Genomic DNA, 139,601 nt, shown 5'->3' with positions numbered 1-139,601 from the left:
TTGAGATATTAAGATACTAGTAACTACATTATGATGTTTATATTCATTCAAAACTATCTATGTGGTTGGATATGATACTCATCTAGGCATATTTTCAAAATTAAGCTCTGAAAAGAGTAAAATTTTCAATCTCTTGCACCTTTGGTCTTACCTGTTAGTAATACTTCACATTGTGGTCATAGTATTCAACAATAAAGTACCTTCGATGTGCATTGACACATGCTTCTCACTTGCGTTACTACCATTGTATAGGCCACTAAAACTTAAATGTTTATATATGTTTGTGATACTGTAGCATCCTTGGTGTATAGTACTGAATAATGAATAATAAATATGATGTTACAAGCTTTCGTGTAACGTGTAAATTTGAAAAGTATAATAATCTAACGTAGTGCATTTAAAAAATATAACTTGTCAACTCTGTTAATTGGGTTGTATTGTGCAACATGTTTTACAATATTTCCTTGTTGATATTTGGATATTACAAAAATTTAATCGATTTTCGTCAATGAGTTTAAAAGTTATAAAGTTGTTTCTGGTAGGGTTACCTGGTAGAAACCCTATCAATTCATATCCATTTACACCAATTTTCATTTGGCAGATTATCCGGGACTCCCTACGTTCCTTTGGGAAATCCCTTGCGCGTGCATGGTAGGATTGTGAAACATGCTAAATTCAATACAGCGTGTATGACTTCTTCAGTGAATATTTTACCCGCCCTCTTTACGTTGGATAGTTTCCGAACTATTGGCGTCCGAAAGTCATTTTCGCATGCTTTCGGCACCTTGTAGATCCGAAACTATGTCCGATAGCCGAAAGTTCAAGAGAACTCTTTTTCTTGTCTCAGTGGCAGGAGTCACCTCCCAAGAGTTGTAACACTTATTTTGCAACACCCGATATATATATATATATATATATATATATATAGAGAGAGAGAGAGAGAGGGGGGGGTTCAAAACAACACCGACAACGTTTGGGAGGTGATTCCTGACGCCAAGATAAGACAAAAAGTATAGACCAACCTGGGTGCACAAATGCTTCCTTTCGGAGGTATAGCCTGCAGGAAACGTGAAAAAATGAACTTTAAAGGTCCATAGCTCCAATACTATGAGACTTACCGTAGTCGGGTCAAGACTTCACTTAGGAACTAGTATGTGCCCTACCCAAATATCCATATTTCAGAATCCTGCGGAACTTCCGCAACAATTTTTATAGAGGTAGTTGGTGAGTACTTCAAATTGTGTGCCCGTAGCTAAACTCCCTCGATAAAAATTGTTGCATATCTTAGGATCCTGAAACATAAATTTCTAGATATTGCACATACTAGTTCCTAAGTGAAGTCTTAACCCGACTACGGTAGGTCCCATAGTATTGCAGCTATTGACCTTTAAAATTCAGTTTTTCATGTTTTCGGCAGCCTATAACTCCGAAAGCATTTGTGCACCCAGATTGGTCTATACTTTTCGTCTTATCTTGGCGTCAGGAATCACCTCCCAAACGTTGTTGCTGTTGTTTTAAACACCCTATATATATATACTACCGCTCAAAAGTTTTCGAACATCCCGCACTTTTGTAAGCATCTACTGTTATCCTATTATTTTGCCAGAGAACTTTACTGCCCTGCATCAGATGTACTTCTGCCTAAAACATAGAATTTGACGACAGTTGAATCGAGGTCTGAGAGATACTGCAGATATGTCAAATTATAATTCTCTTAAAATTGAAACCCACAAAGACAATTTGATATAGATATTGCATAGTATAAAAAAAAAGTGTAGAAGGTGAGGCAAAATATTAGTTTGGTTTGAAAAGTGTAGATATAGAGGATGGATGCAGAGACAAAAATTTGAAAAAGAAAGTAGTTACGACGATCAGTATAGATCCTTCTCTGCTCAATTGTCCTCAGTGGAAGCGTATATGTAATGCTTGTCGTTATTATTTCAACAATTGAGGGTACGAAACCATCGTAAATACTTGTCAAAGTATTTTTTTTTTTTTTTTTTTTTTGCGTTTTAAACGTTAGCATATCAACAAGCTATAAAGAACTGCAAAATTTGGAAAACAACTTTCTCTTTCAAATTTTTGGCACTGCATTGACCCTCTATGTCTACACTTTTCAAACAAAACTAATATCTTGCCTCACCTTCCACACTTTCGCTTATACTATGCAATATCTATATGAAATTGTCTTTTTTGGTTTTAATTTTAACAATTATAATTTGATGTATCATCTGCAGTATCTCTCAGATCTCGATTCAACTGTCGTCAAATTTGATGCTATAGGCAGGAGTACCTCTGGTGCAGGGCGGTAAAGTTCTCGTGCCAAAATAATAGGATCACAGTAAATGCTTACAACAATTCAAGTTGTTCGAAAACTTTTAAGCGGTAGTGTATAGAAGAAAATAAACAACACACATCAATAGTTAAATCAACAATTTCCATATCTTCGGATAGGTCGGCGTAATCCTGTGGAGTGGCTCTCAGATATCACCCCACTTGATTTTTATTTTAGGATGATATTTGAAGCCCATAGTGTATCAGGAAAAGATAAGAAATATAAATCATATCAAGGAATGTACAAACGCCATTACAATAACCCATCTAAGATGATACATGTTCTTCAGCAGCGGTGGACACGTATCGAAACGTTTTCAAAACAATTGTAGTCATATAGGATATATTTATAAATAAAATGGTTTTCCTTAAAAAAGAAAAAAAGTTTATTTCACCTATGTATTTAAACTTACGGGACACACCCTATACACAACACACACACATACACACACACACACACACATATATATATATATATATATATATATATATATATATATATTATTGACAATTGCCCATACTATGAAACTATGAACATTCCGTTTCGTTTCAAAGAAAACAAAAATAATTGGCCATCAATAGACTAAAGAAAACAGAAAAAAATTATGGTAGTATTAAACACGTTAATACTTCCAGATGCATTTGTCTCGAACATTTCTCTAAATTTTATGTTTTGTAACCAGATCAAATACTTTGTTGACAAGAGTTATACATGCTGCTATAATAATAAGTGATGCTAGTGCAAGACAGCACTAGTTTTTGAATTTACTCAAAGCATGCTACATTATAATAGAATAAATTGTCGCTGTTCACACAGAACAGCATTCACATTTAGCGCGGCCTATCAGAATTATTTGTGAAACTTTTTCCAAAATAAAAGTTTTGAAAATTTTAGGAGTGAAATATTGTACATTTGCATATACAGTAATTAAGAGCTTGACTAGTGTATTTTCTCCTAAAGCATACTTTCTTATTCCCAGCGATTATACCAGGGGATGGCTTGACGGACTTTTTCTCGCCGAAGTTATGAAATATACCCCGGGCTATTATTTGATCGTGCTCAACAAGAATTACCAGTAAATTTACAGTATTATTTTAAATCCCTGTGAGACAAAATCCCCGCAGGTGGAAATTGTCTGAAATAATCATGTTTACTGCAACAAAATATCGGTTTTCATTCCTTAGGTGCAGGTTTCTCATGTCCTTTTATTATGATGAATATTTTGTTAGTTTGACAGTCCTTGATCCGCCCCCTCCCAGACTCAGTCTGGATGATAGAATGCTAGTTAAAATGACCGCTCTTCAAGAGGGAGTAAAGATCTATGAAAAGTAAGGGACGGTGGACAATACTGAACGGTGTGAATTCCGAATACGCTAATTTTCAGGGAGCAGCAACACTGACAATGTAAAGCGACTTGTAGTACTCAGTTACACATTTGCACGAGCGACATTGAGGTGTGAGAGCATTGAAAAGCTGCGTGAAAAATTTAAATAAATACATTTCATACCTGTTTGTTAATTGTAGCCATATAGCACTTGTATCATTTCGATGCGCGTAATATTTTATTATCGGAATTGCTGAGCATTGACCTAACAATTTGTAATACCATCTCGACGTTGTTTATTTTTGTTTATTCAAGATCAGAATTGAGTATTTTCTAAAGGCAGGCGTGTGACCCGTGCCAATTTTCCATACTGCAAAATATCGAGATTAAGTTCCCTATTTTAGGAACTAAATGAAGGGAAATGCAGCAGCAGTTACAGACCTTTTAGAAAATAGGGAAAATTTAGTAAACATATGAGGAAACAAAGTCAAAATATTGACTCAAAACTAAATAGAACTTTCCAGATTGTCTAAAGGGAAAATACTTCGATCCTGTTATAGAAAATTGAGATGTATAATGTTGTGTTTGACGTGCTGTCACATGATAGCAGTGTAGTTTCGACCCAGAAAGTTCGGGGGAAGGGGATTACATTTGTGATTTCTACTGTAGTGGAGTGGATTAGAGGAAAAATTCATAAGAATCATGCGTATTGTGATAAGAACATAAAATTTCGCACAGAGTCTACTAATATAGTAACAAATAAATTCTGACGTAGACCCCAAAAATCCGACACCAATTTCCTGGAATTCCAGGCGCTGGAACATCTGGAGCACTGGAGAACGATATGTTATCGTTGGAATAGCCATTATGTGAAAACGGCTTGACCTACAGAGCCAAAGTAAGACTCAAATGCAAGAGAAATAACAAGCCTTTAATTTAAATTCTATGTTGTCTTAATTGAACATCATCCAGGGCCGCACGAGGGGTCTAAAATTCATTAAAAAACAAAAAAAAAACCTATGGCGTTTATTTATGGTTTTATCCATTTGGAAGCTTTGGTTTAACAGATATCGCAATAACACTCTTGTAAATCGTTTAGCAAAACCTTAAGCTTTACGTCGATATCCTTTTAATGTATGTGAGATCAATAGTCTCGGAGCTGTGTGCATTTAAAGTGATGCGCTACACCACTGGTTTCCGTTCATGTTAGTATTGAATAAACGCCTGCAGCCATCACACTTTACTTTATCATTTTGTGGGCAAAAAATGAATGCAAAAGTGACCCACCCAGTGGTTGTATCTGACACCGAAGGAAGCATAACAAAGGCATGTAAGTGTTTCCTCCCAGTATACAGTTTCAAATGTTTAGGCGGCAGTGAGAAATTAAACGCGGCTACGTAGATGTTTGTAGATAATTGCAGTGGCTGGCTACAGTGACTCCCAGCTGAAAATATGGTTATAATGATAGCAACTTTGCGCCGTAACTGAAGAAATCTATTTATATTTGACAAACGAGTTGTTGTCTTGAAAAATCAAATTATATTTTATCATCAAGAAAACCTTTTAATATTACATATGTGTGAAAGAAGTTTGAAGGTGGAACTTTAAATAACCAGCCGGTCTTTCTGCTGTTCATTGGGATGTATGCTGATATTCAGGTAATGTTGATAAAGTTTTTGTTTAACAGAAACAGAGTTGAGAGAAGATTTATATATCACAAGAATCTTCGTTGTTTAAGCTACCATAATATATAAAAATTCCTACTCAACTACTCAATAACTTTCTCGCAATCTGTATGAAAAGGTGCGTTACCAGCGTGGTATACAAATATCCCCTGGATGACTCCAGTGAAATCCAATGTACCCGTTTCGACCATAAATCCTGATGAACTGCCTGAGCAAAGTAAGCTATTGTCAAGCAAGTGGCTGGAACACATCCAAGCAGTTGCAACAGAAAGTCCCAGAAATACGTCAAACATGACATGGACAGCTTTTTATACTTGTGAGTATAGTGGTAAGGTTCCATCTAAAAGTCAGTGTGTTTTACTTCCGTTACTTCCAGATTCCATAAATTCGCCTGCAATGATTCGGCATTGCTTTGATATAATCAAGAAAAGTTTATCTTCATTGAATCCATCTCACTACCTATCATTATGTGTGATCAGCCTGTTTATGCGATGCCAAAGTAAGTACAATGGATACTCCCAATTTGTATGGAGAAGACTTAATTATAGTTAGGCCTATGACGGACCCTTTGCATATCGAGATGGCGTCTCTGGAAATGTTGGGCACGTGGTTAACTGGAAGTGGATGGACGGATCTTTTGGTTGAGGCAACTTCTGGAAAGGCCGATCAATGTCTGCATGGTTCTCACGTTAAGCGAGCTAGATATGCTCACGAGGTAACATCAGCAGCATTGTGCAGTATACTAAGGAAAGCGAACGTAGAGTATGTGGCTTCTGGTTCTGACAAACATCTATCATTTGAAGAATGGATTGATATTCGACAAAGTGAATCGGTTCAGTTTAAATACTGGTACACAGTATTACAGTTGGAATTGATGCTCTTAAACTTGCTACACAGTGTGCGAATAGCAGATTTTGAACAGTATGTAAGCTCACTATCTCAAATGTGCCCTTGGATGTTCGCTCTTGACCATACTCAGTACGTGAGATGGATGTCAGTGTTTGATAAATCTTTACAGGAACTTAGGGTTAGACATCTTGTCATTTATGAGGAATTTGTCCGTGAAGCTTTTGTAGGTTCCAAACAAGTCGACCACATTCTTGTATGGGACATGATCAAATGCACGAACAGTGTGACAAGACGGTAAAGTCTGAAGGTGGTGCAATTGGAATTCTCGACAACTCAAGTGCGTTGCTAAAATGGATGGTGTCCGGACCTGTAATTGCCAACCTCGTATCGGGTTTTGAGGAAGAGTGTGGATTGATCTCTGATAATGATGATCTCAGAATACGCCACAGAGAATCATCTGGTGCTAATATGCGATTTAAAAATGATGTCACAGAACTGGTACGTGTGTTCTCAGAGAATAGCAACAATCCTTTTATTCAAGAAGGTAATGAACATTTTGGTGTTGTGACTAATTCTATAATGCCCGAAGATTCAGTTAAGTCGGTATACATTGCTGAAACTCTTGAAAGAGATCAGTATAACAGTTTTAAACAGGAACGGTTGCAGCTGTGCAGTAAATCACTGTTTGAACCAATTAAACGAAATAACCTTGCTCTTTGTCGCAAGACAATGAAACAACTTAATCCTGAACACCGTAAGCTATCCATATTAAAAATGACTGTGCTCTCTTCAGTCGTCTCTTCATAGCATGTCAGAGTCGACAGAGAGATCTATCCGACTTTTTTGCTCATGAAAATCTGCGATATCCTCCGTCAATTTCTAAAGATGGATTCATACGCAAAGGAACTACATCAGATGTAGTTACATGTTTAGAAAAATACGGCGACACACAATTTACCCCTCCACCTGCTACATGTATGATATTGGACGGCTCTGCTGTCATCCATATGTTGAAGCCGTCACCATCACAAATATTCCATGATTACTTGCAGATGAAAGTACATCCTTATATTTCATCCATTCTATCAGAGAAAAGCAGAGTAGATCTGGTGTTTGATCGTTACTTGCAAGATAACTTAAAAAGTGAAGAGAGACAGAAACGAGGATCAGCATCACGAGTTCGTGTTACAAACTCTACCCCCTCCCGAAAAATTGGAATCTGTTTTTGCAGAATGAAGAGAGCAAAACAAGTCTTTTTCACTTAATTGCAGAATCAATGAACGAGGCTAAAATACCCAATGATAAAACTTATTTGCACTAAAGGTATTGACATATGGGGTACATTTGACGTAAATATACACGGTCCACTAGCACCGTGCACGCATGAAAAGGCCGATACGAGGTTGCTTCTGCATGCGAAACATGCCAGTAAAGCAGGCCATAAATCCATTATCATCAAAACGGTAGATTCAGATGTAGTTGTCGTGGCTTTGCATGCTTTCCCCAAACTACTACTGCCCCACCTGTTGGTTGAATATGGTGTTGGTAAGCATAAACGCCCTTTTCCTATTCACCAGTACGCGGAGAAACTAGGGACAGAAATCTGTGACGGCATCCTGTTTTGGCACGCATTCACCGGATGCGATACTGTATCTGGTTTTGCAGGTCGGGGAAAGAAAACAGCTTGGGAAGCGTGGCGGACAAATCTAGAAATTACTGCTGCATTTGTAGAATTTTCACCTGCGCCTTTAAAATTAGACAATACTACATTCATGAAATTGCAAGGTTTCACCGTGTATTATAGGGAGCTGGCTTTAATGCGAGGCTGAGGAATTCAGAATTGATTGACAGGTTCCCCACTCCGTCACCAAGAAACGGTCACTCGACGGTCCTGGGCAGGGTTGCCAGTGCGTTGTCAAAAAATTCAGCTAATCCTTACTTAATTCAAAGAGTTTATGCAATTATGCAATCCCTATCGAAGATCCCTGTATACGTGGGCACACGCAAATTAGGCTGTGATAACAAATGCTTCAGTTTTTTCTCCCTCGCTTCTTCGTCGCACTGCACTATGGCCTTCCTTATTACTTCTCTAGCTTCGCTATGTATAGTTTGTCCTCTCTTACGCTATGAAGCCATTGTCAAATGAATAATAAGCAACAAAACCGCAACCACAACAGCACTCAACAAATAACCAACTCACACTAGCTCTTCAGAATGACATTCACGTGACAATTTTCTACCCCTGGCAACGCTGACATATAGAAGGAGGGTAAGTGGGTATTGCAAGAGTACTGTCGTCGAATGCTAGTAACTAAAAAATGTCGTCAGTTGGAAAGCGTACCTCCCACTGAGGCTGCACTTCTTCAACATGTGAAAAGAGCCATTTTGCACGGGGGATATATTTGGTTACAGTGGTCTGCGCTACAACTAATTTGCCAGATCCTGAACAGTGGGGCTGGAAAAGAAGTGATTCAGGGTATACACCTTTATGGTCTGTGCTACCAGAACTTTCCAAGCACTGCCAAGAACTTGTTCGTTGTGGATGCAAATCTCTGTGCACTAATATGTGTAAATGTGCTGGCCTATTCCTTCCATGCACAGCCTTGTGTGCCTGTGATGGTATGTGTAAATGAGTATAAACTGATGCAATTACTACAGCAAGAAACTGTTGTTTACTTAATTTAAATTTTGACTTTATTACTATTTTTTATGTAATTTTTCTTCATGAAGTGACCAAATAAAAAGCACAGAGAAAAAGTACGCAATATTTTTTTGTTTTTTAATGAATTTTGGGCCCCTCGTGCGGCCCTGGATGATGTGCAATTAAGACAATATAGAATTTAAATTAAAGGCTTGTTATTTCTCTTGCATTTGAGTCTTACTTTGGCTCTGTAGGTCAAGCCGTTTTCACGTAATGACTATTCCAGCGATAACATACCGTTCTCCGTGCTCCAAATGTTCCAGCGCCTGGAATTCCAGGAAATTGTCGTCAGATTTTTGGGGTCTACGTCAAAATTTATTTGTTACTATGTTAGTAAGCTCTGTGCAAAATTTTATGTTCTTATCACAATATGCATGATTCTATTATTATGCTACCCCACTACTGCTAAAAAACAAAACAAAAATGATCAGTTGTCAAGGAAGACTAAGCCTACAGTGAACTAAAGAGACTGTAATTTATGTATCGTATATTAGCTCCTGCAAATGTAGGACTGTATAATGAAGTTTATTCTGATATTTAGTGGCAAGCGCCACAGTCTAACTGTTATTTTTCATTCTTAAGTTAGCTTAAAATACGATTAGGTAAGATGTAAGTTGTTTTATATTATTCATGGTAGGTCTTTCAGACTTTCCTTACTACTCGAGTAAATCCGAATTTTCATTTGCCATATATTCCCTACTGTTTAAGATAATGATCAGTATATCAGTTCGACACATAATATATCAATCTTTCATTTAATGCATAAATATTTTTTATTTGTAGTTTACAGTCTCAAAAAAAAAAAAATACTTATCCGTTCGTCATTATCCTTTATTCCCACCCTATTTGAACCCCTTTAGGATATGCATGGGTAATGAATTTGGACATAAACGGCATCGAACGTATCACTATTCACCTCAGTGACCCAGAAACCTATGGATTGGTCACTAATATAGGTCGTTTTCGATTAGTTTTACATCATCTGATGTTGAGCGTAAAGTTGAACGTAGCTCAACTAAAAATTTAACTTGAATCAGGCGGGAGGGGGGGGCAAGTCATTAAACTTTCTTACAAATATCTAAATTATAATTTCTGCATTAATAATAGCATTTTGTATTGAAATCTGGAGGGGCCAGGCCCCTTTTAGCTTCCCTCTGGTTGCGGACCTGACTTGAGTTGAGCGAGCTCCTTTTAAAAATTTTGAGTTTGAGTGCGAGTAAACTCACTTTTTACACTCTGAGTTTGAGCTGAGTTAATCTCGTATCAAAAGTGATCGTTTACAATCCTGGCAAGTACAAATACCTTTCTCGAAATGTGTAAGATGACCCCTTAAGTCAGCTTGAGTAACCCGTTAAAATTGCATTGAAAAGCTTATTGTTTTACAGATAAAATCTACAAAAGTATGGACTTTGTCCTTATGCTCAATTGATGAGACTATGAAAGATTTTTTTTTTTTTTTTTTTTTTTTGTAATCCAAGAGTAATGACTTTCACTGTTGAAATTAAGGAACATAATCTGGAGGAAACTACCATTTGTATCACTTACTACTATATAAAGAAGGCAATGTAGCATGAGCTATGTTTCTGATATTTGTCAACAAAATCACGTATAACAGTGGTGCCCCCCCTTATGTCCATAACGCACCCCCCTAATTGTCTATTCATAGGTGTTCTTCCATGAAAAAAATCTTTTCGATTAATTTTTACACCCCTCAAACATTTATATAGATTTTTAACCCTTCCAAATATTTCAATGACGCAGTTTGCGTCATAGCCCCCCCTTGTGGTCACCCCTGCGTATAATCACAGTTTTAGTAGTATGTATCTCGAAAATGATTCGCTTTCCAAAAATTTAATAATATTCCACTACCTTCTTATAGTTGCAAGGTAACGTTGGGAAACCAGAAATGAATATTGTAATAAAGAATTCTAACATCTTACCAGAGATTCTTTTTATATTACATTTTTTTACCTGCTATCTATTCTTTGTCATTTTTTAGTACGATCAGGAAAAGTAGAAGGATGGACTACTAATATTAGAGGAAAGTACCTAAATATGGAATAGGGTTGATAATATTTAATACCACCATATCTACCCTGGTAGATGGTGCACTCTCGTGAAGGTGCCCGGAAACGCTTGCCTATGTACCCTGTCATGCGTTTCTGGTCAGTTTGTGGTGAAATAAGCAGTTTATTGTACGTAATACTTTAAGGAGTGGATGTTCGCAATTGCTGATTATCGTAGGTGAGTGTTTCAGAAGTAATTTTCTTAGTCACATTGGAATTTGAAATTATTGACAGTGAATCACTCGGAAAGTTGGTGTTTTCTAGCTATGGGCTATGCAAGTTAGATTATTTTGTACCAAGGCTAAGTACCATTTTTGTGGTTATGAAAACAAATATGGCGAGGCTTGCAATATGGAATACCATAAGAGTTTTAAATATGGAATAGTATTCCATATTTAGAGTCTTATGCAATCTTTTTGTTTCGTTTCCCAGATGAATAAACAGCGGAAGACTTGGGACCGCAACGCAATGAGGAGTGCAATTCACGATATGAGGAAGAAGAAAATGGGATTTTTGAAGGCGGCCAAAACATATAATGTACCTCGGACAACACTTTTTCGCTTGGCGTCATGTAAATTGAGTCCTGAAGAAGCTGTTGTGAAGAAGCTAGGAAGAAATCCAATTTTAACACCGGAAATGGAGGAGGAACTGGTCCAGTACCTGTTAGTTATGGAAGACACATTTTTGGTTTTACTCGGAGGGATGTGCGAATTATGGCATACCAATTAGCCAAAGAAAATGGACTTGCACACTCGTTTTCAAAGTGCCACGAGTTTGCAGGAAAGACTTGGCTCAAATTGTTTATAAAGAGACACAAGGGAAAACTTTCTTTCAGAAAACCGACAGAAACGTCATACAATCGAACTGTTGGCTTTTGTAAAGAAAAAAGTGACCCACTTCTTTGACCTTTTGCAACCGGAGATTGATAATGAGAACATTTCTGCTGATCGCATATTTAACATTGATGAGACATTTCTGACTGTCGTTCAATCAAAAGTTCCTCAAGTTCTTCCACACAAAGGAAAACGTCAAATAGACGCAATTAGCTCTGTAGAACGAGGCTCTTTAGTGACCGTAATAACGTGTACGAGTGTCACGGGTATTTATGTTCCTCCCATGCTAATATTTCCAAGGACAAAGTGGTCAAATCACCTTATGCGAGGTGCTCCTGAAGGATCTATTGGACTGTGTCATCCTTCTGGGTGGATACAGAGTAATCTCTTCACTGAATGGTCCAGACATTTTATTAAACACACAAGGCCATCTGAAGAATCTTCATTGTTGCTCATTCTTGACGGCCATTATGCCCACTCAAGAAATTTAGAAGTTTTATATTTGGCGAGAAGCAATAATGTGTCCATACTTTGTATTCCTCCACATTCGTCGCACAGACTGCAGCCTCTTGATAGAAACTTCATGAGTCCCATAAAAACGTACTACAGTGAAGAGATCAGGATTTGGATGAGAACTGCTAGGACAGAAGACGGTTGTGTGTGGCCTCTCTCTGCATTTGAGGTAGCAGAACTCTTTGGAAAAGCGTACGTGAAAGCATAAACTGCTTTCACGTACGTCATTAATGGTTTTAGAGTGACGGGAATTTGGCCCCTCAATTCCCACATTTTCAATGATAGTGAATTTCTTGAAGCAAAGCACGCACAACAATATAGATCAGTACGTGGCTTTCAATCTTCACGAGATCTCTATTCCCCTCCTACACCACTACTAGGTTCTGAACCTTCACCTGAACTCCCTCCTCCTTCTACATCAAACACTTCTCTCCCATATATTTCAGACAACCTTTCTCCTACCTCTGCTTGTCCAATCGCCATTGAAGCTTCAGCATGTGAATCATCTGGCAGCAGTATAACTCCATGGCAAATATCACCAGTGCCCGCAGTGAAGGAGAGGGAAGGCAGTCGATTAAGAAAGGCTGGCTGTGGCTCTGTAGTCATAATTACTTCATCACCTTACAAAAATCAGTTAAAGAAGTCTGTGAAAGCTGTCGATAGTGGAAAACAATTAAAAATGAAGAACAGTGCAAAAAACAAAGGTAAGAAACACAAGAATGCAACAGAAGAAAAGGTAAAATTAACTAAGAAATGCACGAAAAGTACGTTACGAAACAAATGTGATGACAGTTGTCCCCAAAGTAAAACTTCAGATTCCGAAACATCTATGTCCATCAGCGCATATGATGATCAATCATCAACGTTTAGTAGCATTCCCGATAACGATCAACCAGAGACAGAAGAAGACGCTGAGTGCCTCTTCTGATCATGAAAATTTTCTGAAGATAAAGGCGGTGAAAAATGGGTGGTATGTATGATGTGCCAAACCTGGGTTCACAACGAATGTGCTGGATATGACAAAGGTGTTTATATCTGTGACTTCTGTAAATAGACATAGATTTCTCACTGGACATTTTGCAGCATATCTAACACTAGGCAGCATATATAATAATTTTTCTTTTACCTAAGTTTACGACTCTAAAAAAAATGTCACATTGCAAATTTTGCTTCTATGTTTCTTTTTGTAACTTTGCAGCTCATTTACTACATTTTTTCCCCAAATAATCTTTGGAATATTTGCACCTTTATATCACGTAATTAAAATATTTGTATTGACAGCTTCCTTTGTTTTATTTAGCATACCTATATTAGAAGCATGTAAAACATTCTGGTATATTTAATGAGAGTTGTTTATGGTATTCCATATTTAGAGCACTTTTTTTCGAGTAACAATTTTGTACTGTTTTGATTTTTATTTATTTTTGGGGTCTATTTTTTTGTTATTGACTGATTCTAAATAGCGGAAGTTATGACCATATGTGTACAGAATGCACACACATTTTTTCATATGTAGAATCGTGTAAGGTGAGCTACAGCAGGCACGTAGCCAAGGGGTGGGTCCGGGGGGTCCGGACCCCCCCCCTTCGGAACCAGAAATGAAAAAATTAAGGAAGGATGAAACAAAAAGGAACGAGAAGAAGAGTCAGCGTTAAAAGTATAAAGCTACAGCAAGTGTTTGGTTATTCTTTCTCATGAGGAATTTTGCGTGGAGGAAACGGGGAGAGGGCAGGTTGAAAATTGATATTATTGTAACGGAGCATTCCGAATTCCATCTAGCTCCATGCTAATCCTATGGACTAAAAATGACGATCGATCTATGGTTCGATCAGATAGACTCTCAGGTAGAACTTAAGAAATGCTCACAATCACCAATAATATGAGCCTGGCAACATAGATTCCAGTTAAACTTGTTAAAGAAATTTTTAATCTCGCGGCAACACTAATACATTTTATAGGATGTCTTTACTACCGACAGAGATCTCGTTGCTATCTTTGACTACATTAAACGAAGATAAGCAAACGAAGAAGAAAGAAGGCAAAAAGAATCGAGTTCGAATGACCCAGGAAGACTATATCTTTCTCAATATTTTTTAATATTCTTTTACTAGAGATTTCTTCACAGTTTATTAAAATACTTACTAGAATATCCTCATTTTATTGTCCTAACAAACCAATATGGGTGTGTTAACAGTAAAATTGTTTTGATTGATTAAGCCCCTACAGTGTGACCACAGTATTTCTTGTCACGTACCCCACCCCACCCTATTACGAAATCTTGGCCCACCCTAAACGAACCAATATATCGGTATGCTACCAGTAAAATAGTTTAGAATAGTCGAGCCGCTGATGTGATAACCACAGCATTTCGTCACGGACCCCCCCTATTACGAAATCCTGGCTACGTGCCTGGCTACAGTTGCCAAAAAATGGAACGGTATTCCATATTTAGGTATTTTCCTCTAGCGATTCATCAAGCGCTTGACATTGAAACTATCAAACCACAGTCCTTAAATTGTTCAGTTTCTGTTTTTTAGTATCTTCGAGTAATAAAGTTCTGTTTTCGCCCGTTCACTTCCTTCAATATTTATTCTCTCTGTTCATAAAGGAAATGCGTGTTGTTCGGTTTAAAGTAAATGAGACCAGCTGCATATGAAATGGAAAGGTATTCAAATTGAAAATAAGGATTACGACCGAGTATTGTTTCTCCCTAAGCAACAGACTCTTAAAAAAAAGTCATGTCATCTGTTCATTTGAAGAGGATTTAGCAAGAGAAATATTTACAAGTATGATCAATATACTTCACAACAGTGTATGAGTAATGACGATCCTTTAAAATGTTTTATTCCAAATGAATGCCATTTCAGTTCCTTTGTCTTAATTTACTCATGGAATAGTAACTATTATCTTATCTCTCTCTCTCTCTCTCTCTCTCTCTCTCTCTCTCTCTCTATATATATATATATATATATATATATATATATATATATATATATATATATATATATATATATATATATATATACAGGGTGTTACAGAAAGAAGGGGCAATATTTATGGAAATGGAAGTATGAATGATTCTAAGCAGAAGAGTTCATATAAACATTGGTCCTAATCCCAATGGTTTTACAGCTACAGGTTGTGAACAATTTTTTATTTTGTTGCGTATTGTTCACCCTGCAATTATTTTGCAGAGGTAAGAGATAGCGGATTTGGAATGACCTTTCCAACGGTATGCAGCATGTGGCAGTATTGTCTTCGGAAAGGAAGCTATTGAGGGAAATTTGAGAAAGTTAAGGCTATTTAAAGAAATTGGATGGCAACACTGATTCCAAAATATCCCTCAATAACTTATCTTCCAATGATACCACTACCACATAATGCATATCATTGGAAAGGTCATTTCATCACCTTTCAATCCGCTATGTACCACCTCTGTAAAATAACTACAGTGTCAGCAATAATCAATATAAAGAATGGTTCACAACCTGTAGCTCTCAAACCGTTGAGATTAGGACCTATGTTCATATGAACGTTTTTGCTTAGAATCACCCATACTACCATTTCTCAAAATATTGCCTCTTCCATCTGGGACACCCTATATATAATGGTAAGAGCAATACTTCGTGAATCTAGCGTTCTTATTTTAAAACGAAGCTACTCGTATTTCTAAGTACGAGAAACTACAGTTGGATCAGATAGAATTGGAAGAACACTGCAAAATAACACAAATTTGTTTAAAGGATTGTCAACTCAGACAGAACATCGCGAAGGGTAAACGTTGAAATGTGTCTAGTCCGGGAGATATTTTAGACGGAGAAGCTATTCTGTGGACTCGTAAGTAATCGGGGAAAGTAAGGAAAAGAGCCATGGATATTATGGTTTATTCGAGTTCGGCGTCTATTTTCAGTATCATAGTATAATTACTTTAATCACTGTGCGGACTTGTATTCAAAAATTATACCCTAATCGGTTAGCGAACCGTGAACTATGTGCACAGAAAACTTGGGCGTTAGTTGCTTGGTATCGAATTTGAATACACATAAGGGTAGTGAAATGCAAAGCACAGAATCTTTCGATGAGGAACTGTTCCTAAGCTAACAACAACAAATCTATGGGAACCGATTATATCCCAGAACATACTTAAGATCGTAAGAACCTACCCAATCTAGCAGGAACAGCAACTAACCCACTCTCGACTAAAATATTTTTAGAGAATCTAGTACCGATATTTAACAAAAAGGTACAAAGTTAATCTCAATAATTACAATGAAATTTCATCACTGCTATCGTGCTGCACGCCTATTTGCATTATTTTGTAGCATTAATAACTTTTTATTTTTATCAAATACTAGAAATTATCTTGTGGCTTTGAAAGAAATGATACTACATTATGTCAGATATTCTGTCAGTCAAATATTAAATAAGGAATTGGAATTTTACAATACGATACTTCAATTATTCATACACTTAAAGAAATCGTTAAGACTTTTAATAGTGCTTTACAGTGGCGTATTTAGGGGGGCTTCCGGACTTAAGCCCCCCCGAAATCCTACTTACTATAGTAAAGTATATGAAATATCTTACAGAATTTTCACATTTTCAGGCAAAGACCCCTCGAAAGTTAGCAAAGTCCCCGAAACAAAATCGTAAATACGCCACTGGTGCTTTATACTCGTATCACCTTGTATGGATTTATTAATTTAAAGACGTTTGTGAAATCAAGGATAGCTTGTTCTAGTGTAAGGTAGATTGTTAGATTTTTCTGAAGCAGGGGGGAAGCTTTATTATCATTTCTCTCTTAATCTTGATTTAAATACGTTAAATATAAATACATCAACTGAGCAATTTTTTTCCCGTTACTTCACAGTGCTTCTTGATTTCGTTACACCACATTGTATGAGAACGTACCTTGTCTCTTGTTATCCGCTTAAGGTTTTTGTCTATGAGTAATCTTTTCTTGCAATAAAGTAGCAGAAAGAAATGAATGCAAGAATCCTCTTCATCCAAAGAAATTGTCATCGCAAGAAACATTGGAAAGATGCGTGTAACAGGAATCTTTAACAGAGATGACAGAAGCCATATTCGATTGTAGGTAGAGGAAGTCAACATATTTAAGTATTGTGATGCAATTGTAATAAATAAGATGAAGTAAATAGATGGTGGAAAATGCACTTTAGTACCCTCTATACAAAAACTTATTTTCACGTCTTCCAGAATTCAACTTATAAGAACTCATCTTGGACCACTCGGGCAAGTCTCGAAGGGTTTTAGCTATTTTATCCTGACAAAAGTAAGTGAGAAAGATTTTTTAAAGAAAGAAATGATCTAATTATGTCATTAGTAACTTCTAATTATATGGAATCACAAGAGGGCTATTCAAATGAGTATCTTATGTATTGATGCCTTACGATACCTCTAGTGTTGCAATATGGAGATTTAAAACACGTAATAACCGGTGTGGTGCCATTTGAAATGAATAGAATTTGTAATGGCAATCTAAAAAAAAAAAAAAAAAAAAAAAAGATTATCAAATACTTGGACCGTAACTAGTTGGGTACCTATTATCTTGTGTAATTGTCCGGTAATTAATGTTACATTATATAGTATGTATGAGAACTACCAGATTACAGGAAACTTGTTTAAAAAGGTAATTTAAATATCATTAACTGCTATATATCATGAGTGTTGACACTGGAGGACCAAAGCCTCCTAGAGTTTACCCTCACCCTTGTATTTGTATTAAAATTTTATTATTCACGATATGTGACAACGAAACAATACCTGAGTGGGTCCCGCCAAACTTACACAGGAATCAGTGTCACTGAATTGTGTATATGCATTGTGTGTGTATATGCATTGTGTATATGCAGCGAATTGGAGTTACAAGTTCCGCTCGAATCATCAGAAACAGTCCACCAAAATAATAATACCGGATTACTGGAAGGAGAGGGTAGCACACAGCCTGATTATAGGAGGTATAATCTATTTCTAGAACTTTCTTATTTGTCTACTAGACAAGAGTTGAAGCTGACTCACCTCGGGATGTGCATTCATTTCTACTGGAAAAGTTCTGCCTTATCATGAAAATTCTGTCTCGTCTCAGTTCCTCACAACCAATTCATTTGCGAACAGCAATTTGCACACCAGAGGCAACATGCTAAACGTTGTTGGTCAACCTTGTTGGATTTTCTTGCTTAGTTTTGTTGTTAAAAAGATGTGAAGTGCACCCAATGATTCTTAAAATAATAATAATAATAATAATAATAATAATAATAATAATAATAATAATAATAATAATAATAATAATAATAATAATAATTTATTACCCAAAGTGTACCTCTACAGAATACACAATGTAATCCTCTCCACCTCCGGCCAAATGTTTTGTGATCTTCATTTTTAATATACTCTTTGTGCAGGTGTAACTCTAAAGGTTTTTCTACACTGTGCAATCAGTTCCAATATTATCCTGAAGGACACGTAGCTTAACGGTAGGACGCTGACCTCTGGAGCTAGGAGTCTCTAGTTCAATCCCAGATTACGTAAGCTTGTAGTTGAGATCTTGATGAGTTTTCTCCAGTATTCTTATTCCGCCAAGTCATTCACAAGGAAGCTGCGATGGTCGAGTACTCACCTCTGTCGTGCATGGTCCCTGGCTCGATCCAATCTCGTTCCAAGTGAGATTTGTGGTGGAAAAACATCGTGTGCGTGGGTTTTCTCGGTATTCTCCCGTTTTCTCTATTTCCTTTATTACGCCATTTCATTATCATCATCACCGTTTCCCTTAACCTCAGTGCATAATAATGGGAAGTTAATGTAGAAATTTGATTTCAATTCTGTCACAATTATGCCTATTCACTTTCATTAATTTAAATCACCCGTTTCCTTTAGCGTGCAGCGCATAACTACGAAACGTAAAACGAAAAGATTTCATTTCATTTTCCCAATATTATTCTGTCCTACCCAAATAAATCTGCTTTTGCACGCTATCTGTATACAACATTTGTATTTTCTATAGTTGTCTACATTGCATGCAATTAATAATAATAATAATAATAATAATAATAATAATAATAATAATAATAATAATAATAATAATAATAATAATAATAATAATAAACTGCATAGTGTTTTGCTGAAAAAGTGCTGTGTCGCTTACTAAAACTGATAAATATAGAAGACAACAACAGAGTATTATTTCCTTTCGCTGATATCATTAACTACCTTTCATATCTACTTTACGACATTTCGAATATTTCAAAGTATCGGTGAATATTTAAAAATATTAAGCGTTCATATTCAATAACAGATATTATTCCCATAACTTCTCATGTAAATACTCTTTATTTAGGTCAGGAGCTCACAATAAACATAGTTGTCTGCCATGATGAGATTACAAAAGCGATACTTGGTAACATTATTCTCTATAAATACAGAAATTTTCGGTCTGCCTTCACACATTTCTTTCTGTTGTCTGCTGACGAAATCTTATGTGACTTTCAATATGAAGAGATTTATAATTACCTGTCTGCGCTTCGTATTTATTTTCAGCACAATGGTACGTATACTACTTTTATTAAACGTTTTTTTGCATATTATTGACTGAAAATTGATTTTATTATATCTAATAGTAAGTAAGGGTTAACGTAATAGTAAGTTATAAGTTACATATATGGGTGTTTTACATAACGTTGCAACCTTTGATATTTTCGAAACGAAACAAAGATATGGACAACCAGAGGAATCTACCCAGTCAGTGGTTCGAAATAATAGGTACACGCAATCTTGCAAATTCAGAAACTTTTACTGTAGAACAGGTCCGTAGCCAGCGGGAGGTAAGCGCGGGCCATGACCATTCCAAATTATTCCCTCTAGGTAATACAGAATTGACTTAAAACTAAATACAGAATTCTTTTTTATTTTATTTACAAAATTAAATTACATTTAGCGCATTTTACTCATTTTTGCGTAAAGTGATATGCTACTAGTTAGATGCACCAAACATCTTTCATAACACATACATATACCTAATTATGTAACATTGTACTTTTTGAACCTTGGTAGTCTGTACTGTAATACTTGTCAGTATAGTATAGCTTTGTAATAGGAGCTAGATCTCCGATTCAGATTCCATAAACAATAAATAAATAGTGCTTGATGTTTTCATAATTTTCCTCTCGGTATTCATTTCCACCCGTCCTAAGAAATTGGGCTGCTATGTCGAATTTGTCGGTTTACTCCCCGAACACCCTGTATATGATACAATTTCCACATAAAATAATATTTATCATTCCCAACTAGATTAATATAGGTACAAAATTTATGCATACTTTATTTCCCTTTTCTCACGGTGTAACTAATAATTTATTCTTAAGTACCGGGATACACTTATTTATTTTCTAATAAAATGCTGTTTATGCTTCTGCGTCTATGTGAAGGTTTAGACATATTTGTTCATTTCAAATGTATTAAAAGTGTTCATAGATTTATTTTAATTAATTTATTTATTTTTGACATCTTGTGTTGTACGTCTGTATGTAACATCAATGTTATGAAGCATATACTGAACTCCAACCATGACTAGGACTTACATCCGCAGGTACTCAGACAATCATGCAGGATCAACTCTGATAGTTTAGGCTGTTACACACCACATTATCTCGTCTCCAATGGAACTGGTATACCGAATACTCAAAGTTTGTAATTAATATATTCATGGATGAGCTAATTTTGAGTTTAACGTCCCTTTCAGTAGCGAGGCAAGATTATGAAACGGGACCTACTGATTAAAGTGGAATCCGAACCACAGGAGCTCCAGACGGGAATGGAACCCGGGTCTCCCACGCCAAAGAGGCGTACACTAACCGCTTAGCCACGAAGGAGCTTCTTTTGTATTCATTTATGAATATATTTGAAATCTCTTTGCATACACGTTAAAATTGTACATACAAGTACGTAGGGTTTACACGTAAAATTTAAGGACTCCATAAAAAAGTTTTGAATTATATAAATTCACATTCATATTCGATGGGAGATAATTCTACAAGTAAAAATACAACTAAAATATTCGTAGAGTAATAGATATGCTCTTATATCTTACGAAAAATTCTTTAGCCATTAGCATCTAATAAAGATATGGTGCAAACATGATAACGAAGACTGAAAGTATCATTTTTGCATGTATCGATCTCAGTTCGAATCGTTTTATCACTGAATGTTATTCTGAATATACCTATATATAAAGAATTATTAATTATAATAATAAAATCGAGTATTACAGCAGTAAAAATGAAATGCTAAAGCACAGAGGAAATAAAAGATAAAATATTCTTAAACGAAAAGGAGCAGAGCAAACCCATTTGTAGAAGAAGCAAATGCGTTTTATTTAACAAATACAGTATATTGTGATTTTACAAGTGTATACAGATACTTCTCAATAAAATAAAGAACACGTGAAGCTGAAAACTTGTTAGATGTATGAGTTGACAACTGTCAGGTAGCGACAGCGTTTGGGTAACCCCGTCTATGTGAGGAGCAGTACAACGGCAATGAGCAGTGTACTGAGCAGACACTGATAGTCAAACAGGAGTCCTGTGATTTCCAAAAAGGAAAATTGTTGGCGCTCGGTTACATGGTTTGGAGGTGACGAAACTGACAAGTGTGTTGTGTGCATCGCAAGGGATAGTATTCAAGATGTTGACGGTTTATAAAACTGACGGTAAAAACCTGCCGGAGAAGAGAAATAGTGGATGAAAGATAACCCTTAAAGTTTCGACGAGGAGTGTCACGTAACTGCAGTGCAAGTGAGGCAAAAAGGCAAGCAACACTCCCACAGGCTGTGTCGATAATTACTCTCTGCCGCGAATATGGATATACGAGGTTGGATTAGGTGAGTGAAAGTACTAATGATGCAGGACTACAACGATTTAGCACGTCACTCATGGCACCTCGAACATACAACAGGCACTGTTGGTGACTGGAAAGGTATGATATGGTCAAAAGAGACATCGTTCACCTTAAATCAAACCACGGGCTGTGTTTAAGTGTGGCAGACACTGAAAGAAACCCATTATCTTCAGTATTTGAGCCCAATCGTGAAACATGGCGGCTCCTTTGTGATGCTGTACATTGCATTATCCTGATTTTAATTGTGTCTTGTGCTGACGCTTTCCAGTCCCCTTCCCTACCTATGATTAGGGATCCATGTGTTCCATATGGTTATGATATTTCTGGGTTATGATGCCACATTGGGGGATAATGCACCCATTTACACAGCTGAAGAAGGTACTGGGTGATTTCAGGAAAATTGGGATTAGGTTGAACAACTCCTCTGACCCGCCCAATTTCCGGTCCTGAACATAATTCAACGTATGTGGTTTGTTTTGGAGACACGAATCTCGCATACACTTCCGCCTCCATTTTCTCTTTCGGAATTGAATGATGCATTGCACATGGAATGGTTTAATGTTCAACTTGCTACCATTCAAGACTATGTTCTTTATGCAGTGTCGTTTTGACGCGTGTTTAGTTCCATACTAAAGAGTTCGACTAACATGTTTTCTGCAGTAGTCAGGGCTTTAGTATGACGCAAAAAATTATGTCGAAACGACTCTGCATAAGGTGGTATGACTCCATTTCGCGACGCATCAGAATTGTTCTGATAGCGAAAGGTAGTGCAAAGCTATATTAATCTGGTAAGTTCCGATTTCTCTGTGTTTCCATTAAATACGAGGGTCACTGCAAAAGTCAAAGGAGCTTTTTTCTCTACGAAAGTGAAACAATCATAATGCAGTTTACAGTAATTTGATTCACCAAATCGTTTCATAGATACGTTAGACATTGGTAAAGCTTGGAACACTGTTTAAAATTATTATATATAATTTCAAGAATTTGTTGCAATTACAGTTATCAAACACTATCTTTCGACCCCTATAGATCTAATACGGAAAAACAAAGGAAAGCAACAATTATTATAAACCATTCTGCACAAATATGCCATCCATATACGAGTGAATGCATATTTGTATTAATAATCGTATGTACGTCTGCAGTCTATGTATGTGAATATTAATCGTATAAATTATTATTTTGTGTATGTAATTTATCTAATTTCATGTAATGATTACTTTTGTTTTCTTTACAAGGTTGAATATACTATGGGTAGTACAAATACAACCGAAGCGAATGCTCTAGGTAAGTACTTAGGTTAAACCAACATTTACTCCCTTAAATATATGTTGATGCGATATATTTTCTTTCTTCCTGTTCGTAGAAACGCTAAGATTCACCACTCCAAAGTCTCTCTCTCTCTCTCTGTTGTTTTTGTATGATAGAAAAAAGGAAAAGATACGAAGTTTAGCTCTCCTCAACTTATATTTTTCGCAGTTTCCAATGATAATCCAGTAAATAATCAAAATAATTCATGGTAGCAATGGAGAAATATCTTCGTACTATATTTTATGGTTCATATTTTTGGCCTCAACGGCTCGACCGCAACATGAAAGTATCTTGGAAAGGCACTTTAGAGCCTCCAATGAATGCATGGTGTAGTTCAAATATGAACTCGATTCAAACTTGTTTGTAATAAGTCTTCGTGTAAAATAAGCGAATCACGACATGATTAATTCTAATAGAAAACTTAAGGTTCCAGACTTTCATATGATGTATAGAAGTTGCTTCCTCCGAAGTTCATGGTTACATTGTCATTGCTTCGCTAATTATATTATTTTTCCATTTTACTTTTTTGAAGGTCTACAAGGATTCTAACTTTCTGCATTATAGTATACAAGTAAATGCTAAAAGTCGTGGGATATGTACCTAACAACATGTGGAACCTTCTCGAGCACAATGAAGTGCAATAACTTGATGTGGTACGGAAGTAACAAGTCAATAATTGTTCATTGGGGAATGTGCAGCCATGTCGTTCACGATCCGGTTGTTGTTACAGGTGGAGGATCCTGAGTACAAATTGACAGTTCAATAATATCCACATGTAATCGATATGGCTCATATTTGGATATCTAGGAGGCCAAATCATGCATTGGAAATAACTATGGTTCTCCTCAAAATAATCGCGGGGGCGCAGCGGTAGAGCGTTCACCTCCGGTGCTTGGGGTCCCTGGTTCGATTCTAGCTCGTGCCGTGTCGACTTTGTGGTGGACAAACACCGGACTTGTAGGTTTTCTCGGTGTTCTCCCGTTTCCCCCCACTTTCTTCATTCCACCATTTTATCCATTTCTCATTATCACCGTTTTCTCTAGCCTAACAGGCATAACCTTGAGACGCAAAACTTAAAGATTTCATTTCATTTTTTTAAAAATTAATAGCGCGTCGTTGTGGTAGGATGGTATGGCACATTGTCATTCTGGAAAATCTCTTTGGTGGTAGGGTGCACGAAGTCTATAATAAACTAAAGATGATCACCAGTCAGTTGAATATAAAGGTTAAAGGTTCACGGAGAGTAAAGGACTGAAATCATTTCATATAAACACCTCCGAAATCAATAAAGTGCCACCACTAGCTTGGACAGTGGCTTGTTAACAACTTTGCTCCATGACCTCATGGGGTTTGCACCACATTCGGACCTACCATCCACGTGTTCCAACCCATCACCATTTTTGTAACTGGTCGTGCACTTAACTACCACTTTTGAAGTACGTTCAACCTTTGATGTCTTTCTATTCATTATAAAACGTACTTTAATACAAAATTAACAGGGTTTCAATCCTTATGAACCACATGTTGTCACGCCGCAACATAACTTATTATTTACATCATACACTTACTGATACACTAGACACTTGTGAATTAAATAAACTCTCCTAATAACAGTAACGAGAATCACGGAAAGCGTATATTTATGAATGAACGGGGCTGTGTTTGTAATAAAGATAAGCAATATATAAATATTTTCACTTAGAAGTTTGTGCTAATCTTAGTTATTTTGTAGTTTTCATATTAGCGTTACGCTAAATGTACATTTATAGATCAGTATATGGATAGTCACCGTTACCCTTAAAGATATTAATGACGACTTTATTAACGAAATCGGCCGATTAATTGCTTAAGAGCCTGCTTTACTAAAAATAATACAAATTTTCTTTTGCTTGTTTTTCACAAGTGAAATGAGATAATGAAATGCAACTTACCAGTCATAGATAATGTTATTTTACAACAAAAAATATGAATGTGAAGAATGTTCAGTGTTGCCATCTATAGAAATTACAATGTTGCCAGAATAACAATGTCCCTAAAATCTAAGTTAAGGCAGCGAGTAGAGGAACGAATTCAACTGCATTTGGTTACGTATCATGTTTTGGTTTCCTATGAACTACTTTTTAAATAACATTATTTAGTTTTAATAACTGTATGTTAAAACTATTTTGTTCATTACGAACTAAATAGTATTATTATTTAAAAAGTAGTTCTCAGGAAACCAAAACAATATGATACGTAACCAAATGCAGTTGAGATCGTTCCTCTACTCGCTGCCTTAACTTAGATTTTAGGGGTGTTGTTTTTCTGGCAACACTGTAATTTCTATGGATTGTAACACTGAAAATCCTTCAGGTTTATATTTTCTGTTGTAGAATAACATTATCTATGATTATGGTAAGTTGCATTTCATTATCTCCTTTCACTTATGAATAAACAAGCAAAAGAAAGTGGTAAATTTTCTACAATTTTTAGTGAGTCAGGCTCTTAAGCTATCTATTGCAGCAAACAGAATTCAATAACTTGCTTTTGAGTCTACCTTTCACGCATTTGATTATCCCTAATTGTTAAACTATGTGAGATATTTGATACGTCTGATCACTAGTTAACCTATTAATTACATATTAAAGTAATGTTAATTACAGATGAGTTACCGCAGTTGGTTTAGAAGCTTCTGAATTAGTGTCACTTTATTCATCCCCAGTTAATTATTAGTTGGTTGGTGGAAGGCCCCCAGGATTTCGTACCCCGACGTGAGGCACTTAGAGCTTGCTAAATAAATAGGTATGTTGCTTCAACAGTAAGCAAATCCGTGTAAAATATATTTGTCAATACTTCAATGAAAGGGAGAAAATACATAAATTTTAAATAATATAATGCAGTCCAATGTAAGTATACGTTCAATTCTAAGATAATTTACAAGACATTAGTTTTATAGACATTAGTCCCCGGCATTGTGTATAAATCATAAGGTTGCATAGCGAAATATTACTAGATAAAAAACACGTATGAAAAGTGAAAGTTTTATAAGGTAAGTATGAGACGTATGATATTTGACGTAATCGGAAAGTTTTCTTCTCTATACAGTTAATAAAGATACATTAGTTGAATTTCAACCACTCTGAAATCGTATGTATGAAATATAACTAAAATTGATCTTAATATTAGAGAAAAGAATATTTATTTTCATACTATGTTGTACTTTCTATCGATTAATCCAAGCTTGAAATTGTCAAGATTATTCAATTGTCAGCAAGGAAGCCGATTCTGAGGGGCCGAGGGGCCCGGGCCCCCCAAAAGCTCATGTGCGCCCCTTTTGTATTCGTGAATATATAATATTTGGCATAATTGGAGTGCAATTTGTCTTAAAATCTTCATATATATATATATATATATATATATATATATATATATATATATATATATATATATATATATATATATATATATATATACATACACCTTGTGCATCTGAATGGGTCCCCCTAATTTACAGAGAAATCGGCGCCCTTGATTGTGTCATATCTGTTTGACGTATTTAATCAATTCAAATTATGTTTTATACTTTTTATTTAATTTTATTGACTCTGTTTAGTTTTACAATGACCAGCGTTATGTATTATACTTTTTGCTTCAAGGTTTGGGACCAGATCGGCCAACACGTGATCTTAGAATATTTAATGGAAAGATTGTGAAGCAAGGTAAAATAAGTATGTACATTTAGAAGCTTAACAATTGTAACATCAATCTAATGGCATTGGATAATGATTGAAATTTGCTAAAATGATGTATAGAATATATTATATTCAGATTATATTAATGTTGTTCAGTAGAATAATTTCGTTAGATTAATAGGAGGACGGCGAAATATACAAAAATGTTAGTAATTAAAAACTGTGTATAACGTGAAAATAAAACTTTTTATTATTAATAAAAACAATAGGCTTATAAGTTACTAAAACATCTCCAAAGTTTTAGTCACTTCTTAGTAATTAGTTCAATAGATCAAGAGTCCTAATTACAGTAAATAAAGATTAATGATGGGTAAATGTCAATCAAAATTGCTAGACTTAATATTTATTGCTAGATGTGTAACAATTAACGACCTTTGTTCCTGCATTATCTTTGTTACTTAGTCTGTTTTTTTATATGGAAACCTATTTTATCTGGTTTTCTTTTAAATTAACTAAAATTTTAATAGTTTGATTTTACTGCGTCATAAAAACTTTTTGTTGTGCTGTATCATGAAAATTAAGTTTTGTTATGCTGTATAGAATTTTAATATTCAATACTAAAATTCAATTTGAATAATATTAAATTTATAAGGAATGCAAATTCGATTTGAAAATCGAGGTAGATTTAATCATATTTGGAGAAGAAATTATTACAATCACATAATTCGAGTTCCAGTTCGTTTCAATGGAAAGAGAAATATTATTTCCTATATAAACTATATCAATGGGCTAAAATCAAAGATGGTGTAGACACACAATAACTATAACTGTAATTGCTGTCTTTGTTTTTGTTTTCATTTTAAGGAGAAATCCCATATTTTGTGGAAATTATACCGATTAATAAAGGAGGAAAGCACCAATTTTGTGGAGGTAGTATAATACGAGAAGATCTTATCTTAACAGCTGCTCGTTGTGTAAATTCTCCATCATCTTACGAGGTAAATAGTCTATATACGTATATATCTGAGATGTAGTAACATGTGATTCATTTTGCGTCATACATCATAGAAAAGCATGAACATTATTTATATTATTTGGTAGCAATTGATTATTTTTAAGAATTATAAAAAAAGAATGGATGTACTTCAGAAGTGAAGAAACTTTCTCAGTTTATGATTAAACTTTCAACTATAAAGTTTCCAAAAATAGCATAACTCAATATACATGCACATTTATAATAATGTAATTGACATAGTAAATAATTAATTGTTCTATTCGATATTAACTTTGTAAAAACTGTGACAATTGTAAGACTATTAATGAACTCAAAATATCATGCCTACTTACCAAGATTACAGTAACGAATCAAAACAATAATTCTATGTTATCACAAACTTTTGTTGTATCTGCACCATTAAAGAATTGTGCTTCGCAGTCCATACCATCATTTCATTCATATTAAACATCTAATTACGTTATATTTATTTGTTTTGTTTCTTACTCTTCATCAGTAAAATTCGGTGGCTTAGTTGTAGAGGATTCGTCTCCTTTGGTGAGTTTTTGGTGGACAAAATCATGCGCGTGGGTTTTTCGGGATTCTCCTGTTTGCTTTCACATTCTCGTTCCATCAGTTCTTTTCAGAATTTATCATTTCCGTGAATCATCCCTTTCCTTTAGCTTATAAAACATCAATTTGGGACGTAAAATTGAAAGATTTCAATTTTTATTTTTATTCATCGTTTAATGTACTACAAAAATAAAGAAATCCCACTTCATGCCAGAACTATTTAAAACATAAATATCAATATTGAAATTAGCTAATTAGCTAATGAAATTGATAAATTGATTGAAAAAGTAAGTCAAATAATCTAACAAACATAAAAGCATACCATATTAAGAACTTAAGCATGCATGTAATGTACTATTATTACACCACGTTGTAAAATTTTGGGTATTTTTTATTTCTAAGAGGAGTTTGGGGAGTAATTTCGATATTCATCACTACTTTCTAAAACGTTTCTCCCCTCGATAAATAGTAAGGCTCCAACATAAAATACTCTAAGCAACTGCTGACCTTGTCTTGGTTGAATATTCTCTCCAAATGATGAATCTAATCCACTTGCCTAACATAGCAAAGTGGCAGGCAGAAGAATGGAAGGGAGATAATTCTTTTCTCATCAGTTTCACAATTCTTTTAACTTCCCCCAGTTATGTCCTTTAGGCTAAAGGATACTCATGTTAAATATATCAAGTTATGATGAAATGGAAACTTGCAAGAAACCTAATAAATTCTGAGGAAAACCACGTACACAATGTCTGCTTAGTTTGAAATCTAACAGGGATCCCTAGAACCATAAGTTTATGTTATTTCAGTCAGCCATCGTGCCTGGAAATGTTTGTCTTCATGATCCGTTGCACTACTAGATCTAATTAATTCACGGAGACTCCGGTATGTAAAACTAGAAACAAAAATGAAAGATTTCAGTTTAACGTTCCATGATTATGCCTCTTAGGCTAAAAAATATGATAGAATTGGTGGAATGAAATCGTGGGAGGAAACGGGAGTACCCCGAGAAGACCCACGGACATGATGTTGTGCATCATAAACTTACATGGCTGGGGATCAAACCACGGACCACACGCAACAGAGGTAAGCACTCTGCCACTTAGCCAACGTGCCTCCAGTAGAAACCAAGAAAGTGGATTGAGGTATAGAGTTATAATAATAGGGGTACTACTTATACAAAACTGAATATGGTTCTGACACAGCCACTTGCACACATCAATTAATGTTCTACCGTTACGGAGTAATCTGACTTCCTATAGCAGCTTGGATCCTTTTCAGGAAGAAAGGTTATTCGGTTCTGAATTTTATCTTGAAAATGAACCTAACATTTCTATAAAATTAGATGATTTTTCTATTTTCGTCATTAAATAAGGTCTGGATTTTAAGTCTATTTGTGCAGCCGTCCCTTGTCAGTCTGAAAGCTCTGATAACGTGTTAACTAATCGTGCAATTCGGGATGCCAGAACTGACGAGTTGCGCCCAGGATTTTGTAAACACTGAATTCGGTAGAGCATAAAGTACAGGATCTGACCTGGATTGCATACAAATAAAATCGAACATGTACAAAAGAAACAGATTGTGATGTTAAAGGGCTTGAAGAGGGTGAGAAAGGAATGATTTTCGGGACAGGTTAATCTACTTGCACTTACTTGCAGATCTCGGTGTTTCCTCTTCGACGATTCTCCCAATGGGTTAATGTCCGTCCATTAGTTTCTCTCTGGTTCGTTGGGCGTCCAAGTAGTGAATTAAGGGTCAGCAAAATCCAAACAGGTAAACCAGCGTTGCAAAGACAGCGAATTCAATCAAAATCGAAATTGTTCTTTGGCGAACCATCCATCGTAGTCGACAGGTGTAACGTTAGCTAAGACAAAGTGCTCTCTAGGCTAGAGCAAGGTAAAACTTATCGCAAGCTCGAAATTGTAGCTCGCGTTCTTACATGTTGACTCGTCTCGAATTCAATCCGGACTCCCCTTCCAAAAGTCTCTTCATGGTTTTTGTTCGATGTCCCTTCCGGGTTTATATCCTGAATCGTTGACTGTTTCTTCAGTGACGTGGGAAAGTGCATCTTCATAGATCAACCAGAGGTGAGGTGATAATAGGAATGCTGACAGGGAAACAATCTGTTGCTTTTATTGATTAAGAAATTACATGTGTAGAAAGAAATGACAGACAGCAAGAAAACTACCTCGTAGGAAAAGTAAATGAACTTAGAAAAAATCGAAAAGTGTTTCAACATTAAACAAACGATGATGCTTTTCACTGCATTCAATTTTAAAATGAAATGTCCCAAAACCCGAAATAAAATGCTTCATTATGTGTCCAAATACACATATCTTCACATATTCGTTTAAGGCTGCTGTACATATTAAAACTTGTTTAAGGAAGCCTACTGACTTTTATGAATTGAATGCGGAGAATAGACGCAAATTTGGAGAACCTCTTGTAAGGTGTCACTCACTACACAAAAGTAACTAGAGCTTGGTTCTGCAACTATTCAATATGTAAATATTAAAATTATTCTAATCTCTGTATGCTACTTGTCAATGAACTTTTTCTATCTTGGCATATAATCGTAAAAAATCTTAAATTACATTATAAGGAACCTCATATTAATATGTATTAGCTAATGAGTGAGGAGTATTTTGTTAGTAATACGAAAGAATGAAATGATTAATATTTTTTCTGAAAACCAAATTTTAGTAGTTTTTTGGCATAGAAGAACATAAGCAACATTAAATTATTATTAAATTAAAGTATTCAATTATTTTAATGAGGATTTATTTGGATTATCAAATGGTTTGACGAAAAAATAAATGATGCTGTAGTTAAACTTTTGATTGGATACTTTTAGAAGGAATCTTTCCTGGTTGCCTTAAACTGACAGTTACAGTACATATCAGTAGGATGATAAAAGTAAGCATAAGACTATCGTCTTAAATTATTAGTGCAAATTATACAAAAGTTTTGGAATAATGTATTACAAACTAAATATCAATTCACCCTAAAAATAAGATGTTCCATATGTTACATGTCTTTCCACTATTAAAGCTGTAGAATACAATGTCAGACCTATTAAATAGATTTGAAGGTAATTTTAACACATTTGTAACATTGCTAGACCTGAGTAAAGTATTCGATACGGTGTCACATGGTATTACAAATTATACTATTATGGTATTGGTGGTAACATTTATTAAAGCCTATCATAGTAATAGACAACAAGCTGTCTGTATTGCAATGAACAAGCTGTACATATATATATTAATATAACAGCAGGGGTATCTCAAGGTGTGATGAAACCGTTATCTTCTTTTTTACCTGTGTAATTGGCTTTCCAGATTTTTACCTTATAAATCTGTCTTATAAGGTGACAACTTATCTCTTCTAAGTTTAGCTAGGAGTTTAGTGAATGCTAACCCCCCCCCAAAAAAAAAGAAAAAAGAAAAACGGGATATTGGAAATGTCATCGATATGGTTACAGTATAACGAACTTTATTTCAATGAATATAAAACAGAAATATTAATCTCATAGACATATGACTAAGGTAGATGCGCACTCTCTAGTAAAACTATCGAGAATTTATCCAAAGCTAAACAGGAATATCTATACTGAAAAATTATGTAGGAAATTATCTTTAGTATTATGTCTAGTATGTAAACTAAGATCAACAGTTACTGAAATACTGCTTCCTGTAAGATACTGTGCTTTTTTCGTTCTCACTTACAATATGGTAGAATATTGTAGAGTAATTAGCTTGGTGATAAAACTGCTTTTAAGTAGCAGACGAAAGGAGACAAGACGATATTCTTTCTCAATATATAGGGTATAAAACTAGAAAACGTTTGCCAATGTACTAAATTGTGTAAATATATCTTCTTTCCAGATAATAGCAGGATCAGTTCATGAGTATACATTTGGATTAGAAAAAGGGGCACAAAGAAGACGTGTGTCAAAAATTTTTATTCATCCTGAATACCAGTACAGAAGGGTTATGATAGATTTGTAAGTTCCTAAATAACGTGTAAATTTGCTTTAGACCTTGTAAAGAAATTATTAATATAGTTCGTCCATTACGACTTAGATCATGGAAAGAAAGAAACAAACAAACAAACAAAGAGAGAACGAGTGAGAGAACACAAAACACGAACAAAGGTATAGATTAAACACGTCTCATAATGTTACATTTGTTGAAGAGAAGGTTTCGCTGTATAGGAGTGATAGAGGTAATGGAGAACAGTGAAGAATGTGGATAAGCTAGTTTCTCATAAACTACGCATTGCTCTCTGCCCATGATAGTAATAACAACAGTAAATACTTTAACTAACGACGCCAGTCTCTCAACTAATAGAGGGTCGGTTATTCAAGAGAGTTGGTTTTCAACCAGTGTGCTAAAATTTGTTTTTTCTTTAAATTAAGCTTTTTTTTATAGCATTTTTGTCGTTTCGCCTTTCGAGTAGATTTTCAACACCGTGCTTCACTTACTTTCTATTAAGCTATTTCACTGTCTCATTCTTACTTTTATTTACACACAAAGTATACAATTTTCTAGAAGTATGTTTGAATTAATGAGAGTCACAGTACTCCTCATTTCCATCAGTTTAGCATGGGTCTCCTTATATGAACACATAGGATTTTCTCATCCAATTCTGATTCGGGTGTTATCAAATGAGATAATTAGGATTTTTTTATAGTTTTATATAGTGAAACAAAACTCAATTGCTTAAGTCTGATTTATTTAACTTTCGTTACTTTGTTATAAAGTAACTTTACCTTGGGTACGAATTTGTTTTAATTTATATTTTAATATTTACATATATTTTAATTTACGTAATATTAAACTCGCGTAAAATTTGTTTTCTTTTTCGTAAATACATTTAAGTAATTTTGTTGGAGAAAGGAATTAAATTGAAATATGAAAGCTTTGATTAATTTCCATAAATTTATATAATATATTGTACCTCAGTAGCTGTTTCTAGAAACTAATAATTTCATTCTTTATACTGGAACACGGATTTGATTTGATACATTCTGAGAAATGAAATCATGGCATATATGATGAAGGTAGAAACTTCAGGGCAAACCGTAGTCTAGTGGTTACATCGTTGGAATCATGTCCGCGTGGTCCCGTGTTCGATTCCCGGCTGGTGCTTCCAAGCGTCGTGAGTCAAATTTGGGGAGTCACGTGAATAAAATACATAGCTGCCACTAGATCTAGAAATCTCCCGATATGCCGGCTAGCGATAGGACGACGCGGTACACTTACCACACGTTTGTCGCGAGGTTGGACGTAGTTCCACCAGTCGCTAACAGATGGCGTGGAGCGGCTCAGTCCACAAATCGGGCCCTTACGCAAAGTTGTTTGGTTTCTTGGTAGAAACTTCTCTTGTTTTTTCTCCTAAAACTGAAAAGAAACTAAACTTTTTTCTGTTAGTCTACAAATAATTAAGAACATCCAGACGTCACATTCATCTAGACGGACGTATCCACTGTTATGTCTGGTTTTCTAGAAAATATTTTATATCTCTTACTTTAAGTAGTTCCACAATTTGTCCACAATTCAGAACCAGAACTGAAAAATTATGGCTTCACCAGGATCAAGTTTATGACCATTACATCTGGATTCGGATGTAGAAATTGATATAGGCGTAACGTCGATACTTGATCGATATATCGAAACATATTGAAATATCGAACACAGCGAAATATCTTAAAACAAAAATATTTAAATATCGATAAATATTGATATATCTGTTCAGCAAAGAATCCTGGATTTTGATATTTGAAAATATTTATCAATATATCGAAATGTCATAAACCGTAATGAACACAAATACTAAAGAACCCTAAAATTAACGTTAAATATGTATCATGAATTGCAATAGTGTCAAGTGGTGAACTTAACATATTATGAAGTAGAAACTTAGTACAATAATACCAATTACTTGTAATATATTATATGTTATTATGTTTGTATGATACACGGAATTACATACACACAAAAGTGATGATGTTTATAATTTCTGTACTTACTGTACAAAAACTTGTACCTTTCATGAATCTGACTACAATGTGTAATAAGCAACTGGATATAAGAGTGGCGATCATTGTTGCGTACATATCTAAACTCCTCTAATACTCAACAGTCAAAGTAATAACTAGTCTATGATACAGATGTCAACAGTGAGGTTACTCTCTTGGTTAAGGTGTATCATTAGGTGTTCTCGGTTCTGTGCTAAACGCTGCTTGAATAGTGCGGCATTGCCAGATAGTGTCTAGTGTTTACTGATGCCAGATAATAAAGTTAGTAATCATGGAATTCTGCTTAGATACTTACTGGAGAAATTATTTTTTGACCCTTACCACGATTCCTCTTCTCGGTATATCGCAATAACGTATAAATAATCATATAATTTGATAATGTTTTAACAAATGCTTATAATGGAATAATAGAGTAATATTCCATTATATTCCATTTAATAATTGAAAAACAATGCATTAATTACAGATTGTATCATTTCAGATTTCCAAGAAAAATACCAATAAATGATATAGCACTGCTGAAACTCTCAAAACCACTAACCTTTAACGAAAATGTCATGGCTATAGGCTTACCACCACCAAAAGGAGTGGAATTAGCAGGTAAAGTTATTGCTATTGTTGCAACTTCGCTTTTACTCGAATTATTTGTAGTGTGATCAAACCCAATTTTGAAGAAACTATTAGCATCTTAGAAGGTCTCTTAAACCAAAAGATAGTAAATAACAATTACTTCCAATGGGAAAAATTAGTTAAATTATAATGTTGTAAAGTTTCTATTTCTAGTTCGATAACAAGTTTATTGACAAGTTGATACATGTACAAAACCTGTAGGACCTGATTCTAGAAACTATTGATCGCAAGTTCTCCATTCCAAAATTGTCCAGAGCAAAGTGCTCCACGAACTGGCCAAAGCAATATGAGTCACGAAAAATCCTCTTTATAATTATATTAAAGCTAATTATTGAATAGAGAACATTGTAATATTGTTTCAAGAATGCATAATGCAAAAGATGTCTAAATAGTGTTGAAACAGCATTAAACTGACACATTGTATTCTGAATTAGATTTTTCTCCAGATAATAGCACCCTCAGAAGGCTTAAGTATGTAACTGTCCTTCTAAACATTTTCTTCTGCTGTTGATCTAGTACTAGGTGTTCTTAGTTTAGAAACTACAAGTTAGTGGTTAGAAACTTGTACAACATTACAACCTTTCAATGTGTTTTTTCTCACGCTAGTTCGCAACTAAAAGCTAATATAAGAAAGACGAAAGAAATTTTCAAGAAAAAAGGAGAAAAAAGTGAGTTGCTGAGCAATGGGTTTGCGAAAACACCTAATCAGATGTTCCATGTGGAGTATTGTACTATGCAAAGGAGCAGAATGGATATTACGAAAAGTAGAGAGAAATGGCTAGTGAGTATCGAAATGTGAGTTTCGGGAAGAACGGAGAACAACTGAGTCAGAAGGGAAGATAATGAAACAATTCTTACGAATAATAAGAAAAGAAGTACAATATCATAGAATTAAAAAGAGTGAAATATGGCGATTAAGATATGTTTGAGAATAAATTATATTTTCGGATACGGAGAAAGAAAAACATAAGAGGGAGAAGAAAGACTGCAATTGATGAACGGTATGGAAATTGATACTTATATCATCAAGACATAAATCTAGTTATGGATCGCGAAGTGTCAAAGCTTCTCAACTTGTGATTACTGACCTGCCAATAATTTCACAATATATGTGTGATAATGATGATGATGAAACAAAGAGTCATCATATACCAAATTTTGTGTTCTCTCGTCAGCGGTTTTAAAGTAACAATACAACATACAACACAATTTTTTGTGTAACAATTAGTTTTCGCACACCTCTGTCCAACTTCTACCTACCTCCTAATGGTCAGTTCCGTTGAAACAAACCTTTATAATAGGTAGTATATAACAATAATGAAACAATACAGTTTTTAACGGTAACGGAATTTTTTGAATTGGTTTTGCACTTCGTTTTGAATAAACAAGCAAGTATAAACTGAAATTCTCTGTCTACATATACAGTGTAATACTCGTATATTAAATTGTGGCGAAGGATACCAAAATAATTCAATGTGAATATCGTGAAATGATCGCTGAAATTTTAATATAAATTTTAAAAATAGTCTTTAGACTTCATAGCTCTGATGTTTTTCTCGTTTTTATTCCTTTCTTTTTTCTCTTATTTGCAAGTTTTCTGCAACCTCAGCCCAGTGACAGATAGTTTGAAACCAATCTGAGATTTCAATGACCATGTTGGTGGCGGTTTATTTGAAATATGTGCGGCGGTTTCTCAATTAAATAATATCAAATACGGTGCATACAAAAATAAAAATACATTTAAAAAAAGCTAATGATATACTTCTATCTCACCCGGCATTATCCACATCGTCAGCCACAACGATTAACCAAGTTTCCTTGCGGTTTCATGTCATTTCACTTATTTATCTGTTTCATTAGCTTACAATACTCGAGAAATTCTCATGTAAGCATTACAATTATCAATAAAATACATACAATATTATCAGATAGCAGAAGATACTAAAATACATTTCTAAAATATAAAACCATAAAATAAGAGATTTCAAGTACTCTATATGAATAGTGTATGATCATTTACATCGTAATTAGATAACCGCTTGTGCTGTAACTATCATCTAGCGCATCATGAGTAAGAATCTGTTACCACATCTTCTTTTAGTGAACCATTTAAATATTCCTTAATAGTATAATAGCATTTTACAGCGAGTTGCTTAAATAACTTCATACGGAAAACGGTAACATTAGTCATATTTTTCAAGTACATAGGAAGTTTATTTTATACAATCTAATACAATTCTCATATACTTTTTTGTTTTAACATATTTTTGATATATCACAAATATGCCACTCCTTGTCTTGTATTATGACTGTGATTTTTTTTGTTAAAGGTAAACAGATCCATGTTTTTCATAGTGAAAAGAATAAATTCACAAATGTGCAAACTGAGAAGTGTTAAAATATTTGCTTCTGTGAAAATCTTTTAACATGTAGATGTTGTGAGTAACCCGAAAATTAGGTATGCTAATTGCTTGTTTTTGCAATCAGAATGAGCTTAAACTATTTTAAACAGTTTTCTTGTGTATAATTCGGAAGCTAATTAGTGAATTAATGTTGACGTAAAAGCTTAAAAGTGCTTCTGTTGTCACCGTACGTTGAAGTTTGTATAAAGAAAAACACACGCTTCTTAGCTTTTTTTTTTATAAAAAAAGAAAGTGGAAATGTGAGCAGATCAAGAAAGATCGTCACTTACGGTTACATTTAAAAGCTTTGTCATGTAGATATATTGGAGGTAATGAGAAGATGCTTTTACTCTCTATAACATTCGCAGTTTCCCTGGAAAATGAAAATGTGAGAGAATCAATTTATCATGATTTATAATTAATCTGTTAACTGTTAATCACTTCACCAATTTGTCGGTAAAAATGACAGAAAATGAAATGAAGTCTTTGTTTTACGTCCCACGATTATGCCGGTTATGCTAAAGGAGATGATGTTGATGAGAAATTAATGAAATGGTGGAATGAAGAAAGTGGGAGGAAATGGGAGAACCCCGAAAAAACCCACGAGCACGGTAAAAAAATGGCAGATTTCCTCTCAACTTCCTCTGTTGAGTTTCCTGGTATATTCATACGGATGTTATTAGTGTATTGAATACATTTTGCTGTTATATATACACAAGATGTACTGTAACATAAATGCATGGCCAAAATTGACGAGGTGATTGCGGACATCCAAAAAAGTAACAGTGTTGCTATAAACTGAGTTCAATGCTGCTTCGTTTCCGAAACACAGGCTGTTCAAATGTCGAGTCTCTCCAATGGCTCAAATGTTCAATAATACAGGAATAATACAATCAAGTTGGATTATGCCTGTGCAAATACATTTACACTAACATAGAGAATGATACTAATCAACATTTCAGATTATCGTGTTGTCAGTGTTGCCAACCTGGTACAAAGTGTTATGTCTTCAAATAGCACTAGACGTTCACTGCTCAAAAGAGTAGCATGATCAATGGAATCTAAAAAGCATATTTACTGTTTTCTTTTTAAATTTTAAGAGCCATATTAGACATGAAATCAGACAAGGCTGTTTCAACAAGCCTTTTCTTATTTTGGAAACCATGTTGTGATGGTAATAGTAAATTACATGACTTCAAAAAATTCCAGTCATGAGTTCCTCACATTAAAAAAACGAAAACGTGGAGAGAATGGAGACTGGGTGATAATTTTTTATATCGTGCAGGAGAGAAATTACTTTTGTCATTTTTAAAATTGGGGGAAATATCCTATTTCAAGAAATAGGTTTACTAAATAACAGATAATCTACAATGAAAGGAAAGCAATAGTTTATAATAGTTGCCGTAAGTTCATCAAAACCTGAAGATCCCAAATTAGATATCCTACTCAGTATTTTGCATAACTTTTCTACTGTTGCTGGAATTAAAACGGAAGTATGTGAGCGTAATGAGAGGTTCATCGAATCATTGTGATTCGCTTGTGTGGTGTTGGATCATGGTATGGTATTTGGAAAATAATTGTTGAAGACATCTGCAATCCGTTCAGTGGTTTTTAATATTTTTGTTTCCAACCTTAACATACCATAGTCAAAATCGCTTTTTTTTAGTTATTCCTTTATTTACGATTTTGCACATAGCTTTACCTTTATTAGTAGATTTAAGTATAGTGGAACTATTAGATAGTAATTAAACTGTTTTAATTACTTCTGTATATTTTGCTGTTCTTAAAAATATAATGGCGAACCCTGTTAGGAAGCGATGTATTTATTTGATTATATCAGCATTTCTCTTCACACTTTCATTGCGAGATCAATTTCCGAAGATGCCGTCATAATAGGAGAATTTCTCTACGCTTCGTTGTGAGATATATATGCATATAGTGCAGCTTGAATTTCGCAACTGTTTTTAAAAGTGATTCACCAACAGAAGCATAACATAAGTGTTTCGAACGTCACGTCAAAAGTCTTGCCCGTAGGTTTCTGTTTTGAAATATACTACAAGAAGGATGGAGATTTGTTTAATTTAATCCTGGCTGACGTTGATGTGATGAAATCACCAAAATAGTGATTACCAATTATAATAATTATATTCCACTACTTGACGGACCTTTTTAGTTTTTACAGCAATGTATAAGTGTTTCCAATTTTGTTCTCACTGTATGCGATATGCTGGAAATGGAAACACGCTTCTCTTTTTCCGTTTCGTTTGCCAGATCTTATGCAATGCTAAATCCTTCTTTGGTGTTCACAACGACAGCTTTTTACGTACCACCATTATCGATGTTCATCCAAGAGTTTCGTGATCATGATCGGAAGTTTTTTGCAGGCCACTATAATGGACATGCTACACCGATTTCGGGATGATTTTTTTAACGTTTAGACATAAGTATCGTGTAATCCAACGGGTGCTCGTATTCATGGCTTGTAATTAACAAACGAAAAACCTGGGTTACTGGAACTTATTGCTGCTGCTGATATACGTTATGGTCTGTACAGTAGGATATAAATTTATATTTTAAACCACAATCTTTTGCCATAGCGTGGTTTACACTTGCTATTATTACTATGGTTATCCATGATGATTTTTTTTGATAACGCCAGTGAAAAATGGTATCAGATATCGAGAAGTTTACAGTAGAAATTTCTGAGCCTCTAAAAGAATTGGTATTTATTTATGGTGACATGATAAGTTATTGCTGAACAGTTTATCTTATTATGCCAATTTATTTCATCAGGTATAATTTGTATATTTGAGTATATTTATAGTTTGTTGTAAATCGAAGAAAAGCGTGTTCTGCTTAAATTGTATAAATATATGACTATGTTGTCTTCATTGCAAAAGTATTGACAAAATATGTTTATAGAAGAATAACAATTTTTATAGTTATTGTGTACAATAAATTTATATAATTACATAAAGATACAACATAGGAGTCGATTTTTAAATTTTTCTTTGGGTGTTTAAACTTCCGTACTTAAAAGATAAATCAAACGCTTTATGTTCTAAGTTTTTTTATGGTCCAATAGACCAATGGTTCCCAAGCTGTGGAGGAAGGATTCTCCTGAGAGTCATAATTGACTATGAAGGGAACAGAGGGTACTGAAATAAAACAAACTATGATTTTTACAAAAATACTGGATAGGCTCTCTGCTTATTGATTGCTTTATATTTTTGTTATACTTTCACACGTCTAAATATAGTTCCGGAGGTAAAATATTCCAAATTCAGATCTTCGGGAATGGGATGCATTAGGATGGACTGTTGGACGGGAAGACAGATAGAGAAAGAAATACAAGCAAGAGTAAAATGTTTCGGACAGGAACATGGAATGAACGTTCACGTTACACAAAGGGAAGTTAGAAAGTATTGAAGAAGAAATGAAACAAAATAATCTAGACTTGAAAGGAGTATGCGAAGTTAGATGAGAAGGGGGAATTAAAAAGCGAAAGATCTAGAATGTCTCATTCAGATAATGAAAAGATGGTCTTATTTGTGTGGGAATAATTATGGATAAGCGTTTGAAAGACACGATAGTGAAAGTAAACTTTGTTGATGACAGAATTATGATGATAATTCTTAAAGAAAAAAGAATCTAGTAGTGATACAGAAATACTCATCGTCCACTTTGCACTCAAATAAAAAATAGAAGAAATTATTTTTAAAAATACAAGAAATGATAGACAGAGAGAAGAGAGATGCATTCGTAATTGTAATACAAGATCTCAATGCAATTACGAGAGAAGGACAATTGCAATGTGATAGGCAAATATGATTTAGGCGAAAAATGAACCGGAGAGGCCTGGTCAATTTCTATATACAAAATTCACTAGTAACATTTAATACAGTCAGCACAAGAGCAGAGTATATACATCAAAATCGTCAAGAGTTGGTCGAAGATATCGAATAGATTGTGTTATGATTCAGGAAGGTATCAAAATAGCTTGAAGAACGCGAAGTCTCTTCCCATGGCAGACATTTTCACTCATCATAACCTTGAGTTTGCTGAAGTGGATATTCAGCTGAAAAATGTGACCGGAAGAAAAGTAGGCATCAAGAAGTTGAATACTGATAAGCTGAAAAATGATGAAGTAAGAAATCTTCACGTGCACAACTTCGAAGAAAAATACACAATCGAGAAAATCATGGACATAGGTAATAACAGATAGTACAAGCTTATTCAACTTTACATGTAGCAGGCCTTGAAAGAAGCAGTAACTTATCGTGAGCACACAACGGCTAATTAAACATGCGTTATAGAATGGATGATTCAGAAAATAAGGGAAAAAGATCGTGGAAACAAGTTAATACAGAAGAGGGCAGAAAGTTAAACAACAAGTTACGATGAGAAACAGACAGAAGTAGGGAAAAAAATTACAAAAGTATATGTGAGGACACATAAGAATTAGAGTTCGAAAATATGAGGAAATGTACGAGGAGGTGAAATTTACGGGAGTCGGAGGAAACAATTTGATATTATGATGCAGCAGAAAATGAATATGGAAAGATTGACAAGAAGAGGAGTGAAGTCTTAAGAAGATGGAAAAATATGTTGAAGACTTGTATGAGAGTGGGGACAGATTGCGTCACCTCGATGTAGAAATAGAATATGAAGTACGCGAGGATTATAAAGGGTTTAATATACTTCGCGATGAGTTTAAGAAACTGCAACCGAGATTAGGAATAGAATGAGAACCGGGATAGATACGGGATACGGTATATGCCTTGAAAGTTATTAAAATATTTTGGATATAAATAGCTGTAGAAGCATTTATTTTGGTATTTTTCAATCTTTGTTAATGTACGGCATTATCTTCTGCGGAAATGATTCAAGAAGTAAATTAATTTTCCGTATTCCAAAAAAAAAAAAAAAAAAAAAAGTAGTTAGAGTATTAGGCAATGCGAAAGTAAACGAACCACGTAAAAAGCTTTTTATAAGGCTACAAATATTACCACTGCCACGTCTTTATGTGTTACAGTTACTAATTTTCACGCGCCGAAATCTTGATACATTCTTTGCCAATAAAGCAAACTTTCACTGCCAGAATACTAGATATAGGGAAAATCTCCACATTCAAAAATTAACATACATCATTGTTTCAAAACGACACCATATAATTAGGTCCAACCTTATATATTAACCTTCCTAAAGATATCCGTAACATTGAGTGAATGAATGTATTTAAATCAGTTACAAAGAAGTATCTATTGGATAATTGTTTTTATTCAGTAGATAAATTCCTGTCTGCTAAATGCAGCTTGTAGATTGTATAGTGTAATTTTGTCTCATATAACATGTCTCATATCGTATTTCATTATTGATTTTTAGTATGTAATAAATATTTCTTTGTATCTTATTTATTGACGAGTCGGATTCATATGCTCGTCTCCCTTCGAGCTTTATGTATGACTATGGATGAAAATGAAATAAAATTAATTTGTTAAGAACATGGGAGACGAAAGTAAGAATTTTTTCCGACTCTACAATGAAATAGGGATGAAATAGAAGAGTGACCAAAGTCTTCCTGAAGACTATAATATCGGTGGCTAAGAAATCGACCCGAGAAAGATGCGAGAATTATAGAACACTAAGTCTCATATCACGCAGCGAAAATTTAATTCGATGAACAGATGAGTGTATGAAAGAACAAATGAAAAATTTGAGGAGTAACAGTTCGGGTTCAGGGGAGGTAAGAGCACAAGAGATGCAATTGGATTATTAAGAGTGATCGATGAAAGGTATATAGAAAAAGAGAAAGATGTGTATGTTGCATTTATTGATCCAGGAAAGTTTTGATCACGTCAATTGGAAATTATTGTTGGGAGTTTTAAACAAGTTCAGGCTGCAGTGAAAAAATCGAAGACTCATAATTAACTTATATATGAATCAACAAGTAAGTATTAGAATAGGGAAGAACATGGCAGACAAGAGTGCGATTGGAAGGGAAGTTTGACAGGGATGTTGTCTCTTGTCAACATTATTTAATACCTATCTAGGAGAAATAGTGAAAAAGAGCCTACGGATTGAAGACGACATTGCGGTAGGAGGTAGAATGATTAGGTGTATGCGGTTTGCAGATGAAATGGCGCTCGTTACGGAATCTGAAAAGAAAGGTAATAAGTTGTTGGACAACTTGAGGAAGCGCTGAGAAGAGTATGGAATGAAAATTAGAAAGACAATTTGATTGGAATGAAGCGATCGGAGTCTAATATAGAAGTAGGGGCGGGGGAGAAAATAGAACAGGTGACTAGTTTCCAATACCTGAGTCGTATTGTTAGGGATAATATGAAATGCGAACGTGAATCAAAAACAAGGATAGGAATGGGGAAAGTGCCCTATAGAAGGAAGAAGTGTATATTTTGTGGAACTTTTAATAAAAAAATGAGAAAAAAAAGACTCTTAAAATGATTTACGCGGAATATTGTACTGTGCGGCTCAGAAATATGGACATTATGCAAAAATGGTGAAAAACCACTGGAAGGGTTCGAAATGTGTGTATGGAGAAGAATGACACAATTAGCTAGATGGAGCGTATAACGATAAATGATCCTGCGAAGAGGACCACCAAATTTTTATATAACGACAGGTCCTCACTTCGTATTTTTTATATAAGCAATATGAAATCACATAAAACAATTCTATTGATTTGCTTTTGGACATTATTTTATGGCACATAATCACTAAAATAAATACACTATAAAAGACTGTGTGCATATCCCTTCCACCACGACGAGACGCTATAATCAAGTGCGGATCGAAAGCTAATTTGACGAAGTGTACACTATTTAGTGCAGTATTGCCAGTTTTGGGAAAAAGTCGCTAAATATAGGGATTCGACATCCAGAATAGACAAAAATATTTTTTTCCGACTAGAGACTTTTTTGGTGATATTTGAATGGTAATTTGGCGACTTACTTACAAATCTAACGACTTTTGTGCTGCCAACAACTTGACCTGTAATCAAGTCATTGGCGGATCCAGGGCCAACTTCTGGGGGGGGTTGTCATACTGCTACTTAGAGCTACTTTTAAGAGCTTCAAACTCTGGAATGGGTTTTATTTATATATATAAAATAAAAAAGTTTCCTCTCCTGAGGGGGGCGATTGCGCCCCCTGGATCCGCCACTGAATCAAGTACTATTAGCTTGAATCACTTCAAATATACGTATGTTGTTTATTTCTGTTTTGCTTATTTGAATCAGCGCAAGTATTAACAAGCTGGGAAAGTATATAGCATTGATCTCCATATTCCCACTTTGATTGCTGCTATCTCTTGGCCTCTAACTGGGACCAACTCCAACCTTTAATTTCTTTTAGTTTGCAGAGCTTCCGTTTAGAGCAACAAATAATACATAACTGATAGCAAACATTATCTGTAGAAGCGTGAGTAGAAGGAAGTGTGTAATATTTTGATTTGGTTTTATGTATATTGTATTAAAAGTGAAATTGTTGTTAGTTACATATGAATCTTTCATATTTATTTATTTATTTAACAACCACCAGATACAGCTCAGAGGCCATTTTATACTCGATATCTAACAACAACAACAACAACAACAATGGAAAGGATGTGGGAAGGTATCGGCCAGGGTCTGTTTAGTAGGTACCATCCCGGCATTTGCCTGGTAGAACTGAGGAAAACCCTGGGAAAACCCAGTCAGGATGGCCGGCAGCGGGATTCGAACCCGCGACCTCCCGAATGCGAAGCCAACGCTCTACCACTTGAGCTACTTCGCTCGGTAAATTCATATACATATACGCTTCATATACAATTTTGTAGCGTAGATAGTACTGTTGCTTGATTGATCACGTATCTTACACACACACACACACACACACACACACACACACACACACACACATATATATATATATATATATATATATATATATATATATATATATATATATATATATATATATATATATACAGTATATATGAGAGAGTCGAAATTCCACGAATACTTTTTTAGCGACTTCGAGTGTGCATTCTCGAAATGTGCACTATGCGCTTTTGGAGACGCCCAGAAAAATCATATGTGAAGAAGAAGAGGTTAGGAGAAGACCGTAAAGCATGGAATCTTCTCAGTTGTGTAAATGACCTGGCAATGATGGGAGAATAGGCCTACCTATGATGATGATATTTATTTTTAAAAACACGATTACGTAAGGTTTTCATTCAGTAGCGTCATTTCAGATTTGGCTTGGGGGGAGGAAGACCCCTTGATATGAGTAAAATTTCGCGTTTTTCACTGACTTACTATTATTCTATTGATAAACTCTATATAAATCTCAAACCCAGGGGGGCAAATGCCCCTCTCTGCCCCCTAAATGACGCCCCTGTTTTCATTGAGTAAAATTCACTATACACTGAGATTGTATTGTTTTATTTCAAATGTGCTTATCAATATTTGCCAGGAAAGAGAGAGAAAAGTATCTTATAATGATTACAATAAATACACGTAAAACGTTTAACAATAATTTCAGTAAAAACTGAAAATAAATTAACTGTCTTGAAATTTATATAAACGCGTTTTACATTAAGAAAACACTAAATAACTGCACTAAGTTACATGTTCTTTCCAAAAAATAATTCTATAAATATTACGCTATTTTTGCACGTTGATTAGTATATTTGTATAATGTTTACTCTCATTAGATGACTTCTTTCTTCTGGGTTTGAACATGTGACCTCAAAATCAATTTCAACGCTAGAATCTAATGGATGTTGAGCACACTATGAAAAATCTCAAGCAAATCCGTGAGCTCCGAGGCACCCACGTAATCGGCGCCTATAGAATACACTATACTACCTGTATACCGTACATAGATATATAAATTTTAATAGCGTTTATTTCAGGTCAAAGTGAGTGATATATATGTACATATGTATAATATATTTGTTTGTGTTTTCTGTAGCTAAATGTACCGTTAGCGGCTTTGGAATAACAATCAAAGATCGTCTCTCTCCTCACTTAAAGGCAGCCAACTTGACCATTGGCAAATGCAATATAATGTTCGAAAAAGAACCAAAATATTCTAACATTCTCCTGTGTTCAAACATTTTTGAAGGTGTACTACCTTGCTCTGTAAGTATGTTTTAATTTTGAATTTTGTTTTTGTGCTTTTTTAGAGTGAAATATAACAGAAAACATTAAAATAGGCATACTAATTTATGTCAGCTTCTTTGTGTAATTGTTGAGCTAGAAAATGATACCGTTTCTTCCATTGACTTACAATAAAGAAATAGTTTACATAATAACATTAAAACCACATTCACAACTGTAAAAACATATAAATTCACGAACTGCCAGGGAAATACTTCAATAGCAACAGCATGATGTGTCCTTTGGAGACAACCAGAAAATGCTGCGTTCTCAAAACTTTGCGAGATATTTATGAAAATCTTATCATCGGATCTGTATCAAGGAAGTGAGCATCACGAGACGTATATTTATTATATATCCCGCATTTTAAGCAGCTGCCTTTTAAACCATTCAAAACTTCACATCAGGGAGTATAGGCAGGTCAGTAGCCAGCCCGAAAATGTAAGGGAAGCCCGGCTGAAGTTAGGGGGAGCCCAATCTAACCATATCATTGTTCATCACCATATTGTAGTTCATTTGGAAGCCTACCATGAAAATTTTAGCGGGAACCGGCCTCCCTAGATCCCTCTGGATACGGGCCTGAGTATAGGTATTCTCCTCCTTTCTTTCCTCAACCATAGGTTGGTGGGCAACATGAAAATTTTAAAATTTTCTCTCCCATGAAAGAGCTGTTTTATATTTTGATAAAGTCTCTTCTTCGTAGCTGCATCTAGATATTCTATCCTTGGTCTTCCTCTTTGTGGTTTTCCTTCTGCCTTTCCCTCTATCAGCACGGTGATGCAATTGGAATGCCGAATAAGGTAGCCAAGCATGTTGTTTCTGTTTTCTTCAATTATCTTTATGATCTGTCATCACTCCATGATATTCGCAGCATTCTACGCCATTACATTTCAAATGCTTCCAGCTTGGATATTTCAGCTTTTATGAATGTCCACGTCTCTGATCCATAAAGCACCACGCTCCATACCAGAGTCTTAATAAAACGTTTTCGAACGTCCAACGACATATTTCTTGCTGCTAGCAGTCCTCTTTTCCTATTGAGTGCTTGTTTAGCCTGCGCTATTTTGGATCTTATGTCTTTTTCACTTCTTCCGTTCGAGAACTGACTGCTTTGGTCAGTTGGAGTTTTATTAGTAATCTTGAACTTTCCAAAATTACAATGAATAGTTTACGAAATGTTTACACTTTTTCCGCCCCAGAAGCAAAAGTCAACAGTTATTCAGGTGCTGTAGCTTCCCTAATTGTCCTATTGAAAGTTGTACGGTGCGTTGTGTTAGCCAAACAGGAGGCTTTCAGATATTGTTACGTTTGTTCCAATGTGGATATCAAAAGGGAAACTATAGAGGGCAAAGTAGGATATTTTCCGAATTTTTCACCTAAAATCAGAAATTAAAACTTTCTATGATTGGAAACACTGTTAACAGACAAGCTCTAATTATTTTAAAATAAACTTTGGTACACCACTAATACATCCTAGAAGTATCATTACTATATCTAATAAAATAAGTATACCATTAAAAAAATATTCTACCAAACTCTAGCTATTCATTGTAACAGACATAATATAGAAAAATGCTTTCGTTCAACAATTATCATGTGGACTAATAGATGACCACAAGTCACCGTTACTTGTTGATATATTAAAGATTTGACTTCACTAACAAACTCAGTCGAGATAATAGTTCCAGCTATCTTTGGAAAGTAAGAATTTAAAAATTTGATTCTGTTCTAAGTTATCGTGGTGGATAATGGACTAACAAACGCACGTACTAAATCCCACTGTTGATCCTAATAAACAGTTAAAAAAAAAAACGAGGATGTAATACTAAATAAGAAAAAATATAAACTAATACATTTAACTTTTTTTTTAATGCTAGCCAAAGGCTAGCACCCTGTTAGAGGGTTACGTCGTCTTTTAGGGAAGGGAATTTTTTGGAGAATGGGTACTGGATATATGAAGGATGGTCTATGGGAAGGTAGATATCAATTTTATCTTTATTTAGTAATCTATAAATAAACAAAGGACTTAAGGCTTTTGCAGCCTTAACATTTGGGTTAGTAGACCATACAAAATAATGCAAAGATAACATATAATATACATAACATATAATGTACACTCATGTCCAAAATTATTGTCGCATGTCTATAAATATGTTGTTTTAGAAATATAATTTGATAACGAACTCGCCCGGTATTTCTTATAATGTTAGTATCTGTATAATCGGCAAAGACATGTATGTAGCAAATTTCATGTCAAAAGTGCAGTAAATAAGAACAATGAAACGAAAATAAAACTCTCTTGTCCATTTAGCAACATTTTATTTTATTCATTATAATTTTCGTATTTATAATTCTTTTCCTATGAAATTTACCACAAAAATACATTTCCCGATTATACACATAGTATCAGTCTTAAAAAGTACCCTGCAAAATCATTATCAAATTATATTCTTACAAGAAGACAGTTATAGATATGCGACAATCATTTTGGACATGAGTGTATATAGTATGAGAAGAAAAATGTAAAACGCATAGAAAAGGATGATAAATCAAGAAGCGATGACTAAGAGATAATTAGAGTTATTAGTCAGATGCAGAAGGAAATAATTTAAACACTAGACCAAAATGGTATCGAGTTGTATGACAATGGGGTGAGAGATGAGATGAGGTGCAAAACACGCCACCACAACACATAGGAAATGTTAATTAGACAAATGAAATCAACTACATTTAACTTAAATCTAGAAGAGTCTAAATATTTACTAATGCTGGAAGTTTCAGTGGAAATCCTCACTTTCCTCAGCGGCTTGTTTACATAAACACACACACTTGTAATAATCACATTTCCTGGTTTCCATTATATAATAATAATAAAAAAACATTCTAATTATGGTTAATCTTAAATGTAACCTTATGGAAACAATATTGTAAAGATAGGGTGTATTTTAGGGTAGAGCTAAAAGAAGGTACATGAGAGACAGGACTTTTCTATCACCTTTTATTTTAAAAGTTTCTTCTTGTATTCAATAGTAATAAATATTACAAATAAGTATAAGTTCCTCTAAATAATTGGTAATTTGTTGTAGAATTATAGGAGCCAAATGACCACGCGCCTTTGGGCGTGTTGAATAATTGCCTCTCAATATTAGGCATCTTGTTAGAGAGAGGTACAAAAACTCTCAATGACCATGCATCTTAGAGATTTTTAGAATAGAAGCATCTAAATGATCAGAGGTCTTAGAGAGTATAGCATAAATATTTCTGAATGACATCTTAGAAAGGGGATTAAGGAACTGTCAATAACCAGGCGTCTTAGAGAGTTGGTGGTTTGATCAACCGGTGGAGATTGGTTGCTCCCGCAGGTATCGTGTCTCCTTTTATGCAGAAATGTTGTTGACTGCTTGAATCTTCGTCACTTGCCGATCGTTGGCGATGGTGGACGATGTCTTCTTCGTGGCTGTCGTCTGAAGTGTGTTTACAACTAGCAGATGGTATAGAAACACGTGGAACATTATATACATAAATTAAACCATCATTAATAATTTGTAGCAAATATAAAGCTTTAAATGCACTAGTGTTCCTGTTTCAATCACTTATTGTGGTCAAGAGTGGGACTCTTATTGAAAATTTCGGCATTAATAAGTACTTAAATACATTCTTCAGTTTAAAGTTAATTGTTATAATTATGTGTCAGTTCAGCTCCTTGAACTATTATAAGATTTTCACTAAATATCTCATCAAGTAGCGGAGGAGTATACGCAGAGTTTAAAAAAATAATAATTTATAAGAATAAAATGAAACTATGAACATAACCATTTTTAAAATGTGAAAATTAGCGCCATAGTTTAATGCAGATTCATCGTTGGAATGTAGAGACAGTTTATTAGAGTTAGATAAAACTTACGGGCACGGTGTCTTGTAAGAGCATTGGAGGAATAGGGAATAATAAATAATGGTTTATAAACTTATATTTATAAACTAGAAAAGGAATTAAAGCAAGAACTGGACAAGATATAAGTAAAACATATGTATCAACAAAATAAAAATATAGTTGAAAGTACAATAAAAAATAAGTTATAAAGTAATAATAAAGAGTAATGATAGTAATAAAGTATAATACAGAGTGAAAAGCAAGTAAAAATATAGTACACAAATCACATACATAACAATAGGTACGCAAAATGGATTGAAGTGGAGTGTTATATACTGTACGTTAAGAGCATCATGGAAATTGAGAATGGTATAGTATCGTAATTTTTTATATCTTTCTGAGAGACGTGGAAAATTCGGAAAAAAGAATTTTCCGAAGATTACACGGAGGTTATCATTGAAGTTATTGTTATAATGGGTTTTGTGTACTAGAGTAAAAGAGGTTCATTTGAGCGCTACATTAATACTGGTAATTGTTAGTTTCGATTGCACGAGAACTTAGAGGACGAGGACGATTTATTTATTTTTGTGGTCGGTGCAAGTATATATTTTTATGGTAAGGACATATGTAAAGTTAGAAGAATTACAAGTAACGGAGTGAAATGTGTTTGGATATTGTAAAGTAAAATTGGATTCGAATACAGGACATATTCTATATCTATACTTGTAAGATGTCATTAGCGAAGATCATAATGTTTAAAGAGGCCATTCTTTTTAAATAAAATTTTCAAACTGAATACATTTTAATTGAGGTGATGAGTATATAATTGGCAAACTATGAGTTTCTATAAGGAATGGAGACTGGGTTAGTAGTTACTTATTTCTTGAATTATATATATATATATATATATATATATATATATATATATATATATATATATAAAAGAAAATTTACTCTTCAGAAAATAATGAAAACAATAACAGAACTAAACATGTACAGCATGTAAGTACTAAGCGCTTTTGTTAAAACACTTCATAAGACAGGGATGGAAAGAAAAATTAAAACGAAGAAATAAAAAAAATCAAATATTAGAGAAAGCCATGAGATATGTGTAGGTGGACTTGGATTTTATGTTGGAATGTGGGGTTAAATAGATACTTGATTGTGATCTAAATAGGTGAAATTTAGCGGAGGTAGATTAAGCCAACCATATAGATAAAATCAAGTTTTGTCTAATATTCGAAAAAAAAATACGACTACGGTCATGTCCGATTTCTTTGAACTTTTCGAAGTAGTTAGAATTAAAATCAGGAAATATTAATTAATTCGAAAGTTCAATTCAACGCAGCAGGAAGCCAAACTATAGATGTTCCAGTTAAGATGGAAATATTAATTATGTGAGGGTCTTACAATGTAAGGTAACAACTCTTTTTTACATATGATATTGGAAGTAAAAATTAGTTCGGTCCGTTTTCAAAAGATGGCTCTGGCTGTTATGAATGTTTCATAGTGACAACTGACTTGGGTGGTTTCAGATAGGTTAGACATTTGTCTACAATATTCAGTTTATATCGGTTTGAGTTTAATTAAAAAAAAAACAACAACAAAAAAAAAAAAACATTTTTACTATGTTGAATACGTGAAATTTTCTGTCAATTAAGCAGCATTTGCGCGAGGTTTTAGTTTTCTAGTTTATTGGAAGAACAGTGAAGCTGAAATGCACCGAATGCTTGTAGAAGTTTATGGTGACAATGCTCCAACTAATAAAGCATGTAGGGATTGGATTCGGCTTTTCAAGAATGGTGATTATATAACGATATTGTGTATTTTTAATATCATTACTTGCATTTTTAATATCTTTACTTGTTTTTACTTCCAATATATGCTATTAAAATATGCACAAGCTAGCTAAAAGAAGAAGAAGAAAATATAAAAAGAAATAGAATTAATTTTCTATTCTGATATTATGATTGATGTTCTGTTAATATAGTAATCTGACCAAATGTTATTGGTCGTCATAGCAACGAAAAATATAATATATAACAAAGGATTCCTCTTGTATAACCTACATGCATGTTATTTAAAAGGTAAATGCTTACTTCATGACGCATAATAATAAAAGGTAATATCAAGATGGTGTATTTAAGTGAATTTTGATAAATTAGTAGACTAGATTTTAGACATATTTGAACTGTGGACCTCATGATTTCAACTTTGAAGTGAAGCCTTGACCTGGACCGCCGTAAAAATCGAAGTCAAAGAACTGGTTGCATTACTCGATGAAGACCCGTGTCAAACGCAAGAAGAGCTTGCAGAATCATTGGGGGTTACGCAAAAAGCAGTTTCCGTACTATTGAAATCTATGAGAATGATTCATAAGCAAGATAATTAAGTGCCTTATGAACTGGAACAGAGAGACGTTGAAAAGCAATTTTTCAGTTGCGAATAGCTGATTCAAAGGCAACAGAAAAGGGCGTTTTACGTCGCATTGTTACTGGCATTAGAAATTAATATTCTATGACAATCCTAAGAAGAAAAAATACTAGGCTATGCCCGGTCAATCATTGCCATCAACCTGAACAACAAAGCCGGATGTTCATGGTTTGGAGGTCATGCTATGTATCAGGTGAGACGAAAAGTATGGAGACTTGGCAGTTCCACTACCGGCGATTAGTGAAAGCTACAATTGATTCGTTTGAGCCATGCGTTACGAAAAGAAACAGCCGAATATGAGCAAACACATGACAAAGTTATCGGCCTCATGTTGCAAGTCATAAAAAATATTTGAAAACGCTCAAGTGGGATACTTTAGCGCATCCGCCCTATTCGCCAAACATCGCTCCTTCTGATTACTGGCTGTCCTGACGGATGCAGCAATATTTGGCAGGTGGTCGGTTCACTTCTTTCGCAGGGATCGAAAATTGGCTCCTAACTTTAATCACTTAAAATACGAGACTTTTTTCGAGATGGAATTCGAAAATTGTCTGAGAGGTGGGAAAAAGTTGTAGCCAGCGATGGACAGTACTTTGATAAACTGTTCATTCATTTTATTCTGAAATAAATGCATTTTTGATCATAAACACGCCGAACTAATTTCTACTTGCAATAATATGGAAGCAAAATTATTTGTTTTACCTCCGACAGTTCAATACAGAAGTTACAAACATGATTAATATTTATAAGTATAACGAATAAGTTATGGTAGGATTTAAAGAAAGAAAGATATATCACTAAATAAGTAATAAATAGAAAGAATGCTGATTGGGAGATGAAATATGCTATGTAGACATTTCCCTTAATGCTACTTTGAACCCTTTATAGCCTACGTCTCTACAATATAATTGCCATTATAATTGCCAATATTAGTCTAACAGAACGTATGAGGCGCACCGTGTAGTAAGGACTAATTCAACATGTTGATGTTGAATTCAGCCTTACTATCAGGAATGTCTCATATAAACATTTTGGAAATCATAAACTGGTAAACCATTATTATACATGGTGTCGGTCGTTTCAATACGATATTATTTCTATAATGACGTTTAACTCAATGGGGGGACCACTAAAAATAGGATTTGTTGTAGTAAGATTTTTAGGTACAGAGCTTTGGTTGGTATTTAAGTTTGTGGCCTCTCTTGAAATTGAACTTCTTTCTGTCTTTTTTCTACATGACACATACCTTCCTGCTTTTTGAGTTTAATGTTCAACTATTAGCTCCGAGGGTAAAGTAGACGGTGATGATATGGATTATAATGATGAAATGAAGAAAGTGGGAGGAAATAGGAGGTCCCCGAGAGAGCCCACGCACAGGCTGTTTGTCCACCACAAAACCGATTTGACGCGGAATGGGATCGAACAAGTGGTCCTATATTTATCTCAGTCTGCGTACTATATTTTCAATGACGAAACAGAAACTTTATTCTTAAGTGGTCAACATAAGAGTTTCTACGTAACATGTTTTACATTTTTTTCCTTTAAATTTCTAGGGTGATACAGGTGGACCTGTTGCTTGTAACATTTATGGAAAGAATTTTCTAACTGGAATAATCTCAAGTGGTGTTCGTGAAGAATGCAGTTTTATTCAATATTTAATGAAAGGCTCAAATCGATATACTAGAGTAGTAGCATTTTTAGACTGGATTAAATACACAATTGAAAACGTAATTGATAAAAACATGAATAAAAGAGGTAAATCATACTCCTATAATCTTTAATAAGAATATTTGTTAATAAGTTGTCTGATACCATAAAATTGAGCATGAATAATACTTTAAAGTAATATATATCTATAGATATATGCAAATTAATTTATAGTATGAAAAATTGTAAGTATTGCTGTTAATCTTTATTGGAGGTAAAACAATTCAATGTAATCTTAGACATCGAATAAATGCTATTCAAACTATCGTGATAAATTGTATTAATTACCGTGTGACACAATGAAGTTTTAGTATGATCCAGTATGTTGAATTGAAGTATGTATAATGCAAAGGAAAATATTCTTACATGTTTAAAGTTCCTAAATACAAACTAACTATATCACAACATACTTTCCTGTATAGGCAATTTCTTCATAGAAGCTCTTAGTCTTTATGATTTTTTTCCGAAATATATTTGAGGGCCAAACACGCTGCAGTTGGTTTAGTTGGTGGTATTCTAATCTATCACCAGCACTGACTATTGCCCAACGTCGGATTTTCCACTGAAGCAAACTGGTGAAACACGGGCAAGGAAATTAAATTCCATTCCTCTCTTCTCTCCAAGCTCTCCAGATACCAGTGAGATCTGTCTGATTAATTCATTTGTGTTTGTGACGTGCTAGCGTATAGAGTATAACTCTAGTAACTTTAAGCATTACATTATTACGATCAACAACAATATTCACAGCCACCGGGACAATCAGAAACAAAGTTCCATTGAGGATATTGCAACTAATAACTCAGGTCTTATTGTTCATGTACCCCAGCCTACTACTGCTATCATTGAAACTAGTAGTGATTTCTTCTGTCAACCTCTCACAACGATGCGCTCATGAAGTGCTATGACTCTACAGGTAGCGATCATCTTCCCATCAAGCTTCACATCGATTAACCAGTTCCATACTCCTTTGATTACCAGAACCTCTAATATTCCACGCCTTGGTGAAGCAAAATGAAATGATTATTGCTCAACAATCACTACTGATTTAGGTGATCTGAAGCCACCTACTAGAAAAGATCTTTGCAAACGCTTCTTCAACACCCCACCCCATCCCCCCATGATTCTGAACTTCAATAGCAACCACTGAAATGTCCAGGTATTAAGCACAATCACCATGGAGCTATTTACCTCTTATAAACTATTTGCGTGAGTTTCAATTCACCGGGGACTTAGAAGCTCACCGCTATCATCTCACACAGTCCGTAACTACGTCAAGCATACGAGCTCCGTAACTGGGCGTCACACGCAACAACTTAGCACAAACTTCCCAACGAAGTAAATACTTGAGGCGCTTTCATATGCTGACAGGCGAGCTTATTCGGACAGATATGCTAGTTAATAAATGTCCCCTATATATTGATGAAGAGAAAGGCAACGCTTTTATCAACCCCCAACAGACTACATTCACCCTCTTTCCATCAGATTTTCCTCGAAGCCATCCAACTTATCATCGTCACGTCTACAACCAACTTAAACGGATAATTTCTTGTCAGTAATCCGTTTACAGCTCCTATCTCTACCGCTAATATTTGATCTGTCGTTACTTGGGAATGAAACAAACCCCAATTATTGACCAAATTTCATACCACCACATCAAATATCACCTTTCTGTATTCATCTCCTTCTCCTTTTTCTTTGCACCGACTACATCCTCTAGACTGGAAAACTTCTTCCACTCTAATGTTTTTAAACCTTATCAAACACCAAGATGCTATTGCATCTTATAGACCCATCCAACTAACCTTCATATATAGAAAACACTTGAACGCATTGTTGTTAACAAATTATTTTCAAAATTTACTTGTGCATCAGATTGGTTTTCGACCTCATTGTAGCATCAATGACCACCTGCTCAGCTTCTTAAATTTCCTGAGGAATCATTATCACTCTTCACGTCCATCTTGTCTCGTTCTTTTTCACATGCAAAGAAACTTTGCATAAAGTGTGACTAAAATTTCATGTTTAGATTTTATCACTTCTGGCTTCCTCTCTCTTATCTCCGCGTCAACTTTCGTTTTGTTTCCAACTGCGTCTCTTATAATGCTATCTATAGTTCTTTATCTCATCCGAGTTTTTCACTTTCTGCTCATGCCGACACGTCCTCCCATTGTGCACATTTCTCAATATGCTGATGACACTGCTTCTTTTGAACAGCTTGGATCATTAAAGAAATTAGTTCTCCTTTCAGCATAGGATTGACTACTTCCATCTCTTGTGGAATAAACGTCTTCATATAAACTCCACTGACTCAATCAACAGCTTATTTTCCACCTCACAAGCACTCTTGTTTCAAAGAATTCGAATTTTATTGATGTAAGTGTCCACGAAACACGCATCCGGTATACCAAACAAGCCTTCTTTTCAACCTTTTTAATAAGCGCTCATTTTCTGTTTTGATGTCCTTTGACATTGAAGCAGAATTTGATACCGTTTTGCATGAGGGCTGAATATATAAACTAAAACGCCAGCTTCTGCATTCCTATGTATGATTAATTACAATTCTCTCTACCAGTACAAGGGTTTCATATATATCAATATGACTAAGTCTCACACATTTCAACTTGCCATAAATATCATTTCTGTTCTCTGTATTTTATCTTCTTTATGTAGGGTACATGCCTGAATTATAATTTGCTCCTGAAACTGCTTACCTAGCATTGGCATCTTTTGTTTATTCATCTGTTCTTACAATCTGCTTTGAACAAACTCATTACATGGAATCTGAAACTAAATTCACGCAAGGCTCAAATGACTATATTTGCAACAAAATATCATAAATATTGTAAAAGTCACAATCCAGAACGTTTATATTTAACTCAGTTTACTCTTCAGAAGAACTGTGAAACAGTCTGAAATACCTGGGTATAACTTTCAAGGAACATCTTAACTGGAAGAAGTTTGAACTCACACAACTGGAAGCTAATATACACCGCCGTTTGAATATATTGCCATATTTTAAATGCATCATGTGGGGTCGCAAAACAAAGCTTCCAGTGCTTACTGCCGAGCAGTCACACACGGTCATCCCATCTGGTTATCAGCGGTCCCAATTTTCTATGAGCGCTGTTTTCGAAATAAGTGATTTACTTCTGGCTACTCTCTTTTTTCGATACTTCTGCTGAAATATATAGTCATGCGTTATTTCCAACACACCTCTACGCCAACGCTGTGTCCAAACAGGTATCGATCTGGCACATTCAATTGTACATAATCACCTAGATTATTTCCCAGTTTTATCATGCTGTAGCTACTCACCACTGGATTATTATTTAGCGATATACAAACGTACCGATGCAACTTACAGGTATAAGCCATACCAGCCTCACGCTATAGCTACTCACCATTTGGTCAATATCTAGCTATAGACAAACGCACCGATGCCACAGACAGATATAATCCACACCGCCTAATCTTCCATCGCAATCCACACATATATTGCACGCATCAGTTCATTGCTACAAACTTCATGCACTAAGGCAGTACCTTACAACCGTAGTCAGCTCCTACAAATTATCAACATACTGTATTTCAGCACTCCCTTACCTAATACGTTCTACAACTTAACCTCGTAGTCTTATACAGGGTACAAACATTCTACAAATCTAAATATCCATAAACATGGAAATAATTCTGGCCAGGGGAGTCTTCTACGCCCCCTCTAGCCCCGGCTGCGGAAGAAACTATTGTAAAAAGGAAGCAAATATACTCTCATGACCGACCGGAATTTCAAAATTGACTGTAATTGGGAACTTGCTACGCGTTTTCCAAAATCTACCTTCTTCCACTCCTGGATATTTTCTCGTTATACCTCGAATACAGACCGTCAGGCTGATCCAGCCAAGAGTGCCCAGTGTTTCGTGTTCTGAACGTGACCATATAGTGCCTTGACAACTATCAGCTTTCCTGATGGCAGACCCTGTATATGTCTGAACAAGTATCGGAATCTCCTATGGACTTAATCGCCTCATGTGCTCACTCCACAATGAAGAAAAGGCGGTAACACGGTGAGAAGATGTTTCATAATGCTTACACGCATCCGAAATTTTTGATATATCAAAACATGCAAGATCTTGATCTACTAATCAAAGTTTGTCTAACAGGATTAAAGAAGCTCCCTACTAAGAATACAGCAGAGTTTCATTTCCGCCTCTGAATCTTAAAGAAATTGAACACTACAGCACATCATCAAAGAGAACACATCTAAGAATTTTAACATTTTATCCCACGCTGTTGCATACCTCCACTCATTCCTACAACAATGAGAAATTTATCATTCAATTGCGTAAATATGTATCAAGCATAACACATCAATAAGTGTTAAAAATTAGAACGACCAAATTTTGAAATCTACATATCCCTATTTGGCATCCGCAGTTCGAAATGTAGTATCAATTGGCATGTATAGTCAACAATCACCAGTTCCTCAAATGGTAAGGAATTTCTTCAAAAACACTTCCCATAATATCGTATTTAATCGAGATGATCCTAGTTATCCGGATAACAAAACTAGTCAAAAATTACAGAGGACATACAGTTCACAAATTTAGAAATATTGGGAATTAGCATGGTGACACATTAAGAATGAAGAGAGACAACTTAGGAATGGTTAGTGAGCAATTGGCTGCTTTTTTAAGTATGCTAAAAACACCCATCATCCCAGTACTTGGCTAGCCACTATCGTCCTATTGCTTTGACCGCATTTCTTGGAGTTGATCCGATGGAATATCTCCATGTATTTACTGCCTTGCCACAGGTTACAATTTTCTAGTCCTTTTTCTCTAATTGTTGTTTAAAATGTTCAATAACTTCAAACTAGTGGTATATATGGAGAAGTTTTTTCTGCTTACTTTACTTTAGAGTAAAAAAAAAGCTTTCAGAAAGGAATAATTTTTGATAAATTCATTTATTTAAATACACAGAAAACAAAAATGTTTTGTAGGTAAAATTCTATATTGTGCAATTAGAAAAAGGTTTGGATACATCCTTTGAAATCAACAGTTCATAATAACGTTAAGTACATTTTTAGTCGCTGCTGTCTCAGGAACGAAAACATGCGAACGCCCTTCACAAATCAATTAAAGTAAATTCAAAATATCTGTATTCATTGTAGATAGTTCATGGTAAACGTCTAAACTGTGAAAACATAAACAAATTCACCATTGTGATAAATAACGAATTTCCAGATGCCAAAACCGAAACTGAGGCAAACGTATTCTGTATTTACTACATTTCTTCTTATCTGCCAACAAGGACGGCGCAAAGCTATTAAAAGAAAAACATTAGAGATTACATGATTAACGAAATTGAAAGACGACTGAGCATGAAGCATGTTTGAGTAAATGTGGAAGACACTTGAAAAATTACGAATAATGACAAAGATAATCAGCACTTAAATACAATTAAGATGTTGTTTAAGTAACTGATCTGGACATTCGGATCAGCTACGTGGTTTTTTTTTTCCGAATGTGTCAACACATTGTTACCTGAATTTGACAACTTATTGTATACGTTTTACATTCCGGACAAGTATCAAGTAATTAAACTCTGTTTCTTATCATGTGTTTTTTTTATACTTGTTTTTACAATAATTCTCATGCTACAATGTCCAAAATTATGAGGTTTCTCAAACGTATGTCTTAATACTGAGAACTCACTACTTAGAAAGATATCAAACTGAGTCTTGATCTACAACGTTTAGAATTTTAAAAGCTTTTTACCTGTATGCACTAAAATGTGGTTTCCAATTGTGATATTTTCTGAAGATATTTTTTACATTAATAAAAATTTGAATATTTTCAAGTGTACACATTACTATGTATTTTCAATTTTAACTCCAAGCCGACGCAAGTGATGTTTTCCCCTGTTACTATTAAGATGCGCTGTATTAAATTTTCAACTTGCGTCAACCTTTGTCATAGCTATGGAGAAATGCTACATTTGAGCTTACTTTGATTTCCAATGTACGCTTAACCCATTCCAGTGCGGACAAAGGTGCAGTTTTCTATTTGTGCGTTATGTCCTTTAGTTATTTTCTAAAATATGAGAATTTTCCCCATTTCGCAACTCTGTAATATTTGACGTGTGTTAAAATGTGCTTTCTTAAATTTATTTGTGTGTGAATTTCTTTTCACAGCGAACACAGTTATGAGTTTACTCTCCCGTATGTGTTAATATGTTTCTTCATACTTTCAAGTTCACTGAACCGCTTTCCGCACTTCGGACAAATAGCCTGTTTTTTTTTTTACCTCTCGTTAAAATGTGTTTTGTTAAATACCAAGCTGTAGTGAACCCTTTTCTACATTCTAAACAGGTATGAGGGCTTTTAGCTTCGTGGCAATATATATGAGATCTTAAACTTTGTTTTCTAGTAACTTTCATACCACAATGTTCACAGCTGTGAGGTTGTTCTCCTGTGTGCTAAAACGTGCTTTCTTGAATCCTGAACTTGAGTGAACCTTTTTGTACGAACTCAAACAAGGATCAGACATTTCACCTGTGTGTCAATACGTGACATCTTACACATGATTTTGCAGTAAATTTCATGCGACAATGTTCACAGCTAGAAGCTTTCTCAGCTGGATGTATTAAGATGTGTTTTTTTAAATTTCCAACTAGGCCGAATTCCTTTCCAAAGTGCTGTTAAATATGAGGTTTTTTTTACCTGTATGTGTTAACATGTGCGTTAAAATGTCTGGCTTTAGGGAATCATTTTCCGCATTCTGTAGAAGGGTGAGGTTTATCACCTGTATGTGTCGGCATATGCTTTTAAAATTTCCGTAAAAAGTGAATCGCTTTCCACATTCCGAACAAAGGTGAGCTTTTTCACCTGTATGTGTTAGCATGTGTACTAATAAATTCCAAACTTGAGGGAATGCCTTCTTACATTCCAAACACGTATGGACTCTTCGAGCTATGTGGTAATTCATATGAGATCTTAAACTTGATTTCCCAGTAAATTGCATATCACAATGTTGACAAGTATGAGATTCATGAGCTGTGTGTGTTGACATGTGCCTTCTTAAGTGTGCTGCAAGAGTGAATCGCTTTCCACATTCTGGACAAAGATGAGGTTTATCTCCTGTATGTGTTAACAAGTGTACTTTTAGACTTCAAAATAGGGAGAATCTCTTTCCACACTCCTGACAAATATAATTTTTTTCACCATTATGTGTTAACATGTGGTCTCTTAAATTTCCGGCTTCACCGAAACGCTTTCCACATTCCGGACACAGGTATGGTTTAGTACCTGTGTGTTTTAACACGTGCCTTTTTAAATTTCCCACTAGGCCGAATCTCTTTTTACACTGCTGACAAACATGAAGTTTTTCACCTGTGTGTCAACATATGCGTTTTTAAATGTCCGACTAAAGTGAATCGCTTACCGCATTCCGTACAAAAGTGAGGTTTATCACCAGTATGTATTAACATGTGCAATTTTAGATATCTGGCTATAGCGAAGTGCTTTCCACATTTCGGACAGTGATGTTTATCACGGGAATGACAAGTAGGAAGTTCCTTCTGCTTATGGCAAATTATTTCGTTTTTCGAAGATACCATTTTCGAAATTATTAATTGGGTTTCCATACTGAACCCGCAAGATAGAATATACTGAAAATCATACATACTACACCGTTACGGTTCAACCGCCTGATGTTTCTTAATACATACAGAATTTAACTTATTACTCTTATGCAGCTCCTATTCAATGTTTGAAATATTTCTCTAGTACTTGTATTATGATGGGACCTGTAACAGTATAGTCTGTAAATACGTCGTTACTATTACATTTTCAAATTATTTAACAATTTTGAAGTTATACGTGTATCGAGCAGAGCAGGATGATAGACGACATAGAAAGAAATAACACAATCTTGGGATAAGGATATCGATGAAATGTCCTTATTTATTTCATAGATTTTTGTACACGTTGAGGTGGTATAAGGAACAGACAGGTCAACGAAAAATTTGATATGACTCAAAGAATCTGGAGGTTGAATACGTGCGAACGTCATGATATACTTCTCGGTGAAGTGCTGAAGTTCAAAATTTCGTTGGAGTTGTAATAGGGCCTTATACATAAAAACGAAGGTGGTTGCGTTGATGTAAATGGTTTAATAATATTATAAGAGTAATTAATTGCTTGCTATTTACATTAATCTCGACAATTAAGGTAGATTGAGAAGTCTGAGAGCATTAGCACTGTTACAGATTCAATCCCAATTGGAGTATAAATATCTACCGCTATTAACTAAGAGCGCTTCTTACCTTCCGTTTTGTACATACAGAGAGAAAAGATCCGTGATGTGGGAATTGATGTTTTCATTGGTAATGGTCCAAGCTCTTCTAGTTTTATTCCAATATAATTCTTACGTTTCTATAAAGCAGTCATTTCCATAGAAAAAACAACTAATTTGATTACAATTTGTGGTTGGACACCAAACCAGAAAGCAACGAGTATCAATTTGCTGAGTACTGATTAAGGTAAAAAACACAAAGCAGATAATTTTTATACATGATAAATTGTGTAAACACCAGATGCGTTCAGGTCTAGTAACGATTTCAGCAATATACAATGAAAATTGTACAGGTATAAATAGACTTGAATACCAGTCAGCGTGTTATTGGGTCGATGAGTTAACCATTATATTATCAAGTACACACCCAGATTATACAAAATGTTCTCTTTAAGTCAGTTTTTAAACATTATTACTACTAGAGTCAAGGAGTAGTACAGTCACGTTTTTCTGCTTTCTGGTATCTTTCGAGTCGCGACTATAAAGAAATATGCATGACTGATAACTGGTTATATCTTCTGTAAATTTTGTCTTCACAGAAAATAAAATATAGTGGGCAATTGTTATGATAAGAATTCGGTCAGCGGAGACTTATCTTTCTTATCTTTCCATTTCTTCCTGAAGTGACACTGCTACTACTTCCATTTTAAAACCTGAACCGGAGACTTTTTCATTGCTAAATGACATCCCAGAACCCTAATGATCTTTTTTATTTTATTTTATTTTATTTGGTTTTCGTTGACTGCAGCAGATTTGCTTTAATTGCGGATACTTTTAACAAGCGGATCGCATAAGTAAATGCTTTAATGTTTCGTATAGTTTTCGGAAGTAAGCTGAACAAGCTGGTGGAATGAATGTAGTAAGAGATCAGCTTTCTGCCTAGCGATCGCTTCTTTAATTAGAACCTCTACATTTGTAAATGTCTTTGGAAAGAAGTGATTCATGTATGAAGGGAGCATGGCAATTACAGCATCTGCCAGGAAATCTTTAAAAAGAACATTGGGATTATACTTATCCGCGAAGAACTTCTCAAACAAACAGTGTGTTAGTGGTTCACCCGGGGACTAAACACGCGATCTGTAGGCATTTGGTGCTGTTAACGGAATTTGGCATGACCCAAACTGCTACTCAAAAGCTGCTTTCAATCCCGCCAGTCTTTGTTACCTACAGACTCTTCCAGCGTCTTAAACCATTACAAAGGCGGTTTGTTTAGGCAAATGGGAAATATAGCTTTCATCCTCTCTGGAGTCCACGCGTTGATCTCGGCAAACCGCTCAAAATTTGTCAAAAATCTGTCAACATTCTCGGACAGTCCATACAGTCCAATACGTCTAAGGAGACTGAAGGGAGTATCATACAGACATGTGTAGCACTAGTAGACCTACTATTAGATCGTTTAGTGGCCATATCAAAGAGTTAAACTGACAAAATAAACAAATAGCACTGATACTGAACCACAAGATCAAACAAAACACCACATAAAAAGTCAGGAACAAGGTTCATGCATTATACAGAATTATATCTAGGCAGTACAATCATTATTCCTTTATTCATTTCGGGGGGCCATATCACGGATAAAGAAACACTAAACTGGACGTTATTACTGGTTAAATGATATTAAGCGGGAAGCCAAATATACCCTGTTATTACCTCGGTAATACCTTATCAATAAACATGATTTTAACAGTTGTAACTTAATCTCATGCGGGGCTACAGGGGTAAAATATATATATTTGATTAAACACAATGACTACACGGCAATTCACCTATTTCATTTATTGTAGTGGCTACTAGTAGTACAATGTGGATGAGCACCTTACAGGGCTATTATAAAATAAGTACAATTATCTATGAATAAATGAGACATCCACAGTGAGAACATGACATTCGCGTGTCAAAGAACTCAAAATACACTACCAAAGATTGATGAATAATAATCGTTACATTGAGACATAATGTCTTGGCAAATTACAGTTGTAGATTATGACTCATAAGCTACATGCTTGTAAACAAGTATTAAGAATAACTTATGAGAAATAGATTTCTTGGAAACAAATCATACGATTAATTGTTCCAGGCTTATTAAAACCTACGGTTACGAGGATATAAAGAGCATGTACTGCCCTGCCATAATTATGCATGAGAGTAAAAAAATCATGCAATATACAACTTACATTTTCTGGTCCATCGATGAAAATCAAGATCGACGACAAGTATAATCGCTGTACTACGGTGGTCAATAACAATTGGACCACCTGTTCGAGAGTTTTAATACTTAACAATACGTGAGAGACGAATTGTCAAAAAAAGTGAACCGACTGAATACCTCTGGTTTAAAAAGCGGCCCATACACGTAAACACATGCCTGAAGAAACAGCCCGACTTGTATGAAAAATGATAAAACCACAGGCAAGTTGATCGTGTATGGCCTCGTTCATTCATGTTGAAAGTTTTCAAAATCTTCTGAAAACATGTTTGATGTTTTTGCCGTTCTGCATGCATGTTTACCGTGTATGGGCTCGTTCATGCAAGGTGGCTGTTTTATATTTAGGTCCGCCAATCACGACAGCGGAAGAAATCACGTGAGTTTCTCCTCCGTCGCATGCCAAGGTCGTGCAGTTGCAGAAAGAAAAAGCACTCGTTTCCTCGTCCTCCACATTTCTCCAACTACTTTCAGTATGTTGGACAGCACGTTGGTACGTGTGTGGGCAAAAAATTCTTTCAAGATGCATGATGAAAGAAACCTTTCATACATGTTGGTAATGCAAGTGCGTGCGTCTATGGCGCGCTAAACTCTGTAGTTTTTATACACGCCTCATTTGTTATTTTCATTTCTCTTGTCCTTCAGAACCAGTTATTTTCATTTCTCTTGTCCATATTCTAGACTATAAAATAATAATTTTAGTGACGTTTGCGGGAAAACACTTGCTTCCACATTTCTTCAGAAAACAAAAATGTTTTTGCTATATAATTGTTTTTTAGTTCCTGGTGTCCTTCTCCAAGTCTGATACTAGTTCAATAATAACTTATTTCTCTTAACTTGGTATTTCCAAACTAACTGCATTTTCATGCACTAAAATAAAATTGGAGTCCATCATCGAAATGATAAAAAAAAAAAAAAAAATCGATGAAGTCTTTTCCATTTCCGTAATAATAGCATCCCAGATCCCAACCGTAATTAGTGGAAGATTTACGGGGTTGGAACTTTCAGGCTAAAGTCCATCCAAATAGCATGATTTTATTTTAAAAAAATGTAATGTGAGTCTCTCCTGCGTATAAGCTTCAAGTTCTTCAAAAACTCTAGTTATTTCTAGAACAAACGAAGCCTTTGTGAGTGAAGCCTCTCTGAAACTATTTTCTAGATCCGCCACTGTTTATAATTTATTTCCCAACAAGAAATTTATTCCGGCATCTAGGCCTACCTAAATTGGAAATTTACCTAAATTTAGAATGCAGGAGGTTCCAGTAGTAATAATTTCCTATCTAAGAGGCATTTTGGTCCTTGCGAAGTAACCCCAAGTAGAGGCTGAAACCGTCTTCTTCCAGTTTTACTTTTTTTATGATTTTAATTTAAACTATTGCATCAAAGTACCATTATACACAGTAGTATTCTACGAAAGTGACTTTGACGGAAATTCTTGTAGGTGACATCTTTTAAATTTTGGCAGTCTTAATAGTGATTGCTTTCCATACATCTACAACAACAAACCCTTTCGGTAATTATAACTGATTCTAACCCCCAACATTATAGCAAAAATACAGTTAGATGTTCTACGTTACGGTGGCAGTTGAAACTTCATCTTTACAGTTCATGGTTTTACCGATAGAGGACTGCGAAACTCTTTTCGTATTTTGTGCAAAGTAACCCCTGTCTTAAGGTAATGAAAGAAACTACCATTAACAAATTCAACCCGTTTAATTGTTGGTATTAAACGAATCGAAATTAAAATGCTATTTGTGTGGTCATATACAGAATAAAATTATGAAAGTTTACAATTATTACTGGAAAATAATGCTGTCACCTATTTCGAAGATTTAGAAAGCACATCGACAGTATGAAACGTTGTAAATAGCCGTAAATCTTCATAACTGTTCTCCAAGTGGATTTGTATACAACCAAAGGTAGTTTTATTAAGTTTAATAAAAAGTCCAAAAAAGTCTCTTGAAAACAGCTCTTATTTGTAAAAGAATACATAATGCAGTGACATACTTATTTGACGGCATGGGCCACACTGACCTTGTATATTATTATTAGTATGATTATTAGTGATAATGATAATAATATGTCACCGCCTTCCGGAGTTCATTTATGACTTTTAATTAAAACAGAAAAAACAGTGCTTGTTTCAAACTTATTAAATGAACCCCGTATATAGGAACTGCTTCTCTCACAAGTTGGAAATGTTTGACTATGTGTTGTTGCGTTTAGCTCCAATTCTAAGATCTTATTAGGTCAAGAAACATGGAGGCCACCCACGTAGTATACACAAATTTTGTGACTGTCCCTTGGATTTGGACTCTTCGGGACCTTTTCCTTCCACCCACGTTTTGTTATATGCTAGAATTGATTGGAGCAAAAGAGTTAGTTGTGCGTTAGTTCGTTTGGACGCTTGTCCATCTCGATAGGCCACCCGTAAGCATAGCTTGGGTGTGCCGATCTAAGTTCTTTGTGTCGTTACGTCCAGCGAACTCCCCTTGCTTGGGTCGAGCATTTGAAGACAAGGTATTCACTCGACAGTTGAACACACACATTTTCATGTTGAAGTGCCTTTCATGGATGTGATTCGTTCAATTCTAATACTGAAACACGCTCGTATGTGTTGAGTAATTGTACGTCAGTTGAGGTGACCACAGGTAGGGATCCAGAGCATTGATTACGAAAGGCATCAGTGTGAACGAGTTTGGACCATGGTTTTTGGAACCTATTATAAACCCCTGCACCTGATTGGGACTCGACACCAGGAATACTACAACTTCAACGTGGTTTGACCGGTCGAAGATTATAGTGAGCACTTTATATACATTTCAATCGATCCGCCAGCTACCTAATACAAAAAAGTTAAGTTTACGAAATGCCGTATAAATCAAACATATGAATTTATAATTTGTATGATTAATGTCATTTTGTTTGTAATCTGCTTATTATTATCATTATACGTGTTATACATTGCAAAGAAGGATTTCATTTACTTGCAGGGCTAGTTTTTTTTTTTTTTACCTTGTTGTACACATATAATTAATCCTCATATTTATTTATATAGTTTCTATTTTACGGTACTTATAATCTTATTCCCCACTTCCCAGCTCCGGTTGTGAAACAATGTATGGATTAATTGAGTTTCGTCGCGGTTCTAGCTGGCAAAACGAGGGAGAGAAAGAAAGACGAATTACACTCACACACAGACAACAGAAAAAATAAGTTTGTGTTTGCAGAAAATTTTAACCACGACGAAAACCGCAATCTCAAATATACAAAATACATAACAATGAACAAATAGTGGTTGATTTGTTTTGTTTGAACATATTAAAATTTGAAGCCATTAATGTTTTCCACTGTAAATGAAATGCCATTAAACCTTTGTGCAATTAACGTCTATTATCTTCTCGTGAATTGCATTTATAAATGAAAATGTTTACGACTGTTACTTCCCTAAAGAGTCGTCTCTGTTGCTGTTGTTAATTGTCATTCCGCACAGGTCTTCGTAAAAAAAAAATCTGAGTACAGCAACACAATGCGAAAATGCAGTCATTACAACTGCTATGTTGATTATCGTTACCTAAATCTCAAGTACTGCTCACGATTACGGAATGTGCCCAGTTATTCCATACAACAGGCACGTAGCCAAGGAGGGTTCCGGACCCCACTTTGAGACCAGAAATGAAGAAAAAGTAAGGAAGGATGAAAAAATGAAATTAGAAAAAGAAGGATCGCGTTAAAAAAATTTTAAAACATCAGGAAGCTTTTGGTTACTCTTTCTTATGAGGAGATTTGTATTACTTGAAATACATGGTGGCGGTGAGCGAGATATCCTGGAAGAGTCAGGGAATTTGATATTTCTAGAAAAGTCACAGAATTTTCAGAATTTCTAGAAGAGTTACAGAATTCTCAGAATTTCTTCTATTAGTCAGGGGGATTTCAAGGGAGATTTCAAGCTTCCGAAAGTATAGTACCGATGTGTACCAACGTGGACACTTTTTTATCATAAATTTTCGCCATCGTATCCTTGCAATATCAAACATGTTATACCAAAAACAATTTTCTACTGCTCCTTTAACCTGTCATTGGAACAGACAGTAGTTGACGGAATAATAAAAACAAAAATTTATATGGAAAGAAAGTTCTGTTAACATTTGATTCTACAGAGAAAGGAACGCAGATATTGTAAAATATTTTACAAGACATTATTGAGTATGTACTTTTTATAATAGTGAATATGTACTTTTTAATAATAGTTAGGGTCATAATGAAAGGAAAATTGTTATATTTGAATGAACAGAAGAAGGATGTAAATATTGTAAAATCTTTTTCAGCACGTTTTTTTTATTATTATTTAACTCGAGATTTCTCATAGTTTGTTATTAAAATACTTACCAACATATCCTCATTTTATTGTCCTAACAAACCAATATATGTTGATAATAAAGTAGTTTAGATTGATCGAGCTCCTGGCTATTCAGAATTTCATGTCACGCTCCCTCCCCTTCCCGTTAGGAAATCCTAGGTGAACGAACCAATATATGTTCCAGTAAAATAGTTTAGAATTACCAAGCCGCTGTTGTGATGAGCGCTTTATTTTATGTCACAGCCCCCCCCCCCTTTCACGAAATCCTGGCTACGTGCATGCATGCAATATTTTTTGTTCATCAATTTGCATCACGAAATGTGTATCTTGATTTTACTATTTGACCATAAATATACTAGTGTACTGATTTTAGTCCTATAAACAATCGTTCTATAATCAATTTACATTGTAATATATTTTCTTTTAAATGTAAATTTTTCTTGGTAAAATTCAATTTTCCTGCTAGATATAACTCACAACGTTAGTCAGACTAAAATAGAAGTTAACACATTCTTCAATCTACAGTACTGTCTGTAAGATTCATTTTGTATCGGTTGGAGCAAACTTTGATGGTTGAATTCAAAAAAGGTAACGCAGCAAGTAATAACAACAATGACATAGTAAAACACAAATTTTGTGTAGCGTTGACGCAAAGCGGTACGAAATGATGCCCGGAAATTCTAAATTACACCCAAAATGGCTGCTATGTTATTGCCCTTCTCTTCCATTTACTCGGTCAGCCTACGGCTGGTTGTCAGCCCATACTTCGCTAGCATATTGTTACGGTAACTTACGGAGCGCGCAGGCAGTTACATACGTGCCACATTATCAGTCTTCAAGAAAGCGAGAGGGATTGTGTTCTAAGTGTTAACAGCTGTTTTAGTACGTATTCACGTTTGTGAAAAGTACAGAGAAACTAGTATAATACCATAAAAAGAAGATAAACTCTAAACTTATTGGGCCTTATGCAGAGTAGTTCTAACCCGTGATTAGAGTCATACTTAAAGTCCCACTAATATATGTTTCCTGTAGTAGTCAGACTTTTAGTATTACGCTAATTATACGTCAAAACGACTCTGCATTATGCGAATTATTTTTAATTAGTTTATACGCGGGTTCTATTAACTCTTTTGTAGTGTTGAAGGGCTACCGCCGGTTTTCTTGGTTGCTATTAATACACGCCACTGACACAATGATCGTTTCTTGCTGTTGCAATGATCTGTCCAAGCAGCTTGATAAAAATTCAGTATAGCATAATAACATAAGCTTCTTCTTATATGAAAAAAAGGAGGAGGAGGAAGTTTGTAATGGTGAGTGTAGGGGAGTCCGAATTCTATTTCGTCCCGGGCACCGAAATCGCTAGCTACAGCTCTGGGTGCACAACCTCTTTTATTTTGAGAACCTCACTAAGTAAAAATTCCCGGCGTTTTTGGTGATTATGCTATGTGACACTGCCATATATAGATGAAGTCACGAAAGCCGAATGTATACTAGTGCGTATTGAATAGGTGGCTGTTTATGAAGGTTTGTCTAACTCGAATAATCCAATGGGAAATACGTCATCCATCTTCCATCAGTTCCTTAAGGTTTGTGATGGGACGCAGACAAGGTTGGACGACGACAAGCCTGGACACTTAATTTTGGTCGCTTCCGACAAGGTTGGATGACGACAAGCTTGGGCACTTCTCAATTTATCCTCTTGCGCCAGACTCGAACGAATTCCTGAGGTGTCCAAGCTTGTCGTGGTCGATCCCGACAAACCTGGACACATCTAATTTTGGGTCGCTGACGACAAGGTTGGTCGACGACAAGCCTGGACACATTCCTAATGATGTCCAGGTTTGTCGGGGTCGACCCCGACAAACCTGGACACATCTAATTTTGGGTCGCTGACGACAAGGTTGGCCAACGACAAGCCTGGACACTTAATAAATAAATGGATATATAGTTGTGTTCGTCATATCCTTCAATATTGGACAACTAACCATCATTTGTGGTCACTTGGTGGGTGAATACGAAAGGTCTCGAAGAACCTTGGTACTAATCCACTAAGCAACCAGATGTTCGTTTTCTAAATTAAATGATCTGACAAATACATCTGTTTATTCACTTGTACGGGTGTACAAGGGCAGTTAGTGTTATCAATGCACAAGGGCAACTGTTCTCTCTGATTATACTGCAGTGTTATTTTTATACCACCGTGATATATAGATGCGAGCCATGCAACTCTATATTGAAGGGCATGTATGTGTGAACTGGAAACGCCTTAAATGGTAGAGTTTGTTGGAACAGACATTTCAAATTGGGTCGTTGACGACAAGCCTGGACACATTCCTGGAGTGTCCAAGCTTGTCGCGGTCGATCCCGACAAGCGTGGACAGATCTCATTTTGGGTCGCTGACGACAAGGTTGGCCAACGACAAGCTTGGAGACAGAAAGTGTCCAGGCTTGTCGTCGTCCAACCTTGGCGCGGTCCCTTTGTGATCGTCTCATCCCCACTTCATTTTGTCTGTAGTCAATAATGGTTTCAATCTGATCTCCGTCATAAGTAGCTCCTTACTACGTTCCCACTAGCGTAGATGAGGTTTTTCTGACTTGGGTTCTTTTCAAAAAGATACAGCTGTTAAGAAATCTTTTAACCAATGAATTCATACAGGGGTAAAAGTGAATCTGGAAAGATAGGGGGATCCATGACGTCACGCCGTCGCCCATGTCTATCTTTGCCCATTTTATTTTTTAGAAAGTGGGAGGACGGCCTCCCCCCGCGTTCCTCTGCACTTTTACTCCTGAATTCATATCAATGTGCACTTCATTATATCTTACAAATGTAAATTTTTTATAAGAAAAGATATACAGGTGTTATGTTTTATTCAGTTATATTAGCAAATAATGCAAGTAGGACCTATTATTTCAACCTTAAAGTACAAACTAACTTTTGATAGCCAATTCATGAAAAAAAATGACAAATAAACTATGGTATTTATAGTTATATGATGCATTGAAGACATCATTCTTTTATATTTTACACTCGATCCCAGCTCACGCCAAGTAAACTTTATGGTGGATAATGTTGTAAATAGGAAAATAAAAACGTACGTATTTTTTCAAAAATGTACGTTTTTAAGAAAAAAACATTGCCTCTCGTTTTTTTTCTAAATTTATTTTTTTCATATAGTCATTTGTAATGTATGTAACCTCTATTTAAGTAGGAAGTATTTTCATGTAGGTGTAATTACCGTAAAATATAACGTAAATTAAACGCTAGATACTGATACGGTACAAATATTTTACAATATATATGAGTAGGGTGCCTACTAACAATTCAAGTTTCAGCAGTTTTTCATCAATATTAACTAAGAAATAAAAAATGAAATGAAAATAGTAGGTCTTCTATAAGTATGAAAATAATATCACGTACAGCATAAAATACAAATAACTTGTCTAAAGGTAAAAACTAATACTATGTCTAATTTGCCCACTACTATTTTTCTAAATATCTCACATACATAATTTGTTGGCTAGATATATAATGATATGTAGGGCCGGTTCTACTATATGTAAAACACGTTTATTTGAACGGGACGGCAATGTCATAAATACGGCATTTTATTTAAAATAAATACTTCTTGTTGGAAACAGACTTCATGATGATGTTATTTAAATTTATTAAGCTGACCTTCTATTCGAATACTACATTCATATATCATGTTTAGGTCGCATTAGTTTAAGGTCAGATGGACAGTGCTAAAGCAAATGGTCAAATGAATTCCAGCATAAATTGTTTGATTGTTGTCAAATACAAGAACTCAATTCCCGAACACCTCTTCCATTTAGTTAGTTATCATAGTTTTAATATGAAAGGTGTTCTCGTCTTCGTCACAAACAAGTTCCTCATCTTGAAGGTGGAAACAAGTTTAAAAAAGTAAGATGTAGAAGAAAAATCAAGAAATAAAGAGAAAAAAGGTAGTTGCACTATAACTGCAAACTGATATATTGAAATTGAAACTATATTGAATTCTATAAAAAGGGTTACATTCTTTCAGGTATGTGGGGGGCGCGGTGGCTCAGTGGTAGAGCGTTCACCTCTGGTGCTTGGGGTCCCGGGTTCGATCCCAGCCTCCGCCAAGTGAACTTTGTGGTGGACAAACACCGTGCTCGTGGGTTTTCTCGGGGTTCTCCCGTTTCCTCCCACTTTCTTCATTCCACCATTTCACTCATCTCTCATAATCACCGTCTCCTTTAGCCTAACCGGCATAACCGTGGGACGTAAAACTTTCATTCCATTTCATTTCATTTCATTCCTTTCAGGTATGTTTCCTTTATCTTTCACTAACTTAATATTTAAAGATAAAACAGGCACAACGAGGTTATATTTGTAGTATTTAAGCCTTTCTGAGTGCGAGTGCATTTTCCCATCCTTTTGTTCTTTATGCTGGAGTAGCATACTTAAAATCGTGCTTTTAAGATTTGTACGTTTTGGAGAAAGAGAGACGCGGCAAATTATGCCATTACAAAGGGCGACAAATTGCCTAAGGCCGGCGCTGATGGTATGTACGTACACGACATGAATATAGGATGATATAATTTGGAGCAATGCAGGGTGTTTCAAAATGAATATTAGGCTTTTGAAAATTTGTAGTATATATTACAAGTAACTTCCAATTATAACTAATATCAGACGAAACAGCAGCGCAAACAGTTTTGTTCACACGTACGCGGCGCATGCACAGTTTCCTCTCTCTGCCGTCAGTAAGAGCTATATCAAAGGGGGCGACAAGAGAGCAGAAAGCTTTTTGTGTTTCAAGTTTACAAAGACTGAATCTGTAGTTACAGTGCAACCATCTGTATGAAGAATTTTAAGGAGACGCTTAGAACTACATCCTTATCCAGGGTCGGATCCGGGATTGTATGAGGTGGTACACCAATAACTACCAAAATAACCAATCACACTGAAACTCTTCAAAGTGACATGTGACAATCTTCCTTACCTCTGATAACACTGATGCATAGCACGGAGGAAATTATTTTAAAGAGAGTTCCAAGAGTTATGCAGGAAAAAATGTTCTTTTCTCCTACTGGCTTGTGTTTTCCTACGTACTCGACAAATGATTTTGCTTGGTGCATCCTTTTCCTTCAACCTTTTGAAAATCGACTTAAACGTTTGCTTTTGCAAATCTCTGCTTTCCTTTAAGCCCGAAACGGAGACATGATGGTAGAAAGTTTCGGAAAGTTGACATTTTCACTGTTAGCTTCTCATTTTAGATAGTGTATATTTACAACGAAGGGGAGTGGATGCACGTGCACTTTTGCACCCGTCTAAATCCGGCCTTGTCTTTATCGTTTACAGTTGCTACAAGGTCTAAAGCCTACAGACCACGTGCTAATTTTGCAAATAAAATATTGCCGCATGACGATGAAGATTTTCTGCATCGTATCATCTTCAGTGATAAATTGACATTTCACTTAGGTACTAGAACAGTCATAATGTTCACATCTGGGAATTAGCAAATCCTTAGGAGATTGTACAGTTGCAACAAGACCCCCTAAATTGAATGTGTTTTGTGTTGTAGGGCGTTATTTTATGGACATTTCTCGCCTATAGACTCTGTGTGGCGTGTGACGAATGATGCTCAAATTGAACACTCCTAAGAAAAACTGTTTGACGTGCTTTTTACTTGATGTGTTGTTCATAATTGTACGCTAAATGTAGTAAGTACTACGAATCCTTAAAACCCAGATATTCATTTTGAAACACCCTGTATTTCTCACCAATAGTATTGGAACTAAGATGTAAAAAGGACAGAAAATATTCCTTATAAAGTTATTGTTTACAACAATGATACTATTGTTAGTCGAGACTATAACTACAACAACAACACGAGTTAATATTAAAAAAAAAATGTAATCAAATGTGCAATAACCCTTTCGGACACAGGTGGCTAAAGTGGCACACACGGTGTGTCACTTTTTAAATTTGCTCATGTGTGGACACTAATTAAGATATCAGGATAACTATTTTTTGTCAAATATGGTTTATCATATTAGTTTCTTTTTTCTTCTGGGTGTGGAATTCTCAAATTTGAGCTGAGTCAAAAATTCGAGAATTTTCAAATTTTCTTTCTTTTTCTTTTATTGTAGCTTCCTTCGTTGAAGAAAGATCTCCTTAAGACTTGTCAGGTAGATACCTCAGGTGGATACCTAATTGTTGACATCAATTAGACGACCCCCTGTCGAGTGTTGCCATCTATGGAAATTAAATTTTCCCAAAATTTGGGCAAAAAGTCGAAATTTTTGTTTACAAACCCGTACCTATACGTCCGAGCGCAAGTCAACTTACCAGTCGAACACTGTTCCTTACTGAACCAAAGCGGGTACAGATTGTTACAATGGGGTAATTGGGGGGCGCAAGAAAAATTCGTATTTAGGTTCTAACCCTTGATTTTTCTAGTTTTCCCTACTTTTCTGTTTACCGTAATCTATTTTTAGTAACTGGAACCTTTGTTTCTTAAATATTCCCATGGCACTTCTAGAATATATTAGCGGTGCACCAGTGTTTATTTTAAGATAGTTTGCGTTTGTCTGGTAGCAGTGTTACCAGCTACAGAAAATTTTAATTCCCGATTTTAGGGGGAAATTTTGGAAAAAATCGTTGTTTTGTCTATATTATTTCCCTCTGCTTGGCTACATCGCGACAAACGTACAAGTATCTGAAAGTCTCGTCCTTGCCCTACACAACAAACTATAGAAAATTTGAATAGGGTAATCAGGGGCAGGAGATTTTGTTCTCTAAGTGGAAAGATAACTGTGATTTTTTTTAAAGGTAAAATGAGATATTTTTAATCACATGCTTGCTTTATTAGATACCGTCTCAATACTTGTAGGATGTATTAGGAGAGATACCAAAGTTTATTTTAAGATAGTTTGTGTATGTGTGTATGATAGCAGTGTTGCCAGCTACAGAAACTTTTAAATCCGGATTTTAGGGGAAAATTTTGCAAAATTTCCGTTTGTCTCTATTATTTTCCTCTTTTTGGCTATACTCAAACGTACCAATATCTGAAAGCCTCGTTCATAGCCTAGAGAATACACCATAAAAAGTTTCAGTAGAATAATTAGGGGAAGTACAGTTTAGGTCTATAATAAACCATGTTCTGTAAATAATAAGAAAATTGTGAATTTCTGAGGTAGAATGAGTTTTTTTTTTAAAGTTCATTCTTACCTTGTTAGATATTTCCATGATACGTCTAGAATATATTAGTGGGGTATCAATTTTTATTTTCAGGTAGTTTTGGTCTGTCTGGTGACAGTGTTTCCAGCCAAAAATTCATGCCCGATTTTAGGTGAAAATTTTGGAAAATTTCCCTTTTTCCTCCAATTATTTCCCTCTTTCAGGCTACATTATAACCAAGTACGACTATCCGAAAACCTCCTCATTGGCCTACAGAATGCACTATAAGAAGTTCCAATAGAATAATTAGGGAAGCTGTAGTCCGGCATATCTGTTGATTTTTGCTTCTGAGACGTAAAAAGTGTCAAAATTTCATGTGTATAATGCCAAAAATTTTTTTCTTTCTTTCAATGGAAGCCAGCCGCTTCTGGTTTCCACTGTACCTTGTCAACACACTAGAGATTTTTTAGGTGACTTAGACCCATGTGTCAACAGTGGTGCTAGATACTAAAAAATCTAATATTTCGTAAATTTCCGCCCTACATATCCATCAATTTCCCTCCGGTTAATAACAGTGCAATGTAACGTACACAAAAATAAAGAGCCACTCCCTTTTCTTAAAAGAAAAAAAACAGGCCTTTACCATATCAATTTGGGAAATTCCGAAACAATGTTTTTGAGCAATAAGTCACTAACTAAAATGTAGGAGAACGCCTAGAACGACCTGGGGTCGAATGCAATAATCGCACAATTTTGCTCGTATAGGTACAAACAAACAAACGATTTGTAAGTTACGAGGGCTTCGACTCAATTTCTGCTGACTATTTCACTTATCTGCAACACAAATCAATAAATAATGGTTGCCAGAAAAAGAAACAGACATTAAAAAAAAAACATGACAAAGAACGATGTTTTTTTTATTGAAAAAACTTCACAGAAAAAAGTTTTTTACAACGCTAGTGGTAGACAAACAGCGTGTGCGTGGGTTTTTTCGGGGTTCTCCTGTTTCGTCCCACTTTCTTCATTCCACCATTTTATTTATTTCTCGTAACCACCGTCTCTTTAGCCTAGCCGGCATAATCATGGGACGTAAAATTTAAATATTCCATTTCATTTCTATTTTCCACAATATAAGGATTGTTGGAAGGTTTTGCTATGCTTTTACAAGACGTCTTAAAGTATGATTATTGTTGTATACATTGCCGCCCGCAGAGTGGAGCAAGGGGTTAGTTACATCACCTATATTTTTGAAAAGTGTTCAATTCTTTGAAATGCACGTCAAAACTTGTCAGATTGAGAAAAAAATGAAATCTTTAAGTTTTACGTCCCGCGGATATGCCGGTTAGGCTAAAGGAGACGGTGAGGATGAGAGACGAGTGAAATGGTGGAATGAAGAAAGTGGGAGGAAACGGGAGAACCCCGTGAAAACCCACGAGCACGGTGTTTGTTCACCACAAGATTCACTTGGCGGGGGCTGGGATCGAACCCGGGACCCCAAGCACCAGAGGTGAACGCTCTACCACTGAGCCACCGCGCCCCCTTGTCAGATTGACTTGATGATACATTGTTATATTTAATACATTAGTAAGAAAATCTATAGAACTATAGATATTTACTACATTTAAATATATACATAGTTTCGTAGGCAGGATTCATTTCGGAATGGGTCCGGGGGTCCTTCCCCGGGAAGTTTACGGCAATGGGGAAACTAAAACGCAATTTTTGGGTTTCTTTTAATTAATTTAAAATTTTCGGGCTGTGAGGGGTCCTCTGTGTTTGGTAATGTGGGGACTGATAACTTTATTTTAGGTTGTTATTTTAACAACTCTTCGAAATTTCGGAGGGTGGAGGATTGTCACTAAAACAAGTATATTATGACTGTCCTTTTCAGACATGATATACTAATATTGGTAGTTGAAGATTTACACACATATAATTACCTTATATATGTTTATTCTATTAAGTTTCACGCACTTATGCGCACATTTTGATTGCCATCCATTCTAACTGCAAAATCTCTATTAACGTTTTGAATTGAAATGAAAATATTTTTCCGAGGATTTGTTCTTAGGAGATGAATGATTGATGAGAGGGAAGTGATTAAAATTATATTTTGTGTGCTCTCGAACCGGAAATTGGGCTCAAGATTATGTACACCAAATTCACACGCGCTAGCCAATAAACCAGAAGGGACAGCGCAATATATGTGCGCTGGTGTGCGCAATATATATAGGGTGTCTCAAAAGTCCCTTACCACCCCCATTAAAATCCAAATGGGTGTACTTTCAGCGAATTTGATGTGGTAGGTGAACTTGAGGGTTAGGGGGACACTTTCTGGCGTAGGTTACGCGGACGGCCGTCATCTTGAATTTACCTTTTTTATTACAAACGCTACATGACCCACGTAGCGTCATGTGATACATGACCACAGGATAGAATTTCACCAGAAAACCGAACCTGAAGTCAAATTACATTTATCTTTATGTGGTAAACAGTTATCCACAATTGAAGCTGTGAATTTGACTGCGTTTCTTTTGTGTTGCAGGTTGTCAATCATGCCGTTAACGAGGGACGAGTGCATCCAGATCATCAAAATATGGGGCGGGAGGAGTGTCCGCGCAGTGGCTGCCGATTTCAATGCGTGTCATCCACAACGAGCACCTGTATCGCATGTTGCTGTGGCACGGTTATTGACCAAGTTCGAGGAAACGGGAACAGTTGTGTATAGACCCCGTAGTGGACGGCCAAGGACAGCCACGGACGAAGAAACAGTTGCTGCCGTGCTGGCCTTCTCGAAGTCGCCGCAGCGAAGCACACGTCGTTTAGCAATGCAGTGTGCCGTGAGTCAGAGTTCAGTGCACAGGCTGCTCCAAAGGCATAAGTGGCATCCATATAAGATGCAATTGCAGCAATACTTGTCGGAGGACGATCCCGATCGTCGCGTCCAGTTTTGCGGGTGGGCTATTGAGCAATTGAGGGTTAATCTGCTGTTCGTTATGCAGATAATTTTTTCGGATGAAGCCCATTTCTACGTAAATGGTGAGGTCAATAGGCAAAACATGCGCTATTGGTCCCGTGACAACTCCGTTTGGACAGATCTCTCGAAAATGACCGGTGCAGGGAAAACTATGGTATGGGCAGGCATATGGGGAACAAAGATCGGCAGTCCGTTTTTATTCCAGGAAAGTTAAGTGCAGACCGATACTTCGTGTTGTTGCAGGAAAACATAATGCCGGCTCTGATATCCGAGGATGGTACCTTTTTCAGGTTCTTCCAACAAGATAGTGCACCTCCCCATTATGGTATCCAGGTGCGTCAGTTCCTGGATGAACAATTACCTGGGAAGTGGATTGGTCGACGTGGACCAGTGGAATGGCCTACCCGATCACCAGACTTAACCCCCTTGACTTCTTCCTGTGGGGACATTTGAAGGCTATGGTGTATGCTGTGAAAATTCGTGATGTTCGCCATCTGGAACAACGTATCATGGCTGCCTGTGAACAAATATTCCCAGAAACCTTAATACGTGTCCATAGCTATTAGGAGAAGCGTCTGAACACGTGCATTGCCCAGCACGGACATGTTGAGCACATTATGTAATACGAAAGTCAGACATGCAATTGTGGACAACTGTTTACCACATAAAGATAAATCTATTTTGACTTCAGATTCGGTTTTCTGGTGAAATTCTAGCCTATGGTCATGTATTACATGACCCACGTAGCGTTTATAATAAAAAAAGTTAAATTCAAGATGGCGGCCGTCAACGTACCCTACGCCAGAAAGTGTCACCCTAACCCTCAAGTTCACCTACCACATCAAATTCGCTGAAAGTACATCCATTTGGATTTTAATAGGGGTGGTAAGGGTCTTTTGAGACACCCTGCATATATACTCTTATTCTACAGACCTTGGTACAAGTTGCTTGTAAACCTGAGACCCCGCAAAATATTCCCAATCGGGCCCCTCAACACCCAAGGCCGGCCCTGCTCTCACTGATCATGGTACTTCCCTGTCCTCAGATGAACATTAGACGAATTACTCCGCCGATCCCAAGGAAACCGATTCAAGTGTGACACGAAATTGTGGACGAGTTTATAGGAAAACGAAGTGTTTTTGTGTGCAATTCAAACCCAGTATAGGGAAAGACCCTCAATCTTAACTGTTCTGGAGATATAGAGGAATAAGAGGAAGGCTGGTACTCTGATGTTATGCAAATTTTTGAATAGGTAGCGATAGTACAAGTAAAAGAGACTTTTAAAAATGCAGAATTCCTTCACCCACTAAACTTTAGTAATACATTGCATTAGACCTGAGGGTTTCAAGACAGAATAGTCCATGAAAATTCTAGGTGAAGAATATTTTGGAGGGGGAAAGCGAAAATAACGGAATTCCATTGTTGACTGAAATAGGCGTGTAAGGTGTTTAACATTGTAAATATAGGTTTCTTGGTACTCTGAATCGAATTAAAGCATCATGAGGTCAAATAGGATGCAAAATGTTTAAAAGGAAAATAGAAAGCGGACGTTTTCAACAAAATGTGTTTATGTTTCATATTATTATATTTATCTTTCAATAGCGCTTTTGCACAAAATATGGCCTTGTATTTTTGTTCACGTAATAACGTCTCTGTTCCTTTCCCAGTATAATTAATACATTTTTGTATCACCTTCTCTCATTTTCTACGAACTAAAGACATGATATATTAGCCAATTTTGTTCTTCGTGTCAATGACGTTTGTTATTCTCATAGCCCCTTCTTTTACCGGCACTGGGTAAAAGTTACGCCACACACCTCAACGTTCAACACCACTTTTATTCGCTCTGGTGCATCTTTCTTAACGTTTAAATACACTTTTCAAGCATATTCGCTCGCAACATAGCCGAAAATAACAAAATATCAGAGCACCTTTCTCCTTAACCCTCTGTATATCCGGAACGGCTGAAATCGAGGGCTTCTCTCTCTAATGGAATTGATTTTTCACAAAAAAAAAAGAAAGAAAGAAAAAAAGAAAAAATCGATTGCGCATAAACTCGTCCAGAATTTCGTGTCACACTTGAATAGAGATGCAAAAAAGCCGGCTTTTTTGAATCGATGGTTTTTTTCACATAAAAAGCCGGCTTTTTTGGGAAAAAAACGAGAATTTTGGAAATTTTGGCTTTTTTCAACTTCATGATTTTTCTATCTAAATAGCTTTCTTATAGTATATTCTATAATTAGATAAAAATTCCATGACCTGAATGTGATATTTCGCTCTGAAATTCACCATCAAGATGGATGGAGCACATGTTTTACGAATTAAAGCTAACATGAAGAATGTAGTATTTGAGGGTAATTTTAGAGGCTATTTAACTTTATTTTAACTTTTGAGTTATCGACATCTTTTTTCTTCTCTAGTTTGTCATCCGTGTTTCATTTCTAAGAGCTTTTAGTACTCTAGTTTCTAGCGCAAAAGTTAAACTTGCCCGTTTTTCTATTTATCCGTCAAAGTGTACGTTTTTCAATGTATCCGTCAAACCGTACTTCCACATTTCTGTTATACTGTAGCTGTGAAGTGATTTAGCAATAATTTTCCGGACACAACCTTGAATACCAATTTATACAAATAATCAGTAGCGGATTTAGAAAAGTACTTTAGGAGGGTTTTTTCTGATTGTTTCGTTTCCTAAAAAATCCTAATTTTATTTGGAAAGTGCTTGAAGTTTATGAGTACAGGCATAACTAATATTTCGTTTCGTTTATATGTTTAGCAATAATCTTCCGGATACAACTTTAAAGATCATTTTATACTGAGAATCAGTGGCGGATTTAGAAAAGTATTTTGGGAAGGGTTTCTTACTAATGTTTAGTTTTTTTAAACATTCGTAATTTTTATTTGACGGGAGCTTAAAGTTTATGAGTAAAGGCATAAATAATAGATATTTCGTTTGTTGCAGACATTCCGTAACTTTGGGGAACGGGCTTCAGACCGAAAGACCGCTCCCCTAACCTTCGCAAAACCGTCACTGCTGGTAATTAGTAATAATAACGATTTAAAAACAATAAAAAAGGAAGTCGCCCAACTCACAGTACACGCACTATTTCTACATTCACAGATGGAATGAAGAAAAGCTTTGTCAGAATGGTCGAATGCTGGTTAATCCCGGACTTCCCGATAGAAGCGCAAAAGCTAATCACTCAGTCATGTTTGTTGTGCAGTTGTATTTAGCCTAACTTAAATATATTCCGTAGTCTTTTTTTTTGGGGGGGGGTCCGTAATGATATGTTGAATCTCTCTTGTTAAAAATTCAGAAAACTTGAGGATTGGGTAAACTGTGATGGTGGTTCTATAAAACTTAACTGTAGAATTTCAAGAATATACAGAACCAAAAACTCTAGATGTGCAGCCTTTAAGTGTATCATATAAATCTAAGTATTTCTCTTATGTTTTATTTTAATTTTATTTTGTTTCAAAAAGAGGGTATGGAATATTTTGAAGTAAAAATACTACATACTATTTTGCTAGTTATTTGTGTATTCTTTAAAAAGAAGTGTTTACTTTTAGGGTTGGCTGATTTACACCAACTTTTTTTTTTAATAACTGGTTTAAACCACAAAAATAAAAAGAATGAAAAATGCGAATCGTGTGAACTTCATGGTAACGTTTCCAGATATCAAATCACCTGCAATAGTTTTATTTCCTTTTCACCTTTTAATCAAGGTGTCCCATGTTCAATTCTCGGTCGAACCACAATCCTTTTTTCATGCGTAACCCAAGTAGCGGTTCGGATGTCAGTTTAAGCGAAAGTCTTCTCCTTGATAACCTCGGTATTTCGTAAGGATGTTAAGCCTAAATATACGAAACAAACCAAATTGTATATTTCTACATGCCTAAATGCGTGTTGTTTTATAAAGAAGCCAATATTGCTTAAATATATTGATAGAAATTGGCAAAATTTATCGATTGCCTACGTAGCTTCCAACATTAGCTTGGATTGGACTTTCAATGATATCTACGTACCGGTACTAAATTTGTAATTTAATACCTTAGTTTTAGCGTACTGATTATGGTACGTTGACCTTCAAATTTTACATGCAAAGCAATAACAGGATTTTCCCGTTATTGTCTTACATTTCAAGTAATGACGGGATTTTCCCAATGGCTAGGGCAGGAGATTCTCAACTTAAGAAATTTACTGACCGCACTTCTTTAAGCTTATGGGAGTTCTTCCGGCATAACCCCGCTGTTGCATAATAACATCAAGGCGAAACAAACTTAGGCTATTTCTGTGAATATGTAATATAAATACATAAAGCAAAAAATCTAAGTCAAAAAAGCCTGGTTTAAACCAAAAAAGCCTGGTTTAAACATCCCCAAAAAACGGGTTTTTGGCATATTCAAAAACAACCACGGTTCTTGCCAACTCTGCTTACTTTTGTATATAGGAGGTTAAAAAATTCTTATTATATACATTGGTTAATCCTGTGGAATTCATAATGTAAATATGTTGAAGAAAAAATGTTTGAAATATTTTTTCGAAATTCATAGTTTATTTTCGATGTTTTATATTATTATCAGCATCAACCACTAATTAAATGATTTTTTGTGTTATAGAGAAGCGATACAAAGTCTCTTTTATCAATTTAAAGCAGTATTTTGAAAAAAGCCCAAAATTTCCGAAGCAAAAAAGCAAAGCAGAAAAAACCGAGTTTTTTTTCCAAAAAAGCCGGTTTTTTTCCGAGCCCTTGCATCTCTACACTTGAATCGTTTTCCTCGTTAGTATTATACAATATTTTACTCTGTGGCACTTCCACACTTCCAAAACGGATAAATCTCTCGTGAGCTACAGCTTTGCAATTTTTCACAGATCATGTCCTTCATCCTCAGTATTTTCTCATCACTACTCCTGAATTTCATACTCCACAAAAGCAGAAAAAGAATGCAACACCTGGGATTGATCATTTATCTTACGAACATATCTAAGAAACTGCAGACGACACGGCTTTTCTCGCTGTTGGCAAATCTGCAACTAATTGTGGCCCTTCAAAGAACACTCAATACTTTCATTACGTGTACAGGAAATTATACCTTCAAACAACACTCAATACTTTCATTACGTGTACAGAAAATTGTACCTAACTATCATCAACAAAAAACACAGGCAATAGTGTTCTTACGACCTAACAAATCCGAATCTCTTATGAGTCATTGTCGATAGACACGTTGTACGCATTTACACCCACTGTATCTGCTTGCGTGTGATCTTCGATTTCCAGGTCACGTGGAACGTCAACTTAAAGATGTTAAGAGATATGACTAAGGAGTCGATTAAAGTTCTTACGGAGACTTAACGGAATAATTTGGGGCCTAGAACCGGATGTTTTACTTGATACCTGGAAGGCGTATCTTCGTCCCATCTTAAATTTTGGATATTCCGGATAGTGCAATGTTCCCGCTTTACACTACGAAACTCTCTGCATATTGGAGACATACGTTATTCGACTAGCCAATAACCTTCGACTACATGATTCACATATGAATATATCTATCTCCTTTTTAAAAATAACGGAGCATGTAGCACAACTTCGCATCTTTGCAAACTCAGCATACACACAGAGCATCAGCTAACTTAAGACGTAATACAGCTCCTATTATGGATATAATAACAAGACTAAATCAAAAGACCACCTTTCTGTCTTCTTCCTCTTCATATATATATATATTTATACTTTCGTTCGTTGCACTGGCTACATCCCCCAGACGAAGACCTCCTCTGCTCTGTTTCTACAGCCTAACAGACGATATGATTTTATCTTACCGACCAATCCAAAAATTTCCTGTATATAGTAAAATTTTTGAACGCACCAGTTTCATCAGACTATCTTCGTGTCTCTATCCATAACTTACATGTACATCATATTGGTTTTCGATGTTAATTTAGTAACAAGAAGGTGCTTAGATTCTAAAATCTCCATACGAATCATTATGACATTCCACGTCCATCTTGTCTCGTTGTTTGCGACCTAGAGAAAGTTTTATATAAACTTTGACACACAAATCTCATTTTTAAATTTCACCTATTCTGGCTCCTTTTTCTTATCTGCACATCATCTTTCATTTTCTTTCTAACTGCCTCATTTCTGATATTATGCTGAGATGATGACAATTCGTCTCATTGTGCACATTTTTTAATATGCGGATGACACTTGTTTTTGAACAGCCCGAATCATCAGAGAAATTATTTTTTTCTTTTAGGATAGTGTTTTACTACTTTATCCATAGTGGAATAAGTGGCGACTCAGTATATTTTCGCAAGCAAATAATCTTTATTCCATTTCGCAAACGCCCTCGAGTAAAAAAAAATCTTTTTTATATAAATGTTCATGGCATACGCATGCTTCAAACAGGACACTTACCTTGGTCTCACATTCGACTATCACTTTACTTGGATGCCCCTTCTGAAAGAAATACCGTTTAAGAAAAAGTCTTATTGGTACTATATAAGCATTACAACCCGTTTCAGTTCTTACTTTCCTGTGAAAGTAAGCCACAACAACACATTGAGCAAGGAAATGTGAGAATATATACAACACACAATCACGTAAGAGTTTCAACAAAATTAATGTATCTTCCTGAGACTTCCACTATGTCTCCTGATAGCGAGATGGAGTGGAAATCTGATGAAAAAACAGTTATTGTGTTGAACCTCTTACGTCGTTTTATATACTCTCACATATCCTTACTCAGTGCGTTGCTGTGGTTTACGTTGACAATATGGAAACAAGACCTGATAGAATAGTATCTTACTACCTAAAATGTCTTTCTGCGTTGTATGTTTGGCCGTCCTGACTGGAACTTTGCATTAACTTTCATCGATGACTACGTAAAAATTCCTGAACGTCATGATTTCTGTTTATCTGATAGAATTAATCTTCCAAGTCCAAGGCAAGAGCTTTATGACGGGATATTTTTCTCAAATTCATTGTCACATATTATTACGGGAATCCCTTACTTCTGAGCCCTTTGAACATTGACCGGGGGTACGATCTCGTATAACATAGTTACTTGACTTTTTTAATTGCTCTTTCCCCTCTATCTCAAAACTCTATCTCTCGACTATCTTTTTGCTTATGCCTACTCTTACGCAATTTGCTCTTTAAGTTTCAGATACATCGTTGCACTGTAAACGTATAGTACTAACTGAGCTTCATTCGTCGACATCGCTGTTCAAAATAGTCTCTGAACAAGAAGATATTCAACATTCGTTTGTCTAGCATTTATCATGTTTGCCTTGTGAAGTGGACAGGCCTAATCATCGTCTCTTAATCTTCCTGCCTTAATGATAATGATCACAAGATGACAATATCACGTTGAGAGTGTAAGAAACCTGAAATATAATAGAGTTAGGGCTAAAACAAATGACATTTGAGTTTTTCCCACAAATCTTCTACACCAGCAACACCGTTTTCTGCACCAATGTTTGCACCTTTCATTCGGAATAAAGGGTATAACCCTCACAAGAGCTCTAGCCTTGGGCTCGCTAAAGAAAGGCCAAATTAACAATACTTAATATTGGCTCTCAATTATCCGACCAAGGTACCAATTCCTATCAGCCATAGGTTTTGAACGATTCTTAGTTATAAAGGCGATCCTTCAATCATTGCAACGGGCGTAGTGGTGAGGCGAAACCGACAGTTTGATTCAAGAATTGCAATACATTTTTGCCTTTCATTATCCTTCACATCTTTATTTTGCAGGTACTCTTCATCTCAATTACTTATTTCATTGGATCAACAAAACGATCTTGACGAACAGGGACGTCGACACTGGACAAAAAGCACAGTAAACTTCTGGTCCAAATAAGAGCTAATAACAAGACTGAAAAACTGAAAAAAGAGAAAGGCGTCCTAGGTAGGTGTTCGACTGCTTATGATTCTTCTTACAACTCGTAACACCAGCAGCTAAGAAAAATCACCAATGTTACAAAGCATTACTCTTTACAACTTACGCAATCTAAGTGTACCGACATGAAATACTGTTCCCCGACCAAAGGCAGCAATTTGTTTCTTTAGAGGATATCTGCGAAGCGACTTTGTATACTTATTTACTTTCCGATTACGAACTAAAGTTCTAAAACGAGATACTAATCCATCTTCAAATCAACTACTTCAAGGAAGCACAATTTACTCAGAGTACTAAAACTTGTAACGTGATCATAATCAAATCAACGGATCCGAACTTCGCCATTATTACTCGTAATAAACACTCTCTGAAAATTTTTATTAAAATATCATTTGCAAAAACTAACAGAAAAGCATATTAAACTTTAACCTCCTCAACAATGACAACCTACTTTATGAGTAGTCATACGTGGAGTAGAACCAAATAGAAATGACAAGTACTTGATGATTTATATTGCAAAGTAAGCTTCCATTTACAAAGAGCACCATCACATTCGTGTCGAATCATCGCACACCTCACTTTTCCTTGCATTGAGCTATGAGAATGTCAAATACGTAACTCATACCACAGTGAAAAGACATAATCCTACGAAAAGTGAATAGTGTTTTAAAGTTCACAATGTAAAATCTTGTTCGAATTTCAACAATCCACTGGCATCTAGCGCCTGTGATGCCCATTCTATTTGCAGTTACAAAAGCAAAGCACGTACACGTTTTGAGTGTAACAAAGGAGATGTTTTCGTACTCTTACTGTTTACAAAAAGTACTGACAAAACTGTGGATACGTCAACTATAGTTATTCATACAATTCTAATCAACGAGATTTTTTTTTTTCTTTTTGTCGCATGGCACTTCAAAACATTTTTCTTTTTTAAGAACCCGTCTTTCAATTAACTCAATTGGCAGCCAAAGGGAGCCTCAATATGAAATTTTAAATAAGAATGTGTACCTTTTGTCTTCTATCATCAAAACTTGCCTTACTAATATCCAACAGTGAGCTTTCATACAAGAATGCCATTATTAATTTATTGTATCTGAATATCAGTTCCTCACAGAAACAAAGTACTTAGTTCGAACAGCAACTTTGTGAGGACATACATGCCTTCCTACATAATGATATCCACCCTACAGTTACAAGCCGAAAAACTGAACTACGACCTGAAAAACGAATCCATTACTAACATATCACATATGTTGTGCCTTTTGCACTTCACCTCCCACCCAAATTTTCCTTCACATTTTATGATTATAGTATTAAAGTTATAATGTCCTTCATATAATCTGAAACCTAGCTATTATTGATTCTTCACTGTCCTTAAGGTACAACTTTAAGGGAAACTAGCTATAAGGTCATAATCACCTCCAATAGTCTTAATATTCCAAAATTAAAATTAAAGGATAACCTTTATAATGTCTGCTATTCCATATTTACATCTATATTTACCTTCGTTACTATTTTCTTGGTTGACATTGAAACAACTAGTAAATTTGAAACACTCTCTTGAACCAACAGTATATAACTTTTATCCACAATCCTCCTTATTATCTTCTAAAACCTTCCATAGAACCCGTTGCTGCAGCATCTTATTAACCTAATTAAAGAATTTATACCATGACACGAACGCATTTTATTAAAACGGCTTCATTATTACCTACAAGTGAAGAATAAACTGGTAGCCATTAAAACTGGATTCCTTCCATGGTATTCCACTGAAAACCAGTTACTCAAATTATCTTTCCATCTTGTCAACCATTTTAATAAGCGCTTATCTTTCGTTTTGATATTCTAGGATAATGGACAAGCGTTTTTTAATACTGTTTCACATAAGGGCTTAGTTTATAAACTAAAACCTCTGCTTACGCTTTCAAATGTAGAATTGAAAATTTTCTTCCGTCAGTACCAAGGTTCGTTCAGATCAACATAGCCAAGTCTGACACCATTCAAGTTAGCGCCGATGTGCCACAGATCAGTTCTATACATTTCATTTTCTGTATGTAGGATTTATACCTTAATCTGTCTCCATTATATACACTACAATTAGCTCATGATACTGCTCACCTAGCGTTGGGATCTTGCGTTTTCCGATTTATAACTTCTCACAATTCTTATTGAACAAACTTAATAAGTAATGCCTGAAATTGAAGCTGAAGCTAAGACTAACAAGAAAAAAATAACTATCTTTGAGCTCGAATAGGATAAATATTGTAACAGTCGCAGTCCAGAACGTTTACATTTAACCAATTCTGAATGTCCAATGCCACTCGAAAATAGTCTCAAATATCTACGTATACTTTTCGACAAACATTTTAAGTGGAAGCATCATCCCACAGAACTGGAAGCTAACATATACCGCTGTTTGAAACTTTACAAAATCTTAAGACACAATGTGCAGTCACTATATTAAACTTCTACTGGCTACGGATAGTCTTTGTACGGCCAGCAGTAACATACGGCCATCTTGCTTGGTTATCAGCTCTCTGACTTTCTATGAGCGCCTCCAAGTTCCTACTCCCTTGCTTTCGATACTCCCAATGCTGTAATATATAGTTGTGCGTTACTTCCAACATCTTGTGCCACACCACTACCAATTACACAAACACTGTATTGCAGCACGATTCGATCTGGCACATTTAATATTTCATGATCTAGACCAAGTTTTTGCTTTATCACGATATAGATACACATAAGTGGATCATCATCTAGCTATACACAAACCACAGACTGAGATAATCCAGAGTGCTGTATTTCTCACCGCAATCCACATATATACTGCTCATAACATCAGTTCATGACTGCAGACCTCACTCACTAAGGCACCATTTCTTCACCGTATTCCGCTCTCAGAAGTTATAGCACTGAAGAAATACATTTTCACCATATAAATTCTACAACTTCGCATCATATCTTCAAACATTCTGTAATCATTCTAAAAAAAATAAAGCTCCGTAACCATGGAAATAAATCTGCCCAGAAAGAACTTATTGCCTTTTCCGGTCCGGTTCTCCTCGTTCGGGAATAAAGCTCTTGTTAGAAAGATGCAGATATATTCTGACGACCTATTTGCAGTTTTAAAGTCGGTCGTTGTCGCCATCTTTCTACTGGTTTTTGAATATCTACGTTCTGTTAATACCAGATGTTTCTCGTCATGCTTCGAGTACAATTAGTCAGACCGATTTAGCCAAGGGTATCCAGTTGTGTGAATTTGGCATGTGATCCATCCTACCTTGACCACTATTGAAACGGGTTGTCAGATCTTGGGATTTCAATTAATCATTTTGTCAAAGCCTTTCATCTTCATCACGATCTTGTGGCCCGCTATCGGTTTACCTTACAGCGAACCAGGCTTAAGTCTTTGGACAATGATTGGAAAGTTGATATGGAGATTTTCAACCTGTTTCCACCATATCTCTGCTCACTGTACGAAGAAACGAAAATAACATAGGCTGGGACATATGCGAACTTCAAAAACTTGAAACATCTCTGTAACTTCTGCTATATCAAATCAAGCGAGTTGTCTATCTTTCTAAAATAATTGTCTGTGCATTACAGTATCAAATCTCTTAACCACCAAAGCAGTAGAAGTTTGCTTCCGCATCATTTTTCTGATGTAGAACTCGACGGCACTTTATCACTACGCAACATATCTGGGAATCTCAAATTATTATAAAACACTGCTTTATCTCTTGACCTTTTCTTACTACAAACCTTTGCTATCAACTTCTCCAGCGAAAATCTTATTATCATCCAGTTGCGTAAACATTTACCAATCATGTTACTTCAAAAAGTCGGTAAGAATCGAACCGGCTATTTTTTTTTTAAGTCCAGCCTCCAATTTGGAATTCAAAGTTCGAAAAAGAGCATTCCTTGACATATTTTTTTATACAGTTAATCATCACTTTTTATCTAACAAGCAATTTACTCAACCAAACCAATTTTCTATGTATATTTCGTTATTCATGGAGTTGATCGTAGTTATTCACAAGACGAAACAAGCGAACAATTGCAAAGTTCATAAATACAGCCATAAACAAACATTAATAGTGCCATTTATATGAATAATGGAGACAGTCGACTTATGTATGGCGAGCCATTAATGGGCAGTTTACATACTTCAACTAAATACACACTGATCGAGATAATGGACTACCCAGCATGATCACGTTCCTTGTTCAATAATTCCTGTATTTAGCAGAAAAAGTATCATCACATATCTGGTGCCTGTCCGTTGGCTATGCCTTGCGCGTTCTGTTTTCTAATTACTATAAATGTTGAATACCATTAATTTTAGCCCTGTTGTTTATTTGGAAAACTTTCTTGTGTGTTACCGTAGTGTAAAGATGTAAACTTAGAAGGAAAAGTAAAATGCTTCCGAAGAAAAAACTGTATGAATTTATTCAAATTACCAGTTAATAAAGATGAAAATTTGCTTTTTAGACACTGCTAACTCTGAAATTACAACGTACTATCATAAACTTTAGAAATTAATGGAAGTAAATTAAAGTATCTAAAGTGTGTAAAAGAGTCCACGGGACAACTCTAAACTGCAATGTCATGAATAAACTTACATTTGAGGTATATAATAAACTATGAATCTTTATGCGAGTTAGGCAAAAGTGACAAAACATGCCCCGAGTACACTTTGGAATATTTTCACATGTTACAGGGACAGAAGAGAAAGCAGTATCAGTGACCATATGACATACTGAAATTCATACTCAACAAGGAACATGTTTGGAAGATATTTCAGAAATTACGAATTCTGTTAAACAAAGCTAATTAATAATCCTACGATTCTGACTATGATATCTTAAATTATCGAATCTACCTTTTTAGTGAAATCAATTTTTAAATTTACTTTAAATATAAGATCTCTTTTCATGTAAGAGAATATATTTGGAATACCGTTCGATATTCCGGACAAGTATATGGTCTTAACATCTTGTGACATAACATGTGCCTTCCTTAATTACATTCTGGAATGACTCATGAAAATATTCACTATTATGACGTTTCTCTCGTGCATGATATTACACATGGAGTGAAACTGGATTTTAATTTGAATCTGACTTTACAATGATCACAGCAACAAGCCTTTTAGAAAGTTTGTGTTACCATGTAGTTTCCTAAATTTCCAACTTCAATAAATCTTTTCCCACTGCAGAAAAATTTGAGGTTATTCTCCAATATGTAGTAAGAAATACGCTTTTGGAATCTAATCTGAAGGAACAATATACCACAGTGCGGACGTATTTTTTTTTTATCTCAATGTATTAATAAATGCTCTCCTACGTTTGCAGCTTGGGTGAACCCCCTCCAAACTAGAGATAGATATCAGATTTTTAATCTGTATGTATTAACATATGCTTTCTCGCAATTTTTCTTCTGGTGAACCCCTTTCCACACATTGGATAAATGTGAGGCCTTACACCTGTATGTGTTAAAACATGTCGCTTCAGATAGTCAGCTCTTTGGAATCTCTTGTCACATTGCTGACAGGTGTATTGTTTTCCGCCTGTATGTGCTAACATATGGAGCTTTAAATATCTAACATTTCGGAATTCTTTTCCACACTCCGGACAAGAATGCGGTTTCTCACCTGTATGATTTAGCATATGCTCTCTTAAATGCGACTTCTGAATGAATTTGCGTCCACAATGTTCACAGCTATGATGTTTTTCACCTGTATGAATTGATGTATGCCTTCTTAAACTTCCAGTTTCAGTAAAAGCCCTCCCACATTCGTGACAAATATAACTTCTTTCACCTGTATGCTTTCGTATATGATTTATTACTTTCGATTTTAGATAGAACTTCATGCCACAATGTTCACAGTTATAAGGTTTTTTGCCTGTATGAATTGACATATGTCTTCTTAAAGTTCCAATTTCAGTGAACGTCTTTCCACATTCCAGGCAAATATGAGGTCTGTCTCCTATGTGAATTAATATGTGATTTTTCACACCTGATTTTTCAAAGAACATCTTTCCACAATATTCACAACTGTAAGTTCTCTCACGTAGATGTTTTATTATCATGTGGCGTTCTAAAGATGATTTCATTGTGAATCCCAGTCCACACTCTCCACAACTGTAAAGTTTTTTATCTGTATGTGTTAATGCGTGCTTTGCTAATGTTGATTCTTCCGAAAGATATGCAGACATCTGAGTTAAGAAATCTGATTTATCATTAAATCTTTCGCCATCGAACTGGTAACCAGGATTTTTTTTCCGGTCAGTGCACCTGAAATACATGCTGGTAATCATACATACTATATCGTAAAGGGTCAACTGATGACGCTGTAGGCGCATAAAGATATAGACACATAATTAATATATAAGCGCATTAGTTTTTTTTTCTCTGAAATAGCTGGTAATTAATCTTGGAAATGTTTCGTTAATACCATTATACGAGTTGCTGCACAACAAACATTTGTATAGGTATTATATAAAAACAAGCAGAAATTATAAAACCTAGAGCTGCTACAAAATTATCTTTCGCTTGTATAACCTATTTAGGAAAACGTCATACATTTCCACAGTTTTTTTTAGTATATTCCTCAAATCATTTACCAATTACTGTTATGATATATATGGATATTTGAAATGTGGGAATTTGAAATTTGTGCGGAATTTATCATTACTAAAATATGCTTTAAATTGTACTTCATGGCAGAGTTTTTATGGATACTGGCCTTTATATAGAATTTCGGTTTAGTGGTTTCAAATTCTGCTATTATTTTGTCAAGAAAATCTTTTATAATGTATTTTTTTCTCTAGAGGTGACATTTTATGATAAGAATGGTAATAATATGATTTATAAATATGTGATTACAGCTAGTTTCTCAAATTATTTAACAATGGGGACGAGAAACTGGCATATATCTACGCTCGTTCACGTTAGAGCCGAGGATACATAGATCGAGAAAAAAGAGGAAGATCGACAAAATCTAAGGAAATAAGACAGCCTTACGTTGAGGTCGATGAGATTTTAGATAGTTCAGAGATCAATGTAGATGTTTATGAGGTATGAGGAAGAATAGAGAGAGACGAGTAGTCTGATATGACTCCAGTGAACACGTAGGTCGGAGGGGTGCGATGTCTTTCCTATCCTTATCGGTGAAAGGCTGAACTCCAAAATGCCGACTGGAGTTCAAATAGTGTCTCGTACATAGAACAAAGTGAATGCATTGTACTAAATGATATAATAATACTTTAAGAATTAATTATCTGCTATTACAATTTCTATAATTACTGCAGAAGTCTGTGAGCATTGATGTTTTAGCGGATTCATTCCCAGGTGGTAGCACAGATATTTCTGAGTATTCACTAATTACGTTTCTTTTCACCCCACTCTTACATCCTCAGAAAAAGTACGTAAACAGCAAAGATTAGTGATGTGGGAAATGTTATTTATATTGATAAATGTTGTAGTTCTTTTACTGTTATTGGAAATACAATTCTTATATATTTGTTCCCGTTACTTTTATTAATGAACAAATATTAATTGTTTCTCGTGTAAGCCCACTATACTGCTAAGAAACTTAAAATACAAAACAATTAATTTATATTATATAAAAATTTGTGTAAACTGCAAATTTTTTTGTCTTACCCCTTTAGTTGCGAATTCAGCAATATACAGAGCTTGAATCGTTCAACTAGAAAGAGACTGGAATTCAAGTCAACGCACAGTGGTTCAGAACGAGCAAAATCCTGACCAAAACCTATAACCCTTTATAACAATGTACAAAATGTTTCTAATGCCTAAAATATGTGAAAATTGTGTATTTATAGTAGTAAGAATCAACGAACACGTTCATCATTCGGTTGCACTAGCCTTATGTGCACGAGCGAGTTTGTAAGAAATGTTTGTAAATACTGATAAAATACTGCGTATTGGTACGCATTACGTCAGTACACTCACACATAAAATCTGCACTACACTCATACATACAAGTCTTCATTACACTGACACACACAAATGAAAAACGAGAATTGATTTTGTAAACCACATTTGTACGTCAATCATCACTGTCACTGTCAATATCGCTGAATAAAAATGGAATGCCTTCATTCTTTTGTTTGCTGGACGCCGCGTTGGCTCCTTCTGCTCCACGCTCCGACGTATTTAACAGCAGTCATCTTTCATGTGACAAGCAACGTCTTTTCTTCCCGGTAGCCATGTGCCTAATACGCGAAAGAGATCAGAGGTAATAAGGAGCATATGCAGCATATCCTGATTCGTAATAGTGCGAGAGAATTTGCGTGAGTTATCTTTCAAAAATGTTCGTAAGTCTTTGCTTCAGAAAGTTGACCTATTGGTAAAATGGCATTCTGTAGCCGATCTATGAACAAGAATTTTATGGACACTAGCAGACACATAGAACCAACTGTAAAGATGAGCAAAGAGTTTGTCTATCTCCAGTGCATAACTGTCAAAAGCGTTGGGATCAATATCAAGTCCAGAATTGATTACAGATGGTATCACCGAAAAACGTGTAATCAGTTGTTCAGAAATCGCCATTATTTGGGAAGATATGTGTGAGTCCGCAAAACATCTTCTAGCAGTGTTCCCATCCTTGTTTGTTCCACTGTTTTCTGCTTTAGGTCTATCGCATTAAGGCCTATTTTTGCTCTAAACTGCTTCCGAATTTCATGTTTTCGTGATTTCAATAGTTCCTTGTGCTTCTTTCGAACTTGCCATATCTTGAAATTGAGTCTATATGCAATATAAAGGATGCACTCAAAAAATCGTATGTCCGCATGTAACACTGACAATCCAAAGAGAAATGTTGATGCGTATATGTCTTTCATAGAAACTATCTCTAAATCGTTAATTTCTTTGAGAACTGCTTTGGAAATATAACACTTTTGAAGAAATTTGTTGTTCAGGAGTGCATTACAACTTTTCCATCTACCATAGTGAGAATGAGCTCGTGATGCACAGTAAATTGGAATCCACTGACATTCACAGTTGATAGGTGATCTGCTGTTCGATGCACTGGACTCGTTCAACTTTTTTTCTACAATAAAGCTTGTGATTTAATTTCTGCACTGACGTCTGAAACAGTAATACTCTCATCTGACGGGTAACAACTTTCTTAGCCTCGAGTAATTGGTGATAACTTGGATAAATGTCTGCGTTGCGTGTTTTGGCACCAAGACGTAGACAGTTGTATTGGCTTTTGGTTAACTTACGATCGAGAAGCAATGCAAGCGCCTCTTCTTTGGTGCACGGTTTGAGTAAAATGCTCTGGTCCTTTGCGCTCATAAACGCTTGTCTCATCTTACTAACCTTTCGAAGTTGTTTCTGTCACCTCACGACGTACTTTTTCTGCATCTTGTTCTGATACCGGAAGGCTCATTTTGACAGCAAAGCCAGTTCTGACGTAGTTCCAGATGTACGTAAATCTTCCGCTTTCCTCCGTTTAGTTCTGTCAATAGATTCTCTGAAATCCTTCGATGGACAATCGCCAGGATTTGATCGACGTTCCATCTGTCTCCGGAATTTAAATGTCAGTTCTTCATCAAGAAATTCTGTAGGTGTCTTTAGGAAATGTCATCATTTCTGCTACTATTATACAGTTTTTGGTACACTTGGCTGCAAAACCTGGAAACAATTTGTCGAATGTCTTCACTAACGTGGGTTGGGTGATCACCAAGGTCCAATTACGTCAAAGCTCAGGTCTGGACATGCTGTGTTTGTTCCCTTTGACAACGTCCTTACATTTCTCTCATTTTCGCATTAACCTGGATGCGTCTCAGCATCATTATGAACTATAGATGTCCTGCACGTAAAAAGTAGGAATAATTAATTTCAGTGTCCTGTCACCACACACAATCACAAAGGAACACGTATTTCACGATTTCGCACATATTCGCACCTAAACTTCCTGAAAAACAATTCATCATGGATTATTCTTTCAAGCCATTTCAATAGCTCAGCTGGGGAACGCTGGGCACTATACAAAATCTCTATAGTTTTGTGGACCTTTTGCTAAAGCAAATTAGATTTTGTCATATTAACATATTTTGTTCGAGGAAACGTAGATATGGAAGATACTGCATAGCCATTTGGGACAGTTGCAGTGCTTGAGAGGTATGTTGGTACCATATACAACACATGTTTCTTGTGACCACATATTCTCAGATACCAAGCCATGAAGTTGAATGACAAATACTCTATTTGGCAGCTATTTCACAGATATGTCCACAATGGTTAATTTTCACCCTTTCTAATTCACACGTTACATGTTATTCGTGTTCATTATTTGTATATAATAAACTACGGATATTTCGTAACCCATACACTGAACCAGTGTCCTTCTAACGCAATTTTCAAAAATTGGGTTTTGGCCAGCTTTTTGCTCGTCCTGAATCACTGTGCAACGGTTTATTGTGCCGATATGTTAACCATGAGGGTTTCGAGTACACTCCATGTTGAGGCAAGAACTTTTCCATTCCTTAAGTCGGTTCTCAGATACTACATTACTGGAGTCGAACAGTAGTAGAAGGGCGTATTTTTTAACTTTGTGCATATCATTAGTTTCGTCACTATAAAGAAATTTGTTCGATCAATAGTCTTTATATCTTCCATTAAATTTTTCTTCAGAGAGGAAGTATATCTGGAATTCGTCATGATAAAAATTTGCAGAGCGGAGGTTTTATCTATCCTCTTATATTTCCATTTGAACATGAAGTGATAATTCTCCTACTGTGTTTGAAATCCGACTCGCATATATTTCCGTACGCAAGCGATGTCTTAGTAAATTAACCTTTTTCGTGTGTGTTTTATTAGCTTGTCGTACACATCAGCTTTGCATTAATTGCGGATATTTGTAATATGCGGTTTCCACAATCCGATCCATTAATCTTGCACACGGTTATGGCATTCAGACTAAATGAGCAAGTGAAATGAAACGGAAGTATTGAAAATCTACGAAAATTGAGTGTCTTAAAAAGACTAATTTTCATCTGAAGTGACACTACTTTTGTAGGAAGTAATACAACTATTGGTGCGCAGCAATTTTCTTAATTCTTTATAATTCATGTCAGTTTCTAAAATTTTGTTTTATTTATTAGAAGGCAAATTTTCAAGATACCAAATTGATGGTTAGAAATCTTGACTGAGAAAGAAAACAAATAATAAATGCATTACACGACGTTATTTAATATACTCCATAGCTGAGTATATATATTTGCTTGTAAGAAAAGAACTAAGTTCTATGTATTATTTAAATAATATAAAAAAATATTTTTATATCAAGGTATTTCTAATTAGGACCTCTGTTCTTAAATGATGCGTGCGCGAATATCATAATTTACCTTTGTATTCCTGGATATATATATTACGAATAAAACATATCAGCAACACGTATTTTCTCAACCTCAAATTCTCCTCCATCTTAGAAATTGGAACATAGCAAACTGGCAATTATGTTCTTTTCGACTCTACAACAATTACACTCAGTTATTAGCATTACAATGTCAAGTTCATCAAATGTGACACCTAAAAGTTGATTGAAATTCGACGTTATATGTAAGTGTTTAAACTTAAACCAGTTTTAAGAGGTCAAGACTACAGGCTGTTGCAAACGTATTAAAAAATCTGATTTCTGATATTATTGCTTAAGTGGGAACAGTAAAGGTACAGAACAGTGTCAACACATGTGTATTTTTTTTTCTAGAAATCTTATAGGTGATGTAATATTCTACCTAAGCTTGCATTGATTTCCTGAATGATTCGCAATTATCTTGTTTGTTTGTGACCGATTATCTATAATACAGTTGGTGGCCATCTACATCAGCTGGGACGGTGTCGAAAGGTCAATGTTGCGATATTACCCCATAAGGCAGTATATTCTTACAACATGCGATTATCACAGCCATAGAATGTCTGCACTTTGTTTCAATGTTGTGTCGCATACGTCTTTAAACGACATTCCTACGCAGTCTACCCATTAGGATTTCTATTTTTCCATAAACTATGCCACAACTCCTTCCAATTGATAAGTTTTCACGTTTCTTAAAAAAAAGTTCATCATGGTTGTATGTTTCTGGCATTCGTAACGTTTACATGTCAAATATATTTATAAAACCAGGACTTCCTTCGAAGGCAATTTTATTTTGTTCGCACTTATGTTTGTACTTCAGGTTACCAGTTGAAATATTTCTGCAAATGCTAAAATAATCTTGTACAGGTAAATAAGATCGGTATAAATTTACCTGTCATAAAATTATTTATCCAGAAACAAACACCAGTCTTCTTTGAAATGTTTCTAGTGGAGTAAGTTAACATATATTAGTGTTTTTGTGTTGTATTTACAAGAATTTTAATGCGTATTTCGCGAAGATACGAATTTCTACATGCGGGGCATGGTGAGTTAGTGATAGAGCGATTACCTCTCGTGCGTGCATTATTCTTTCGATCCCTGGCGAAATAAGTTTATGTAGGACAATATTGCGTTCTATGATTTTTCCGGGGCACTCTGGTTTCCCATTCCTCCAATTCTTCCATTATAACTCGCTTGTCCTAAACATCGTCTCCCTTAGCCAAAAGCACATAATTGTTGGATACTAAATTGAAACATTTCATATCAAACGATCTCTTATAATTCATTCACTAATTCTATGGCCTATGGAAGCCGAAAGTTTAACGAATTCTTATATATTTGTAATGTTTTTACAATTGCAAAGCTCGAATTGTAATAATCAACACTGCGCAAAATACACCCTGACTGAGAAAAATATCTGATACAATTGTTTTTCATATCACGCATTCTACTTATTACACGTCGCAATTATAGTAGATTCAAACCAGTAACACTACAGGCGTAGTCATAAATACACCTTTAATACTGTGAACAAAAACACTCCGCCCCCGGAAATTAATAACTTATATAGTCCTCTTCTGAAACCACTCATTCATTTTACCGTAAAATTATCTGTTCTATTACAACCTGTTGTAAACTGCACCACAGTCTCACAGAAGCTTATAAAATTGAAGCACAGAAATGTGTAATTGTCATAGCGCAAGTCAACACGATATTAAATTTCACAGAATGTTTTCTTATTACCATTATTCAGTGTTAATATTATTGAAATAACTACTGGATACCTCGCTCGGCTTTGTCCTTTCAATACACTAATTTGGTCATATTCCTGTGTTACATTTGCTTCTATATAAAATGTTTATAGCTCCTACACTGCGCAATGTTCTACTGCTAATGAATACTAACTGATGTTTCTGCTTATGCATGAATTATAATTTCTTTCTATGAAGCCTATATTCGCAGCAGCAAAATATTTACATCTTAAGCTAGTCAACTTTTAACCTTTGAAATTAATCGTTGAACAGTTTTGAAACAGCTTTGCAAACAGATTCTTGAACAAGAAAACCAATTGGTTGTTACTTTTTTTTCTATCAAAATATTATTTCTTTGATGTCTCATTTGATACTTTTCTCTCTTCAAAATAATGTAACCATTTTCTCTTCACATAATAGGAAAGCTAACGCTGAAGATATTTCTGAATTTCAAGAAAATAAAATGACTAAACAGGAGCAAAATATTTCAGTCGAAATGAACGTATCAAAATATTTCGTTATTATTATTATTTTGAAAGCAGTTTTCTTCGTCCCTTCAATTTCTATTTATAAGCAACACCAATAGAATGAAAAAAAAAAAAAAAAAAGAAAAGAAAAAAAGCTAATAGAACTCCAACTGACCAAAACAGAAAAGATACTGTTAAAATATATATACTGCTTTGATCCGTTGGAGTTTTATTAGTAATATTTAATTTTTCAAAGCTGCAGTGAATAATTTCCAAAATGATATTCTCAACAAAATCTTAAATTTAAATTTAAATTATCTTAAATATTTAGAACTTAATTACGTATACGAACATTGTCCTTAGTATGCTGTTCACATTCTTATATGAAACATTATCATCGAATTTTCTGTCAATATAAAAAAGTATTTTTTCCATTGTAGCAGTAATTCAGTGCATTCATCTAAACAGTACTGATATAATTAGTACTTCACAAAATCTGCTGATAGCTTTGGTAAGTGCACGCTCTGCTAGTGAGCACCTATTTACCAAAAAACTGCTTAAGATTTTTCAGCAGTGCGTCGGGTTGTTTCTAACATTCGACGGTTGTTGTAAGAAGTCGGGACTAACTTACTGCTGTGTTTCAACTCTCATTTCAGTGTCGATTTATACTATTTTTTTTTTTACAAACCTATGCAATTCGATGTATCTTTCTGTTCTTTACTATATTGTTTGTAATTACACCACTAAAGCTAAAAACAGCAAAGACAAAATTACAGAAGATTGCCAACGACAAAATAACTCATCCTTCATTCGTTGTTCCGAAAGAAATATTCAACCTCCGTTATGCGGAGGTACACTCATGTCCAAATTGATTGCCGCGTATCTATGTGTGTCTTGTTATGGGAATATAATTTGATAATGATTTTGCAGGGTACTTTTAGACTGATATTATGTGTATAATCAGAAAATATATGTCTGTGTAAAAGACTTAGGAAAAGAATTATAAATACGAAAATTAGAATGAGTAAAACAAAATGTAGTTAAATGGACAAGAAAGATTTATTTTCGTTTTATTGTTCCTATTTACTGCTCTTTTGACATGAAATTTACCACATACATGTCTTTGGCCATTATACAGCTACTAACATTATAAAAAATACCTGGCAAAATTACTATCGAATTATATACTTACAGGATCATATTTATGGAGATGGGACAATAATTTTGGACATGAGTGTACATGGCTGGTTATGATTTGTGGAACGATCGAGGTAAAAGTGACAATTTTCTGGGCGAAGTTCATATGTGGACTTCTTCCGCCTAACCATCACAGCCAGTCAGAAAAAAAAAAGATTTAAATATTGGCAAAGCAGATGTAGATCTAATTATCCGACGATATGTCTAATAGGCGTCTACGGTAGGTGGTCGGCTGGATATTGTGAGAAGAACAAGACTTCAGTCCTCAAAGCCCACATGGCAATACGAGAGCAGTGAAAAGAGACAATGCTCTAACAAAGGAAGTTTAGGTCATACGACATTGTACCTCAAAAATCACAGTTTCGAACATCAGGAAGAGCATCGTACTGGAAGAACTGACAAAGCTTGCGGACACCAACTCACAGAGTACCACATTAAGCAGAGGTTCACATGAAACATACCTCGCACAGGGGAAGTGGAAACAGCTATGTATACCGTAAGACAGATGGTTTCACATAGATGATGTGAAAAAAAAAAAGTCCGATCCATTTTCTACCATAAAACAGCAAACACCGCTGTATCTTCAGTCTCCAGTACATGAAAAATTTTCCAATGGATTTCTGGTGACGGCGAGATGATATAGTCGAGGAACGCTGCCACACGTTAAAATGCTTTCAAAAAGAAAGTCAACTCAACGTAGCATATTTCCAGAACAACATAGAACCATTGACCTTGGTGTCAGACCAAACTTCTACTGTATGGTGACGGGACCTCAAATGTATGGACACACATAAACAAGGAGGCCTCTAGTCATACACTCAGAGTAAACTATGTTGTTATGTGATCGTTCGAGCACATAACTATCATATCGGCCAGAATTTGTAGTAGAAAAGACACGGATTACTAGTCTATAAGTAATTCACAATCGAGTATATTTGTAGTGGACAACCTTCTGTTTTGTATCTGGAAAGAAATATTTACATAGAAAATAAGTTCAAACAAAAGAATACTGTTACTGTACCTAGATTCCATAGAATTGCTGTCTATCTCTTGGGAATTACATCCTTGGTCGCTCTTTTGTGTTTGATCATTAATAATGGAAGATATGTACATGTTTGAGTGTTCCGAACTTCGTATACAATTACTTAAATTTGGATTGAAAGATGTCACATCGTTAAAAAGTTGATCCGTAGGTTTCTGAACCAAAGTTTCACTTAACGTAGACACTTTAGAGACATTATCTGCTTTTGTTTCACTAATTTCTTCTCCCCAACATTCCCAATATATAACAGAACTTGCCAGAAGAGGGTCTTTATCTTCAGAATTGTTGTTATTATTATGCAGCTCATATTTGCAATCTTCAATGAATTCTTTCTCCGCTTTCACTTCAATTTTAGTTGACGGAATATTGAGATAATTGCCATCCATTTAATTGGTAACTTTAAGTTTTAGACTTCAGGACTTTGGTACACAGATTTTGATAAGAAAATGAATAATTCTGAAAATATTTACAAGAATATTATTCATAATTATATAGTGTTATATACAGATAAGAAAGATTTAAAATATGAAAGTAGAAAGCTACTATACATAATACAAAGCTTTGATCAAACTATAGATGCACATGCTAATGGGACACTAAAATCATGTTACTGAGTTAAATAGTACTACACAAAGGAGGCTGATTTAAAGAGGTGTCTTACTTACAATAGAGCATAGAAATTCGTTCAAACTAAAAGTATACGATTAACTATAAATTTTACACCTTATTTGGTATATAAACTGGTATGCAAGTTTAAGGACGAAATTAGGTATTGCATGCTGTGTAACTTCGTAACAGCATATATTGATGAAACTTCAATCATAGATAGAAAGTTATGTAACAGTGTGATAAAATCAGGGTGGAAAAAAATCATGACTTTTTTTAAAAAAAATCATTTTTGTTGATTTAAATCAAATCTTTGTTCTCGTAAAATAAAAGTCGCAAACTGAAGAAAAAGCATTAGGTATTAGTATTAAATGCTAATTATGCTATTTAAGTGAAAGTATTGGGGTTGAATTTTGAATTATCAACAATTGTTCACCTATATCTATCCCAAACAATGTTTCTTAACCCTTTTAAATTAAGCTCTTTTTAAAGGATAACTATAGACTTTCAGTCAAGCAGCTACCCTATTTATCTTAGGATCATGGTACATACACCACTCTTTTTAGAATAGAACAGATTTTGAAACGGTAACATTCACATTTTCCTATCATGTCCCTGAAGCGGGAAATTTTGAGAGTAATCGGCATTTTTAAGTTTTTTTTTTTTTAATTTTGATCCCCTCTGGATTCCCCTGTGTTAACGCACATATCTCAAAATCAACTGGGAAATACTAAGGGGTGTACTAAAAGTGTGTACAAAATTTCAAGCTTCTATCTTGAGTAGTAAGGGTGAGTAAACTATTTAATAATGAGCTAAGAACATTCCCACAATGCCGCAGATGACCCGGAGGTAATATAAAAATTTCCTCAGACATCCCTAATTATTCTAGGATCATGATTTGTACATTATTCTCTTCAGAATAAAACAAATTTTCAAACGGTGCCCTCCAAATGTCTCCATCATGTAAATGGGGCGGGTAAATCACGAAAAAAAGGAATTTTCTGTTGAAAGTTTTTTTTTTTTTTTTTTTTTTTTTTACCTCTGTGGACCGTCCTCTCGTTTTAAGGCAGAGATCTGAAACAAATCTAAAAATTACCGAGGGGTGCACTGAGTAAATGTGCAAAATTTCGATCGTGTAGGTGCAAAAGTAAGTCCGCGAAAAATATTCCCCAGATTCCCGTATAAAACAGGATCTCAGATAAGTTTCCTCAGACATTCCTATTTATCATAGGAGCATAGTACGTACATCATTTTCTTCAGAATAGAACACCCTTTCAAACAGTACCATTCATATGTCTCTATCTGAGGCGGGAAAATCACGAAGAAAGCTAATTTTTTGTTAAAAACATCCTTTTTTAAAAACATTTTTGCCCCTCTGAATCCCGCTGTTTACACGCAGAGATCTGAAAACATCTGAAAATTATTAAGGGGTGCACTGAACGAGTGTGCAAAATTTCAGTCTTCTGAATGCAAAATGTAACCCGCCAGAAAATATTAACGCATAACAAAAATTATCTTTTTAAATTTATGACATCGCACACTACGCCTCAACGCAGAAAGGCGTGAAAGCATATGTAACATGTTCTAAAATGCCTAAAGTCTTGAAGAAAACGGAGTAAAAAGCCTTATTGGTACTTTTTTAATCGAATAATGAAGATTCTGGCCTATCCCCTAAAAATAGGTGATATAATTTAAAAGGTTAAGAATTAAGGAAAAGTACAGCAACGTTTGTCAAAATGATACTTTTTTCACAAAAGTTACTGATATTTGGCAGGGGGCTATTTTTAAAAACTCAGAACTTGCTTGCAGCATGAAACACATAAATTTCGCCTAAAGTTATAAAATGAACACACAAAAAAAAAAAAAAAAAAAATGGAGAGGGGATAGGACCCCTATAAATACACCCTATTATCTGGGAACAAACAGACACGCACAAAAAAGAATTTTTATCTTAATCGATGGTGATTTCCCCGCTGGAATAGTTAACGATTTTAAAACCCAAACCCAATGTTACGAAAAGAATAAAGTAGGATTGCTCCGTTACCTGTTCAAAACGGGATTTTTTCTAATCATCCTCTGCATGACACTTGTTTTCATTCTATACTGTACATTTGAGTCTCATTGTATTATGGTTTTAACTTCCATAATCGAAATAACAGAACAGAAACGGGATTTTACTTATTTCCAATTTAAATTAATTTATTTCGGAATTCGATTTAAATCAACGATTTTTATTTAAAAAATCAAGTGATTTAAAACTTGATTTAAATCAGATTGATTTAAATCAATCCACCCTGGATAAAATAAACAATAAATGTGAAATTAGAAAAAAATGTATCTTTATACAGGATCCATAAAATACACTAAAAGTATTTCGATTCATAATGCTTTCCCTGAGACTACAAAAGCTCTTAAATGGTCCTTTAAATAGTATGTGATAACCAATTCCAGTGATACACAGGAAACAATACACTGACGGTAGTGGACGAATTTATACAGAAAAAAATCACAGAACCAGTACCTGCATCATTAAAAAAGTAAACATCAGTTTCTTACTAATTACTAGAGGATTATGTTGATGCCGGCAGGCATGCTTTTACACTGTGAACACTTCAGTAATTCAAGATAAGAAGCATTGAACAGCAGTCAACAAGCACGTGCCGTAAACTTAAGAGTTAACTGTTGAGAGGTTGACTTGGAAACAAACTTACTGCCAACAATATACAGTTTCATTACTACTTTGCACTGTTGACAAGTACTGGACAGATCTCGGTGTATTTTGATGTTACTAAGGCCTCTCCCGATAGCATCTCAAATATGCTCGAGCGAAGTCAAGTAGAGGAAAAAGGGCTAGTTATTTCACCGATTGCTCTATCGTTCCAAGAACCCCACTAATTACTGTAAGAGATACGATTATGTATTATTATGTATAGTCAAGAGGTTGGGGTTAATTACATCTAAGAAGGACGTACATCTCTCAGAGGAGAAAGATAAGTGTTACGTAAAATAAACCGGTTAATGTACTCCGTTCAAACAATAAGAGGGCGGTATGGCTATGCAACGTGAAACGTGCGGAAACTTTTTCCGCACTGTATAAAAAATCTAAAAATGTATTATCTGAGAAATATGCAACTTGAAATAAAGCTGTGAATGTTAGGTGTCTCTGGCGGTAAATTTTGAGTTTCGTACATACAAATTTACTTAGCTAGGAGAGTTTACCCATTCGAAAAATACTGTGCAAATGGGCAATATCTATTCTGTAGTAGTCAACTGTTACATAGTAACATATCGCAATATAATAATTTGAGATTTTATTAGTTTTCTTCAATGAAATGAAGTATATATCTACAGAAGAATTGTTAAAGTTATATGTAAGTGTTAATATTGTTGATAATAAAGTGAAGTTAGTATATCGCCATGCAGTAGAAACTTCAAATTCTGAGGTGAATGTGGTCTTATACCTTTTTCTAATAGGTGAGTTATGGTATGTTATTAATTTTCTCAGACCTATTCTATAAACTATTGGAAAGAAACTATTTATATAATGTATATATTGTATATTACTATTGGAAACTATTTAAAGACAAGTTAATGAGAAGTGAAACACAACTGTGAAGTTTATTAAGATAAAATGAGATGTGTCCAACTTCTGAATTAAACTGAATGCAATAATGAGTTTGGAGAACCATTAAGGGGACGATACCACGGAAAGCTTTCGAAATTAATAAAGCGGAAATTAAAATAATGATGGACCTTTAGTGAATAACTCTTTAGGAAAATTAATTGAATCTTATGTGAATATTTTCGTTTTGGGTGCCTTACATCTCAATTCAAGCAGAGCATGTACCATCACCATGTCAGATAATGTTGAAACATTTTGTAGCAACTAGACATGTTTTTAAGAGACCCATATTTTTTGTTTTGTCGAAAAAAAATTTCCCGCCAAGTAATGGGCCATCAAAGACGGGGAGTACAATTTATGAAGTGTAGAAGAAATTGAAAATGGTCAACTTCGGAGCCCCATCATTCAGCTATGGAGACAGAGTTATAATTCTTGTTGTGGTATGTACATAGGGATATAAATAAACTAATTTTATTATAGTTTGATTTTCACATGCGTATCTTTTTGTACATAATTAACAAATAACGTCAGTTTATCTGAAAAGTCGAAGTTCGCGAATTTTTTTCGAGCACTTCCCGTTCGAACGTTAAAATTCTGTTTTCACGGTTGGTAAGACCTAGCTACCCGCTTTCCGAAAAAAAAAAAAAAAATGTATCGCCTCTGTGTGCAACAGTTTTTTCGCAAAAAATTCGAGAAACTAAAATTTCCAGAAAAAATCGTCATTTTTGGGCGGCATTTACTCCATCTTTTAAAATTCTGAAATTTTGTCAGATGGTTCAACTTTACATGAGTAATAAACACAACAAATACCATTCTCGACCAATGCTTCATGAATTAACTACAGCCTTTTGAAGTTAGAGAGGTTTCGTTACTTTGATGTCCCAGTTAGCAGCACTGGAAACAAAAGTGCAATGATTTGATGATGTTTGTGGTTCAAATTAATTAAGTAAAGAATAAAAGATTTTCCTGACTGGTTTCTTATTATTTTGATCAAAAGAGCTCTCTGGAATAATAAAATGAGCCCCCTCCCTGCTCCTCCATTTTCTTAAACCGAAGTAATCTGAGATGAAAATTACGATTTCCAAAAACACAAATCTTAAGTTTACTTAAAATGGCATCCAATAAACTCTGATGATCTATAAAAAGCCTGAACTATTACCTTCAGTGATGGTTTGGAATGCTCCAGAGAAAGTCCGAATCAAGTGCTATGTCATTCCAGTGATCGAAAAAGGACAAAAAGTTAAAAAAAATCGAAACGTTTTCTTACGCGTTCCAAAGAAATTTACTGACTGTTTAAACAGAACAATCCCAACATGAGAATGGGTCACTCGGAATTTTACAGTATTCGACTAAAGTGAGTCAGTCCGCAACCTGAGAGGGAAGTGTGTATGTGTGTATGTGTGTGTGTATTGTGCAAATTTTAAGTTAGCTGCTACTGCGTTGCTACAAATCAAAGGTGCTGTCTGTATTGAAGCTGTCATGACTGACCTATCCCCTTTAGTAGTATGATCTGTAGAAAATGACAGCTGTTTTCTTCAAGAATGTGGTGAATGTCCTAGAGTGGACGTAATAAGTGTGGAGTCTTTGATTATTGATCCTGTTGAAAATGAAAGTGTTACGGATGCCATACGGGAAAACAATGATCCCGTTAAAATAAACTGTGCCACTCTCTGTTCCCGTGTCGTGCATTGCTGGCTTATCTGTAAGAATTGTAATTTATGACTACATCAAGAAAATCCAAAGAGAATTAATTGCTACCGAAAAGCATCGTATAAAATTTCAAGATACAAATTCTATTTTACTTTATGTGAACTTCCTTGGACTGTTATTCTGCAAAGTGAAATTCAGAGTTATCGCCGGAATATGGAACAACTGACAGTTTTGTTGTAATAAGCGACGACAAAACACACGATTCGGCTCATGTACTCATAGCCATATGCAAGATTCGAAAAATACCCGAAGAGAAGCGAAAATATAGGTTATAGAAAAAGGTTCGAATACGTGAAAATAAGTGTCCACAATTTCCCAAACTGTGTCAGTGATTTGTGATGGTGCAACATCCCACTTTAAAAATCGCTTTCAGATGTTCGAGATGCTGACAGGTTTGATAAAGCAGTAGTTTTGCAGTGAAACTGGTCACGCTAGGGTCTCTGCGACGGTATTTGGGAGGGAGGTTGTAAAGAATGTGGCAACGCGGCATAACATTAGGCAAAAACAGATACACAGTATTAAAACTGCACAATAATTCGTGAGTATAGTGCAAGCACAAACTCCGGGTAATACTCTCGTTTTGTTGCCTGGAACTGAATTCGACAACTTCCGGAAGAAAACAAAAAGCAAGAATAGGAAAATATGCGACCGGTAACTGATATTCAACGAAGTCACCTTCGGTTTTCGGAAAATGACGAAGTTTTTATGGCAGTAAAGGGGGCATCATAAACTAACTTCATGCTTCCCCCAAAATTGAGGTTCTGCAATTCAAAGTGTATATTTAAGAAGTCTGCAAAAAGAAACTTGTTACATACATATGCGCATATTTCTCTGTAAATTTGAGAGAGGGGGGCATTCAGATGTCGAAGGTATTTATATGAGGATTTTAAGAGAAAATTGCAATTAATTATGCCAAATATTGTGTATTCATAAATACAATAGGGGCGCGGGTCCCCTAAGGATTGGCGCCCTTCAATATACATACGATAGCCACTGGTGCGTAGCAGAATTATCAATAAATCATGGATTACGTAAAGTTGAAGTGCTGTTTATGCTTTCACATGGACCTTCTGGAGAGTACGCGTTTCCAGAAGAGCATAAAAGAAGTGAAAATAAGTCTTTTGTGATTATCGACAATGTGCTACGCAGGAGCAGATCCAGGACGTACTTCTGCGGGGGGAGGGGGGTAATACTGCTACTTAGAGCTACTTTTAAGAGCTCCAAACTATGGGATGGCTTTTATTTATATATAAAATAAGAGTTTCTTCTTCACGGAGGGCGATCGCCTCCCTGGATCCACCTGTTGAGGAGTTGTGAAGACACCAAGCAAACAAATGATTGGTCCATATGAAAAAAAAAAAATCAGTGAAATTTTGTTTCCGAAGACCATTTTAAGTAAGTGAACTTAAAATTTGTGTTTCGTAACCGTAATTTCCATCTCAGATTACTTCGCTTTTAAAAAAACGGAGAAGGGGAGGCTCATTTTAATATTTCAGAGATTCTTTTTGATCAAAATAGTAAAGAAAAACACTCAGAAAAACCTTTTATTCTGCATTTAATGAATGTGAACCACAAACATAATCAAATCATTGCAGTTTTATTGTTTCCAGTGTTGCTAACTGTGACATCAACGTTAATGAAACATCGCTAACTTGGAAAGGCTGTACTAAATTCATGAAACACTTGTCAAAAATTGTACTTGATGTGTTAATTAATCATGTAAACTTGAACCATCTGAAAGTTTCAGAATTTTAAAAGATGGTGTTTTCGAGAAAATGGCGATTTATGAAAATTTTACAATTTGTCGAATTTGTTGCGACAAAACGGATGCACACAGAAGCGATACATTTTTTTTCCGGAAAGCGGGTAACTAGGTCTAGCGTGAGAACAGAATTTTAAAATTCGAACCGGAAGTGCTCGAAAACAAAATCACAAACTTCGACTTTTCAGATAAACTGACGTTCATTTATTAATTTATGTAGAAAAAGATGCGCATGCCCAAACCAAACTGTAAAAAAATAAAGTTTATTTATATCTCTATGTACATACAACAACAAGAATTATAACTGTCTCCATAGGTGAATGGTGGGGTTCCGAAGTTGACCATTTTCCATGTCTTCTACAATTCATAAATTGTACTCTCCGTTTTTCCTGGCCCATTACTTGGCGGGATTTTTTTTTCGACAAAACAAAATATATGGGTCTCTCAGAAACATGTATAGTTGCTATAAAAAGAAAAAGGTTCAACAATATCTAAGATGATGATGGTACATTTTTTTTTCCTGAGTTGAAATGGAAGGCACGTTTGGTTTCTTAAAGGGGGGAGGGCTAGATACGTGGTCCTTGGCTTCAGTTATTGATAAACAAAACCTTGAAAGGGGGAATCCGAAGTTAACATACACAGTAAAAGTGAGTAAGGAGAAGTTTAGAGGAGAAGGGATAGATAAATATAATTTGACCTTCGAAAAATGTGTGAAGATACCAATTAAATTTTAGAAATCGTGTGTGTCGATTAAATTTTTCGTGGAAAATCTTGAACTAGTCTTTTGTGGGAAATAATGAGTTTAAACTTTAAAGGCAAAGATTGATTTAATAACAAAATATGATCATTTTCCCTTTGATAAATTCTTCCGTTTCTCTGAAGCTTTCATTAAGCCCTCGCATTATTTAAGAAGGCTTGTACTTTATTATATCTTGGAGTGAACTATTCCAAATTTGAACAAAATTATTGTTGAGAAAATATATTCGGTTGGATGGCCTCCAAATGCTTGTCGAGAATCTCATATTACGAAATTTACTCAGGCACAGACAAGGGAACATTGCAGCGTTGCCATCTCAGCGGAGTCCATTGGTTATTCAAAAACCAGTTTAAATAAGCAGGGTATTGAGAAACAATGTCAATTGAGAATGCATCCAGACGTATTAAAGGAGTGTCCTGAACTACAAGGATATGTGAATGAGTCACTTAAGTTTTCTATACCTTTTCATTTAATGTGGGAAAAATCAAAGATTTTAGTTATAAAATTCTCTTAAACGATTATACCGCTATCCGTAAAAAAGTCTAACCAATGTCTCGAGCATGTCAAATAGAACACGATAAAATTATAGATGAGTTGCTAAAAGCTGATTTAATCGAAAATAGTAATACCGAATATGGCTTTCCATATTTCCACGTAAATAACAACGATGAATCCAAACATATGGTCATGAACTATGCTGATCTAAATAGGCATCCTTGTTTAAATACACAGTTCCGCACCTAAGATTCAGGATATTTTAGCTGAATTATCAGAAGCTAAAATCTATAGCCATCTGGATATCATGAAAGCATATTTAACAATAAAATAACTGGAGGATTGTCGCCATTTAACGGCTTTACTTACGCATAAGAGTTTGTTTGAATTTAAGATACTTCCGGTTGGTTTACCTACTGGAAATCATGTGCTGCAGAGACACTAACTAAATTGTTGTGTCCTTTGAGAAATGAAGGTGTGGAATGGAAGACTAACAAATTTCTGTTTGAAAAAGTGTTAAGGAGGCATGAGGATATGGGTTTCACCTTGTCAACAAAGTGTATATTTTTTGGCGTAAAATTTGATATTTAGGCCTTATTATAAAGGATCGAAAAATGAACATGGATGCGTCCAGGCTTGAGATTATTAAAAGTTTGCCTGCACCAAAGAACAAAAAGGGTTTAATGTGCCCTTTTCACAATATTATGGAATTCGTTTCTCAATTCCATGAAACTATAGGATCAAGAGAAAGATTAAGGGCGGTTTCTGCAGTACTTAAGTGGGGACAAGAACAGCAAAAGGCTCTAGAAAATATAAAAGAACTGTTCGCGAATTATGTTGTAGTTAAGTTAGGTGATTTAAATTGGGTTGTAATTAATTTTGTTATTAACACTGATGTCAAATAAAAAGTTTTAGGGGGATGATCCAGCAACATGGCGATAATAACTTAGTTTCAGTTGTTTTTTATTGTCTGATTGTATTGGATTAATTTTCGATAAGAGTCTTTCTTGAACCAATAAAATTCCTTTCAAAGTAAAGTATTGTAAATAAACAGTATAAATTAATGTATAGTAACGGCTTTGTCTTCTCCATAGATCATTACAATCACAGTATGTTCAAATTAACGAATTTCAAAGATCTTTTTTTGCGAGTGGAATTAGAGACATAAACACATCTCCATATCACGCGACGCTAAATCCTAGTAAATGTTATATATTCACGATTAAAAATTCGTTGAAAATATATTTTAGACGTAAACAAAGATCTTGGGATAAAAGACTTAATGAAAATGGTTATTCTGTAAATTGCACTATTCATGAAGTAACAAAATACAGTCCTATGGATTGCTCTTTAATTATGACGTATATAATCTTTTGGATGTTATATGGCAAATAAGATGTTCAGATTTAAGTAATAGAGACCCAAGGAAGACTATCCAGAACATGAGCAATGCATAGAAACGTAAAAAATATATTTACATGATAGAAGGCATATTGATCATAACTATAATATTCGGGATAAAATATTAATTACGCAAAATTCCTTTTATTTTTAAGTGATGAGAGAACTAATTCCCTGTATTAAAAATAGAGGGGACTTCATCTCATACAGGGCTTTTCGGGTGCAAACATTGTTCACATTAAAGATAACGACAATTAACAAAATATTAGTAAATGGCACGTTAGACAAAGACATCTAGGGAAAGAAAATATTTTTATTAAAGATGAAGTAAATATCTGATGTACTATTATCATTATTATTATTATTTAATTCTCTGTCATAATCTAGCATGTCATCCTTTATACTCCAACTATATATATATATATATATATATATATATATATATATATATATATATATATATATATATGGATATACTTAAATCATAAAGTGTTATGACAATTGCCTTTGTTAGTCTTCTAGATCGCGACAGCGACGTGTTGTAGAATTGTCATGGATTTCTTCATTGAATTGTCCTTTGCAATTGTAAAATTTCGAAATATTTTATGGAAGATACATCAAGATATTATGTTCAGATATCGAGCAAGAATACAAATATCAAGGTGCTTAAGATGAGTACAAAAAAATTGTAATACTTTATTAATGTTGTAATTTATCAATATATAGATATTAAATTTATAGAAGCACACAAATTCATCTCTTAAAAATGTCATCTATTTTAGGAAAATCTTTAAATTTGAAAAAAAAACGATTATGCCGGTTAGGCTAAAGGAAACGGTGATGATGAAAGATGAATGAAGAAAGTGGGAGGAAACGGGAGAACCCCGAGATAACCCACGAACACGGTGTTTGTCCACCACAAAGTTCACTTGGCGTTAGCAGGGTTTGAACCCGGGACACCAAACACCAGAGGTGAACGCTCTACCAGTGAGCCACCGCGGCCCCAACGACTGAGGAAACTCCACTTTTAACTAACCGGAGTAGTTGGGATTGTAATAATGAACGGAAGTGCGTTTAAATTTTGGGGCGGAACGTTTTTTTCTTTAGTTTGTTTTGTTTGGTTAACGTGAAAGTTTCATGAGTGTGAGTTAGAAATAGTAATTTTACGTAAGAGATTAGATGTGTTCGGTTACTAACACCGACTGACGAGGACCAAGCATTAATTGAACTGTATTCATCTTTAAGATCAAATAAAATTAAAAACAGGTTGTAAAGTTTCATTTAAAAAGTTGTTTGAACTTTTATTGCCGGGTAAGGGATGAGTGTTACGTGCGGAAACTTTCCTCATTTTATGAAAAATCTTGGAATGTTTCCACCTGAGAAGTTACAACCAGAAATAAAAATGTGCATGTTCAGCACCTCCTTCGGAAAGTTTTGAATTTAGCAAATACGAATGTGATTAGCGAGGAGGGTTTACCCATTAGAAGATTACTGTTAAAATTGGCAATATCTATTGTGTAGTAGTCAGCTGTAACATAATAACGTATCACAATGTAACATTTTGTGTGTCCAGTAGTATCTTTAATGGGGTAAAGAATTATTTACAGAAGCATTCTTAAAGTAATGCTTATGAAACTGTTAATATTGTTCATGATAAACTGAAGTTAGGATGTCGTGATACGGTAGAAAAAATCAAATTCTGTGGTGAATGTTTTGTCGTACCCGTTTTTGCAGTAGATGAGTTATTGTATGTTATAATTTTCTCAGATCGATTGTGTAAAACTATTGGAAAGAAACTATTCATTTAACGTATATTTTAAATTACTATTGGGAAGTATTTAAAGAAAAGGTTAAGAGAAGCAAATTACACTTGTGAATTTTATTAAGATATATTTGACTGTTGTGTCTAACTTCTCAATTTGACTCAAGACAATAATGAATTTTGGATATCAATGCGCAGATTATTATATATTATTATTCTTGTTAAACTCAGTTTTCAGTTATGTATCAGTATTTATTTCTATAGCGTTATATCACTTACTTGCTTATTGAAATATAATTTTTTGCTTATTCAGGAATATGCATAGATACGTTAGAACGAGGACACGAAGAAAGAATTTATACAATATTTGCTATAGGAAATACCTTCACTTAAATAATAAATAAATGAACTTGTGTTCTGTTCTCCCAGTTCAAATACTTGCTATGGTGTTAAAAGACCTGCGGCCCATGGCGAAGCATTTCGAAAGCGTTATAACTCGACATTCAGGAACATTGTCAGCCAAAATGATCTGGTTCGACAATGACCGTGGGTTTATAGCGTGTTCCGGCCTCTTGTCAGACGAGTGTAAGTCCAGAATCACTACTCAATTGGAACCACCTATTGACAGTCGAGCAATGAGATCATCTCATGTTCTCAACGTGTCACTGTAGAGCGCCAGATTGGGCGCCTTACTCTGCTCTTAAAGATGTTTGCCATCTCGCCGCAATTTTGATGGCGTTAAATTCTTGCATGTAACAAAATGAAGCGGTCCTCAGTTGCTATACTTAACTTTGGTCAATCATTACCTGTACTTCACATCATAACCTTCTATTAGGAATGATACTCACATACGTGAAGCAAGTTGAGGGCAAAGCACACACGTCAGACTTCGTCCTTTTTGACGGTTCTTCTGATGAGAAGTCACCAAAATGTAATTAGCAGCCAATATGCTTGAAATTGAAACACAATAAAAGTAACATCTCTGACTGACACAAGACCTCGAGCAGTAGAAAGATTTATATATACACGTTGGCATTTGGAATATCACAACCGCAAAATACCCATACCCAAAACCGATGATTAGATTAAAACTTTATATTGTTCCATTTCCGCAACCCTCATTTCACATTTTTTTTTTTTTTTTTACTTACGTAATTACGAGTTTAAAATATTCAAATGTGTTTTATTTTAAAATAGTGTTAGGCTAATAAATTTCATCACCTTTATCTGTTTTACGATACTTGGATTTAAAATTTGCAAATTAATATTTCACATTCCAACTCAAACACTGAATTTTATAGATCGTTGTTTAATACGTTTTGTACTTTCTAATATCATCTTTATTTCGTTTGTTTTCTGATTTTAATTTGTAACATTTAATTCAAATGTATCATTATCAATTTCCTTATAAAACTTTCTAAGAATCTAGTTACTGGTTGAATAGATGGCTCAGTCATTCTACATAGTGTGAAGTAGTGCACGATTTTATATACCTGTGATTACGTCATACAACTGCTCTTCTGAAATACGTTTAAAACAAGATAAAACGATGAATTAAGTCTGTCATACTCGATTCCTTGCCAACAACTTTGAGGAAGAAAGAAACACAATGATGAACAGCGAATATAACATTTCGTACTTGCTTCGTACGAAACGCTCTTCGCTTCAACTGAAGGAAACGATTACATTTGGAATATTTTGCATGGACAGTGGGAAATTATAATATTGTTATATTTCAACTCATTTGAAACGAAACTCGGACGCTGATACCATGCATAGAAATTAATGATCTTACCTAGTTATGGGAGCAATTGACTATATGTTCATAAAGAACTTGATCATTTAACTCAAGATAATTGCTGAGACTTCTGTATGATTGGTAATATCTCTTATTAAATAAAATCAGATTTAGTTTAATATCCAAAACTGTTGCTGCGGCCTTTTGGCTATCTATTGGACGATGTCTAATCATATCCAAAACTACAAGCGGAATTGAACAGAGCGAAATATTAGCAATTGTTCGAATGTAAGCAATACGTATATTAAGTCATAGACCATCTCTGTATTCACCAAATTCGTTCCGCGAGGGCGGCGAAGTATATCTTGCCTCTTCTTTGGTCACTATTACAGTAATATCGAGGTCTCTACTTATTCAGCCCACATACCTTCTGTTCCTCGATTTGGTGGCGTGATTATTTTTCCGCCTACCTTAACATAGAAAGAATTTCTTGATAGCTTGAAGTAGGAAAGGTTTAGATTATGAACACATTGCTACATAACATGAGTGTTACACCTTATTAGGCAAAATGTTCTATCTGCACATAGTCTTATGTTACTACATGATTTCCTTAATTGTTGTGAAAATATATGAGATTTACAGCACCAGTCTGGGAGTTGAATTTTATTATTGATATAAAAATACGAATAATTTATACATAGTCATAATCATGATTAATTAAATATCTTTCACCTACACCAATTAATTCACGTCATGCTAACAATATTGTTGAAACTGCCCTTCTTCCCCTCTCTTACATGTGAAATATTCTAAAATGCTGAAACCTGAATTACATTATTTTTAGTGAGAAGTTTATATCGAGCTTCGTCTTCCTTATTTTAATTTATAAGTTTACCCTATATTTTTGCAAGACTTAAATTCGAAGTAGTGGAGTGATTGGAAAGCATCAAGAAAACCTACAAAACTTGCAACAAAATAAAATCATTTCTCATAATTAGAGTAATTTGGTGAAAGTTGTAAGAAATTCTTTATTATATAGTTTAAATAAGGAAACTTCGAAATTTGTGGTATCTTACCCACCCGTATTTACTTGTCTTTCCACTAGTTCATTCTAACCACAGCTGACGGGAATTATTAGGAAATCCTCAAGAAAGTACATACAAAGATTTATTAAAAAAGAGTACTTCATACATATTTTACATTATAAAATGATTTTTTTATGTGCGAAACTTCGCAACAGAGTTTATTTTACACTCTTTTGACCCTTATTGCTTGAAAGTGTAAGCCCAAAACCGGCGTTAATTACGAAAATTGAACGCGTTATATTTCACTACAATTGGATAGATTTACGGGGTGGCGCGGACACATAAATGTTGAGTAAAAAGATAGAAACTAGCCCTAATAGGAATTATTTGTTAAAAAATCAGTTTTGCGGACATGTCAGATGGGTTATTGTCCCACCCATTCTATAAAAATCTCAAAATGTAAGAAAGTTAGGAAGCTGCTACGAAATATTTTAAGGAGAAATATCATTCTAAATCAAATTCACTGCCCGGGTGATCATTTTTTTAACATTGTGTACAGTTCTTTGAGCAGAATAGACTGATATGTCAGTCTCTTGTATGAGATACTTAAAATTATTATCGTAATTCGGACATTATCATTCTCCATCAACCTAACATTATCTGTTATACGCTACACAATCATCTGGATATTATGCATTATGCACACATTATCCAGCATCAGCGTCTGTCCGTCAACCGTATATTAACGTTACATGTCAACTGGGTATTACCCCTTTTTCTTATCCGCTATTGAGATATAACAAATATAGGGCCTACATAAGTTTACACCCGACATTCGAAAAATACTGGATGTGGCATCCACGATCCTTAAAATCGGAATTCTTGCTCTTATTCTGGTGGACATTTGTACGCTTTTCGCGGGATAGATAGATATTCAAATATTGTCAGGAGTGGCAAATAAAAAGAAATCCGAGAAAAATTCCATGGATTTTTCAAATACAATGAAAGATTACCTTGCGAGTCTGCATGTTTCGAGACCGCTAGGACTAATGAAACAATCTAACAACATACTATGTTATGTGGAGATAAGAGAAATGTTACAATTATACATCAATACGACCTTTAAAGACAGGAAGAATTTTTTTGATATAAAAATATGTTACAGTATACTTGAAAAATCTGTATATGGATAAATTTAATCTGAAATACAATTGGTTTACAAATATCTTTAGCTTAAAATAATTCCGTTCTACATTTCTACGAACTTCATTACTCTATTTTTCTCTATACTTCCTAAATGAGCTAAAGTGTGCGGGTGTACTCTGACGAATCCTGCTACTTCACCCACTACAGCGTTATTATGTGGTTTCATTGAATTTAATATTAAAATTTATATTTTTTCCCCCACTTACTAACTCAAAATTGAAAATCTTTATTACGTCATATATTTCTCCTACAACTACATATTTTGTAAATGTTAATTTCTCCGTAAATTTTACATTTCTTCTCTTAAACAAATATTTTTCTTTTCAACCCTCATACCCACCATAGCTTACGCGCCTGATTCATACGGACGCACATATGCTGGCTTTTCTGAATGACAATGTGCCAATGCATATTTCACCATTACTAACTTCTAGTGACCACCTGATACGACTAAGTGCGCCTTTCCCTACTTTTGGATTTAACTAATGGTCCATGTTTTAGCAGTGAAGATTCAAGAAATGACTTATCTCCAAATACTTGTAAAGTAGTCTTCGTTTTTGCTACTCAAAAAGAAGAACTAGACCTGTAACTGAATCCTCAAATTCACTCTAAGAAAGTATGCGTCAAGTTGTTCAAACTGTCCAATAACTTTAATGTTTTTGTTCCAGAGTGGTAAATGGTCGGCATATTAATGCATCTTATGTTACACCCCTAAGTAAAATAACATTAAACTAACAGTTGAACTTTCGTAATCGGTATCCACGAATAGACTAACGAAAACTAGGTTTATATAAAATTTTGTAATTAAATTTTAGACAGTAAAAAATGAAAATGAAAGCAGTTCGTAATAGCAATAATTGAAGGTAAGATCAGTTCAATCCCCAAAGGAAGATACATAATTTTCAAGGAATATAGTTAGGTCTACTAATGGAAGTCCTGAAAATATAAACGAAACATTAACGTAAGAAGAAAAATTATACCTATGCTTCATTCAAAAGAATTGTACCGGTATGTCAATTATTATGACACTTACCTGATTATGACAGAAAAATAGAGCAGAATGGCGTACGTAGCCAAGAACGTTTTCCTTCTTCGGTAAATTCTTGCCTCAATGAAGCTCGCGGTCAGTGTAATTATGATCGGTCGCCTGAAATAAATTAAAAATTAAATAATCAATTTGCAGGAATTATCTAGTTTTCGCGGGTGGGATATAATGCGCCAGAGTTGCCAGGTTCAATTTACAAAACACAGAACAAGTCTTGTTTAAGAAAAAAAAAAAAAACACAGGAGAAAACAGATTAAACTTTGAACGATTGCAGTAGTTTGGTTCGCCCACAAGTTATTTTCTATGCAATTTTCGAGTCCCTACAAATGGATTTTATAAGCGCTGGCAAATGTTTCATTACATTAAAAGTAGGGATGGCCATATCCGGATAATTTTTTATTCGAATATCGGATAGAAATTTATCCGGATTTGCAATATCTGGATTACGGATAACAAATCGGATGACAGATAACGGATAATATCCGGATAGCGGATACCGGATAATATCCGAATAATGGATAAGATCCGGATGACGGACAATATCCGGATAAAGGCGGATATCCGGATGACGGATAATATCCGGATATCAATATATCCGAATGACGGATAATACCCGGATATCGATATATCCGGATGGTGGATAATATCCGGATAATGGATTTATCCGGATGATGGATAAAATTCAGGTAACGGATAATATCCGGGTAGTAGAACATTCGGATAATATACGGATGAAGGATAAAGGATAATATCCGGATAACGTATATGGTTTTAAAATGATATAGGAGAGGGATATATCAGTCTATTCTGCTAATGGAGGTATTAAAAGATGATCATCGGGCAGTGATTTTTATCTTCGAAACTCATTCCTTCTTAAAATGTTTCCTAGTAACTTCTAATTTTCTTATGTTGTTGTTGTGTGGCACGGTGGCTCAGTGGTAGAGCGCTTCCTCTGGTGCGTGGGGTCCTCATTGTTTCGATCCCCGGCCAAGTAAGTTTGTGGTGGACAAGATGGTGTCCGTGGGTTTTCTCAGGGTATTCCCGTTTTGTCCCACTTTTCATTCCACCAGTTCTTCTATTATAATTCACTTGCTCTAACCATCTCCTCCCTTAGCCTAATGAGCATAATTGTGCGACGTTAAACTCAAAGATTTTATTTAGTTTTTTTCTTATGTTGTTCTGAGATTTTGACAAAGAAGATGAAAAAGTATTCCGTTGTTCTGAGATTTTGACAAAGAAGATGAAAAAGTATTCCGCATCTGATATGTTCCGCACGAGTAGACTATATATAGTTTTATTTTAAGTAAACTTTTAGAACTTCCAACTCAATCAACATTTGTGTGTGCCCGTTCAACCCCGTAAATCTTATCCAAGTGTTACGAAATTTCGTATCTTTCTCCAACTTTCCGTAACAACCCCATTTTTGGGTCTACATTCTCCAGTAATAAGAATTTTAAAATCAGTAAAGTCAATTCCACTCCAGAATAAAATATGTAAAAATTATTCGATTTTGATAAAACGTTGTACCACGTATTTTAGGGCGTCAACATAATTCCGATCGGTTTATTGCAAAGACAAGTGGATAAAATCCAAAGTAGGTAAATAAAATCATCAAATTCCCATTGCATGAAGATAAAGTTAATAACGAATAACGGGATATCTTATACTTAAACATGTTCCACGAGAATTTTCGTAAAATATTTGATTTTGATGGACTACGGATTATGTTTCTGGGGCTTTAAATTCATCCTGAATGAATGTTTTTTTATAAAAATCAGTGAAGAATAATAGAGTACTTCTTCTTCCCGCGATCTATACCTATGTATTATTATATAAAATAGTAGAAGTTGGTAACTTCTCTATTCAGGGCTCGAAACTTCCCGAACAGCAGGCTAAGTAAAAATGCGAGTATAGTGGATATCTTCTATTTAACATTTCTATTTCTAATTTTACCTGCCAGTATTTTTTTTATTTTTTATGGAGAATAACAAAGAACAGTTTGAGACCATAAATGGAAAGAGGCAGCTTAATGATTTAATGCTTATTAACATGAATGGTCAATTATAAAAGGATTTAGTCTAACCTCATCAAAATGCGGCTCTGAAGTTCACCCAAGCCTCTTTAAATTGAGTAGCTATGGTCAAATGTTCCCACTTTGACTTAACTTCACTCATCCTTAAACTCATGCCATCAATCGGATTCACACTGACTCAACCTCACACTCACATCTTCCTTTCGGCAACACCCTCACTCAACCTCACGTTTACATGCCAATCTGTTCTCATGCTTACTGGACCTCACATTCACAGCATCACTTCGACAATTCACATAATGCTCACTCGCCTTTAAGTCGACAATTGATTTCTCAGTCTGACATCATACTTGCTCAACTTCACCTCATAAAAATCCGACATCACGCTGACTTCATTTCAAGGATACTTATGCTTAACCTAGTATTCACATACTTTTTGGGTTGCGATTGAAATAAGAGAAGGATTAACGAGTAGAAAGAGAGTTAATTTCCCCAATTTCGTTTTTCTTTATTTAAGTAATATAAAAAGAAAAAATGGAATTAAATATTTCAGTTTAACGTCCCACAATTATGCCTTTAGGCAGACGGAAATAATATAAGAAATATTTTTCTTCGTTCACTTTTTTTTTTTTTTTTTTTAACTGGACACTACGCATTACAGAACACTCTAATACTGAACCCCGCAGCCCAGAGAAGAGAATCAATTCATCCTGTTTTATGAAATCATTTTAACGACAACGATTCTTAAAAAATACCCGGTTTTCAGGAAATATCGCATATTACTTCCTTTACGCTTCTCAATGAGATTTACTGCTCATGGTTGATATCACTCAAGGAAAAGGGTACAAAGTCACTCCAACAATAAATTCATAGTAATTCACATCAATACTACTACAAATAATAATAATAATAATAATAAATATATTATTATTATTATTATTATTATTATTATTATTATTATTATTATTATTATTATTATTATTATTATTATTATTATTATTATTATTTGAAAGGCAAAGAATTACTGGTGTTTGTTGGAATCGCAGCTGATAGATCTTGCATTTCCGTCTCATATAGAATCGGTGCAAAAGTAGGATGGTAACCTCAATCAACAAACTAGCTAACAATTTAAAAAATCCTATCTGGTTCATCACTTTTCTTTAATATACGTGATAAAGGTTAAATTTTCCATAAAATTAAAATAATCAAAGTAAAATATATTCACTAGGGAGGACAATGTGATACCAATATCAATAATAAAAAAAATATATTTTCTTTATATATCAGGGATTTCTTTTTCTATGCTTACGCATTTCCGCGTGTATTTATTGTCCACCGTTTTAAGTGTAACGAGGGTTAGGGAAAAGAGGGATCCCTATTTGCCCTAAAATGGCGGACACAAATCTTATCATCTATATGTCATGACTGGATGAGATATTGAGTGGGGGAAAAGATTAAGCTAAATAATGCAATACGCAATTGATGAAAGGTAAGACAATGAAAATGTCAAAAATCCACTAGCTTGTACAATGTCAGTACCTTCTTTATTTTGTATTTACCTAACCTATATATTTTTTCAAAAATAATAATAATAATAATAATAATAATAATAATAATAATAATAATAATAATAATAATAATAATTTGGAGATGGAAACAAGAATATATTATAAACATTGAAATACGTAACACGATCAGTAAATGACAGTATCCATAATTCCTCGCACTTGTTTAAATTTTGATCCTCGCAACCAATTAGAATGAGAACTACATTTTTATGATGATTACCGGCACCTTTCATTGCGTCAATAAAAGCACTGCCTAGGATTATCCTAAGCCAGTGATATGAATTCCTATAGCGGAAAAATATATAAATCAACAAACAAATATTCTGCTTTGTATATAGACATAAGATATGAATATGGCAAAATATAATAAGCCACTTTTTGTCCATTTTCTGCTTCTCGCTCCGGTGGTTGGTCATATGAAGGTTCATGTGGTGGAAAAAGTTTATAAAGTCTTACCGTTAATTTTTTTTTTAAATGCTTATTTAGCTGTGTAGATAGACGTATTTTTCGTTTTCACTGGTGTACTGAAAGTATTTTAAATTTAATTCATAAGGTTGAAATTCGCTTGCCTGTTCAACTACACATCTTGTATATGCCATCCTTTATAGAACTTATTTGTTTCATACTTTCATTCCCAATTTTAATTTCTAAATCTTAAAATTTCTACTTTTATACGCAGGAACGCCTGCAGGGCTTTCTTCCAAGGGGTGGCAAAGGATCGATTCCAAGGGAAGGGGCAAAGACTGACACCCAAGCACAGTCACGAATGCACACACATACTTTGATATATGCGCTCACATAATACATTATACAACATAACATTTATTAAGCATTATCCTCATTAACTACAGTAAACAAACTATAATAGGGCCTACAGTAGTATTAAATATAAAATATATATTAAATATTATACAGTATGCGAAAAAAGATTAGTATTATTTGACATGTATTTACAAGAACTAACACCCTTCGAAATTCCCAGGGGGGAAGGGGCAACTGTATATTTGATCCTCTTTGCCGGGAGCTATACTTATGTGTCTATTATGGATCAGTAGAAATAACCAATTATCTTTATGACAATTTTTATAACTGTAAGATTTTGTTCTCGCCACTTTAATGTGTTTTTCATACATTAGAGTATATGCTAATTTTCCTCCATACTACCGATTTTGGTCAGAAAACAACATTACATTTAATTTTTGAGAAAACACCCTCATTAGGAATATAATATACTGATAGGATGTTCACACCTGCTAGAAAGCTCCCTGGTTTCACGGCATGTGAATTTGATATAGCACACTTTTGATACACGGGATCCGGGGTTCAATATCAGGTGGAAAGTGTTGAAATTGGAAGCATTATGATGGTTCGGATTCCACCTTAAAATGTAAGTCCATGTCTCATATAGCCTTGGGAGTCCGTGTTGGCTCAGTAGTATTTATCCCTGGTGCATGGGGTCCTTGGTTCGATTCTCGCACCGTCTCCTTTAGCCTAGCCGGCATAATAGTGGGACTAAAACAAATATTTCATTTCATTTCATATAGCCTTGATGCTGAAACGAGCTTTAAACTCAAATCCAACCAACCTAATAAACAGACTTGTCTCAATTTTAGATTTGCAAGTCTTACTGTTGAAAGGGAAGTGAATAGGAAGAAGTCTTTTTGAAGATAGAAGCCTCAAAATTAGTAGAAAGAAAATAGAATTGTCGTTAAACGGAGAAGGAAATTTGCAAGTAAATATTACCAGAAGAACAATTTAATGAAGTAATTTTTTTAAAATTAGGTTCAACTGTTTCCAAGAATTTTGATTGAGATTTGGCAATAACGCACAGGATGCAAAAGGGATATCGAAATAGGAAGAAAGTATGAATCGTATCGTGTGGCTGCAGAATCACATTAAAGAGCAAAGGGATGGTTTATAAGACAGTGGTTATGCCAGCAATGATATACGGAGCAAAAACGATTAATAAAGAAGGCACAGGAAAACAAATAGAATGCTACCGAAATAAGAACGTTGCGGTGAACGTGTGGTGGAACAAGAAGAGACAGACTGATGAATGATAGAGTAAGAGGAGCAACCAAATTTGGGTCTAGGAAAATTCAGTGTAATAAAACTAGGTGTACAGAAAACTCGGTTTAGGTGTAAGGTAGATTCGGTGTAATACATATTGAATATTACCACTTACGATAATTTACGACACTTCATATTGTGAAAACGAAAACCATAAAATGTAACGAATAAAATGTTATTACCTATTTCAAGAAAAGCAAATTTATTTTTTCCCCTTGAGTCCAATACCTCTTTCATATCTTTTGCAGGGTATTACTATAAACTACTTTTCATCACACAATGAAGCTGAACTTTTTGTCAGATATAAAACAATTACAAATTATAAGTTCAGAGAATAGTTATAGGAACAACTAAAAACACCTTTTCTATAGTACATCATGGAACTTATACAAGGTGATTCTTTTAAAACTCATGGACTTCATTTGGGTTTAGAATTTCTAACTGAAGTCCGATTTTCATGCGGTTTGTGGGAAATGATCAAGGAACGTTGGGAAATTTATGGAACTATGTTTACTGGTTTAAATTCATTTGGAGTAATATCGGCCACGCCTCTAGAAGAACAGAAATATTCGCCACCGTATCAAATTGCAATTACGTGAGGTGCGGTGTGGAGATTTGAGTTTCTTTGTTAGATAGCAACCCCGCGACGGTCAATAAGAAACAGGAAACTGGGTTGTTGTATTGAGAATTTTGCTCTGCTACTGTATCAATATGATCAGGACACAGTTACAATAATACAATTTTTGGAGTAACGTGATTTTATCGTTAAAAAGTTTTTGGAGAACAGGATCTGTTGTTGCTACACAAAGGGCATTTACACGCAACTTTGACTCACGTTCTGCCCCAGACAGGAACATAATATGGTCGTTAGTGAATAAACTGCAGGAAACAGGATTGGTTCTGAGTAAGACAGGGAAGCATCGGACCCCGCTGGCGGACGTTGTGGAAGATGTCAGTTACCGACTCTTTAAGTCACCCAAGAAATCTCTGTCGTTTATAGCGTGAAACCGGCTATTCAACAGGTGATTTATGTGTGTTACCACTAACACTTAATTTGCATTCTCACCAACACTTAATTTGCATTCTTCAATTTCGCTTCAAATATCCAATATCTCATTCGAACTGTAACGTACAATGGCGAATATTTGCTGTTTTTCTTGCGGCCTGCTCGATATTACCCCGGACGAATTTAAACCAGTAAACATAGTGCCATAAATTTCCCATTCTTCCTTGATGATTTGCAACAAACTGCATGAAAATCGGACTTCAGTTAGGAATTCTAGAGCCAAATGAAATCCGTGAGTTTTGAAAGAATCACTCTGTATATACATATGTAAGATGCAAAAATATATTGATTAAAAAAGTCTTAGTGGAAAGGGCTATATAAAGCAGGATGGTTTTATCAGATAATAGTTGTACAAATAGTTGACTTCTCCAATCAGACACTTTAGTTTGTTTGCCTTAAGTTAAGGTAAACAAGTACTGCAACCCTATTGACTCCTTATTAACTTCTTCTCCAATCAGACGTAGATACTTTAGTTGAGGCATTTATATTTACACCTTTGAGTAACATAAATAAACTATGTCGTTTTTGAAGAATTTAGATTTAAATATTTATTTATAAAATAGACAAAATTCAGAACATTTTTGAAAATCTACAATTTTCAACTTTACCCGTCCAGTAACCTTCATTTTTTTTGAAAGTAGAAAATTCTAGGAAACATCCTCCAAAACGGCATAAAAACTTAAGTTTTAAATTAAATGTCGATTGGTAGCGATGGTCGCTTCGCTAAATCACACGAACGGACATCGAAAAACAAATTTCTCGTCATGTAAGAGTCATGAAATGTTAAAATCCGTCGAAATCTAGAATTCAAAATATTTCACGATCACAATATTTTAAAATGTGTTATAGTAGACAATAAAAGTACGTTCTACACAAAGTTTGAACTTAAAACTAATACACTCATTTATCCTCAATGTTGAGTTTTTAATAAATCCTAGGGTCTACTACAACGAGTCTCTTTACACTTAACATTCCCCACACCGAATTTTCCTACACCGAGTTTTCTTACACCGAAATTTCCTACACCGAATTTTCCTGCTCCCACCAAATTTATATAGATATCTAAGAAGATCCAGGAAATTGTATTACATTAGTATGGTCAACTAATGAAAAGAACAAACGACTATGTAGTTAGAGGAGCGATGGCAATGGAAGTGGATGGAAAGAGAGGTAGATAAACACTAAGAATGAAATGAATGGACATGATTAAGAATTACTTCTGGGGGAGGATTCCGGGTCAAACTTTATAGAGAAAACTTAAGAGAAACGTCGACTAGATGTAAGTTCGAAAAGATGGAGAGAAAGAATACTAATAAGAAAACGGCATAAAAACTTAAGTTTTAAATTAAATGTCGATTGGTAGCGATGGTCGCTTCGCTAAATCACACGAACGGACATCGAAAAACAAATTTCTCGTCATGTAAGAGTCATGAAATGTTAAAATCCGTCGAAATCTAGAATTCAAAATATTTCACGATCACAATATTTTAAAATGTGTTATAGTAGACAATAAAAGTACGTTCTACACAAAGTTTGAACTTAAAACTAATACACTCATTTATCCTCAATGTTGAGTTTTTAATAAATCCTAGGGTCTACTACAACGAGTCTCTTTACACTTAACATTCCCCACACCGAATTTTCCTACACCGAGTTTTCTTACACCGAAATTTCCTACACCGAATTTTCCTGCTCCCACCAAATTTATATAGATATCTAAGAAGATCCAGGAAATTGTATTACATTAGTATGGTCAACTAATGAAAAGAACAAACGACTATGTAGTTAGAGGAGCGATGGCAATGGAAGTGGATGGAAAGAGAGGTAGATAAACACTAAGAATGAAATGAATGGACATGATTAAGAATTACTTCTGGGGGAGGATTCCGGGACACACTTTATAGAGAAAACTTAAGAGAAACGTCGACTAGATGTAAGTTCGAAAAGATGGAGAGAAAGAATACTAACTTAATTAAAACTTTATAACACCGGCTCCTCGCAAGTTTACGATTTCTATGGACTAATAGCTAAAACATTTATTTTTGCAATAGAGTCTGAGATTAGACTCTCATTAGAAGTAGATCCAAACTCCGATCTATCAAGTACTTCGAATTGGATCCCATAATGAAGATTTAGCTGGAATCAATAGCGCACGCAAGGGTGGTTTAATTCCTCTTGAGTAAGATATAATGGAGGAATTTACATTATTAGCGTTTAACGAAAAAAATGTCGAAAGATAAGAAGTCTACTAATCGACAGATCTCATTAAACGGAACAAAATGATAAGGGTGAGTATAAATCCTCATGTGTAGTTTCCGAGAAAGCCGAGAATACTAATTTGTTTGTAAACCTACAAATGCATGTTGTATAGAAACAGTAATCTATTAAGAAGTTCTGCTCTATATTACGGTGTATTTGAAAGCGTATGTGTGAAAATATTAACTGTACCTATATCAACTGCTCGGCTACCGCTGAGAGATCTTACAGTAGAATAACACCACTGAGAAAACGACTTGGAGACTCATCATCAGACTACAATGCATGAGGATTTCTGTTGAAAGAAAAATGATTGTAAGTAAAGAATTTTTAATTCAGTTTCTTGAACAATATGCACCTAAAAGGTAAAGACGGATCAGTAAGGTTTAAATAAGGAGAGGCTTTGCTACAATTATTGCATATTTATTTATAAGCAAAATGGTGCTACATTTAATAATCTGGTACAGACGTAAATCGTCTGGTATTAAATCTAATATGGTCAGACATTTGCAATAAAATTTAGATAATCATATAACTTCTAGATATAATAAGTTGTAAATAGTTTCATGACTCATTACTCTAGTTCGAATTAATGTAGATAAGCTTTAGGTATTGTAAACCTGTAGGTATTAGGCTTAGTACAAACTAAAATTTCTTTTATCTTTGCTATTCGTTAAAAAAATCGAGGAAATAATAATAATAATAAAATACGGTTCTAATGTAACTTTCTTCGTTCTTTTTAAAAGTAAGGAGAAACAAAAACAGTAAAAAGTGTTAAAATAATCTTGTATTATTTTATAAAGTAACCATACAATAAAACTCCTGTGAATTTCGTTATTTTAAAATAGTAACACTAGTGTTCAATATTTTTTTTTCGGAAACGAGGGAGCTAAATCCAAATTAGCAATAAATGTAGTTTTATGACAACAATAGTATTACATATCGAATGAAAAATGTTTGGGTTAAATTTCCTGAAGGGTTGTGGGTGGTCGTAATCCATACGGGCCTCTGTAAATACGTCCCTGAGAGTAATTCCCATCATTTCCCTTACGGATCCGAAATACCCCTAGAAAGATTTTTCTGGAAGAAACTGTGGCACATACAACTTCTAAATATTGACTACATTAACATAAAAATCTCGCTTGGCCTGAAAGGAAATGAGATTGAGTGCATTAACTCCTCTCCTTGATCAAACCCTGAGAACGTCACTCATTGGAATCATCGTACAGCACATACCATTCGTTCTCACTGAACTTTAGCTGTATGAGTAAGCCGAGAACAAAAGTCTAGATGGATTCTGGTGTCTGTAGCTTTAGATTCATACTAGTCTTTGGTTAGCTGGCGGCTCCGCCCCCAGAGCCCAGACCCCAGACCCCGCGTTTGCTCGGCCTACGGCCTCGAATTTCTTGTGTATCAGCCTTTGCATCAAGAGTGAATTTCGTGTATTTGCTCTTTAATTATATTTCCTGAATTTGATCCACCTGAGGACTTCGCCCACTGACTCGGTCTACAGCCTCGCACCTGTTAAACCCACAACTCTATCAAATTCAAGTTTCTTTTCATATTTTAACTATCTAAAAGATAAGATTTTGTATCCAAAGAAAATGTCCATTTAAGTAACATGGGGATTTCTTTGCCCTTATTTAGACCCTTTAAAGACTTAAAATATTCAATTTTGGCATTTTCCTGTAGGTTAGTCTCGGAAGGCTACAATCATGCCAAATTTCATCATTTTAATCCTGCTGGAAGCGTCTAAATATTTTGGGGTGTACAAGATGTTCTATAGAAATAAATTGAGAATATTTTCCCCCATAAAACAACTCTACAGTTGGAAATTAGTATTTTTGACGTTTTACTTAGTTAACGCTAAGGAAAATGTACAAGCATATCGAATTTCAAGTATTTATTCCAAATACTTCATTCCCTTTTAGATCCCCTAAAAATGAAAAATATTCGTTTTTGGCAATTTCCCTGTGAGTTAGTTCCAAAAGCTACAATCATGAAAAATTTCAACTTTCCACGTCAACTGGAAGTACCCTTTTATTTTACGTCACTTCATGTAGTTTTATTTATAGTTAGGATTAGGATAGGATTTTTTGTTAAAGGCGGATACAAAACATAGGATAGAAAACTGAATAACTTTGTTCCGACCTCAAGAAACTGAAATAAATCTTTTCAGTTTTACGTCTTATTCTCATACCGTGTATAATATATATATGATGATGATGATAATGAATAAAATGGTGGAATGAAGAAAGTAGGAGGGAAAGGGACAACCCAGGGTAAAGTCAAGAATACGATCTTTGTCCTCTATAAAGCCTATTTGGCTCGATATGGGATCAAACCAGAGTCCTCATGCACCAAAGATTTAATTTTATTATTTTTATCTATACATATTTCTGGGCATTACTGGTATCTATGGCTGTAAGCCCGTAACGTATTAGAGATCACATCTTTCGGCGAGCATACTATCCGGTAAAGGAAGGAAGCGACCTGGGACCTGTACATTAGGTATCATCCCGGCATTTGCCTGGCGTGAATGAGGAAAATCCCACTCAGAATGGCTGGCCCGGAAAAGTTGTTACGTCTTTTCGATCGAGTGTCCCCACTGCAATCGAACCTCGGACCACTGCACCAAAGATTAGGATTCTATCACTTCTTTCTAAAAGTTAACTGATTAATCGAACATTCCTCAGTAATTTTATTTTTGTAATTACCTGTATTGTACCTAATTTCACTTCTTACCACTCTATTTTCACTGAACGCGACAGGGGCACGAATACACGAATGTCGAAGACAGTTAAAATTCTACATATGCTTTCCAATCTGGAATAGAATTGCAAACGGTGAGACAAATGCCAAAACAGGAAAACACGTGTTTGATCATTTTAAAAAATACAACGTATCAAAGCAAAAAGTGTTGTCCCAGGAGCACCCGTACGGTCCCACTCAGGGTCCTACTCAAAAATTGTAAATGGTAAGGGGTTAAATAACACATCATTGGAAACGTGTTTGGAAATTAAAGAAGACGGAGCAGGTTTTGACTATCTAAAATTAAGCTGTGCAAAATGGCGTCCGTTTAAAATGTCAGGAAAAACGTCTTTATAAAGTTTATGGTCACCACCAAGAAACCTGAAACGGTGAGACAGATGCCAAAAAAGGAAAACACGTGTGTCGTCGTTTCAAAAGTACAATGATTGAAAGTAAAAATAATTGTCCCATGGTCCTCTACAGGGTCCCAGAATGGTTCTACTCAAAATTTTCGAATGGCAAGGGGAATCAATTAGCATATCATTTTGAAAGCTGTTGTTAAATGAAAGTAGATGAAATAAGTTTGGACTCTCTACGACAACACTGTGCAAACATATTTCTTGTTAGTTCTTCTTTCTGTAGGGTTTTAGTTTGTTTTCACTTTAATTCTTGTACTCAACGGACAGAAAGGAAATACCTCTATTGTGAGATTCTGCTCGTTGGGTCCAGTAGTGTCTAAATGAATAAATAAACAAAAAAAGTTAAGGACAGAATCAAAACGGCATAAGTTTGAAGCACAGGCAACATTCCATATAGGTGAGCAATATTCGATTTTAGGAGATACAGAAGCTTTGAAGAAAATACGAGTGATTTGAGATCGCGAATTTCAGTAAATCTGTAAAGAATACCCAGCATATTCATAGCACTCTAACAGTAAAGGTGATCAGCAAATGTAAGTTTCTCATCGAACAATACTCCGAAAACTTTATGTGAAGCGACTCTTTCTATAGGATTGTTTTTAATACATTAATTATGAAAAAAATTATTTTTCTTGAAAGAAATACTAAGGGTACAACATTTCTGAGGGATTAGTTTTAAATTCTAAGTCGTACATCACTCCATAAGTTTAGTAAGAATTTATTGAAGTAGTACAGCATCATCTATGGTAGAAAGTTTATGAAAAATTTTACAATCAGCAAAGAGAAGAATGTTCGCAGATAGTAAAGAGAGGATGGAAGGGAGATCATCCATGTAAAGAAGAAGTAGCAGTGGTCCTAGAACACTATCCTGAGGAACTCCAGAAAAAACTGGGACAAATTGGATGAAGCATCGGGCATAACAACACGTTGCATACGATTAGTAAAATAATCCTTTAGTAGAGGCAGGATTTTATCATGAAGATTAAATCTGTTGGATAGCTTTTAAAGAAGCATATGTTGGTCAATTTTGTTGAAAGATTTGGAGAATCTAAGTATATTAAATCCAGTTGAGAAGTTTCTGAAATACAGTTTATAGCAGTGTCATGATTTCTGTTGCAGGAAGCCATGGTGTGCAATATTCAAATAAGGGGCTGTGATCTTGTAAGATCTGTCCTTAATGATAGGCCTATTCTCGCAAAGAATTGACAACGAAGAAAGAAGAGAAATAGGTCTATAGGAAAATACAACAGTTTCAGTGCCAGATTTATAGATTGGAATAATACTAGCCTGTTTCCAAAGTTGGAGGGAAAAGCCTTCTTCAAAACATCTATTAAATAAAAAAAGCGAGGGATAAGCAATTGACGCGTCTGTATTGCGAAGAAAGATTGTATAAATACTGGCGAGTCCAAGAGCGCGATGGTCTGGTTGAGCTGACAAGAGTGACTTGATTTCAGCGGGCGTAATAGAAATCGAGGGTAGGGAATGCGAACATACGGTTTCAAGAGCAGGAAGAGGATTTGGCACTGTCTGGATGGAGAAATGTCTGTAAAACATTTATGGAATGATTCAGCTTTGTTTTCTCCAGTAACAGTGCTCCCAGCTCCCAGCATAGTTGGCATTCATAGTAATACTAGTTTTATTTCTTCTTGAATTAATGAGAGACCAGAAGATGTTAGGTGTCGAACAAAACGAATTTGCAATGTTGGAGAAGTAACTATTGCTTTTTCTAAGTAGGAACTTAGCGTATCGACGACTTTGTGAGAAACTGTTGTAAGTAAACTGGTTTGGATGTTGTTTCCAGAGTGACCACACGAGTTTCTTGTTTCTCAGACCAGACCGACTCTCAGCATCAAACCGAGAAGGGACCTTAGATGATTTTTGTGGTTTTTGAGGAACGAAGTCTTCGACAGCAGCTACAAAGGTATTAGTAAGAAGCTCTGTAGCGTCATCGATGGTGCCATTTTCTAACAAACATCATGGAAAAAGATCTAAGGCACGGCAGATATCATCCTATGGTGCCTACTTCCACAGTCTATTAACGTGTTTCGTTGGACTGGAATTTCTGTTGGAAGTTTGTATATTGGGACAAAATGTAATATAGAATGAATCATGGTCAACAGGAAAAATATCATACGTGGAGTTATGTCAATCTCATTTAAAGAGGAGACAAGATAATCTAAGTTACTATTCCCGCGCGTATTGATAATATTACGTTGACGTAAGGACAAATCGTGAATAAATGTATTTAAAACCAGTCATGACTTCCACACTTACCAACTCCCATACCAGGTGATATCCAATCAGTGGACATATTTATCACCTATTAAAACATCACCTAAAGAGAGGGCTGCTAATACAGAATCTCTGCAAGCTTCAAAGATGGTTAAGTGTGAGTTTCTGTGTGGCTTGTGGTAAGAACCAAGGAACATTTTCTTATCTTTAGTAACATTAACTTCAACCCGTATAATTTCCCAATTTCTAGTTAGGTTGTGGCGTACTTTACTGGCACATTTATTATTCACACAAACCATGACATCACCAGCCAGAGAGAATTTACGATTATTTCTATATATGTTAAAATGAGATGAAAATGGAAGTTCTTCATCTTGTACAAAAGCGTTCAACCACGTTTCGGTGAAAACTAGGTAGTCATACTGCACTTTCACTTTTGTGAACTTCACAGTCCATTAACGCATTCTTTATACTTCAAATATTTTGATAATGAACAGAAAAATCAACATTGATTTCAATGAACCAGGGTTTGCCTGAATGTCACCACTGATAAGGACCAAAAATAATAAATACAGTTTCATAGCCATAGGTGAGAGAGGTTCATTTTCTTCTGCAAGTCGGCAGAGCACTAGTCGAGTTATATAAAACAATTATATGCGAAGAGAGAGCATTGAAATTAAAATTTCTGTGACTCATGCTCCAATAAGAAATTCCACACTGAGGTCAACATATTTTTGGGAATGTCCATCTGAAGACAGAACACAGGAGGACCAGCTCATAATATAACACACACCACTGGTAGTTGGAGCAACAATGCCAAGTTACAGATATTCAGAGATTTTTTCCGCATCGTGATCACAAATAAAAGGAAAACACACACAAAAAAATAATAAATAGAATAAAATAGACAATTATAATCAGGTCATTATCCTCTAACAGTTTGTGTCGAAGCAACGCCAAATTTGTGGAGAATAGTGAAACAGTATAGAATCTTGAACTTGTTTATATTATTTTCATAGTAATTGCACTTAAAACACTTACGAACACGAAGTATTTACCATACAAACCATCAACAAAAAGGTTTCTTGGATAATCTATCCCACAAGCACCATAGTCTTTTCACTCCGTAGGAAAATGTTAAGGAGATGTTAACTTGCATAAAACGGTGTGGCCACTCTGATGAAGCCAGAAATGCAATTATTGTACAACTGCACACTCTGATGCCAGAAGAGCGGTTCTTGTATGAAAAGGAAACAATAGCGGCGACAACAGTGACTCTTGCGTCCTAGAAACTACCTAAAAATATTGTATTGCTATATTGTTGTGTGTAATTACATGAAAAATATATGCATGTCTTCTGCTACCTTTAAACTGTTTCAGAAAAATACTGATTGTACGGTACCAGCATAAGTAATTATACTGGGACAGCATTATTCCTAAAACCGGATGCTAGGGTTGCGACACGTAGTAGCCATGATGATCATAATAGAAGAAACTAAAGTTTGATCTACTAATTAGCAGCTTTCAATGGACGACCACTACACTTAAAATTTTGCCTTAAGAAAAATATTCAGATATTGAAACTTAAAAAAATGATTGCACATCCAGTTGCTAGTTGATGACTCAATACCAGAACTGTTCTATATATGTAGAGGAATCAGTTAAAAAACACTATTGCGGTTGCAACGTTGTCCCTGTCGCAGTTATCATTCACATAACATTCAACTACATCTTCAGGCTAAATATCGTCTGAGGGCAGACTTGATTGCAGAACACACAATTACTCGTCAGAAAAACCGTAGTTAACTTAAGTAGACGTTGACATCAGAAAACACATTTTATCCTACTCGAGACTATACTTTACTAGAAGAGTTGTTAGGTGAATTGTGCTTGTGTTACAAGAACATATCCCGCTAACAAGATTTGGACTACTTCACACGAAAAGGATCGTCGGGAATGTTGATGTACGAAGTTTGGTGTGTGTGAAGACCAGAATTTTGGTATTTTCCTAATCTTGTTTCATGTGCGTGAGGAGTATCCCAAACCATCAGTAAACTGTGAAGGACAGTTAATGATCGACCAAATTAAACTATAGCTACGAACGATCGCTCCACAATCTAAATTGAACAATTTTATCGACATCAAACTACAATGAAATACCAAAATCTTTAACAGGAATATAACTGGCCAATTTGTCGCTGCAGTTGAGTAGTGGTCCTAGACTTTCACACATATGACAAAAGTAGAAAACACTCAATAAACCCATGATCACTGTCGAACATGATCTTTTTGGTTCATAGTGTTCTTACATATAGAGGTATAATGTTGCTTAGTTATATTGACCTCTTACTGTTTGTGACACATCTCTATCTCCTTGGAGAGGTGTATGTCCTTTGAGAGATGCACTCAGCACTAACTTTTTCATTATGGATGATATTGCGCAACCATATCGAATAGTGTAGATGGCGGAGCACTTGAATCAAGATATTATCTGGTGAATGAACTGGTCTGTTTTCCTCGTGCTTTAAATCTATCGAGCACATTTGGGATAATATGCGTAGAACCTTTGCAATTATCGAAAGACACCATGGTATATCCAGCACTTATCAACAATGTTGGTATAGTATTGGAACTTACTCTTTGCAATAATTGACTGTGTTTCTGAGTCGGCCTACAAATGTTAACACTTACGACTTAAGGCATGTGTTAGCTCACGGCTGTTTAGAACTTTCTCTGTTAAATTGAAAGAGTATCCACGGGGTTATAACGCCTACCGGTACCAATATATTCTTCTAATAACTAGGAAAAGCCATTCCTTACCTTTTTACTATTGCAAGTACTAGTTTTGTAATTTTTATCTGCATAAATACTTTCACTACCACTAGCAGTATTATTTTCTGGAAAGACTGCCCCAATGTAAACATATTTTATAGCTATCCTCTTTCATCTGGTGGGACTCATTCACAAGTAACTTAAATCAAACCAATAGAGTCCTCTGCACACGTTTTGAATGTTGTTACACATACATCTCTTCCACCAGATGAATAACATCACACAGGTTTCAGCACAAGTATCAGGTTGTAAAGAATGTTCTTGCGGGTTTTCTTACTTCTATTTTCAATTATGTATTTTCAACTTAAGTGTAGTTATAATATTGTGCCTATATCTATAAGTTTAAAGGGCGTTTCTCGCTCTATATATTCGTTATATTGATTTTGTTTTAAAACACTTTTTTTCAGTTTTTGTCATGACTTCAAAGATAGGATGGACAAGAACCAAATTCGCACGATTTTCTTGTTCCATTTCAAGCTAGTCCGAAACGCTGCCCAGACAGCTCGTGATATCAACAATGCGTTTTGCCCAGGGATCACTAACGAACGTACGGCAGAATGGTGGTTCAAGAAATTTTGCAGCGGTGACGAGAGTCTGGAAGATGGCGAGCGCAGTGGCCTTCCATCCGCTGTTGACAACAACCAACTGAGAGCCGTAGTCAAAGCTAATTCACGCACAACTGTTCGAGAGCTTGCTGAAGACTTGGGTGTAAGACCTATGACAATATCCAACCCCCTGCAAGAGATTGGGAAGTCAGAAAACACGATAAATGGGTGTCGCACGAATTGACCGAAACACATCGAAATCGTCGTTTTGAGGTGTCTTCTTCTCTTCTTCTGCGAAACAAGAACGACCCGTTTCTCGACAAGGATTGTGACGTGTGATGAGAAGTGGATCCCTCACGACAATCGGCGGCGTTCGGCGCAGTGGTTGAATGTCGGCGAAGCTCCTCACCTGTTCCCGAAGCCGAAACTCCACCCACAGAAAATCGTGGTGATTGTTTGGCGGTCTGCAGCCGGTCTCACCCATCACAGCTGCCTGAATTCGAGCGAAACGATTACGGCGGAGAAATACTGCCAACAAATCGACGAAACTCACCAGAAGCTTCAACGTATGTGCCCGGCATTGGTCAATAGAAAGGGACCAATCATGCTCCACGACAAGGCTCGTGTGCATGTTGCACAACAGACACTGCAAAAGTTGAACGCATTGTGCTACGAAACTTTGCCTCATCCACCATACTCGATGGATCTCTCGCCCACCAACCACCAATTTTTCAAGCATCTCCACAACTTCCTCCGCAAGAAGTGCTTCAAAAGCCGAGACGATGCCGAAGCGACCTTTAACGACTTCGTCGCGCCCAGAACTCCAGAATTCTACGCTACCGACATTAACACACTTGTTTCTCATTGGCAAAAGTATA

At 35.2% G+C, this 139,601-nt stretch overlaps 3 protein-coding genes across 5 annotated transcripts; 2 read left to right on the top strand and 1 right to left on the bottom strand.

The window, feature by feature from the left end:
• The first annotated feature begins 12,115 nt into the window (after positions 1 to 12,115).
• Positions 12,116 to 12,514, top strand: LOC145661735 (uncharacterized). Its single transcript, XM_081727069.1, has one exon. It carries the CDS (start codon positions 12,116 to 12,118, stop codon positions 12,512 to 12,514), a length of 399 nt encoding a protein of 132 aa, XP_081583195.1.
• A 7,270-nt stretch (positions 12,515 to 19,784) lies between these two features.
• LOC145662150 (trypsin-1-like) lies at positions 19,785 to 55,325 on the top strand. The gene is made up of 8 exons (XM_081727486.1): positions 19,785 to 19,867; positions 23,454 to 23,502; positions 27,162 to 27,224; positions 28,062 to 28,195; positions 32,649 to 32,767; positions 35,286 to 35,404; positions 46,812 to 46,981; positions 54,857 to 55,325. The coding sequence occupies exons 1-8, from the start codon at positions 19,814 to 19,816 to the stop codon at positions 55,082 to 55,084; spliced, it is 936 nt and encodes a 311-aa protein (XP_081583612.1). The 5' UTR covers positions 19,785 to 19,813; the 3' UTR covers positions 55,085 to 55,325.
• Positions 55,326 to 60,015: 4,690 nt separating this feature from the next.
• Positions 60,016 to 121,167, bottom strand: LOC145662925 (uncharacterized). 3 transcript variants are annotated; one of them, XM_081728942.1, is made up of 3 exons: positions 120,941 to 121,167; positions 103,803 to 104,279; positions 60,016 to 60,332 (listed from the first exon to the last, which is right to left on the bottom strand). In XM_081728942.1, exons 2-3 carry the CDS (start codon positions 104,207 to 104,209, stop codon positions 60,224 to 60,226), a joined length of 516 nt encoding a protein of 171 aa, XP_081585068.1. In that variant the 5' UTR covers positions 104,210 to 104,279; positions 120,941 to 121,167; the 3' UTR covers positions 60,016 to 60,223. The 3 variants fall into 3 exon arrangements, with proteins under 3 accessions (XP_081585068.1, XP_081585066.1, XP_081585067.1); XM_081728940.1 differs by lacking the exon at positions 60,016 to 60,332 and adding an exon at positions 92,162 to 94,289 and having other exon boundaries at positions 120,941 to 121,162; XM_081728941.1 differs by lacking the exon at positions 60,016 to 60,332 and adding an exon at positions 92,162 to 94,277 and having other exon boundaries at positions 120,941 to 121,160.
• Positions 121,168 to 139,601: the final 18,434 nt, after the last annotated feature.

This window comes from Thermobia domestica, chromosome 10, assembly GCF_964235325.1.
Source record: "Thermobia domestica chromosome 10, izTheDome1.hap1.1, whole genome shotgun sequence".
Taxonomy (NCBI): domain Eukaryota; kingdom Metazoa; phylum Arthropoda; class Insecta; order Zygentoma; family Lepismatidae; genus Thermobia; species Thermobia domestica.
This window is presented reverse-complemented; position numbering and strand designations above follow the sequence as displayed.

What these genes read in the sequence shown, in the direction of transcription:
- LOC145661735 (XM_081727069.1), top strand. Translation starts at nt 12,116, where the DNA reads ATGCGAGGTGCTCCTGAAGGATCTATTGGACTGTGTCATCCTTCTGGG.
- LOC145662925 (XM_081728940.1), bottom strand. Translation starts at nt 104,209, where the DNA reads ATGGATGGCAATTATCTCAATATTCCGTCAACTAAAATTGAAGTGAAA. An exon ending in AGCAATTCTATGGAATCTAG is followed by an intron (nt 94,290 to 103,802) that starts GTACAGTAACAG and finishes TATGATTACCAG; the next exon opens with CATGTATTTCAGGTGCACTG.
- LOC145662150 (XM_081727486.1), top strand. Translation starts at nt 19,814, where the DNA reads ATGAAGAGATTTATAATTACCTGTCTGCGCTTCGTATTTATTTTCAGC. An exon ending in TGGAAAGATTGTGAAGCAAG is followed by an intron (nt 27,225 to 28,061) that starts GTAAAATAAGTA and finishes TTTCATTTTAAG; the next exon opens with GAGAAATCCCATATTTTGTG. An exon ending in AGAAGGGTTATGATAGATTT is followed by an intron (nt 32,768 to 35,285) that starts GTAAGTTCCTAA and finishes GTATCATTTCAG; the next exon opens with ATTTCCAAGAAAAATACCAA.